Here is a 128,231-nt window from a genome sequence, read left to right on the forward strand (position 1 = left end):
ACCCCACACATTCTAATTTACTCTAACAGGGAGGTGTGTTAACTAGCTGAGGAGACAGAAGATAATGTGTTTTCTACATATTGCCAGTTAGCTTGGTTACTTAGAGCAGGATGCTGGTGATACCAAAGTCTGTGACTCCATCACTAATATGGTTTTTGAGCTGATGGAGAGATTATAAAGCAGTAAATATGCCTAAAGGATTTAACTTCAGGGCTCCAGTTATCTGTCATTGGTGACTTTGGAGGTGGTATTTGACCTCTTAGGATCTCATTCAAGAAGTGTAAATACTTGGAATTGTTCATATAGTTTAAGGATAAAGTGAGATAATGCCCAGAAAGTGCTGAGATTACTCAGCCTAGCACAGTCAAGAACTGGTTCAGTTCAGTAGCTCAGTCGTGTCTAACTCTTTGCGACCCCATGAATCGCAGCACGCCAGGCCTCCCTGTCCATCACCAACTCCTGGAGTTCACGCAAACTCATGTCCATCGAGTCGGTGATGCCATCCAGCCATCTCATCCTCTGTCGTCCCCTTCTCCTCCTGCCCCCAATCCCTCCCAGCAACAGGGTCTTTTCCAATGAGTCAACTCTTCTCATGAGGTGGCCAAAGTATTGGAGTTTCAGCTTCAGCATCAGTCCTTCTAATGAACACCCAGGACTGATCTCCTTCAGAATGGACTGCTTGGACCTCCTTGCAGTCCATGGGACTCTCAAGAGTCTTCTCCAACACCGCAATTCAAAAGCATCAATTCTTTGGCGCTCAGCTTTCTTCACAGTCCAGCTCTCACATCCATACATGACCACTGGAAAAACCATAGCCTTGACTAGACGGACATTTGTTGGCAAAGTGCTGTCTCTGCTTTTTAATATGCTATCTAGGTTGGTCACAACTTTCCTTCCAAGGAGTAAGTGTCTTTTAATTTCATGGCTGCAATCACCATCTGCAGTGATTTTGGAGCCCCCCAAAATAAAGTCTGACACTGTTTCCACTGTTTCCCCATCTATTTCCCATGAAGTGATACTTTCCGTAGCGTGCTTTAAGGAAACAACAGTTTTGTTTATTTGTTCTGCCTTTCAAGTACTAGATCAGACCGCAAATCCGCACACTTCCATACCCGTAAAACGTCCCGCATTCCCCGGTGCCACAAAGCACTACGCTCTTCACGACAGTGTACGACTCCGGTGACAGGCGCGCATCGCGCGGGCCAATCGTGCGGCGTCCGACCGATGACGTAGGCCGCCCTCGTGCATGCGCAGGGCGGGGAGACCTTGGGGAGGCGGCGGAGACGCTTAGCGGAGGTGAAAGCCTTGGCAGAAAGGAAAGTGTAGCGGCAAGATGCAGAGCTGGAGTCGTGTGTACTGTTCCTTGGTCAAGGTGAGAGCCCACTGGGTGGGATCGTGCTGAATCAGGCCCAGAGAGGCCCACTGACGGGATCTGGGACGTGGCCTAAGTGTGGGTATGGGAGAGACCGGCGGCCAGGCCGGGACCACCTGCGACTCCACCCCTGAACCCGCTCAGCAGGGGCGGCGGCTTGGAGGCAGAAGCCTGGGCCGTGGAGAGCTCTGCCGGTTGTGTGACGGCCAACAATCACACACAGTCCCCTCCCAAGACTGGGCCTGGAGCCTGGGGGTCCCGCATGGGCCCTTCCACCCTGGCGGAGAAAGCAGGAGTCACCCTTGCCCGTTATGGTTGACTTTTTCGTAATTCTAATTCCGGCCCTAGTGGCCTTTTGCAGTAGACAGGCTTGGGCCACCGCTTGAACGACTCAGACTGAGCCCTAACTCTTGGCCCCAGGAATTCCTCAAAGGTCCCTTTAGTGTTTGCAGCTTTAAGCGAGCGTGCATTGACCTCTCTCTTAGAGCTTGTAGTTTTAATTGTAGCAGGTTATCAAGGTAGCCTTCCCTTCTCATCAATGTACCGAATACAGCCAAATTGTATATATTTGGGTTTGTGACTGAATACAGTATTGAACAAGACCTTAAAAATAATACAGAAGTTAGACCCCTTTGTTTCAAGATGAGTAGCCTATGTTTCGCGAAGTTAATGTAACAAGCTAGAAGTACGTTTAGTGAGAGAGCTGGGACTAAAACTCAGCTCTGATCTCTGCTGTTCTTTGGTCCGCTGTCCTCACCTCAGGTGCAAGCCTTGCCTGGAAGTAACAGCGTTCCTAGATCAATGTGTAGGATTTTTCACTGCCTACTTTGATAGGAGCTATTTGCAGTTGTTCCTTTGTGCCTCACTGTCCTTAGGAAAATAGTAGCCATCCATGTTTAGAGATTGTTGTGGAGATTATGCTGCAGTTTGTAACACTAGTAGTTCTTGGATCTGAGTACATTACTTGGTGCATTTTCCTAAGGTATCTTGTCTAATTTTCTGTTCCTTTTGTATGGTTCAGGTACATCTCCATAGATTGTACATGGTAGTTTTGATTTTAGGAAACAATAATTACATGTAAAAGGATTGTCATAATATAGATTATTCAAGTACTTAAGCTGGAACTTTAAACGCTGTAGTTAATGCCATTAAAATGATCTCTGGTGCCAAAAGTTAGCCATGCCTTCTGAAAATATAATAAAACGTTAAGTACCATTTAATAACGTGTTTTAGTTAGGTAAAAAAATGAAATGATATGTTGAACATTTATAATAAAAAGTGTGGCAAGCTGATTGTTTTTACCAAAGAGCAGAAATTATTGTGTAACCTCCCTGTCAGTGGAAGATACATTAGCAACCATTGCCCGATACATTTGCCTCATCATTGACTTCATGCGTCTTTAGTAGTTCTATGTTTTGAATTCATATTTTACATAATAAGATCATTTTCTTTCTTCTTTTCAGAGAGGCCATTTCAGTCGAATATCTCATGGTCTCCAAGGAGTTTCTGTAGTGCCGCTAAGAACTTACGCAGATCAACCAAGTAAGTGCTTAGTAAAACAGGTTTTGCTCATATTTCCTTTATATTTAAATGTAAAAGCAAGTGAATGTTAAGAGTAACTAATATAAAGTAATTAGCTATAGAATTCCTTTGTTCAAATGTTTGTTCACTTAAATGCTCTGTTGAACACCTGGTGTGTTCCAGGTGGTAAACAGGAAGAAGCCTTGCTCTGACAGAACTTGTAGTCTGATGGTAAAATACAAACAGTATACAAGAAACAGGGAAATAATTTGGGAAGTGATTGAGAATAAAGTCTGATAATTGGGGGTAAGGAGACTATTTTAGATAGTGTATCAGGCCTTTTCTGTGCAAGGGCCTGAGTGAAGTGAGGGTGTGAGAAGGTTATTTCAGGCAGAGGGAACCAGCAATGAGAAGGGTCTGAGGTCGGAATTCAGTTGTGTGGTTTAGGGAATTGGAAGAAGTTTAGTGTGGCGAGGGGGTTTCCATTGTAAAGTTATGTACTACTCCTGCAGGGTGCATGGGTTCAGCCTCTGGGCTAGGAGCTAAGAGCCCACATATTGCGCCAAAACAATAAAAAGTTAATTCTGTCCTCTGGTAAGACTGAGTGTGTTAGTTGCTTAACACTGTTTAGAATGATGAGACATCTCTTTCTGTGCTGAATGGAAATCTTAATGGGCTTATCAAAAGCACATTTTAAAGATTAGAAAAATGTACCCTGAAAGGAAGCTGTGGATTATGAATACTTTCTTCTTTTATACTTTTCTGTATTTTTGAAGTTTCTATAAAGGATATGTGCTTTTTTTAAAAAAAAGTATTTAAAACAGGAAGTTCTTGGATTTATAATAAGATACTTTGGCTTCCCAGTACCAAGACTATTGATTATTTGAAATCATGTTTTGACATTTTTTTGAAATTTCTTATATAATCATAAGTAAAGTTGCATGTTGACATCTTAAAGCTTCATTATAGAAGCCATTACCTGGGGGGGACTGTGACCATTGGTCTTCCTGCATTCTGTGAAATAATTTTTTCCTGTATCAAACTGTTGTCAGACTACTGTCATTTTGTATGTTTTATTCTTAGGAGAGAGGGTAGGAGGAGGATTCTGGTCAGTAATGACCAACAGTGGGTAATTTACCCTTGCTTTGAACAGGTCAAAAAAAATCCGTTAAAAAAAAACAGATTTGGTGGAGGAGAAAGTTCACCTCTTTATATCCCCTTTCCCTTTCAGTTTCACTGAGATATAGTTTGTATACACTCTTTGTTTCTTTTGTTAAATGGAAATTCTTAATTCAGCAGATTTTCGTTTCCAAAACATGCAAGTAAAGACTTTTTACAGCTCACTCTGCACCTTTGGTGTTACATATTCAACAAAGATTCATTTGTCTTCTATCTGCTAGGCAGTCCCTGAGCAGGAACTTAGATTGTAATGTTACAGGCATAACTGAGCATTCATGTTGAGTAGATTATAAATCCTTTAGTACTCATGTAGATACTGTGTATAAAGTCTTTGGTTGAATGCAGTAACAAGCATTTTATATATGTATTTATATTTGTCTGAGTTATTTATTTAATGGCTGACCTTTCTTCAAGAGTGTACACTTTAGGGCAAGGACTGAATGTGTCTGCTTATCACTGAAAATAGACCAGTTGGTACTCAGTTCTTATTTACTGAATAAACCCTGGGATCATGTCTGTTTTAGTTATGCTCCATCACAAGCATCCAATATGGTGCCTGGTACACAGTAAGTGTCCAGAAACAACACTGATATTAACTGATGCAACAACAGTGATATTAGCTGATGCATTGAGTCCTTACTCTGACTCAAGCATAGTCTTTAATCCTTGTGTCTGTCCCACCAGTTATGTACTGCTGATGCCTCCATTTCCTCCATGAAATTGAGGAGCTGAGTTTAGAGAGCTGAGCTAGGAAATCTGTCATTTCCCAGCTGTGTAGCTGGGAAAATTCTGACTCTAGAACTTACACACTCTTAATCACTGATCTGTTTGACCTGTCTCCTTAGATGAGTATTGGTTGACCAGCTTGAGAAGTTTGAGCTTATTATGATACAGTCCCCATTACAGCATCTGGGTGATTTCTGAATATGAGCCAAGTTCATCAGGTTGTGTTATTATTGATATGACCCATTTCATGACAGATACTTATAGCACTTAGTCACATTTGTTACATTCATCTGTTCATTTACTCATTATTTCAACAGATATGAAGTCTCTACTATGTCCTGGTTATTGTACTAGTTGCTGGGATACGCTAGTGGATAAGACAGACAAGATGCAGCTTTAGAGTTTGCAGGGGGAAGATAAACATTCAACAAATTATTATAGTTGTGATGAAGACTCCATTGATGGAGCATATATCTATATATGATAGCTATATATGGATTGAAACTGGTCACAGTTATTTTCCTAAGGAAATTAATGTTGATATCTGAAAAGCATTGTGGGAGCATGTGTGGAAGGAGGTATTCCAGGTAGAAGAAATGGCATGTGGGGATATTTTGATGTGAGAAGGAGTATAGTGCATTTGAGGAGATTGAAAGGGCCAATGTGGCTGAATATGTTGATAGTTGAGAGTAGATGTTTCCAGGTTGCAAAAGACACTGTTTTAAGGGCAGTTGGGAGGTCACTGAAGTGTTTTAAGCAGGGGCATGGTATAATCAGATTTGTTTTTAAAGCTCATTCTGGTTGCACATTCGGAGTTTTTATACTTTTTCTTTCTCTCTCATTAGACTGTAAGAACCAAGGCTCTGTCATTTATTGGTAGCCAATAGCTTAGAATAGTGTCTGTAATGTGAAAGGTATGCTCTCAGCATTTATCTTCTAGGTAGGTGGAGCAGAATGTATGTGGGTAGACCAGCACAAGTCTGGGTGCAAGCTACCAGTAATTCATTATTGCTGAAGCTTAAACCACATGATACTGGTGGATGAGCAGAATGTGATGGGAGATGAGGCTGGAGAAAGTTATTGAAGATATTTGGATGTGTACTTAGGAACTTGAACTTTATCTAGCAAGAAATAGGGAAACCAATGAGAAGCAAAAGAGTAAGGTCTGAGTTGGGTTTTGTCAGGATGTAATACCGAGGTAGTTGTGTAGGGTATTGTGGAGGGTGGGGATGTGACTGGAGGCTGCAAGACCAAAGATGGGAGATGGATCTAAGAAGAGAAGAAACATTTGTTGAGTGCCCAGTGGTACCTGGCATCCTCCCAGGGTCTTGACATGTCTTACCTCTGGCCTTTCAACCCTGGGATGTAGGCATTACTGTCACTGTTATGCCTATATTGCATCAAAGCCCAGGGAGATTAAATAATTTGCCCAAGAATTTAAGAGATGGTGGAGCTTATATTTGAACTCACATTTGTTTTACTTCACCATTCTTTCTTCTTTTACTGTTTCTCTTTCCTCATGAACTAGGAGGTTGTAGGGTTATGATCAAAAAATAAAGTATTAAAATTCAAGAGTTTCTTCGAATCTGAGCAGTTTTGGGTGATGAAGGTATAGAATGTGACTATGGAAATGGGCTGAAGATTAAGGCTATTGATAATTTTAGAACATGGGACTTCCCCAGAGGTCCAGGGGGTAAGACTCCATTGTCCAACACAGGTGACATGGGTTCAGTCCCTGGTCCAGGAGGTGAGGCCCCACATGCTGTGGGGTGTGGCCAAAAGTTAAATACATTTAAAAAAGTCTCTCCCCCCCTAATACACACCAAAACATGATAAACCTTATCATGTAGCTCTTATATTCATTCAGTGAATCTGGCAATTAATGATTACTGCCTTATAATATTTGTTCTTGTTCCTTAAAAAACAATTATTGTTTTCTACAATTGATATCTCTATGTTTTGATACGTACCTGTTTTCCCTAACTATATTGTGAGATTTCTGAAGATAGTGATGATTTCCTCATAGGGTAGGCATTCATGAAATTTTATTTCATTCTGATAATGAAGAATTTTTTGTCATTTTGGTCGGAATTCCTGATTGCCTTGGAGATGATGGGACCACCTGAGTGGTTTGGAAGGCATAATGGTACAGGAGCATAGTCTTCAGAATCTAAACAAACCTGGCGTAAATGCTGGCTGGATCACTTACTAGTTGTGTAACCTTATGCAGGTTATTTATTCCCCTCAGCCTTATTTTCTCCCTGTTAAATGGCAGTGATAGTTATGTAACAGATGTCCTTAGTTTTAAATAAGACAACCAGAAGCATTTAGCTCACTGCCTGACATGTAGTAAATTATCCAAGTGGTAAATAATATTGCAGACTGACTTTTTAATACACATGTTGTATCAGTTATTTGTTGATGATTGTAATTGGTTTGTAGCCCGACACCTTTATTTTAGTGGTAGCCTTGATTACATGGTATCCTTAGTTTCTTCTAATGGTGTAATAAGCAATATTTTGTAACTTTTAAAGCACTTTTCCCTGATTTTTCTTTCCATTCATTTCATGTATTGACTAAGTTGGTCACCTCTTATTGTACCCAGTATTTTTTTTTTAGGTATCAGCCTGATAGCTTCCTCTTGGTGTTTCACTGCCACCTGAATGCAGGTTACTGTCCAGCGGCCTTTTGCTGTTTTGGCTTAGTCATCTTTCTCTTAGGCTGATTTCCATTTCCTTTTCTGTTTTTCTTTTTCACTTTTAAAGGCTGGTGCTAGTTTTAAAATTTTCTGTCAAATGCTCTCTAAATTAATGTATTTTGTTTAACTACTTTGCCATATCCTAATTTTTAAAACTATGTATAGGAACCAAATTGAGAAATACTTTTTGACAAGGAGATGGTGAGTCAGAATCATGTATTGTAACCCTTCACTTGCAAGCAGCCTTTGGTAAAAAAAAAAGGTGAATGCTAGCTGGCTTGTTTTTCCAGGGTTTTATTTTGAAAAATTGCAAATATTTAGAAGAGTTGGAAACACTTTACAGTAAATACTCATGGATTCTTCACATTTTTCTGTACTTACATTATCACATATCTGTTCATTCATATACATATCCAGTCATTCATCTTACTTCTCTGATGCATTTCAAAGTAAATTGCAGACACTGGTATACTTTCCCTAAATAATGGCTTATTTTTAAAACTTTGCCCTGAGTCATACCCATATGATGACGTGCTACAGTCCATGGGGTCACAAAGAGTGGGACACAAATGAGCGACTGAACTGAATGCCCTCCTATACTTCAGCTGACAGATCTTTAAATGAAGGCTTTTCTTCTTTCCCTTCATCTTTGTGCTTCCTAGCATGTTAGTAGGATTCTCATGGAATGGAACATCTAGTATCTTCAGTGCAAGCTGAACTGTTTCTTGGTATTTTCTGTAGCTTTGAAAAAGACCTAAGATCACATAGTAAATTGGGAAATAAAACACATGTTTTTGACTTTTTTTGTATTTAAGTTTATTCAATAAACCTGTATATTATAATTTAAAATATGTTAAAAATTTAGGCAAGAAATAAGTTTTTTAGCTTGTATTTAGATTACTGTGAAATTAAAAATTAGACCCAAACTAAGGGATGTTGGGTAGGTCCTCATTTGGTTCAAGATTTGAAAATAGAAATGTATTTTATAGAAATTTCTATTTGAAAATCAAAATATATTTTATTATATACTTAATTCTGAACATGAATGAGTGAACTAAGCAGTATGGCCAAAAAGCACAAATGGATCAGGAGAATTGATACAATACTTTTTATCGTGTGTTAGTCTAGGTATATTTTTTTCGTGTATGAGTAACCCAAATTATTACCAAGGATAATCAGTTCTTTAATTTATTCAGTAGGGTGATTCTTAGATTTTGTGGATAACTGGGTTGGATAACCTATTACTTGTCCTCCAACATAGCTTCTGTGATTCTGTTGAGGCCAGCAAGAGTCTTTTAAGGAATACTCAACTCCCATCCCCGAGGGGTATGTGTTTGTGGGGAAGGGGATGATAAGAAATTAAAATTGTTGTCTTTGTAGATCAGAATATAGCTATTATATAGCAAATACTGTATACATTTGGGTACTGTGCTAAGCTATTTGCATATGTTATTTGTTTTATATTACAGCCTTGTGAGGTAGATATTTTTTTGTGTACTCCTTATTTTGCAGATGAGAAAACTGAAGGTGAAGCAGATTAAATTACTCACCTAAGGTTAGATAGCTAGTAATTATACAGCTTGATTATTGCTCTTGGAGGTAGTTGAAATTAAGGAACGGAGTAATACTAAATAATAGACCGCTGGAAGGAGAGACAAGAAGCCTAATTTTGTCTCTGTCACATGGCTGTTGGATGACCTTGGGCAAGTTTAATTGACCTGTCTGAAACTAGTGGGTTTTTTCTTTTTTAACCTAGTGTTTCTTTCCTGTGAGATATATATCTCATATGTATATATATTGCATCCTTACCTTTCTCCTAGGAAGTTCTGAGAAAAACATATGTGAAAGTGTGTTAAAACTACTAGGTTTTAGAGTCACTGAGATTGTAAGGACAGTGGATGGGGGAGAAGGGAGACTGTGTCTAACTCTTAATGGTTATTGTTGCTTGATTTGATGTTGTTTTGAGAAGACTGGGAATAATTGCAACTTACTTTTACATTTGTTTTGTAATTATTATACTCCTAAGACTACTGATGAAAGTTAATTTTCAGTTTCTTATCTTTATATGATAAATGTCCAGAATAGTTCATTGAGTGTTCTGTTTAGCCTATTAAACTATACAAAATTTATCATTATTCAAATAGTTCAGAATGTATTTGCCAAGTATTATAGGGAAGCAGAATTTTCCCCCTGTTACTTTAGAAGTTAAGTACCTGAAAAGGATATAATCGGTTTTGAGTTTATTGAAAGAACTAAGGTATTATACGAAATTATTTTATTTAATCCAAACATCAGTCATTCATGGTAGTGTTATTGTTCCTATATGACAGAAAAATGAAGTCTCTTAGTCACACAGCTAATAAATGATAAGAGTTGAGATTTCAAGCCAGGTATGACAGATTGCACAGCTCAGGCTCTTGCCTTCATACAGCTATGTCACTAAATATCTGTCCATTATCATTCAATAAAACTATGGAATTTAGCAAAGTCAGTTGATACAGTGGGTACAGAACTCAGTTATATTTTGATATGCCATAATGAATAAATAGAAAACAAAATTTAAAACTCAGTGTCATTTTCAGTTATGGTCAGAGAATGTCGGGTACCTCGGAATGAATAGTACTATGTAGAAAATGCTGGTTATTTGCACTTTTTTGGAGTATAAAATGTAAGATTTTTTTTTTTAACTGTAGTGCTTTTGATCAGTAATAAGCAATTTATTGTTTTGTATCAACTTGCTTTGATTGTAGTTGATGCTGATGTGACAGTAATTGGCTCTGGTCCTGGAGGATATGTTGCTGCTATTAAAGCTGCCCAGTTAGGCTTCAAGGTAAGGTTTAAGCTCAGATTAGGCATTGATTTCCTTTTCATTTGGGAAGGATTGAGCACATTCACAAAATACTTTGCAGGTAATTAGTAATGATAAATAATTTCCTAATTCTATAAATTATATTTAGGTCTGAGACTAATGAAGAGAGAGGATTCATTCAGTTGTAGTATTTTCGTGAAATGGAAAGTGAAGTCACTATCCCCTCCCTGCCGCACACCACTCCCCACCCCATATTTTTTGTTTCATTTTGGCTTCTAGTCACACTTTGGGAATCCCAAGTGGCGCTAGTGGTAAAGAACCTGTGTGCCAATGCAGAAGACTTAAGAGATGCAGGTTTGATCCCTGGGTTGGGAGGATCCCCTGGAGGAAGGCATGGTAACCGCTCAAGTATTCTTGCCTGGAGAATCCCAGGGACAGAGGAACCTGACAGGCTACAGTCTGTAGGGTCCCACAGAGGTGGATATTACCAAAGTGACTTAGCGTGCACATGTACACACTTTGGAAGATAGAGTAATAGAGCTAAATAAAAACATGATCTGGTTTTTAAACAAATATCTTTCAGAATGATTCACTTTGGGGTTAGTATTATGTAGATAATAAATTTTAAAAGAGTCTATATATTTCATTCTCACAAACACTTTCAGTAGCATGTTTTGTAGAAGAATTAAGACACACATTTGGAATTGTGGTGAACTGAAACACTGCAGGTTATGTGCAGTAAATAATATTTTCTTTGCTTATAGACAGTCTGTGTTGAGAAAAATGAAACACTCGGTGGGACATGCTTGAATGTTGGTTGTATTCCTTCTAAGGTGAGCATGTGTTTTGTACAGTGCAGACATTTTTTTCATTAGCCACCAACTGGAAGGATATATTGAAATTAGAAGGTTAAACTAATACAGTTATTAAAAAAACACATTTTTTCCTTTGTTAAAATTTAGGTTACTGCTGTCAGTCTGCCATACATTCCTGAAATAACTTCCTTGTCTCAGAATGCCTAGCCTTTGAGCTAGGCTCTGATGACAGAATCTGATTCCATTTTTTTGGCTTTCCTCTACAGTGAAACAATTAATAGGCAGTAAATTCTTCTTTTAAGCCCTTTATGTATGAAAAATGCCCTCTTTTTTAACCTGCCATTCTGAAGTTGTATACTTAATCGTTTGCTTTTAAAGAAAGTAAAGTAGTTTTTTCATTCTTGTTTGTTGAACATTTTGTTACTATTTTTCTTACCTTAAATATGTAAGAACAAAAACTGAATTGGTGTAGTCCTATATGCTATTTCATATAAAGAGTGTCAATTTGTAAGTGGTTTTTGCATGTATATGGTTTGTGAAATATGATAATTTAGTCTCCTTTTTTTCTTTAGGCTTTATTGAATAACTCTCACTTTTACCATTTGGCCCATGGAAAGGATTTTGCATCTAGGGGAATTGAAAGTATGTATACCTTTCATATTGAGCAATATCACCACTTGGCTCTTCTGGCTAAGGACTTGTGTCTAATGACAGTGTAATATATGGTTAGTGAGGGAAGAGTAAGACAGATCTTAACAATGTGAGATTTATGTAAGAAAGAAGGCTTAAATCCATATTTCTACTATGACATCTTCTGTTCCTTTGCTAACGTGTGTGTGTGAGACAGAGTGTATGTGTGTATGAAGACTCAGTTTTTGTTTCATTAAAACTTGGAGGTCACTAAGAGATCACTAGGGGGGCGCTGGATTCCTTAGTGCAATGGGCAAATCGTGGTGAAGGAAGGAAGGTCTGCTTAAGTTGTTGGTAGTGAAAATAGATGCAAGGAGATGGGGAAGGATGTGGCATAGTGGAAACGGAGATTTCATAATGTTTTAGTTTGGTATGTCCTATCTCCTGCCATTCTTTTGGGACTGTTTTCATTTTGTCCTTTTTCTCCAATTGTTGTTGTTTACAGATACCTCCAGGAGCATAGTCCTAGGAAAGGTCAAAACACACCTTGTGCTGTGGGGGAGACGAATTTGATTTTTATTTCTTTGTAGTAGTAGGTTTCTGAAAGCTGGGGCTGTAGTGTAGGCAGACAGGTATAGGAGTGATGTACATTAAAGCAAATATTTTAAACCAGATGAATCAAAGTTTACTTTCTGTACCTACTAAGGAAAGAAGAGACGGGGTTAGAGGTGTGCATTGTAGGCAAAGCTTCATGTTCTAGCACTGTAACCTTAAGTAGATCACATTTCTTAGGGCCTTTGTTTCCTCATCTCTAATATATGTATTGGTTGCCTGAGCTGATTTCTGACATACTCTTCTTGCTTCTGAAGTTCTTTTGGAATTTGAGTTTCTTTCTTTTCTTATATTGTTGCTTCAGAGTTATCTTGTAAATTAAATGAGTGAGTAAAATCTAGTTGATTAAACTCTTTTATATTAAATTATATTTGAAGTTTTCAGATGTGATTTTTTAGTAGCTTTTGTTTCATGAAATTTAGCATTTTCTTTGGTTTAAAATTTCCAGTGATGTTTTACTTTGTCATTTTTACTTAAATCTCTTCCAGACTTATAATTGTCATAAGATGTTTAAAGAATGTATTGTCATAGTGGGGTGTAATGGTTTATTTTGGACTTATTTTTTCCTGAAGGTGGACTTTTTACATTGTGTGATGTGTTCTGTTATTGTGACGGGATGCTGTTGGCTTTTTGCCAGCTATGATTATTATATCAGTTATTAGATTAAAAAAATTTTAATACAGCCTTTTATACAGTTTTGTATGCATTAGGGTGCAATTTTTCAGACCTTGATTAGTGAAAAATATCACACATTGCTTTAGGAATATAGCTGTGGACTAAAGATTTATGTAACAAATTACAGTGTCCGAAGTTCGTTTGAATTTAGAGAAGATGATGGAACAGAAGAGTAATGCAGTAAAAGCTTTAACAGGTGGAATTGCCCACTTATTCAAACAGAATAAGGTTAGTACATTTTATGTTCAGATTTTTGCAATATTTTATATACATGATAAAAATTGCTTTATGCTGACAGTGATGCTGTTAGAAATTGGCTGCTGGAGGATATTTAATTTAAAACAATATGGTAGCCTAAAATAGATTTCCCTGATGCATGTAATATAATTTTTGCTGCATAAAATTTTGTACGTAGCGTTACCAAATGTAACCATATGTAGCGTTATGTACCGTGTGTACATATGTACCTCCCCCCAGCACAAGGTGTGTTTTGACCTTTCCTAGGACTGTGCTTCTGGAGGTATCTGTAAACAACAACAATTGGAGAAAAAGGACAAAATGAAAACAGTCCCAAAAGAATGACAGGAGATAGGACATACCAAACTAAAACATTATGAAATCTCCGTTTCCACTATGCCACATCCTTCCCCATCTCCTACATATGCACCATATGTAGCGTTACCAAGGAGGAAGTGTTTTGTATTGGATAAATTATTTAATAGTTTTTTCTTACAAATCATATTTGTTTACCCAAAAAATTATTTTTAAACTCTGTGAATTTTTAAACATTATTTTATAAAGGTTGTTCATGTAAATGGATATGGAAAGATAACTGGGAAAAATCAGGTCACCGCCACGAAAGCCGATGGCAGCACTCAAGTTATCGATACAAAGAATATTCTTATAGCCACAGGTTCAGAAGTCACTCCTTTTCCTGGAATTACGGTATTTACATGTTTTACAACTGCACGACCTTTCTGCTTAAATACATTTTATGTTCTATATGAACTTCGAATGAGAGATACCTGACTGAAGTACTGTATGTTGACAGTCATTCAGCTTTGGGGATTTGCCTGTCTTTATTCTGCAGTAATCTTGACCAGAAATGGAACATTTTATATTATGATATATTTGAATTCAATATGAGGTTAATACTGACCATTCTGAGATGCTACATGATAAACTTTTAAGTGAGCCATTTTTAATGGGCTTTGATAAAATTAAGTCTATGGATAAAAGTCATAAATAGCTCAAAGCAAATAATGACTTAGTATTTTTAGTGATTATACTGAGTAAGATCACAGTTTATAAATCAGTAGGTTTTTTCAAGTAATTTTGATTGTCTCTCTTTTTTAATTACAGATTGATGAAGATACAGTAGTGTCATCTACAGGTGCTTTGTCTTTAAAAAAAGTTCCAGAAAAATTGGTTGTCATTGGTGCAGGAGTAATAGGTGTAGAATTGGTGAGTGATGTTTTTTCTGTCCCTTATTACTTCCGTGGAGTTTGAAAGGACTTAGTGTTCCTCTGACTGTTTGTATAACATCACAGGCAGATTAGCGTTGAGTTTTGTTTAAATACTATCTAGTAATAGTTTTCAAGATAATCTGTTTAAGTAATCATTACTCATTAGAACATTCTGTTTTGTTTTGTTTTGAAATCTGCTTCCCTGTATCTTCCAGCTTTCCTAATTCCCTAGAATTGGACTGATTTTTAAAGATCTACTAGCCCTTCAGATATTTAAATCTTCCAGCCCTTCAGTAGACAGCTCTCATTCTGAGTGAAATGCGTTTCAAATAAAGACATGACTTACATGTGGTTCTTTCTTGCATCTCCATCCTCATTTTGATCCCTCTAACTCAAGTTTTAGAAATGGCAAATTACTTGACGTTCTCTGAATACTGTGCTGTCTCATACCTTTTGCTTATCTTGTTCTCCATTCTTGTCCATCTGGCAACTTTTAGTTTTGTCCAGTGACCTCTTCCTTCTGTTTTAGGAGTCTTTTCCCAGGGCCATTTTACCTCTCCTTCTAAAATCACAAATCCAGACATTTTATTCTCTGACCATAAACTCCTTTCCTCTTCCTCAGAGAGCCTATCTAGCTGAAGAATAGCTGAGTTTATCATGTTTTCTAGTCCCTAGGTTCCTCTGTGTTTTTGCTCTGTGCCCTTATCCCATCCTGACTGCTTTCCAAGCAGCTTAGATTCCATGGTGCGTCACTAACGACTTCCTTACAAGTGTTCTTGAGTCCCTTGCCTCGCTGTTCTGTCATATCTGCTTGGCAAAACTCCGGTCCTGGTTGAATTCAACTTCCTTTTTTTATGTTACGCCCAGGATATTGACTACACCAGGAGAAAGACATGCACCCTCAACCCAATGGCCTGGATTTGGGTATCTTTGCCCATTGCTACACTGTTCTCTTAGCCTGTTTGCTGTGTCTATGTGCCTGCTTTCTTCCCTGAGGCTCAGCCTTTCACCTGTGCTTGACAGTGCACTCTCTCCTGCTTTCTTGGTGACTTTGTTTTGTGATTTTTATTTTTGTATTTTTTTTAGCCTTTAGCCTCTCTCCTATTTTTGCTTCCTTCTCATTTACATTTAAACCTGCTTCTCTGAGGGCACCCATGTGCATTTACACATGCTAAGATGCCTTTGTACTTAAGTACACAGACTTAGTACACAAACATAAGCCTTTTCTTGATCCTGTGTCCTCCTTAAGTTCCTGATTTCCCTCTCACCTTCTCTCCACAGCCAGACTTCTTGGAAGAGATGCCCATGCTGTTTCATCAGCTCTCACTTACCTCTTCACCCATGGCTTCTTGTGCCATCAGAGTGCTCTTGATGGGGCATATATGGCTTTATTGCTCAATCCAGTAGACTGTTTTCTTCACTGCTTTTTTGGTAGCAAACAGCATTGTTGATTTTCTTGCCTTTGAAACTTTTCCCTTACCCTCTCTGCAAATAGCACTCTGGATTTTCCATCTACCCTTTGGGCTGACTTTTCTTTCTTCCTGTTCTGAGCCTTCACTTTAATTGTTGCTGTTACTCTAGATTCTGTCTCAAGGTTCTCTCCCAGATTCATTTTGTCTTTTCAGAGAATATTCTGTTCACTCTTAACCAGTTACCTGAAGACTGATAAATATGTGCAGTTAATCCTTTCTCCTTAGCTCTGAGCTTTTGTATGTGAATGCTTACAGTATCTTTATTTGTTGGTGTCACAGGCACTTGGTGAATGTGTGACTTAACCTGTCTTTCCCTCCTTCACTGACCAAAATACAAAACAAAACCTGTTTATTTTCTAACATTTCCCACCTCAGTGAGTGGTACTGCCTAAACAAGACGTTTGGGAACTGTAAGTGACCTCTCCGTGGGTTCTAATGTGATACTACCTGTTAGGTAACTCATGAATATATCCTCTGTTAGGGTAAGTACAAACTCTTAAATATTGTTTGGTGCTGGCTCAAGTCTCCAGCTTCATTTCTAAGCCCTCTCCCTCTCAAACCATGTTCAGGATTTATTGAAATAGCAGTTCCTGAACAAGCTGCATTTTGTATTTAAATGCAAATACAAATTGCATTTGCCCCGCCCTGCCCTATCTGTAGTCAGCCCTTCCACCTGTTTGGAACATTTCATCCCTCTGTGAGTTTCTCTGCTTTATGAGCCCTTCCCTGCCTACCGTGGATGTCCTTAGGTACTCCAGTATTCTTGCCTGGAAAAGGGGTCACAAAGAGTCAGACACGACTGAGCGACTTCACTTTCATTTTCTGTTTAAGAAAACTCTGGTCCTTCTTTGAGTCTAGTATAATGTCTCTACATGTTTTCATCATCTACTGATAATAGTATATATTGCATTTATTTGTTTATATCTTTCTTTTTTATAGGATCATAAGCTCCTGAAAGGCAGAGACTGAGTTTTAGTCATATTTAAATCTCATTGCTTTTCTTAATGACTCTTACTTAGGTTTTTTAGATAACAGATCCGTTATTTCATTGTCATCCTTTTGATCCAATCCAGTCTGTCATTTTAAAATAAAGTTCCAAACTAAGCAAAATAGTCTAGGTTTTGGAGAGAATGTCTTTTAGTCTTGTGATATGCATAATATTGGAGAAGGCAATGGCACCCCACTCCACCACTCTTGCCTGGAAAATCCCATGGATGGAGGAGCCTGGTAGGCTGCAATCCATGGGGTCGCTGAGGGTCGGACATGACTGAGCGACTTCACTTTCACTTTTCACTTTCATGCATTGGAGAAGGAAATGGCAACCCACTCCAGTGTTCTTTCCTGAAGAATCCCAGGGAAGAGGGAGCCTGATGGGCTGCCGTCTATGGGGTCGCACAGAGTCGGATACGACTGAAGTGACATAGCAGCATGCATATTTCTTTGTGTCTGTCATTTTAAAATGATGTTCTAAACTAAGCAAAATAGTCTGGGTTTTGGAGAGAATGTTTTTTAGTCTTCTGATATGCATAATATACTTCTTTGTGTAACCCTTGAAGATCAGTTTTTTTGTTATTTGTTCATTTGTTTTTAGCACATATTGAGCTTGAGGTCAGATGAAAACCTCACATCTTTTGCTTGAGCAATTCTGATTTTTAAAAAAAATCTAAATAAAGGACTTTGAACCTTATCCTTGCTTTGAATTTAATATTGTTCACTTGCACCCAGTATTTCCAGCCTAGTTCTTTGTCTTGATTCTGTCATTTTTACACTTAACTGCTATTTCTTGCTTTGTCTTATAAGTTGGGGAAGTATGTTAACTAAGGCATGTGGGCCATCATCTGATCTTATCTAAAATTGGTTAATCAAGCGTTCTCTAGTGTGTTTCAGGTTGTCAATGCAAAGTATTAAAAGCCATCTGATACTGCAGTCTTTTTTTTTAGTTTTAAAAAGCTTTTAAATTAAAAAAATTTTTTTTTGGCCACACCACACAGCATGTGGATCTTAAGATACCCCCCTTCTGTGGAAGAGCAAGAGTCTTGGACAGCTGCCAGGGAGGTCCCTGATAGTACAGTCTTTTACCAGCTATGAACATGACTGGTTACCTTTCCGATGCCAAAATGCACTGCACTAACCAGCCCAGAAGAACTTTCAGAAATACAGTTTGGGTAGCTTATATGACCTGTTTGAAACACTTATGGTAGTGTCTAATGGTTGTCAAACTGGCTATTTAAAAATCTCTACTTTCTAGTATTTAACAGGGATTGACCTCTGTTCCACATTTCAGAATCTATTCTTTTTCAGTTTTTGTTTTTTAAAAAAAATTTTTTATATTGGGGTATAGTTGATTAACTTCCCTGGTGGCTCATATGGTAAAGCGTCTGCCTGCAATGCTGGAGACCTGGGTTCGATTCCTGGGTCGGGAAGATCCCCTGGAGAAGGAAATGGCAATCCACTCCAGCACTCTTGCCTGGAAAATCCCATGGACGGAGGAGCCTGATAGGCTACAGTCCATGGGGTCGCAAAGAGTTGGACACGACTGAGCGACTTCACTTCACTTCACTTCATAGTTGATAACAGCGTTGTATTATTTTCAGGTGTATAACAAAGTGATTCAGTTATCGCATATACATGTATCTTTTCTTTTTCAAGTTCTTTTCCCATTTAGGTTGTTAACATAATATTGAGCAAGTTCCCTGTGCTATATAGACCATCCTTGTTGGCTATCTATTGTGTTTTCTTTAAAAACATTTTTTTAAATTAGTTATTTTCACTGGAGGATAATTACTTTACAACATTGTGATGGTTTTTGCCATACATCAACATGAATTGGCCACAGCTATGTATGTGTGTTGGTCCGGCACCCTGCTCCACCCCGCCCCACCGTGCCCTGTCCCTCTGGGTTGTCCCAGAGCACTGGCTGTTGGTGCCCTGCTTCATGCATCGGAGTTGCACTGGTCATCTATTTCACATATGGTAATGTACATATTTCAATATATTCTCTCAAATTATCCCACCCTCACCTGCCTCTTGAGAAACCTGTATGCAGGTCAGGAAGCAACAGTTAGAACTGGACATGGAACAACAGACTGCTTCCAAGTAGGAAAAGGAGTACGTCAAGGCTGTATATTGTCACCCTGCTTATTTAACTTAGATGCAGAGTACATCATGGGAAACGCTGGGCTGGAAGAAGCAGAAGCTGGAATCAAGATTGCCGGGAGAAATATCAATCACCTCAGATATGCAGATGACACCACCCTTATGGCAGAAAGTGAAGAGGAACTAAAAAGCCTCTTGATGAAAGTGAAAGAGGAGAGTGAAACAGTTGGCTTAAAGCTCAACATTCAGAAAACTAAGATCATGGCATCCGGTCCCATCACTTCATGGCAGATGGAAACAGTGACAACAGTTTCACTGTGGAAACAGTGGCAGATTTTATTTTGGGGGCTCCAAATGACTGCAGATGTTGACTGCAACCATGAAATGAAAAGACGCTTACTCCTTGGAAGGAAGGTTATGACCAACCTGGACAGCATGTTAAAAAGCAGAGACATTACTTTGCCAACAAAGGTCTGTCTAGTCAAGGCTGTCGTTTTTCCTGTGGTCATGTATGGATGTGAGAGTTGGACTATAAAGAAAGCTGAGTGCCGAAGAATTGATGCTTTTGAACTGTGGTGTTGGAGAAGACTCTTGAGAGTCCCTTGGACTGCAAGGAGATTCAATGAGTCCATCCTAAAGGACCTCAGCCTTGGGTGTTCATTGGAGGGACTGATGTTGAAGCTGAAACTCCAATACTTTGGCCACCTGATGCGAAGAGCTGACTCATTTGAAAACACCGTGATGCTGGGAAAGATTGAGGGCAGGAGGAGAAGGGGACGACAGAGGATGAGATGGTTGGATGGCGTCACTGACACAATGGACATGGGTTTGGGTGGACTCCAGGAGTTGGTGATGGACAGGGAGGCCTGGCGTACTGCGGTTCATGGGGTCGCAAACAGTCAGACACGACTGAGTGACTGAACTGACTGACACCTCTCAGTTCAAAAAGTCTGTTCTTTATATCTGTGTCTCCTATGCTGCCCTGCATGTAGGATCATCGATGCTGTCTTTCTAAATTCCATATGTATGCATTCATATACAGTATTTGTCTTTCTGACTTCTTCACTGGCTATCCATTATAAATACAGCAGTGTGTATATATCAGTCCCAAACTTCATAACTATCCCTCTTGCCCATCCTTCCACTCTGGTTACGTAATCAAACCCCACTGGCCTTCAAAGCCAGAATCTCTGGGAACTCCTCTCCATTCCCATCCCGCCTGCTGGAAGGCCTCCAGGGGCTCGGAACTTACTCCTGTGGCATAGCTTGCACGGTGTAATTGTTCTCAGGTTTGCGAGTTGCCCACCCAGCTGGTTTGTGGTTTGCTTTTGTCGCAGTCGTGCCTCTCCCGCTGTTCCTTGTGGCTTCTGCCTTTATCTTTGGACGTAGGGTATAATTTTGGAAGGCTCCAGAGGTTTTTTTTTTTTTTTTCTGTCAGTGGTGGTTCAGCAGTTAGATGTGTTTTTGTAAGGAGTGAACTCATATCCTACTTCACCATCTTGAGCTAATATCCAGGAATGTTCTTTCTTAGAATCTATTCTTTCCCACCTCTGACAGTGCTCTTAGGCTAATTAAGTTCCCAAAGTTCACTGTTACCAAACTCTGACCCAAACTCTGTGGTCTATTCAATTAGGGAATTAATTCATCCAAAACAATTAGTTCTTATTTGGGGCTTCACTTCTTTTTTAATGATATTTCTTCTCTTCATGCTGCATTGAAAATTGGCACTGATGGATAAAACAAACAAACATAAAGGAATCATATAGCTTTACTTCCTTTTAATCAGCATAATAGCCCAAGGCAATGATTCTGTTTCCTCCATCTCTGCACTTTTGCATTAGATTTTTTGCAAGCTTCAAGTCATTTAAACATCTTGACACAATGTTTTAGGTGTCTGTTACTGTATTAAAATAATTTTTACATGTCATTTTAAAAATTTAGGTTTATGGAGAGCTTAGTGTGTCGACGTACATATCTCTACTTTCTCGTAAAGATTATTCACATGACTTATTTTTTAGAGTTCATTTTCTTTCTTCCATTACAGTTTAATGTAGTGCTTTCGAATCAGATTTAAAATTGAATTTTAGCTTTGTCTCTTAATGACTTTATGTCTTTGTTAAATTCATTACCCTCTCTGAACTAATTGATCCATTGTAAAAAGGAGGATAAGAATAATTGCCTTATAAGATTTTGTTGAGGTTTAATACAGTTAATACATTTAAGGCACCATAGTGCCTTGCATTTAATAAGCTCTAAATAAATGGTAGATATTACTGGAGTTTTCCTATCTAAGGATTTTGAAATCAGCTTTCTTAAAGAATAGAGTACTTGTATAGTTATGCTTACTGTTCTCTCAAGATGGTGCTGCTGCTTATCATTTCTACTCTTAACTGTTTCTTACTATTCTGATTTAGATTCAGAGGAGTGATTCCTTTTTTTGTAGTGAGCTATAACTTATATATCATGTAATCATTGTAGTGTACAATTCAGTGATTTTTTTAGTGTATTTACAAAGCTATGCATCTGTTGTATCTCAATTCCAGAACATTTTCATCACCCCAAAAAGAAATGAAAGTTGCTTAGTTGTTTCCGACTTACCGTGATCCCATGGACTGTAGTCTGCGAGGCTTCTCTGTCCATGAAATTCTCCAGGCAAGAATACTGGAGGGGGTTGCCATTCCCTTCTCCATGGGATCTTCCCAACCCAGGGATTGAACCTGGGTCTCCCGCACTGCAGACAGATTCTTTACCATCTGAGCCTCCAGTCATTCTATATTTCTCTGTTTTCCCAGTCCTTGGAAAACACTAATCTGCTTCTTATGTCTATGGATTTGCTTATTCTGAACATTTCATATAAATGGAATTCATGCAATATGTGGCATTTTGTGTCTGGCTTATTTCAGTTAGCATAATGTTCTCAACATTCAGGTATACTTTATTTCACTTTATGGCCAAATAATTTTCCATTCAGTGAATTTTAAAAATGTGTTGTATCCGTTCTTTAGTTGATGAACAGTTGGGTAGTTTCCACTTCAGGACTAACATGAATAATGCTGCTGTGAACATTTTTGTACAAGTTTTTGTTTGGACATCTGTTTTCATTTCTCTTGAGTATATACCTAGGAGTAATTCTGTGTTTAACCTTTCAAGAACTCTGTTCTCCAAAAGGACTGCATCATTTTATAACTCCCTCCCCAAGCACTGTAAGTTTCAGTTGTTCCATTTGCTCACCAGTATTGTTGATTTTTTTGATTTGAGCTTTTCTGGTGGGTGTGCAGTAGTATCTCATTGTGGTTTTAATTTGCATTTCTCTAGTGTTGCAGTGTTGAGCATATTTTTATGTGCTTTTTTGCCATCTCTATGTCTCTATGTCCTTGAAGTGCCTGTTTAAATGTTTCGTATGTTTTTTCCTTGAGTCCGTTTGTTTTGTTACTGAGTTTTGAGAGTTCTGCATAGAATCTTTATCAAATAGTTTTTTTATAAACATTTCTTTATCAAATAGTTTTGCAAATATTTTTTATTTTTATCAAGTAGTTTTTTTGCAAACATTTATCAAATAGTTGTTTTGCAAACATTTCTTCCTAGCCTGTGGTTTCTCTTTTTTGTGTTCATAATACTGTCTTGTGAAGAGAAGGTTTTAATCTTGATGAAGTCTAATTCACTTTTTCTCTTTCATGGACTGTGCTTTGGTGTTATAGCTGAAGGTTTTAATCTTGATGAAGTCTAATTTACTTTTTCTTTTTCATGGACTGTGCTTTGGTGTTACAGCTGAGAAGTCTTTGCCTGCCTCAGTGTCACAGTGATTCTCTCCTGTTTTCTTCTACAAGTTTTACAGTCTTGGATTTTACATTTAGGTCCATAATTTCTAGTTATTTTTTGTGTATGTTTGTTATTGAATTTTTAGTGTCACTGTATTGCCTCTAGTTAACTCAGCTCTCACCCCCAAAATTCATGAAATATAAAAAATAAATACATGAACTTAATTTAGTTGCTAAAGTCTTACAATGGATTTTAAATTATTAGGTGATTTTAATGTAAGTTCTTGCAAAGGATATATTCATAGCTTTTCATAGTTTATTTAATGCTGTAAAATTATCTTCATATTGCCAATTTGAAGATTTCATTTCACATTTGACATACAAGTATTCACAAGTTATAATTGTTAAAATGTTGTTAAAATAAAATGCCAGCATTTAGTTTAAATTATAATTTGAATGAAAAAAGTAAATATTTATCTTGAGAAGATAAAATATGAAGCTAATGCTTTGTAAGCATCAGTAATTAGCAAAAAGAGGTTACTTCTTTCCCCTCAGCCTTCCTCTTCACAGTCTTTCCTGTTTCTGAAGCAGTTACCAGTATATTTCATTCCTTCTCCAAGTCTTTGTGCAATTGTCGCTCCCCGTGAGGGCTTCCCTTGACCACATTATTTAAAACTGCAGTCCTTCTCATTGCCGTAGTCCTGGTGCTACTTCAGCTTTGCTTTTCTCATTACACTTTACTGTCCTCTGCATAAACTCAACTTATTTGTCTTCTCTATCAGAATTTAAGGTCTCTGAAGGCAGGGTTTTGTTCACTGATGTATACCTACCATCTAAAACGGTGCCTAGCAGTTAGTAGGTGTTCAGTATGCTGAATGAATAAGTGTATGAAATTATACACGTTTGTCACAGTGTTAATTTTAAACCTCAGTGTTTCTAATAGGAACATAGTAACCTAGGAAAATACCGTACAATAAACTGTTTAAGATGATTTTTTAAACATTTGCTATCAGAGCCTTTATTTTCATGATTATTGTCTGCAGGGCTCGGTTTGGCAAAGGCTTGGTGCAGACGTGACAGCAGTTGAGTTTTTGGGTCATGTTGGTGGTGTTGGAATCGATATGGAAATATCTAAAAACTTTCAACGTATCCTTCAAAAACAAGGATTTAAATTTAAATTAAACACAAAAGTTACTGGTGCTACTAAGAAATCAGATGGAAAAATTGATGTTTCGTAAGTATGCCACGTTTGTTTTTGCTATGGTATCCTTCTGTGTGTTTCTTTAAGAAAAACATTTAGCTTTAAGAATCAGATTTTTTATAACTTAGTACCACTTTATTGTGTAGTGTAGCTCAGTATTGCTTATCCAGTCAGCCCTCTGAAATTCATGATTGCATTGATGAGAGAAAAATTAGCCCAGTGTTCTCATTTGTTACGTACTTTTTCATAGTATACATTCAGAACAATTTAAACTCTCAACATTCAATAAAATCATTATTTTTAGACAGATGCATGGGGAAATCAGTAAGATTATTGATTAGATTGCATACCATGTGCCTGGTATTCTACTTATTCAACACTGAAGTAACTTGCTTAATGTCTCGTAGCTGGTGGGGGCAGAAGCACTACTTGAGCTTGGATCTATGTTCTTAAACCATGTTAATACAGCCTTTCATTGTGAGGTTCAAATGATAGACCTTTAGAGGATATGTGCATTTTTCATTGCCTGACCCTGTTTATGTTTTATTTATGATTAAAATAGACTGTCAAAAGTGTCATTAATACTTGAGTAATGTCTGGTCTTAAGTTTCCAATATCTGTCAGCCATTCATGTAGATGTGTTTTACAATTATATGCTGCTTACTACCTAGTATTGAGGCTGCTTCTGGTGGTAAAGCTGAAGTCATCACTTGTGATGTACTGCTGGTTTGCATCGGCCGACGACCCTTTACTCAGAATTTGGGACTAGAAGAGCTTGGAATTGAGCTGGATCCTAGAGGTAGAATTCCAGTGAATACCAGATTCCAAACTAAAATTCCAAAGTAAGTTACATACCTACCTGCATTTTCAATAATTTTAAATAAACACTTGTCATGCTTTAAAAATGCATTGGCTTTGGGGAAGAATAGTAAAATTATAACCTGTAAAAGAAAAATAATTAATTGAATTTTTCATTACGCAAAGTGTAGAACTTGAACTTGGAAGAGCTGTATTTATTTTTCAGTGATTTACTAACTGGAAACTCATAGTTTTTGACTCTGGCATAACAGAAGATGAGTGTCTGTGATTTCAGAAGTTCACTGTTTCTTTTGATCTCTGTGGCAGTATCTATGCAATTGGTGATGTGGTTGCTGGCCCAATGCTGGCTCACAAAGCAGAGGATGAAGGCATTATCTGTGTTGAAGGGATGGCTGGTGGCGCTGTACACATTGACTACAACTGTGTACCATCGGTGATTTACACACACCCTGAAGTTGCTTGGGTTGGCAAATCAGAAGAGCAGTTGAAAGAAGAGGTAATTCTGAATGAGGGTGGTTTTATTCTTAACGTGTGATTTGGCTTAACGACAATGGTGGTTAAGAACCCTTTCATTATTGCATTAATGCATTTTAATAACTATGTAGAACATTATAGGTAAGTTTGAATTATTTTTTACTTTATTAGTATCATAAAGGAGAGAGTATTTGCTTGCCTGTATTTTTTTTTAATTTTATTTTTAATTCTAGAGGTCTTATACTTGACTTTGAAGTATATCCCGGTGGGCTGACACTTGAATTTACTTATGTTTGTTTCCAAAATATTTTTCTGTGATAAACCTTTTGGTCTTCTATATGCTTTGTGAAGAACTGCCTTCTTGGGATTTAGTTCTGATAGATGGTAGATGATTTCAGCAAATGGAAATGAATTTTTTGAGAATTTATGTAAGCTCTCAATTTCTGTCTCTCACAGGGTATTGAATACAAAGTTGGGAAATTTCCATTTGCTGCTAACAGCAGAGCTAAGACAAACGCTGACACAGATGGCATGGTGAAGATTCTCGGGCAGAAATCGACAGACAGAGTATTGGGAGCACATATTCTAGGACCCGTGAGTATTGTAAAGCCAGAAATCCCATTAGGATTTCTGGAAAGCATTGCTGTTTAGTACATTAATTTAAAACCACCTAGTGGTTATATTCTGAGGTTGTTATTTACTAGCAGAAGTTTGAACATAGCCTCTTTGTGCATTGTTTCTAGCACTGACAGTCTTGCCTATCATATCATGTGTATTCCATGCTGCAACTAAGACATCCCTTTAAAACACACACCAGGCCGTTTGCCTGCTTAAAACTCTCTGGTGGTCCTTTCCACTTCAGACTTACACCCAGGGCTCCACTGAATTTTGGTCTTGACTATCTTTCTGACATCATGTCTTTCCAATCATTCTCTTTGCTCATTAATTCCCTGTCTCATGGGCCTTCTCTCATTGCTCATTAATTCCCTGTCTCATGGGCCTTCTCTCAGTTTTTTTCTTTCTTTGTATTTTTTTTGATAGGTAAGAAGTTGGTTTATTTAGAGAGAAACATACTCCACAGAGTGTGGGCCATCTCAGAAAGTGAGAGCACCTTCTTACAATTTCTTAATAGGCAAAAACTTGTTCCTAAAGCCTTCGTGCTTATAGACCGTTTGTTTAGAATCCTGTGTCTCCAGATCTTTGTAAGACTGGCTTATTTAGCTTGGTTCAAATGTTACCTTCACTTTCACTTTTCACTCTGCTGCATTGGAGAAGGAAATGGCAACCCACTCCAGTGTTCTTGCCTGGAGAATCCCAGGGACAGAGGAGCCTGGTAGGCTGCCGTCGTCTCTGGGGTCTCACAGAGTCGGACACGACTGAAGTGACTTAGCAGCAGCAGCAAGAGAAGCCTTTCCTACCACTGAATTTGAAGTATGCCCTCCCCTAGGTATCTGATGTATCAGTGATGATAATAGAACATTTGAGTGCTTACTCTGTAACAGTTTTTCCTAAATACATGCATTAACTTGGGTTTTCAGGGCTCTGTGCAGTAGGTGGTGTTCATCCCATTTTTAAGGTGAGTAAATGGAATGAAGCACAGAGTCAGTGAGTAATTGAGGTAGTAAGTGGTAAGATTTGAATCCAGGCCATTTTTCTTCAGAGCCCAAGCTCTTCTGTGCTTCTTTTTTCTGTTAGGATTTTTCCAACTGGAGGCAGTTAACTATTTTAATCTGTCCTATTAGATGGTAGTTGTTTTGCCATAGAAACAGAATTACTTCTTGATTTCTTGTTTTAAAGGGCGCTGGTGAAATGGTCAATGAAGCTGCACTTGCACTGGAGTATGGAGCATCCTGTGAAGATATAGCTAGAGTCTGTCATGCACATCCGGTAACACACACACAACTAATGGCTACCTGAAGTTTCTTCTGACCCGCAAATACTTGGTTTTTAATTCTAAATTTCTTCCCTTTCAGACCTTATCAGAAGCTTTTAGAGAAGCAAACTTGGCTGCATCATTTGGCAAATCAATCAACTTTTAAAGTAGAAGATTGTATTTTTCTGAAATTTCCTGGGGACTTTTGTAGAGGTCACATTTCTGAACAGGAAATGCTCACAGCTGCAAAAATTTATAGGACTGAATTATGAAACTTTTGGAAGGTATTTAATAGGTTTGGACAGAATTGAATAATCTCTTATCTATATTTTAAATAAATTTAATATTGTTTCATTAATATCTGCACTAATATCTGCAAAAAAGAGCTACTTATAGTAGCTTCCTAGAAAATTTTCTTCAACCCATATTTTCATGCTGTTTATGAAGGGTTTAATGTCACTGAATTTATGTTAAGTAGCTTTTATTTCTGATATAGGATTTACTTACATGGATGCAGCTGGAGTATGGTATGTGAACAGCTCTGTTTGAACCAAGGTGATCAGGTTATTTGAAACTTGGTTTTCACATTGGGAACAGTCATTAGAAGAAGTTGGAAACATGTATAAACTGATGTAAATAAAAAATGATGATCTCAGTTATTTTAATCCCCAATGTCTTAGTGGTTAGAGGTAAAATTTTTGTTTAGATTTTTAAGGTTCTGTTGAGGTCTAAAGTATAGTTATACAGTTAACCAAAGTAAGGCAGTGTATATACAAAAATCAAGTATCAGATGGAGAAGCAATGTATTACAGTGGAAAATGAAGACACGGAAATAAATATGTCTTAAATATTCATTTACTGGTTATTCTGAGTGGATGTCAAGATGGTCCTAGGTTTTTTTGACTACCTCTAGTGTATATTTTTCTTTGTTACTCTTTATTATTGCTTTTATAGACCAGGATGTATCTTTTCTTTCCACATTGTAGGACAATACTAAGGTATTTAAAAGGTCATTATCCTTTCATCTGTTTTAGCAATACCTACTAAATGTTTAGCATTTATTTTTGGAGAAGCGACGTAAGGGAATCTTTAATTGTCTTTCTTTTCCTAAGTGGATTTCTGGTTTATCCTGGCTGGGTAAAATTGACTTTTTCTTTAAAGAGTAATATTTATTAAATATTTAAAATTACTGTTTCTTAAAACACTTAAATAAGTGTTAAATACTAAAGAGACTTCTGCATATTATGTCATTCACATTTATTCGTCAAATTGCAGTGCACCTGATGGCAATTTAAAGGATATACATATTAAGGAAAGTTTGGAGAATATAGTTTATAAGCAGAAGGCTATGCAGAATAAGATATCAGGTGATCGGAGATTAAAGGAAAATGTTTAGTAACCTTCAGGTTTTAGTTTATTTACATATAGGTCACATTTTCTTTTTTTTTTCACATGTCCAGTGGTCTTGAATTGTATTACGGACCTTATAAATCAGCACATTCTAAAGACTGGATTCTGTTACCTCTGGAAAATACTGAATTTTTTAGTGGGCAGTTAACTTGATTGAACGCCAAACTCTTGTCTTTATGTGTGTGGGATGGAGGGGAACGCAGCTGAAATCTCTACTCAGTTGTTTTAGCTTCACTTGGGCTGCCTGAAGTTTGTACCATGCACATGTAGTGCACAGGTGAGTCAGAGACTGGATAAGGAACGTGCAGAATTTATTAGACCTGTCTGTTCTGGGGTTCTTCCCCTCATTTCAATTGCTGTTGTTTTCCCCAAACTCTGTCCTGATTCCTTAACCAGTAAAACTTGGCTTCTGCTCAAGTTGCCACTTTCTGGGATTTGCCCTCAAGTGAAAAGCTTACCCACCCCACCCCCACCTACTTCTGATTGTTGTCCAATAACTTTACTTCTTTAAAATATATTTTATTCAGAGTTTTCAGTTAATCTATAGGAATGTTGGTCTGAATATGCTATTCCCCGTTATTGGTAATAAACTGAATCTTTTTAAAATCTGAAATCCCAATATCCTGTGAAGTGCTAATTTATTTAAACTTCAAATGTGTCCTCTACTCTAGGTAGAAAGATCTGATTAAGGAATAGTGAAATATAATTTAATATGGACTACTAGCAGTAGAGACACAAAATAATAAATGCAACTTTAAAGGTTCTCATTCAGTATGAGAGTGAAAATATATCTGGGAATGAAGTCCTATATAAAACAAATTTTAAGTGTTCATTTATTGTTATGTACTAAGTATTCTCTTGACTTGTGACGGATGGGGCTGTTAGTTGTCCAGTTCATTGAGCTGATTAAAATTAGTAATTTCAATGAAAAAGAGTAATTTCAAAGAGATTTTTTCGTTGTTTGGCTGAAAAAGAATGAGGAGTAGTGAAGGTTTCTACTTCTACTTAATCGTAAGTAAAATATGTATAATCAAGGGGGAAAAAGATTTAGATGCTCTGGTAGATGAGGAGGCACAACCACTTTGTTAGTTATTATGATTTCTACCTAAACAAGAGTGACAAATAAATGTCTGAACCAGAAAAAAGTTGCCTTATTGTTGAATTTACAGCTGTTTACGTAACCGTAACTTTGGTTTGGGCCCAGCTTCAAATGCAGCTGTGTTAGATGTGTGGGTGGTTGTTAAGTGGAAAACACAGAATAGCCTTGCTCTAAGGAGAAGGTGTGAAAAAGTCACTTAGGGCCTGGCCTAGTTTCCAGCTAACTCAGCTATGAGGTTGACAAAGGTTTGACAGTGTGGTCCATGTATCTTCTTTGTCCTGTGGAATAAGTGATTGTTACCGGATTGTGAAATTAAATAAAATACAATGTAAGATCTGAGAAAATGACAGCATCCTTCTGTACTTTTAAGTAGACCTGCCCGCTTAGCATAAGCAGTGCCCCTAAACGTTGGCTCAATTTAAACATTCCCTTTAGCAACCCTAGCCCTGTTATAGGTGACAGCCCTCTCGTTTTTAAAAATTTTATTGGAGTCTAGTTGATTTACAGTTTGCATTAATTTCTTCTGTACAGCAAAGTGACTCAGTTATACCTATATATATATTTTCCATTATGACTCGTCAGAGGATCGTGAGTATGGTTCCCTGTGCTGTACAGTCGGACCTTGTTTATCCATGCCATATATAATAGTTTGCCTTTGCTGACCTCAGATTCCCATTCCTTTCCTCCCTATGTCCCCACTGCTGTGGCAACCGTAAGTCTCTTCTTTATCTCCAAGTCTGTTTCATATATATGCTGATTTGTATCCTATTTTAGATTCCACATATAAGTGGTGGTGGTTGTTGAGCTGCTAAGACATGTCTGACTTTTTGCTATACCGTACATTGCGGCAGCTCAGGCTTCTCTGTCTTCGTGTCTTGGAGTTTGCTCAGATTCATGTCCAGTGGGTCCGTGATGCTATCTAACCATCTCATCCTATGTAAATGATAATCATATGGTATTTGTTTCTCTTTCTAACTTACTTCACTTAGTATGATAATCTCTAGATCCATCCGTATTACTGCAAATGGTATTATTTAATTTTAGCCATTTTATTTCTGTGTATGGTGTGAGGCTGTGTTCTAACTTCATTGATTTATATGTGGCTGTCCCAACACCACTTGCTGAAGAGACTGTCTTTTTCTCATTGTATATCCTCGCCTCCTTTGTCGAAAGTTGATGGTAGGTGTGTGGGTGAGTTCCTGGACTCTGTTCTGTTCCATTGACCCATGTCTTTTTGTACCAATGCTGTATCTTTTTGACTACGGTAGTAGTGTCTTTGTAGCGTTGTTTGAACTCTGGGAGCGTTATAGCTCCAGATTTTTTTTTCCCCTTCAGGATTGCTTTAGCAATTCTGGGTCTTTTATGGTTCCATACAAATTTTAGGGTTTGTTCTAGTTCTGTGAAAAATGTCATGGGTAACTTGATAGTTCAGTCGCTCAGTTGTGTCCAACTCTTTGTGACCCCACGGACTGCAGCACGCCACGCCTCCGTGTCCGTCACCAACTCCCAGATTTTACTCAAACTCATGTCCATTGAGTCGGTGATGCCATCTAGCCATCTCATCCTGTTGTCCCCTTCTCCTCCTGCCTTCGATCTTTCCCAGCATCAAGGTCTTTTCAAATAAGTCACTTCCTCGCATCAGGTGGCCAAAGTATTGGAGTTTCAGCATCAGTCCTTCCGATGAATATTCAGGACTGATCTCCTTTAGGATGGACTGGTTGGATCTCCTTGCAGTCCAAGGGACTCTCAAGAGTTTTCTCCAACACCACAGTTCAAAAGCATCAATTCTTTGGCTTATATATTCCAACTCTCACATCTGTTCATGACTACTGGGAAAACCATAGCTTTGACTTTGGCAAAGTAATGTCTGCTTTTTAATATGCTGTCTAGGTTGATCATAACTTTTCTTCCAAGAAGCAAGCATCTTTTAATTTCATGGTTGCAGTTCACCATCTGCAGTGATTTGGAGGCCCCCCCCCCCCCAAAATAAAGTCTGTCACTGTTTCCACTGTTTCCCCATCTATTTGCCATGTGATGGGACTGGCCAGATGCTATGATCTTAGTTTTCTGCATGTTGAGTTTTAACTAAGTCAACGTTTTCACTCTCCTTTCACTTTCATCAAGAGGCTTTTTAGTTCCTCTTCCCTTTCTGCCGTAAGGGTGGTGTCATCTGCATATCTGAGGTTATTGATATTTCTCTTGGCAACCTTGATTCTAGCTTGTGCTTCATCCATCCCAGCGTTTCTCATGCTGTACTCTGCATATAAGTTAAATAAGCACGGTGACAATATGCAGCCTTGATGTACTCTTTTCCCAATTTGGAACCAGTCCATAGTTCCATGTTCAGGTCTAACTGTTGCATCTTGACCTGCATACAGATTTCTCAAGAGACAGGTCAGGCGGTCTGGGATTGCCATCCCTTTCAGAATTTTCCACAGTTGGCATAGTCAATGAAGCAGATGTTTTTCTGGAACTCTCTTGATTTTTCTGTGATCCAGTGGATATTGGCAATTTGATCTCTGGTTCCTCTGCCTTTTCTAAATCAGCTTGAACATCTGGAAGTTCATGGTTCACGTACTCTTGAAGCCTGGCATGGAGAATTTTGAGCATTACTTTACTAGCGTGTGAGATGAGTGCAATTGTGCACTAGTTTGAGCATTCTTTGGCATTGCCTTTCTTTGGGATTGGAATGAAAACTGACCTTTTCCAATCTTGTGGCCACTGCTGAGTTTTCCAGATTTGCTGGCATATTGGGTGCAGCACTTTCACAGCATCATCTTCCAGGATTTGAAATAGCTCAACTGGAATTCCATCACCTCCACTAGCTTTGTTCGTAGTGATGCTTCCTAAGGCCTGCTTGACTTCGCATTCCAGGATGTCTAACTGTAGATGAGTGATCACACCATTGTGGTTATATGGATCATGAAGATTTTTTTTATAGTTCTTCTGTGCATTGTTGCCACCTCTTAATATCATCTGCTTCTGTTAGGTCCATACCATTTCTGTCCTTTATCGAGCCCATCTTTGCATGAAATGTTCCCTTGGTATCTCTAATTTTCTTGAAGAGATCTCTAGTCTTTCCCATTCTGTTGTTTTCCTCTATTTCTTTGCATTGATCACTGAGGAAGGCTTTCTTTATCTCTCCTTGCTATTCTTTGGGAATCTTGATAGAGATCACATTAAATCTGTAATTGCTTTGGATAGTATTGCCATTTTAACATTAATTCTCCCAATCTAAGAGCTTGGTATATTTTTCCATTTCTTTGAGTCATTAATTTCCTTTATTAATATGTCATAGTTCTCAGCATATAAATCTGTATTAGCTGTGATTTCTTTATATTATCTCCTTCCTTCTGTTGACTATGTTTTGTTTGTTCTTTTTCTAATTCTTCTAGGTTGTGGGTTAAGGTTTTTGAGATTTTCTTGTTTCTTAAAGAAGGCCTGCATCACTCAGAACTGCTGTCACTGCTTTATTGCATCCCATAGACTTGTATGTTTGTTTTTTTAATTGTCATTTGTCTCAGGATATTTTAAAATTTCCTTTTGGATTTCCTCTTTGACCTATTTGTTTTTTATTGGGATCTTGTTTAGTCTGCATGCAGTTGTTTTTTTCTTGATGCTTTTTCTGTGCTTGATTTCTGTTTTCATGCCTTTCTAGTTTCAACACATCCCTAAAAGTTGCTGCTTTTTTGTTCTCTTTTCTAGAGTAAGGAATACTTACACTAGATTTGGATCAACTGAGCAGCCACTGAAATGGTGAGGGTAGCTTAGGGTACTTCCTTCCTTTCTAATTTCTATCTGGGAATCCAACTGGGAGGTGATTTTGGGGGTGGATTTGTGGAGGATATCGACCCGAACAGATGAGTGATACTGGCCTATAGACATAAGAGAAATTAGCATCTCCATGGAGACAATCAGTGGGCTTATAAATGCATACTGCAAAAATAGCCTTCTTTGTTAAAGGAATTCATGAATGCTAAATCAGGAAAAATATACTCAATATATATTTATATAAAAGCTTTGTACTTTATTTAACTCCATACAAAATGTGGTGATTAAAAATATTAAATAGGTTGAGTTTTATTTTGAAGATCATTAAGTCAGTTTTTAAAAGGTAATGATTTTGCTTTGGTCACCTCAGCCATCTTTTACTTACAGCTCCCCCTCCTTTGTTACAAGCAGGTGCTATAAACAGCTACTTTCTGGCTTATATCCTTTAGGAGTGAACGAACTTCTCCTTCCAGTCTTACTAATTCTTGAGCTTTATCTTCTAAATACTTTTGATTGTCCTCATATTTTCTTTCTAAATCTGTGGGAGATAAAAATAAAAGGTCTGAGCAGTTATTATAAGGCTCTAAGTGCTTGAGACAGTGAATGGCACTTTACCTTTTAGATAAACTGTAAGAAAAAAACAAGTTAAAAAAAAAAAATCTACCTTTCAGGAGTTGCAGTTTGCTGTTCGCTTGAGCCAAAAGTGTTTTTGCTTCATTTTGTAGCATTTCTGCTTTCCTTCTGGCATCTGCTGACTCTTCGGTTTTCTTGGCAATTAAATTTTCTACTTTCTTGTACTTTTCATCAAGTTCATTGTCCAGAGTCTGCAGTTCCACATTTTGGTGGAAAAAGGTAATAATGTTAGTGTCAGGAATGTAATCGTGGCAGCGTTAGATCACGTAGATGCTAACTTGACAGCTAGCATTCTGAATTAAAGGCCATCACCACAGGCACTCAGGCTTCAAGCTACACCAGAGTAAGTAACTGAAAACATTAACTTGAAATGGTATAATTAGAGCATTGACATAATTGTCTACTTTTATTTTCTATATTCTTCAGTTATTACCAGAGTGTAGCTGCTTTCCAGTGTTGTGTTAGTTTCTACAACAACAAAGTACATCACCTGTATGTGTGTGTGTGTCCCCTGCTTTTTGGATTTCTTTTCCATTTAGGTCATCACAGAGCACTGAGTAGAGAGTTCCCTTTGCTATACAGCAGGTTCTCATTACTTACCTATTTTATAGACACTATCAATAGTATAGATGAGTCATGTCGATCCCAACCTCCCAATTCATCTCACCCCCCAACTCCCTATTCCCCTTTGGTATCCATAGGTTTGTTCTCTACATCTCTGTCTCTCTGCTTTGTAAATAAGATTGTCTATATCAATTTTTTCAGATTCCACATCTATGTGTTAACGTACAGCATTTTTTTTTCTGTTTCTGACTTACTTCACTCTGTATTAGTCTCTGGGTCCGTCCATGTCTCCACAAATGACTGAGTTTTGTTCCTGACATGATTTTTTTAAATGAAAAGGTGTCAGAGACAGGTGGAGTTGCTGTAGGTCCCTGGGGGACTGGCTTTTTCTTTGCAGGTGTTATAGGAAAATTCATGGAAGAAGAGTTAAGAGAAATAGATTTTCTCAAAGGTAGGTGTGCCGAGATCCAAATATTTAGACGTCAGAAAAAAGTGGGAGGACCGTTGACTAATATAGGGTTGACAGTGACTTGATACCAGTAAACCAGAGGCAAGATTTTAGTCATTCTTTTTAGGAACGCTCTTCAAACAATAGCTATTTATAGAAGAATTTCATTGTCAAGGTTTTACTGTTTATTTGTAATCAAGTTTAATATTTATGCAGATTGTCCTGTAAGATGACTACTTGGTTGATTTATGTTCTTAGACCTGCAGGAAACTAGCCCACAGTGAAAAAGATGGGGCAATGAACTTGTTGTTCTCTTTCCCAAACTCAAGTTATAGGGAAGTTACCTGTAATAATGCCTAAAAACTACAGTAGCTGCTAGGAAAAGTCTTGATTTCATTCAGTTTATAGCTTCCTACTATTCATTTAAGAGTTTCAACACTCCCCTGAAAAGTTTAAAAAGGTTTATTTAGTGATAAATATTTACTGACACAAAAATTAAATGTGTTTGAGTGATTACTTGGCTTCTAGTGAAAAATTGGGGCTTGAGACTTTTCTCAGCAAAAAAATATAGCACCTTCCAGTGAGAAGGAAGAGTCTGTTACGGATTCTTTAAGCATTTTCTACCCTGCTTTTAAAGATTTCTCAAATGGCCAGGTAATTTACTGTTTGTCATAAAGCTCTTCCTAATTGAAATACAAGTTCAATATGCTTGTTAAATTAATTTCATTTTTCTAAACCCTTAACCAAGTTTGGATTTGAGGGCCTACATCTCATGTATGGATATTTTCATATCTACTCCCACTCTTTTCCATCTTTGTCTCTAAAGACTGCTGTTTCAAAACAGGTCACCCAAGATGTTTCTGATGAATAACCGTGTTTTAAGTCCATCCCAAGGAAGGCCTGGAGAAGAGCAGTTGCTCCCTTGCCCACACAGCTGTGCAGTAACAAAGCTCTGCTTACCTTCTTAACATCTTCAGCACTTTGTTTCACAGTGTATACTACTTTTTCAATATATTCTGCCTCCCCAGAATTCTGGGCAGCTTTCCGCTTAAGTTCTTCCACATTCCTCTCTAGCTCGCTGATGCGCTGGGAAGCGTTGAACAAAGTTTCCTCAGAAGCTGCTGTTTCAGACTCTATCTGAAAGTATATAATGGATTATATTCAGCAAGCCATTAATTCAAGAAGTGGTAGCAAGTGCTATGAATTCAAGTGTAGAGGAAGATTTAAGATTTAAAAGGCTGCTGGGCCATTGCTCTAGAGCAACATAAGTAATTACTAAAAATTTCAAGAAAGCTGATATAAAGTGCCCAACTTCAAAATAGTCTCTGCTACATCTCATATATTTTATGCTTTCAGTACTTCTGACAGTCTAGGCTGAAATTTACGTAAATTTTTTCTTACTGAACCACCCCCAGGCAGTTTGATATGCCAAGGAAGCATTTTAAGGACACCTGCAAACTCTGGCTAAACAGTGTTCACAAGGAAGCTGATGTGAGCAAAGGGATATAGCCACATAACTTTCTAAATTAATGTGGGTGGGAAAACCATAACTTTCAGTCAATTTTAGTTTTTTTTCTGTCAGCTGTAAATGTTAAGCTCTAGTAGTGGAGATTAAAGCACTTTAGGAGCTACCTGCCAAGTTAACTTGAATGTTTTGAGCTAATTAATGAAAAACTGGAAACCAGGAATGCTAAAACTATGAAAAGTTACTGTAAGATTGTGATGTGGCATAGATCTGGGAAAGATACAACTGGAAGCTGTAAGTACTGAAGAATTGTTTAGGGAAAAAGTATCTGGGCAACTGGGGAGGGTCCATGTTTGATCTCTTTTCAAAGTATAATCAATCAATACTGATTTTTTGTTTTAAAGCTAGCCAAAGTAAGCCTGACCCATGACAGAAGAACCAGTTTCACTGAGTACCTAATTTTTTTTTTAAAATTATCTTCAAGGATGGTTCTCTTCTGTAGAATAACAGAATAATGTCATAACTAATGGATCAGTATACACATATGCTCAAAGTTGTAACTATTTCAAACCAAATGATTCTTGATCTGAGAGTTCACCCATTAGTTAGAAAACAATTCTTAGTGAGTAGTTATTCTTAGAAAACAACACTTAGAGTAAGTAAGTGAATAGTTTTGTGTCAAGCTTTCATTAGTATGGTTTAGAGCTTCTCTTTCTTAACTGCTTACATTTCCTACCCTCCAAGGTTTCATCTTTAAATAAATTGCATCATCAAGCCAAATATCTCATCTACAATTTGATTAATGGTTTCCATTTTGCGTTCCAAAATAGTCATTTTTTAAAAGTCACTTAAAGTTCATTTACATGTTAACAGCACACTGACAAGATTGAAAAACCTAGAGATAAAGCAAAGGGTTAGAACATAGACTGGTGGGAAAATAAAATTTTTCTTAACTTGATTAAGTAGCCCAAACAAAGGGCCATATATATATACTCAAAGTGGCTGAGGAACTGTCTGGCTTCACTTTACTGGGAGTAATGGAATAGAGGAAGATGGGCTTATATTAACTAATAGTAGGGAAAGCAGATTGAAAAACCATCTCCCAGGTTTTTAAATATGATGGGTTGTTGTCTTGAGAAGGGGGATTGGCAGCAAGTAAGAGAAGCATCCTATTTCACAGTTTTAAGTTTTTAGAATAGAGCACTAAATACCATGTGAATAATTCTTTTTTTAATGTATGTCTTTAATGTTTGGTAGGCTCTAAGGGTATTCTGTGTGTAAGTTTCCCATGCATTCTGCATAAAACAGATTGTCTAGCTGTAAGAGCTCTATTGTTGCTATTTAGTTGCTAAATCATGTCTGACTCATTTGCAACCCCATAGACTGTACCCTGCCAGGCTCTTCTGTCCATGGGATTTTCTAGTTAAGAATACTGGAGGGAGTTGCCATTTCATTCTCCAGAGGATATTCCTGACCCAGGAATTGAACCCATGTTTCCTGCATTGGTAAATGGATTCTTCACCACTGAGCCATCTGGGAAGTAAGAGCTCTATCAGGTTCATCTAAAATTAGGTGTTAGAAGCAGACAATTTAATTCATTGCTTTCCAGTGGTTTACAAAACTAGTAAAGTTTTTGTGAATGATCACCTCATAAATCTAGTCTTAAGTATGTAGTTGCTTTTGGGTTGTAAAAGCTTGCTCTGCCCATCCTGTCTCTCCATCTGGAGATGTTCTAAAACTGAATAGTATGTTTCATACTAAATAGAATCTTATTCCTTGAAGGAAATGGAAACTCTTATTATCTTTCATAAGGCTTTTTGTGGGGATGCAAATGAAAGGGGGTTTAATGTTTGTTTTCAGGCTCCTTTTTTCCCCTAGAAAACAAGACTTTTAGCATCTGTGCTAAGGGAGTAGTTCAGATTTATTAAAGGACTCCTTTGATGTTCAGCTGTAAGAATTTTTATAGGTAACTGTCAGATGTGCTGCTTTTCTGACAAATGTGTGTGTGAGTGTGTTTTCTCCCATACAGTCTCTTACCGAAGTGAGCAGGTTCTGGGTTCCCTGGATGTCTTCGTCTGCTTGTTTAATTGCCTTCTCTGCTGCAATCTGGGCCTTTTCTGCTTCTTCCAGAGCTTCCCTTACCATGTCTGCAGTAACTTTAACATCTGTTGCACTTTTGCTGAGTAAAAAGAACAGGGTGATAACATGTGAACAAGAAAAAAGTACTTGGTCTTCTTTTAAAGACCAGCTTTCCTGAAGTGATGCAGAGAGACTCCCACTGGTCACTCAGTGAGAAATTTCACTGATGAAAGAAAAGATGCTAGATACACCAAATGAGCTCCGCTAAATGGCATATAATACTGTGTTCAGATACCTGGCTTTTTTAGCTTCTTCTAACAACATCTCAGCTCTGGCAATGTCAGCCGCACTTTGCTGTAGAATAACCTCTACTTGAGAAAGGCTTTCAACTCGTTCACGAATATCTTCTGTCAAGTTCTGTAACTGCTGTGGAGTGCTAGGCATTTCCATTTTCAAGACTTCGTTAGCAACTGCTTCAATGCTGTCTAGATCAGCACTATCTTCTGTTAAAAGTAAAAAGCAAAGATGGTTCACTCTTTCAACCATATTGGTCATCTACTACTGTGTGTTCAGCCTTGGTGGGGTTATACCAAGAAAAGGTACTTCCTATTTAAGGGTTTTTAATTTGAGTTGGGGAGATGAGACCTACACACAGGAAAAGTAATGCAGACAGTGCGTACTGCTGGAGTTGGTGACAAGCTGGGGTTGTCAGGGAAGACTCTGGAGGGTGTTGAAGGATGAGAGGGTTTGAGAGAAGAAAGAACATCTCTGGATGGAGAGACAGGATGGGCAGAGCATGTTAAGTGGAAGTTGAGTGAAGTGAACGGTTCAGATTGTAGAAAACTCTACAGGCAAAGGTAAAAAGCTGGAACTTGATCCTAAAAGGCAATGAAAACTTTTTCAGTTGAAAGACTACTACTGCTGTAAATGCAGATGTAAGTGTTGAAATCCCTAATAAATTATCTGGATTCAGGAAATTAGAGAATCCAGTCAGAGAAGCAAGAGAGTCAATATAGTTGTCTTGAAGGAGTTTCAAATGTCAAGTGTGAAAAGACATGAAAAAATACCAGAGTTTAAATTCTAAGTACGTCATTGATTTTTAAGTTTTTTTTTTTTAACTGAAAGAATATTAAAATTATAAAGCCCAGGGAAATACACAATTGAATGATGACCATCACAGAATATTCCATAAGATAGTAAGTTAAGTTATTCTCCCTTTTTCATTACTAACAATACTGATTTTGTTCAGGTACCAACCTGTAAGTTAATGTAAGGTTATCAGCTCAGAGTTAAATACTGATTAGCCTGCCAATTACAGTAATCCCATTGCTGTATGGAATTACTGTATCAGTGACATCTATACGTGTGGTACTCATTTCTGGCCAGTAAGATTTATGGAAATGACTTTTCGAAGACTTCTGGGAAAGATTTCCTCTATTTAAAAACGATACAATAAAGTGGAGCTTTGGCAGCCACCTTGTAGTGAGGAGGAGCAAGCCTGAGAAGAGTTAATATTCTTAATTAAAATGACAGAGCAGAAAGATGAGAAATACATGGATTCCAAAATCATGGAGCTACTACTGAACTTATTATGTATTAGACATCTCTGTTTTGATTACATCCATTTCAGTTGAGAGTTTTAACTTGTGACCACAACCATCCTCACTGATGGAACTCAAACTGTGACCAGCAACATTTATGAGGGGACCACAAATCCTGGAGATTTTCTATTTCTGTACAGAATGCTTAAGGTATAGAGCTACCTAACCATAAATAAAATATCCTGAAAACAATAGGATTACAAAGCTTTGGGGACAATGCCAAAAAATATCCTTATAATTAAGGTTCTAATGATATTACATGTATTCTCTAACACAAGTTCCAAATTCAATTCTCATAGTACATATTTGACTTCTTGACTTACTATTTGGGTATCACATCAAGTATGTCTTATAGCTGCATAAATTAGAGATTATTTATATGCAGCTGAGAAATCTGTATGCAGGTCAGGAAGCAACAGTTAGAACTGGACATGGAAAAACAGACTGGTTGCAAATAGGAAAAGGAGTCCATCAAGGCTGTATATTGTCACCCTGCTTATTTAACTTAGATGCAGAGTACATCATGAGAAATACTGGGCTGGAACAAGCACAAGCTGGAATCAAGATTGCCAGGAGAAATATCAATCACCTCAGATATGCAGATGACACCACCCTTATGGCAGAAAGTGAAGAGGAACTAAAAAGCCTCTTGATTAAAGTGAAAGAGGAGAGTGAAAAAGTTGGCTTAAGCTCAACATTCAGAAAACTAAGATCATGGCATCTGGTCCCATCACTTCGTGGGAAATAGATGGGGAAACAGTGGAAACAGTGTCAGACTTTATTTTTGGGGGGCTCCAAAATCACTGCAGATGGTGACTACAGCCATGAAATTAAAAGACGCTTACTCCTTGGAAGGAAAGTTATGACCAACCTAGATAGCATATTGAAAAGCAGACATTACTTTGCCAATGAAGGTCCGTCTAGTCAAGGCTATGGTTTTTCTAGTGGTCATGTATGGATGTGAGAGTTGGACTGTGAAGAAGGCTGAGCGCCGGAGAATTGATGCTTTTGAACTGTGGTGTTGGAGAAGACTCTTGGGAGTCCCTTGGACTGCAAGGAGGTCCAACCAGTCCATCCTAAAGGAGATCAGTCCTGCGTGTTCATTGGAAGGACTGATGCTAAAGCTGAAACTCCAATACCTTGGCCACCTCATGTGAAGAATTGACTCATTGGAAAAGACTCTGATGCTGGGAGGGGTTGGGGGCAGGGGGAGAAGGAGACGACAAGAGGATGAGATGCTGGATGGCATCACCGACTCAATGGACATGAGTTTGAGTAAACTCTGGGAGTTGGTGATGGACAGGGAGGCCTGGCGTGCTGCAATTCATGGGGTTCCAAAGAGACAGACACAACTGAGCGACTGAACTGAACATAAACATTAAGAAATGAAAATATTTCTTAAAATGGAAATACTTTAACATTTACAAGTATTTTATCCCCTGCAAGAAGTTAATTTTATCAAAACTGCAGATTTGAATTATGGCCTCTCCAACACTCTTAAAAATTTGTTTTATATTCCAAGATAGGAAGAAACATCTAAAAGTAAAATGAAAGAATTCCTTACGGGTCAGAAAGTTCCTGATTTGCTTGATCAGATTTCTCAGGTCTTCGTTGCTCCTGTCCACTTGTTCTTTGGTAGCATTGGTTTTCAACAGAACATCTTGAGCATTCTGTTTTGCCTCATCAGCCCTCAGTTTTGCTTCAGAGACCTATATATGGGGAATAAAATACCCATGGAACAATGTCTCACCGACGAGAATACTATAAATGGTCCAGAAAATGATGAAAAACAAGTATTTGGAATCATGGGTTTTAGAAATGTCTTGCATTCAACCATACAGTAGACAAAGTAATCAGTATATCAGTTCCTATACAGTGGTCTTACACAGCTAGGGCTAGCATATACAATTTTTTCCCCCAGTTTTTTGACCTGTAAGATGTTCTTTAGTCTTTTTCTCAGGTTCCAACATAGATACTTCAGTTAACATGGTGTTAATACTTAATGTCACTTCAGAAGAATGAAAGCTTAATTGAAATAAAAGCTGGATGTATTCATAACCCTGGACCCATGGCTATTAACATGGATATTTCAAATTATCATAATGAGAAATAAGCAAATTCTTAGCCCACCTATGAATAAAACCTCATCTCCCTGATTTCACAAAAACTTTTGCCTTTTCTTAGCATTGGAGATAGATTTCTCCCTTTTAGGTCCTCCATAACTGAAAGCCAACAAAAATAGACCATCCTCTGAATTACCATCTTGGAGAGCTGTTCCACCTCAGCCAGGGCACTCAGGACATCTCGGTCAAAGTCCATGGCTTTCTGCCAGGCGCTGTGTGCAACAGTGACCAGCCCACCACAGCCAGGCCCGCCACACTTCTTTTCCCCTTCGTCAGTTCTGCAGTTTGGGCCGCCACATTCAGTCTCGGAACAGGAGGCCCCTGGAGGCGTTCCACACGTCTGCAACAAAGCCAACCAACAAGCACGGGGTGCAGAGTGAGTCCAAGGTAGCCAACAGCTGTGCAGGGCCTGGGTGGCCCAAGAGAGTGTGTAGGTGGTCCTCGGCAAGGGTGATTGGAAAAGTGTTTAGGATAGAGAGGAGCAAAGAGCTTAGGGATAAGCCAGCTTGCCTCCTTCCAAGGAAATAGTGATTTAACCCTGCATCAGTGCTTTCAGTACCTTCTGCCCTAATACCATACATAGGGGCTCTGCTCCATCCAGTTGAAGTCTGCTGATAAGAAAGCCAAAGAATGCATCCCCTTTCTTCTATCTGGTTGAATTTACTGAAAGAAAAAATGGTATTGAGAACCTTCTTTAGACCTAGTAGCCTGTTAACTGTTCTGGTAAAAAGGGTGATATAAAAGACCCATAATTGGGCCTTTTAGTAACTTTTATGTCTAGTTAGGAAGACAAAATAACTCTAGGGAACCAAAACTAGGTCAGATCAGGTAAGAAGGAAAGCAGATAGAGATTACTGAGTATTGTAGCTGGGGAAGGAGAGTAGGTTGGTTGGACTTTTAGCAGAAGTGGGGAACATTCCATATTAGAGAGGAAGAGAGAAAATAAAGGGTATAACTTTTCCAAATAACCCCCAAAGCCCCTGCCAGACTCCTTTCTCACCTGCCAGAAACTTCCAAAGGCTTGGTTGTAGAATATGTTGGCAAATTGATAAATTACAGGTTTGCTATATGACAGAAAAGGCTGAGCAGGAAGACTCTGTTTAAAGCTATTTTGTGGAAAAATGCTCATGTTGAAAAGAGCGAAAAACTATACTATAGTGAAAAAGTTAACAATATTCCCAAACAAAGCATGCTAGTACTTCTTTTAAGAGGAGTAGTTTTTTCAAAATACAGTCTACTCCATAACTTAATAGTTCTGTGATAATTATCCTATTATCTCAATACTCTTTCATGCATCTGGTTTATAGCACATAAAAATCTTCAGAAAATAAAGTGTATTCTGCATGCTGTACAAGAACACAAGCCTTAATCAAGAAGGCTTAAGACCTCAGGGATACTTTCTAAAACCATTCTAACACCCTAGAAGATCTGTTTTATTTCATCAGCCTGGCAGGCCTGGAAGAAAACATCATCAGTCTAACTAAATACACACAAAGACAGAACCAAAGGTCCTGGAAAAATAAAGGAGCAAAAATCTTTCTACACAAAAAGTGGTGGTGTGCAGCCTAAAAAGGGAGTTCTCACAAGATTATTAACAATGAGAGATGGGAAGAAGGTGGCAAGTTTCTGGGCCACTCACCTGATGGAAAGCAGGCACAGGCAGGGCTCCCGTTCTTAACAGCCCGAGGAACCTGCCCACAGGCCACCTAGTCCCAAGGTGCCCCTGCTGCAAAGCAGACATACTCTAGCATACTTAGCTGCTTTTCATTTTAGTTTGGAGAAACTTGTGATGACTAGTTTTAATTAGAATTTATAAGGAAGGAGTCAATATTGAAGACAGACTGAGAGAACTGGCGTTTCATGCCTGCGTATGGCAGCTTTGTCTCATGTTAGGTGCAAGTACATATTGCTCTAGGCCTCTGTTTCTGTATTAAACAAATGATAAGAGGTCTCCTAACTTTCCATTAGATGCTATCAAGTTTCCTAAGGTAATGAAAACAGTCTTGTAGGCATCAGTTAACTTTGTCATAATACAGCAGTGTTGTCTGTTTCAGGAAGGGAGGACTGTCACAAGACAAAATTGTAATGAAGTCTGAACTCCCAGCCTCCCATGAATTCACTTTACCCCTTATTGTACTGATCCTCTATTTCTAAAGCCAAGAGAGCAGAAGCCTTATAAAGGTATATAAACAACACCCTGCAGCTTCTCTCAGATAAAGTATTCTGTGAAAAATAGTAAGGGAGCAAGGGGAAGAAAAACTTAGTTTGGATTTTTTTTTTTTTTTGGCTTTCTGCCTGATTTCCATTAAACTCACCACTCAATTTCATTTCACTCCAGAGTTATTTTTTAAAAAGCTTCTGGGAAATAAATTTACTTTCTAGGCTGGTCTCAGGTTAATCTTAACAAGGTAAAGTTATTAGGACAAAGGAACATTTTAACTAATAACCTATCCATTAAAAAAAATTCTTTAGCTTCCTTTATTTTTTTTTTAGCAAGTCTCTCCGAGAATGATTCTGAATTGCTTCACTGGGATGCAATTTGCACTTCAAGTCAAAACAAAGTTTAAAAAAAAAATGTCCACAGTATAAAAAGAATCCCATTTAGATAAGAAGTGAGTCAATTCAGCAGCATGGGAGAGTAGTCCTGATTCTTTGGTTGTACCACAGAGAAATTGCTGCGAGAGAGGAAGGTGGAAACTCACATACTGCTCTTTTTAATCTGGCTTGGTCACAGATACCCCAGACGGCCAGAGACCGGTTTCCCTCCTGCTGACTCATCTGCAAAGTGGACAGTGTTAAAGACAAAGCAGGGTATTTTTTCTCTTGTAACATGGCAGCCTGGGGGCCAAACTCAAACCATACCATTTCGGCAGCAGCTGAAAGGTCAAGACTTTGTAGTTTGCCTGCCAGTTCATCCAGAAGGCGGGCCTGCTCCTCTTGTTTCTCTCTGAACTGCGACTCTTGCTCCAACATCAAATCTTCCACCCTGTCTCTAATGAGGGCAGACTGCTCCACCGTGCTGTTGGAATTTGTGGTGGAGGCATTCACACGCTCCTCGGCCTCTAGAGACATCTGGAAATACTTGGTAATGCTGTCCAAGGCTCCTAGAGCATGAGATGAAATTGCCCACAGTTAATCCCCTTGTACCCAGTCTCCCTAAATTGACCATATGGTTTTGTTTTAAATTCAAAGAATAAAAACCTTAAAGGAATACAACTTTCTTCTCATGATCAATGAATATACTTTGTTCCATTGGCACCTAACTGTGGCTCTGGAGGATGCCAAACATCTGGATTAAAAAATTAAGTCAGTCATGAAGATTTTGTTCCTACACAGGCAAGCATCCAGTTCTTTCTAAATAGCTGGTGTGAGACAATTTGTAGATTACATGTCCAGATGAGTTTTCCCTTTTCTCATTTAACTGTTTATATCCACTCCAATGGCTAATGTTATATACATAAAACAGCCTGACATGTTTTGGCGTTAAAGGAACTAGCTAAAAAAAAGCAATCATGCATAAAACAGGATGCATAGAGTGATCTGACATATTTTACTTTCTTTTGCTTTGGGGGGAGAGGGTCCTATATAATATGGCCTACAATATCAATAAATGATTTGCAAATATGATTTCCTGGTCAAGTAACATTCTTGAATATAAAATGATTTGCAGAAGTATCAACTTGATTTCTTAACTTTTTATAAGAGCCCCTTTTCAAGTCATATGAAGGAGGTAAACCACTAAATGGGATGCCATTCTAACACAAAGACCACTGCCCACTCCATGCAATCCCTTCTGTGCCCCACATTGATAAAATGAAGACTTTAATCCTCCTTTGTGCCAGAGACTCAATGAGGAAAAGCTTTAAAATTACAAAGCACTTGCTTTTCTTCTGAAAGTGCTCCATTAAGAGGTTACACAGAGTAAAATCCATTGTCCAGGATTAAGTATTTGCATTAAAAAAATTGCTCACCCCGAATATCTGAATTTTTGATAAATTCCAACTGTTCAGCAAGCTCTTTCACTGTGTTATCTAGACTTTCTGCTTCGGCCTGTAGAGTATCTAGTTGTCTGGCTGTGCTGTTATTTTGCATAGCTGTGTCAGACAAATCCACTTCTACTTGTGCCATCTTTTCTGTGACATCTTTAGTTAGTTTCCTGTAAAGAAAAGGGTAAATGAACTTAAGGGCAAGAAACTCAAGGGAAAATGTGAAGTCTCATATTTACATTTTCCACTAATACTGTATCCATTACTCTGTAATTTCAAACCAATTCAGTAGTTTGTAACAGTTCATCTTCAAGTACTGGTTTTAATCTTATTAAGAGATTACGTTAAATCGAATGATTTTTCTTTCTTCAAGGCTTTGAAGGAAAACACAGCAGTTCCACTCAGCTGTGTTGTGACAGATGGGCTCTTTGAGGGATTCTGAATATCTGATGTAACATGAGCACAGATCCAGAGCATGCGTCCTACTCTGTAACATAAGCAACTGCAAGCCCATACAATTCCACAAACTCGAAAGACATAAGTGACTCCCGTGTAGAATTATGACTCCCAGCCACCTGCCAAAAACAGTCCTATCTGAACCTCAGGGATCTCCTTCAAGATGAGACATGCAGAAAGAAAGCCCCATTGCCATCAGGAAGACAGTGGAAACAAGGCAAAGAAGCTTTTCATGCACACCCCCCTTCAGACAAAGTCCCATCAAAGGAGCCACCTTCTACCAACAAAGCAACCCTTTCATTCATCCTGAGAAAGCAAGCAGCATCACTGAGGATGGAATATGATAACCATTTAGTTTGCACAATATTTCATTTGGAATGCAAACCCAACTGCTTTGTTCTGTAATTCCTGTTTCCAAAGCTGTACTTTAGGCATCTATTTGTAAATTACTCGCATATACAGTGTGCATGTGTGTACGTATCATAAAGAAAGTACAAATCACGAAGACCTCAGCTCTGGGTATCACCTAATGGAGTCTAATTGTCTTCTCAGGAATATAATCATATAGAAAAACTGGGAAAATGTAGAGATGCTGAAAGGTTGGGGGCCGTCCGAAAAATGATATTTAAGGCTGAGATAATACCATGACCAGACTCAAAGGAAAAGTGCTTAAAAGGATTTGTGGGTTAAATTACATTTTGTAAACGTGATGGCTTTTTTTCCTGGCCTGAGGCTAGTTTCTGTTTTTCCAGTGCTTTGCTTTTATTAATCTGGTGATTCCCAGAAGACTTTCATTTCTCCTCAGGTCTCATACAATGTTATAATTAATTAAAAAAAAAAAAAAAAAAACACCTTACATTGTAGATTTTTAAGTAATGCCACTCGGGATCCTAAAACGTGCATCCTTGGATACTGTGTTGAATGAAATTAGTTTTCCTGAGATGATTACAATCTGTATGATTAGATGAAGAGTGAAGGTAGGACCAGAGCTGTTGGTGGAATGTAATTGCTCTTCTGGCAGGCTCCCAAAGGATATCCAGAGTTTTTTGTTCTCCCTTAAGGTGCATGACACCAAGGCCAAGAAATCATTTCTTAAGTGGGGTTGCATTCAGACTAGGGCCTTTTAAGGCTTGTTATCGCTACATGTAAGAAGGCTGAGCTGTACTGTGGTCTTTTTTTAATGAGGTAAAATTCCTCGTTAAATGCATTATCGCCTCACATCAGACATCTCCTAACACCCTGATCAACCACATGATCTTGGGCACAAGATCTGAGGCTTGAAGTCAAGGGACCAGTTACTTTAAATCTAGAAGTTGTAGGAAGGACCTCCTACAAGGTACTTGAGCTAATGTCAGCTGTTAGCTTCCTGCTTCTCATACACAGTGTGGAGATGAATGAAAAGTCCGTCTGACTTCTTAGAGATGCTGACTAAAGTCCCATCACACAAAACTGCTCCTGTAGTTCTGGCATGATGTACTACTGCCTGAATGTATAGGATTTAGCCATGAAACAACCCCCCTGCTCCTGGCAAATGGGGAGTCTATAATAAAAATAGCATTTGGAGAAGCACAATGCTCCATATCCTTTCCTGTTTTGTCCTTTAGCCTAGATCTTATTTTGCTGTTTTGGGGGTCCTTTCTGGCAAAGGGAGTTGGAATGTTTGAGAACAGGAAAGATAACTGGGAGAAATGAGAGAAAAATAATCTCATAAAAGTTCAGCATCACTCAGCTCAATTCTCTCTGCTTTCACTGGCAAAATACACACTCTCCAATCAGAGATATGATTACCCAGAGAAAGACTAAGAAGAGGAATTTGCATCATAGGGAATCTGTTAAAATTGGACGAATGAAGCGTGGCTCTAGTGGACCAATAGCTGAGCAGTAGAAATAACCTAGAAATAGGAGTCTTATTTGTGGTAATGGAATTTCCCTGGAAGTAGCAAAACATATGACAACAACTTATATTTATAATGTTTTCTGCAATTACATTACCATTTCATAGATCAATCCTTTTGTTACTCTGTAAGGGAGAAGTAAAAGAGTATCCTCCCCACCGCCGCAGGTGAGAAGGGAAGCTTGGAAGTGTGTGAGTCATTTTAGTTCACAAGCCTAGCAAGTAACCCAGTTGTGACTGTTACAGATCCTTTGTCTCTGGATCCAGACCTTCTAGTGCCCAAGAATTATTGTTTGCAGAGAAAAGTGCTGAATATAACGTGCACACATTCTGCACTGCAGTCCCCGCAACTCTGGGTCCACTCGCCCCCAAGCCCAGAGCAGTGACTGCCAGAAAATGAATGCCCACCATCTATTTTCCCTCACAGCACTGACCACCCCTCCTGATGGAAGCACTGCGCTGTTGATTCACCAAGTTGAAACAACACTGTGAGCTGTTACTCTGGCTTATGAACTACTTACTCTGCTTCCTCAAAGAGATTCCCGATGTTCTTCAGTGGCTCGGCAGCTGGGCTCTGGGCCAGGATGTCTCTGATCTCGTTGACTTTCTTCTCCACCGAGTCCACAGTCTCCCGGTAAGGCCCAATCACACCACTGATCTTCAAGGCCTTAGCTTTCTCCAGGAACTTCTGGGTCCTGTTGGTCAACTCAGCGATGATCACGTCCCAAAGAGCAAAGCACTGGTGGCAGGGTGTGCAGTCGGGGAAGACGCCCGAGTAGCCCCGGGTGCACTTGTCACAGCGTGGACCCTCCACACCCTCCACACACACACACTGGCCAGTGGACTGGTCACACTGCGGTGTCTCGATGCCCCTGGGGTCGCAGTCACAGGCTAGAAGGGAGACAGCAATGATGGCTGAGCCACTAGGCAGAACCTCAGCCACTGTTACGACAGGAAGGTCTGTAAATGGCCTACGACAGTTTACCGATGACCCTCACAGAGACTATAGCCGCTCCCCCCACAACATGTGGTACCTCAACCCTGGCTAACTACTGCTTAACAATTATGGTGATAATGAATGTTTCTTTAAGTGAACACCCTTGTGCATCACTGTACCTGCCGCTGTACAACTGGTTTACATGCACTGTCTCAATCCTCACAATAATCCTATGGGATGCAAGTATTACAATCAGCAGTTTTATAGATGTGAAAACTGAGGTCTAGAGAGAGTACGTGACTGCCAAGTCTTGCAGCAAGGAAGTGGCCGAGCCAGGAGTCTAACTCAGCACTTTGCAGCTCCAGGTCTGTGCCTTTAAGCTCTGTCTCGCCTCTGCTCCCCTTTGACCTGTCTGTAGATCCTGTCAGGACAGGACAGGGTCTGTCAGGTGACACCCTGCAGATGTGAGGCCTCCGGCCTAAGATAGAGCAGGGAGGAGCAAGCAACCATCCCTCTACCTGGTCACAGAACAGTGAATGGTTGATGAAATGCAATAAGGTTGATAAAGAGAAAACTAAACGAGAACGAAGTCTCGGGAATTCTGTCTGGTTAAAAGGCTTTCAATTAAGTATCATCTAACTTGTGGGTGCCTGCCTTTGTGATAACCACCCCCAGCACTAAGAGCACAGGCTCATAAAACATCTGAAGTGCAGAGGCCTTGGGAGCCATTCAGTCCCAACCTCTCACTGGCCCAGTAGGGTTGGCATCTGAGGCAGAACCAAATGGTGCAAGGGGAAATCTGTGTTCTTGGTCAGTGGACTGTGGCTGAGATTACTTACCACGATGCCTGTGCCACTGAACCCCAGCTCAGAGTCCCAAAGCTTGGTTGACTAACTCGGTTTTCTATCAACACTTGACATTTTTATTTGTTCAGTGCTTGAATAACAAAAGGCCTGCAGGTGGCACTAGGGGTAAAGAAACTGTCTGCTAATGCAGGAAACATAAGAGACTCGGGTTTGATCCATGGGTAGTGAAGATCCCCTGGAGAAGAAAATGGCAACCTGCTCCAGTATTCTTGCCTGGAAAATACCATGGACAGAGGAGCCTGGTGGACCTCAGTCGATGGATCGCAAACAGTTGGACACAACTGAGCATGCACACACACACCTCCCCCCTTATCCCTGGCCTTAAACCCCTTCTGGGAAAACGTGGGGATAAAAAGAAAAACAAAGATCCTATTTTCCTAAGTAGACTGTGGACTCCGAGGGCAGAGGTACACCTTTAACCATCTTCCCATTCTCAGCTCTGTGCACAGGGTTAACTCTCAACCTGGAGTTTTTGCCAAACGAGGCTCTACCCTCACTTTTGATACAGGCACACAAGAGACATCAACACACCCCCTACAAAAGAAAATAATCTTCCTAGGACTCAGTGTTAATTGTGGCAAAGCACAACGGTGTTCACTGCAGCACTACTATATATAAAATAGATAACCAACAAGGATCTACTATACAGCATGGGGAACTATACAATATTTTCTAATAATGCATAGTAGGAAATATACATATAACTGAAAATATACATGTAACTGAATCACTGTGCTGTACACCTGAAACCAATACAACATTGGAAAATCAACTATATTTCAATTAAAAACAAAAAAAATCCTTCCTGAGTCAATAGTATTGTCTCCACAAGACTTTCTAATGAAACATTTTCCAGAACCAGTTTCATGGATGGTCCTGGAAACAAAATACTCCACTTTCCAAAGCCAGAAAGATGTGTGTTTGTGGACTGGACCATTCACCTGACTCTCCTCACACCCTGCTTTGTATTGTTGCTTTAGCTTTCCTTGGCCTCTGTTTGCCAACTACAATCCACGATCTCAAGCACCAAGTTTGAGTAGAACAGTGTTGTAATAAAAACTCAGGCTGCCTGCTGGTGAATCCTGCCTTCGCCACACCCAGCTACTCGACCCTAGGTGGGACAAAAACTGAGTCAAGCTTTCCATGTCTATAAGGGATAATGCCCACTCTAGTACTCTTGCCTGGAAAATCCCATGGATGGAGGAGCCTGGTGGGCTGCAGTTCATGGGGTCACTAAGAGTAGGACACGACTGAGCAACTTTACTTCCACTTTTCACTTTCATGCATTGGAGAAGGAAATGGCAACCCACTCCAGTGTTCTTGCCTGGAGAATCCCAGAGTTGGGGGAGCCTGGTGCGCTGCCGTCTTTGGGGTCGCACAGAGTCGGACATGACTGAAGCGACTTAGCAGCAGGAGCAGCAGCAGCAAGGGATAATGATTATACCTAGCCACTCTTAGGATTACTTTCAGGAAGAAATGAGAGTTCTGTGATCAAGTAGTTTGGGAAATTCTACATTCTCCTTTTGAAAATTTAAAACAAATAGCATGTTAAAAACTCAGAAGAGTTCTGCATTAAAAACCTTATTCCACATTTTTTTTTTTAAACCCAGTCATATCCCAAACTCTTTATACTGTGGGATCTTTTTCTAGTGACAGCCTCCCCCACCCCCCCAAAAAAAAAGAAAGGGAAAGACTTGGGAAAACCACTGCCTCCATCAGTTTCTACAATCAAAGAGACTGGGAAGAACTCGGCTAATGCTTATATCTGAAGTTCTATGTTGTTTAGCCTTCAGGAACGGATTTTCATATCATCTCATAGAATTTAGTCATCTTCCAGAAAGCTGTAAGTTACCTAGATCATCTAAGTCCTAGCCTCTCAAACTCCAGCAGGCATCAGAATCATGTACAGGGCTCATTTAACACATTCCCCCTATTTCTCCCCACAGATCTGGAATCAGTGGGACTTGAGAATTTATATTTCTAGTAGTTGCCAGGAGATGCTGATATTGAGGGTCACTACACCCCATTTTGAGAAGTACTGCCCATGTTATCTTCCCAGCTGTTCACCTTCCTTTTGCATGTTACGTGTATGTGTGTGTGTCGTGGTGGGGGGAGTGGAGCAATCATGACCTTCAAGTTCACCAATGTAAGCTGATGAATGCACCTAAGGACTTGTGTAAGTAGAGGGCCTTTGTGATGCCATTTGAAATAAATGAGGCTGTCAGTTGCTACTGTCCTGCAGGCCCCAGTGGGGAGCCCTGTGTTGGGCCTCACATGGCCCAGCAGATTTGTCCTACTTTTTTTTTTTTTGGCCGCACTATTGGACGTAGGGTCTTAGTTCCCTGACCAGGGATTGAACCCATGCCCCCTGCATTGGAAGCAGAGAATCTTAACCACTGGACCACGAGGGAAGCCCCAGACCTGCCCTGCTTTACTGTTGTGCTTAGGCTGGGGAAAACAGAGCCAGATGGCACAAATGCTTTCAGTTTGCTTAGAAAATCTTTCTTTCCCGAAGATAATGCAAAGGTACAGTCTGAAAGAGGTTTTCACCAAATTCATGCTGGGGGCAAGGGATGTGTGCATATATTGAGCTTATTTTTCATTTCTCTAACAACTGTTCATTTATGTCATTGGAATAGGCATGTCTTGCTCTCATTCTGTCATGGCCTCTTTGAGGGGGAAAGTATTGGTCCCAAACCGTGGGATTTAAAGGCAAGTGGCCTCTCATTAAGACTTCCCTTGTCTTTCACACAGCTACTGTTTTCTCATAAGGAGAATACCTAGCTATGACTTAAGTCTTTCCAGAAGCATATTGCTAATGAGACAACAGCAGAAAGTCTAGAACTGTGCCCTCCAACAATTCACTTCAACAGAAAGGTTAGCAATGGAAGGCATATTTAGCAAATAATTACATAATGTGAAAAAAGCAGTCATGTTCTTTTCCCAAAATCTACCTAATTCTCATCCCAGCTGATCTCTGGACTCTGCCCCTCAAGACCAGTGTCCCAGAGGGTGGGCAGAGCTCTGGCACCTCCAGAGACCAGGACCCGTTTGCCAACCACATTCCTTTCCTCCATTTGAAAAGCAGAGTCAAATTTCATAGATGGCTGGATGGCAGTTTCATCACTGAAAAAGTCTGACTACCTAAAAACGCATCAGGTTTTCATTTCAAACTGAAGCTGGTAAACTGTTAAAGCGCCAGTGGACATGTGCTTCCTTCTTTTATTAAGCTTCCAGAACTGCTTCTCTGATGGGGTCACCTTGGAGGCAAGTACTAAAAGGCCCAAACTTATGACCTTGTAAAAAATACCCCCTAAGAGTATTTTCCTTTCTGCTGAAGCAGAAAGGTTGGTTCTCACCTGACAGTTTAAAACTTTACAGACAGTAAAGCTGTGAAGGAGACTCTCCAACCTCACATTCACTGGGACTGGGAAAATCTATCAAGTAATTGTACTGGTTGTCTCTGACAGGGCCAATGTGTTTTATCCTCTCTTTAGAGGAAGGGATAGGAGTCCAGGAGACCTGCAACTTAGTGTGGCTTTAAAGAATGGCATCATTAGGTAAAGGACCAAAAACTTTCTCTTGGAAAGGAATATATATAGTGAAAGCTGTTGCCTGATTTTTAAGATGAACAAATCATGAAGATGAAGAACAGCATTCTAAAAATGAGACTGGCATCATTTTAATGAGCCATGAGAATTCCACCTTCCCATATAAATATATTCTTGGTTATGTGGGCAGTGGGTCATCTCTATTTTTACCAAGTTTTCTCCTCATTTAAAACAAGAGGTACAAACTATTAAGTATAAAATAAGCTACAAGGAGGGATTCCCTGGTAGTCCAGTGGTTAAGAATCCACCTTGCAATGCAGGGGACATGGGTTCAATCCCTGGTTGGGGAACTAAGATTCCATACGCTGCAGGGCAACTGAGCCTGTGTGTTACACCTACTGAGCTGGAGCACTGAGCTGGAGCACTCTGGAACCCACACACCACAACTAGAGAGCCTGATCAACCAGAGGCCATGACACAGCTGGAGGGCCCACATGCCACAGTGACGAAGCCTGCCACCACTGAGACCCAACGCAGCCAAATAAATAAGTACATGAAATAAGCTACAAGGATATATTGTACAACAGAGGGAATATAGCCACTATTAAAAAAAAAAAGCTATAAATGGAGTATAACCTTTAAAAATTGTCAATCACTATACTGGACACCTGTAACTTATATACTATTGTACAGCAATGATACCTCCACTAAGAAATTAGTAAAAGATGATGTCTAAGAGGTAGGTAGATGAAAAATAGTGTAGCCATTTTACAGACTCCGAGATCTGGAGGAAAATGTCAGCAAGGAAACAGCAGAATGGGAAACAGCCTACGTGCCTCTCTCTTAGCAAGTGTCCCTTTCTGCTTTCTTCGTATCCTTTTTGTCTGCAGACTTCCTCTGCCCACTGAAGAAAGTCCATCCTCAAGGGCTTTCCGCTATCTGATGACACTCAATCTCCTCTGTCTCTCTATGAAGACAGTTCCTATGACACCTGCCGAGGGACACCAGTCTCTACCTGGCGTCCCCTCTTGACGCCTGCAGAGTTCAGCACCTCTCGTTTCCTGCCGTCCTGCTGCTTCACGTGCTGTTTCCCCCCAGAGCCTGCAAGGGGCCCTGATCAGGGAGCGGCTCTCCTCCAGTGTCCACTCCCCACTGGGCACTCACTCAGGCTTGTGTTGGTCCCCGCACCTTTCCTTTTGAAACTTGAAGCTGCCTGGGGACCAAGAGAGGGCTCTCCTCACATCAGGGGACAGGGTTTACTCATTTTTGTCATGAACCTGCCTCAATAGATCCCCAGGGATGTGCTCTCACGCCAAAGGTTAATTCTTACTTTGCTTCAGCATTTCTATTTTACTCTAAGGGAAATTTCAGGACTTTCTAATCTCTGAAATGTGATTTTCTTTTTCTGTAAATTCTCTAACCTCCTCCAGTCCCACTTTTTTTTTTTTTTGCCTCAGTAGTATGATTTTAAATGGAAGTTTCAAAAGTTTTGAAATGGAAGTTGGAGAATGAATAGGATTCACCTGCAGAAATGAGCTGGCTGTCTGGCCCAGGAGTTGGTAAACGTTTTCTATAAAAGGCTCCATCACAACTCCTCAGCACGGGCACTGCAGCAGAAAGGGAGCCCAAACAATATGGACACACCGGGGCATGATTGTGTTCCAGTCAAACTTTACTGAAGGGGGCTGTGAGCTGGAGCTGGTACATGGCTATGGACAAGCCTTCCCTCTACTAGCAAAAATACCTGCAATTCTCTAAAGAGTCAAATTAAATCTGACTTCCTGAGCCACCCTGGAAATAAAGCAAAAAGGTGGGTGATTATAAAGGAATTCCAGCCTGAGAAAAGATGACAAGCATTAAAAAAAAAAAAAAATTATGTCTGAGCAAAAATGAACTTGGATTTTCTACCAAAAACTACTGGAAATGAAAAACAAGCAGGATGAAAAAACAGCCAGAGCCTCTCACCTATGGCCCCTATTTCCAATCAGCCTGGCCTTTCCCAAGAGCCAGAGGCCTTGCCTCTGCAGTCTGCCAGTCAACAGAAGATTCCTCCTGTGACCCTTTGACTCCTCAGGGCATGGGGCAGAGCTCTGGGCAGAGGTTTTTCTCGGGCACTTTCAGGACTGGGTGGGCGAGCTCCTCTCCATCCAGCACAGTGATAGGCTTGTTCAGACTCAGCACTGTCGGCCAAGAGCCCCAACCCGCCTGGACAATGGGAACATTCAACAATTCATGAGCTGGAGGCTCAGCTCGTTTGTCTTTGACATAACTCCATTTTTTTCCATAAGGAGAATACTTAGCTATGACTTTAAGTCTTTCTATAAGCATATTGTTAGCGAGGTCGCTCCAGAAAGTCTGAACCTGTGCCTTGTTGAACCAAAAGATTTGAAATTCACTCCTGGGCAGTGAGTGACTTAATTTGAGAAGACTGTTCACATTTTCATTCCCCATAGTTCAATCTAATTTCAGATAACACCTACTTGTGTTCGCACTGGTTGCTGGACCCTGTCCCTTCAATCTCTTGCCCTCCCATTTCTACTGGTGACTGTGTTCCTGAACTCGATCTGCTCCTGCATTCTTGTCCCTGCCCTCATCAGATTATTCTGGTCTTGCTCCGATGGCTATCCTGTGTGCACAGGGCCTGTGGTTGGCCAGGACTCCTCCACTGCTGGCTGCAGTCAATTCTTGCCCTTTCTAGGTGCCTTGTCAGTTATGAACTTTCTTCATGGGGTGTCAAAAGCATTTGGGTCTCCACAGTTTCTTATGTAACAGGCTGACCTTTCCTCTGCGTAAAACAAACAAAAGAAGTTGGCGAACATCAATGCCATGGATTTCTCTCCTTGCAAAATTTCTAAAACATGATCTCACTTTTGACCTAAACAAGTTGATACTGTGCTTATAAGCCACAATTTCTCTGGCAGATTTAGAGGTGAAGGTTTAAAGATAAAAGGGTAAGGGGTAAAGTTCTGAGTGTTAAGTGAACAATTCTCTGATTGACTCTGACTCTGGGAAACAGGCTTTGCATGCTAACAAAGCTTAGATGGAGCAAAAGGTCAGAAAGCTTTGGCAGTCAAAGCTATTTTGCCAATGACACATGCTGACAGAATCAGGCTATAAGCATGATAGAACCATTATCTGGAGAAAATCAAGGCCCTGGGGCAGTATAAGATTGAGAAATTTAACAAAATAGTGGTGAGAGTCCTAAAGAAACCAGATTTTAAGCAGGATTTTACTTGCAAGGGACCTCCTAGGGCAAGTGGTCCACTGAACGCCATGGACCTTCTAAAGGAAGTGAGAAAATCAGGTTCCATTAAGAACCAACATCGGAGACTGAAGAATGATGTATACGAGTACATCTGTATATCTACATCAGTTCAGTTCAGTCGCTCAGTCGTGTCCGACTCTTTGCAACCCCATGAATCGCAGCACGCCAGGCCTCCTGTCCATCACCAACTCCCGGAGTTCACTCAGATTCATGTCCATCGAGTCAGTGATGCCATCCAGCCATCTCATCCTCTGTCGTCCCCTTCTCCTCCTGCCCTCAATCCCTCCCAGCATCCGAGTCTTTTCCAATGAGTCAACTCTTCCACATAGCCCTCGTCATCTCCTCTGTGGAGCAAACAGCCGTCTCATCTAAGATGCTGGTGCAGACCCTTCTGGTGCAGACACAGCGAATGAAAGAAACAAATCACAGGCCACTGGTTCCGGCCATGTCTACTGCTTGAGTCTTTGGACTGTTAAGGAACATATGAGCTGACTCTGAAACAACACGCAGTTTCTAGATTTGTGACTTTCAACAGAAGATTCTGAACGAACTGCTAACCTGACAATCTATATTACTTCTCACTACAGTTCAGTCTAAAAAAGAGATTTTTTAAAAAATGTAGTGTTCAACAGGGACCCAGAATTTCATACGTACAATGAAGAAAATATATCAAAGAGCAAATAAGAAAGTACAGAAGATATTTATCCATAGTTACAAACTTAAAACATAAGGAAGAAAACCCAAGTAGGAAAGTAAGACAAGGAAAACAGTATAGGAACAGTCTACTAAAATCTTCTCCAAGAATGCTTTTAGTTTAAGATCTGAAAAATAACCTGGCAGGTAAAATATTGCTACAGCATAAAAATTAAGCAATCCTTCTGATTCACATGACTGTAGCAATATCTTGTTCTTAAGAAAACATTAAGCTTTCCCTCAAAGTCCTAGTCACAAGCATAAGGGAGAATGTGGGTTTTCATCACATTTAACACGTGGTGGTCCTGTCACCTGCTCCTTTGTTGCACATGAGGGTTCTAGGACGTTGCCCTCCGAGTTCCCGCTGGTGGGGAGTGACAGTCGAGGACTTTAACTGTCAGCACCATCTGCTTGTTTCACTGGGGTCAGACCATCTTACCAGAACATTCAGCTCTGCTTGTGCCGACAAGCAAGGTTACCCCAAAATACTGTTCGGGGGGAATCAGTGTGCAGAACTGGATGCTGAATATGAGCTCATTTTGCTTAAAAGCATTTTAAAAAGCCATTGTGATTACTCAGTCATAAAACAGAATGAAATAATGCCATATGCAGCAACATGGACAGACCTAGAGATGATCATACCAAGTCAGAGAAAGGCAAAGACTCTATGAATCACTTACGTGTGGAATCTAAAAAACAGTACAAATGAACTTATTTACTGAACAGAAAAAGACCTACAGACACAGAAAATAAGCTTATGGTTATGAAAGGGAAAGGTGGTGGGGAAGGGATAAATTATGAGGTTGGGATTAACACATACACACCGTTATACGTGAAACAGAAAAACGACAAACACCTATGTACAGCACAGAACTATATTCAGTATCTTGTAATAACACTATGGGAAAAGAATCTGGGAAATACATATATATAACTGAATCACTATGATGTACATCTGAAATATTGTCAATCAACTATGTGTTCATGGCTCTGTGTCCGACTCTTTACAACCCCATGGTTGTGAAAGTCAGCTACATCAAACAACTACCAGGCTCCTCTATCCAAGGGATTCTCTAGGCAAGTATACTGGAGTAGGTTGCCATGCCCTGCTCCAGGGGATGCTCCCGACCCAGGGATAGAACCTGGGTCTCCTGCATTGCAGGCAGACGCTTTACCATCTGAGTCACCAAGGAAATCAACTACACTTCGATTTAAAAAATAGTAAAAACGAAAGCCATTCTGTGTGTCTGGGGTGTGTATGTATGCTTGTCTGTGCTGAGGCAGACAAACCTCCGCCCTGGGGAGCGAAGCCAGCCGTCAGCAGGTCCGCTTTCACCACCTCCATGTCTCCAGGGCTAGACAGGCTCCAGGTTTTGTGGTTGTCAGACAATGGGCAGGCACTTCTTTTGTAATCCAGCCTAGTTCTTATAGACAAGTTCATTTGTGCAGTACCGGACAGAAAGTTCCCACAGACCGCTGGCCCATCCGCGCGCGAGTCCGGCGCCCATGCTCACCTCGGCACTCCACGCTGGGGTCCCCCCAGAAGAGCTCCTGGCACTCGCTGCAGGTGCGGCCTCCGAAGCCAGGCATGCAATGGCACTGCCCTGTGAACTGAGGCCAAAGACAGACCCGTGTCAGATCAGCTGCAAGGCCGGGAGACCTAACGGCCTGCCCAAGAAGACCTCGGACCTGAGCTGACCAAGAACAGGGAACCTCACCCCGATCGCGGGTACTAAGGGCCCCAGGCTGGCATCTCCCAACCGCTCCTCTGCAAATGGGGCTGGGAAGGCCCAGAGCACGTTCCCTTTTGTGGACATGTTTCCTCACTCGTATCCTCATACGTCACTCACAAGCCTGGACCACTTGTGACTGTGTGTGACACACCGTTCTGTGTGTGTCAGGAATAGGAGAACTTTCTACAATGTTGGCTATTGTGATGTGGCCCATTTCAGGCTGTGTGGCTAAGAAAAAAAAGTCTGATTCAGCAGCCAGGTATTGGAAAAAATGCACCCCCCCACCCCGGTCCCTTTGAAAGCAAGCTGCCCACCCCCTGCTCCCGCTGCTGGGGTCCTAGGCTGCTGTGCCCCAGTGGTATCCAGTGGGGACTCTATGCACATTACTTTACATTGTCCCAGCCCACGGGGGCAAGTGAGGGCAGATATCCAGTCTGTGCTGTGTGGGCCAAGCTGTGTGTCCTGGTGCAAGGCTGTAACCACAAGGAGGGGTGCCTTTCTCTAACTGAGGCCCAGCCACCAAAGAGCGGTCATGTGGACCCAAAGTCCTCTTTCCTTATGCTATGATGGCTGCCCTGGGCGACAGTGCCTCACCTCATTACAGGACGGCCCGAAGGAATGAGCAGCATCGCAGCTGCAGGGGTCGCACCCCGTCCCACTGGCCAGTTGCCAGGTGTTGGGCGCACAGCGGTCACAGTTCTGGCCGATCACATTAGGGAGGCAGAGGCACTGCCCAGTGGTTTTGTCGCACTGGCAATCAGAGCCGTTACAGTGCTCTTGCACCGTGCCCAGGTAATTGCAGACACACTCTGAAAAAGAACAACCTGGTCAGATGCACTTACAGAGGCCCACTCAGAAAATACACAGACAGTGCGGAAATCAGCTACATCAAACAACGACCATTTCTCTCTATAGATTTCAACCTGGGAATGCAAACAAGAAGAGAAAGGAATGGAGGGGATTAAAAAAAAAATTCTAAAACTGTGGTTCTTCATCTTATGATGTTCCACACAGCTCTGACATTTCCCAGGCAGACGTGCAAAATGGCTGGCATGTATTTTCAAAAATACTTGATTTAATAAGTGGCTGGTGAATCATTGTAAGATTGAGGATTTAACTGGAAATAAAAACCAGGCTGTGGGAGCAGAGATACCTAATGATTTCAAACTCTTGGTAGGAAACAGCAGTCACGGCTGTGTGAGCCATGGCAGGTAGAGCCCTTTAAACTAGGCAGGCTTGAAGGAATCCAGTCCTGCTGCTCCTCAACATTCCGCACGTGTTTGTATCAACAAAGACGTGGCCTGGGGTCCGTGCAGCCACAGCAGGAAAAGCTGACTGATCTCGCGATAAGAGAGAAATAATGAGTTCTGAAAGAGATACTTCAGAGATGTTATTTCTTTCTTTTCCTTAAGCTGGAAGGCTCTATCCATCACTGACAAAAGGGTAGACCAAAGTGTGTATTTAGGATGCAGAAGTCTGAGCCCATCAACAAGTCCATGGGCAGAACATAAAATCAATCCACTCTAGCCTTATGGAGACAGTGTGTCTACGGCTTCCTCCCTCGGGCCTGGTGTGGAGGGCAGTGCAGGTCTGGGGCAGTGAGGAGCTCTGCGCCTGCTATGGAGCCAATCCAGAGGCTGCCCGGCCACCCTGGTCGGAGGCATGTGGCGCTGGCTGCTGGTGAGCACAAAGGCATATCCAGCCTCAGACAGCTGAGCTGCTTAGTTACCTAAGAAAATCGACCTGCATATGTCAGATGTTTATGCAATGCAAGGGTGCACTGTGCTTATTTTAACAAAACTTTTCAATTTTAAAAAAATCAATTCACTCTATCCATGGCATTTATCATGGGGACAGTGGCATAGCTTTTGGTTCCTTCTCAGGTGCTGAGCCACAGCTCAATCCTTCAGTGCCAGGAACGAGGCTGTTAAAAAAAAAAAAATCATCCTTAACTTTCTCTTGTGGCTAGTGAAATTTTCTCTTTCTGAAGAAGTGTTTTACCTGATGAGACAATGGGCTTCCCTGGTAGCTCAGTCAGTAAAGACTCTGCCTGCAATGCAGGAGACAATGGGTTCAATCCCTAGGTTGGGAAGATCCCCTGGAGAAGGGAATGGCAAACCCATTCCAGTATTCTTGCCTGGAGAATTCCATGGACAGAGGAGCCTGGTGGGCTACAGTCCAAGGGGTCACAAAGAGTCAGACATGAATTGAACAACTAACACAGATGAGATAAATCCCCTAAGAATAAAATCCCCCCAGAAGGAGGTAGGGGAGGAGGAACAGGAGAGTGGAAGCCATTCTAAGGACGGGGCAGAGGGAGCGTGCATCTTACTGCGACAGTCCTGGCGGAGCGCGTTGCCATAGTATCCAAAGCGGCAGAGCTGGCAGTGCTCCCCCTCCGTGTGGTACAGGCACTTGAGGCACCTCCCGGTCTCCTTGTCGCAGGCTTCCGGGTCCGCTGTGTCGATGTTGTGCTGACACTGGCAAGGCTGACATGTGCCCCCCACATCTGAGGGGTTGCCAAAGAAGCCTGAGGCACACTCGTCACATCTGGAGCCTGTGTCCAACAAAACCAGCATGGGGCCTTTGGCTTGCTGACTGCAAGATCTGGTCCCCCGACATTCCTGCCAACCAGAGAGCCCACCCAGGTGGTGCCTGGATCCCCACGGCGCTAGTTACTGGGCCAAGGCTGGCCACGCTTTCAGGGCACGGGCTGTCAGTCGTGAAAGGCAGTAGGCTCTTTGCAGTGATGGTGCTTCAGCCTTGGCTCTGCAGTCATGGTTGGGGAGGGACAGTTAGGAGAGTTCCAACCCATGGACTCAGCTCCTCATTACACAGGGATGGACAGATCAGGAGCGAAATAATGGTTTCACAGCAAAAAGCTTAGCTTGAAGTTAAATCTTAACCCAAGGATTATATTCATTGAAAACCTCTGGCTCCTCTCTGAGCAACCTGAAAGATGGGGTCCTTTGTGATGACCAATTTCCCTTCTTAAGAGATTTCGAAGAGTAAACAAGTTCCTACTGTATAGCGCAGGGAACTATATTCAATAGCCTGGGATAAACCATATGGAAAAGAACAAGAAAACGGATAAATATATGTATAACTGAGTCACTTTGTTGCAGCGCGGAAATGAACAACATTGTAGATCAACTATACTTCAGTAAATTTTAAAAAATTCTAAAAAGTGCAAATTGGCTGAGCTGTGTATAAGCATAAGGAGTATCTGAAACAGTGGCATCAAGGATGAAATAACGGGAGTCTGTATGTCCAACTTGCTACACTCCATGAATGCTGGCAGATAATGTGAGTACAGCAAATAAGAATACTTCTAGCTTTGATCGATTCTGTTGTCTGGGACTCGTAAATGGTATGCTTTTCTTCATTCTGCCCACTATTTGGCTACTTTACTTTTTGAGACTCTCCTATTAGGCGTTGGATAAGGGAAGGAAGAAGTGAAATATAAATTGATCTTTCTACTGGTTAGGAACAGAACTGGTTAAGAACATTAGACTTTACCGGGACTTTAAATGAACTTGTTATTGTGCTCTGTATTATAACATTTTTATCAGAGACATGAGAATCAAGACTCTCCCACATACCAAACAGGAAAAGAACATCTTTTATATTTCAGATTCCCTTCATTTTTAAATAAAGATTTTTTGTTTAAAAAGCAACTAAATTGGCTCACTCTTCAGCTTTCTTCTTTCTTAACCACTAACCTCATGAAGACACATCTTTTCCTCTGAGAGTCTGCACATCACTTACCAATGTATCCAGGATTACAGACACAGGCAAGCTGTAAAGAAACAGGGTCTTGATAGCAGCTACTGGCAAACTGGCGTCCGCTCTCAGGACCATCTGGGCAAGGACAAGGTCGGCAGTGGTCTCCTGACCCAATGATGGGGTCTCCGTAGTAACCAGCCAAGCACCTGTATCAGTTCCAGGAGAGAGAAGCTCATGAACTTCAGTGATAAGACATAGGTTACAAGAAAAAGTCTAAGAAACCATGTTCTCTGTTTAGGAACATCATTCCTGATTCTTCATGTTTCCACATGAAGGACTTTCCAGTAGAGCAGTGGCTTAAACACTACTTGCAATCAGAATTCCCTGGAGGGCTTTTAAACCCAGATTGCTGGGTTCCCTCTCCTGATTTAGGAGGTGACGCTGCTGCCACTGGTCTGGTGATCCCACAGCAGGACCACTGCATTAGAGTTACACCCCTGGCCTCACCTGGACTCTCATTCACTCCTCACTAAAGAGGTACCTCTCCCCAAGTGCATGCTATCATCCTAACAGCTGCCTGTCCTGGGCATTCTGGTCAGTTCCTTCTGTGCATTAAGGTGTTTGGGAGAAAGAGAGCTTGTGGTTGTTGGTCTCTGCCCATGCCTGGGCGGGGCGATGTGTCAGTAAGCCCATGGTGGCTTGTTCTACAATCCAGCCTTTACCAGTGAAAAGTAGAGAAAGATGCTCTCCAGATGCATGCCCCTTGTGTCTGTCTCTCAGGGATGAGAGATGGTATTTATCAGTTCCCAGATCCAACAGGTCCCACCTCCCTGCCTTACAGATAAGGCAGCCATGGAGCTGAAATGATTTGCAAAGCTCAACCAAATAGTTAGTAATAAGCCACAATTTGGATTCAGCCTCCCAACTTTCAGCAAGGAATTCTTTTAGTATGCCAAGGTGCTTTTCAACATGACTGATAATTAAGTTACGTTTTAAAATTCCTATAGCATAAGAGCTTGAAGGAAGTTTGGATATCAACTAATCCAACTTAGTTATCCTACTATCTTAAAGTTGGATACTCAGAGAGGTGAGCTAAATCACCCAAGATAGAGCAGGTCAGGAGCAGAATTGGGCCTGGAACTTCTAATTCAGTTTGTTTTTCTTTTTTCTCCTTTTGAGGCAGAGGATTATTTTAAATGGGAAGTGGGGAAGGATGAAGAAATAGAAGGGGAAAGTTGTTCAGAGGGCATTAACCTTCTATTTAATTAGACACAGACACAATACAAGAACATATGTCCCAATTACATGCTGGAAAATCAACAGGAATGAAGCAATTCTGTGCAACAGTTTGAGAAAATTTCCTGTAAGGCTTTTCTAGGTACAATACATCCAAACACATCATGATAGAAACTGAGTGTTCACTTCCTGCCTCCTCCTTTTCTAACCCCCTTGGCAGTAATCTGAGTCCAGAGCTTCTTAAAATCACAGGACTGGAGTTGATCATCTCGAGAAGAGGAAGAGAATGGGAAACCAGCTCAAACTAAATAGTGGCATCTGAAATACTTCAGTGAAATTCTGTCATCAAACTAGGGCTGAAAACCCTTCCTCCTCCTACATCCTTTTGAGTTCTCCTGCAAGCAATCAGAACGCTTTAGAAATATTTCACATCGGCCTTGTGGACAACCACCTCTGCTGACCAGTGTTCCCCACCTTCTTCACCCTTTTCATCTGATTTTCTCATCTGTCTGTCTGGAATTTATTCTCCATGTCCACTGAAACAATGGTAATGAAAAATCAAATGCAGAGAACAAAAAATGACACCAATACATTAACTTGTTCCTTTCAATCTTGTCTAACTGCCTCCTATCTTTCTACAGCACAATCCTGTGGTTGGAAACACTTAACTTTTACTCTAAGCAGTAGTCACTGAACTCTCCAAATTCTTGAATACCATCCAGCATACAACCAAGAGCCATGTATTTGCTGCCTTGCACATCCTCATGCTGTAATCACATATTCAATTTTCACTAAAAACTTCTTTCATCTGATGAGGAACTTTTGCACTAACTGAAGCATTTGCTGAATATTTTTTTAAGAACAAAAGTCCCATAGAGTGTGGATATCAGCAGAGGTTTATTGACTTGAAAGGTGGAGACTAGTATTCCCCAAACAGCAGATTCTAAGAGCATGTCTGCCTTTTTAAATTAGTAATGAATGATGTAAGTCAGGATGTAATTTTTTCATACAGACTGTTTCTTACCTACTGAGCTGGGTTGTAATGTGATTAGAGGCATATTCTATGTCCCATTCTTCCTGTCCCTGGTGCACTGCACTACATCCATAATAATTGTTCAATTAACATCTGCTCACTGGAGAACAGATCTACTTGTGCACATTTTACATGGGCTCCTGGAAACGCTAGCTGCATAAAACGTTGCGATCAACAAAGCCGTTAAAGTGGCTAATCCCCGTTTGGATTTGGTTTCTACTTTGACCCAAATTAGGAATTAACATTTCACAACTCTCACCCTAGGCCAGAATTGGCCGAGCCAGAGAGATGACTGCTGTACAGCCTAGAAGGACTCTTCAAGAGGGCAGATTCCTGCCAGTTTTGTTCTCTGTGGTATCTCCCCCTGCCCTCAAACAATGCCTGGCACACAGAAAGTGTAAACTAAATCTGTACTAGATAAATGAATGAGTTCCTAGAAAATACCAAGGGGATTAGAAATGAATGAGCAACCTGGAGCCTGGTAGAGATTCGTTCTGTGGTTTGTCTAAGATGCTGTTTGCCCAGTCAAAAACAACCTTGTTCTCTTTCCTTTCAAGAGGTGGCACATACCTCTCACAGTTATGCCCTGTGGTGTAGTCCTGGCAGCCCAAGCACTCTCCTGTCACTGAGTCGCAGTCATCGGCGTGGCCGTTGCACTGGCAGGGCTGGCAACTTGGAAAGCCCCAGAACCCAGGTAAGCACCGGTCACACTGCCTCGTGTACACCCCCTGGAAGCAGTGGCACTGGCCAGTGATGGGGTCGCAGAAAGCATTGACAGATCCTTGCAGATGGCACTCACAAGCTGAAGAAATAGGCAACCAAGGGACCACGTTGAGAAACTGGTTAAATGCAAATACATCTCTTATACAGGCTGGCCCCCTCCTTTCGGTGTAGAACGCTCATGGGCCTCTGTGATCAGTTTCCAGAGTGCAGCACGCCTTCTGAAGCTGCATGACTTATGATGTGAATGAGTATGTTACAGTTCTTCTGATCAACTTACGTTTGCATCCGCTGGGCCCAAAGCCAAAGGTGCCAGGAGCACATCTGTCACACCTTCTTCCCACCACGTTCGGCCGGCACTCACACTGGCCTCCGTTGGGGTCGCAGACGGAACTTAAGGAGCCCTGAGGGTCGCACTCACAAGCTGCAAAGACAGGCAAGAGCCCATGACCCAGGGCAGCCACGCCTGCCACGGCCACGGCGACAAGCCCAGCACATCCCGTCCAGTTCGGCACTGGCCCGTCCTTTTGCTCGGATTCTTCCCTGACCCCCTCCTGGGTATCTCGGCTCATTCAGAATTCCCATTTAAAGCATTTGTCTTCCCTCCGAGGGGTGTGAGGGAAGCAGCAGGAGCAAGTTGACAGATAAAAGAAGTTTTTCTAGGAAGGAGGTCACTAATGTTTTCTCTCTTTGCCTTCAAAGCTCAAATATCATAGGATCTTCAACAAAAGGCCAGTGACCTTTCAAAGAGCAAAAATCAATTTCAGTTATGGGATGCTCCTCTGATTTCATTCCAACTTCCTGCCCTGCATAGGGCAAGTCTCAGGGACATTCCCTCGTCTCCTATTCTTTGTGTATTTCTTGATGACTGAGTCCACTGTCCGAGGTGCTTTATCACTAACACACTCTTAAAAAAACCAACATAAACTGCAGCTGAGACACTATTTCCTTTGTGCTGTATGCCTAACACAGAACTATCGGACATGCCTGCCAATGTATCTCATGATGCCAAGTGTGCTTGGAACTTTTGAGAAAGAAGGGGCAGAAGCAGCAGCAGTGATACCTACCCAGGCCTGTCTGGTGCAACAGGGCAGAAATGCTAAAGATGATGTTTCTGCAAACATCAGTCATCGGCGTCTTTACAACGCTCCTGCTGTTCTCCAGACATCGGTATCTCTGAAAGGTTTCCCAGGCGCTGTTGGTGACCACCCCATCTCCTGAGCCTCCCACAGTGAAGATGTCCAGTGACTTACAGAATGGCATGAGAACAAGCTAGGAAGAGACCAGAACACACTGTTCTTAGGTGGCTGTCTGGGGTCACCAATTAACGCAAATCAACACATAAAAACCCCAAGTGCTTCTTTGACTCTTGAAAAGAAAAAGAAATAAAAAACCCAGACTCATGGCATCAAGTGGAAATCTTCTCATTCTTAAAACATTCTTGCCAGAAAAAGTATAGATACCCCTTACATAGTTTGATGGGTTTTGAAATGTCATTGTTCAGATACTTCCTATTTTCAGGAAGGATCAGCTTGAGTAGAGTCTTCCAGAGGGTGGAGTTACAAGCAAAGTAACCTTGGAGGCAGGAAAGACTCTGCCTCACCTCTCAGCAAGGTCCTCCACAGAGCCCTCTAGGGAAGCAGATGCACAGTGTCTGCCCAGCCCTCCCTGCTCGCATCGGAAATGACCTCCACTTACGGAATCAATCAGGGTGTAGGGACTGTCCACACCGCTGTCCGAGGAGGTGTACTGGGGCAGTTCTAACCGTACCGTGTAGTTCACACCCTTCTCGAAGCACACAGGGCGGGGGAGGACCACGTACCTGCCCCAAAACAGAAAAGAAAAATAACAACCAAAGGTCAACCTTTAAGCATCCAATCTATCAAAGCTCCCCGTAGACCCCAAAGGAAGGAACAGTCTGTGTCTGGTTTTGGCTCTGAAATGGTTACTGTACAACTCACAAGGTGAGACACCAGCAAAATAATTAATTTGCATGTTGGTTCTACTGAGCTGCAAACTGCTGCCACACTGACCTGGAGCCAGGTGACAGGGATACCACCTGGTTGTCATCATCGGGAACAGTGTTTCCACACCGGCTGCTGGCTGGAATCTTGCCGGGCCGCTGCACCATGATGACAGCTTTCTCCCAGTGGTCAGGGAGCTAGAGTAAGAAGCAGAGGATCAGAAGGACGATTCGCTGGCCTGCTGCTGCCTGTTTAAAAGTCTCCAGTCACCTATCTTTTGCCAAGTTTAAATGGGAAACACTTGCTTGCATTTCCCTTCCCTCTTACCATGCTCTTGGCTGTTTCCCCAGTTTCAGCCCCAATTCTCTTCTCACCTGGACACTGAAACAGCCTCCCACAGCTCTCCTTGCCTCTCCCAATAACGCTTTCTATCCACCTTAAAATACACCTTATTATTATTATCTTTTATTAAAGTACAGTTGATTCACAATGTTGTGTTAGTTTCAGGGATACAACAAAGAGATTCAGTTATACATGTACACATCTATTTTTTTCAGATTCTTTTCTGTTACAGGTTATTACAAGATATTGAATATAGTTCCCTATGCTATATGGTAGGTCCTTATTGTTTCAGTGTTCCATATATAGCAGTGTGCCTCTGTTAATCCAAAACTCCTAATTTATCCCTCCTCCCTTTCCCCTTTGGTAATCATAAATTTGTTTTCTCTGTGAGTCGATTTCTGTGGTGTAAATAAGTTCATTTGTGCCATATTTTAGACTCCACATATAAATGGTATCTGTCTTTCTCTGACTTAAAAGCAAAAATTAAGATTAAAAAAAAAACCCAAACCCATAGCTTAGATAATGACAATCCCCTGCCCAAAACCCTTCAAAATCTTCCTGTTAATACAGACTCCAGGTTCATTTACTGATCCCAGCATTTCTCCTAACAGCCTCTCCAACCGCCCTTACTATGTGGAAGGACACTCTAACCACCCTTCTGCTGCTCATGAGTCATCTGCTGCTCATCTGTCTCCATCTTAAGACCTACAACTGACTCTTTAGGAAACGTCCTGGCAGCCCCTGGGCAGTCTGGCTGGAATGAACCTTGCATCTTGCAGCACTGCTGGTCTCTCTGCTCTTACACTTTCCACCTTTGAGGCCAGTCAGGGACACGTGTCCATCCCCGGGCAGGGCAGGCCATGAGGGCAAGAAGAGGACCCAGCACGTTCTCATCACCACCTCCGTTCTCAGCAAGACTAAGTGCTTAACAGATCACTAAATGTCTGTGAAACTGAATTTAGGAAAAATGTATATTTTTACTTTTGAGGAAGATAGAAAGTCAGAGAGTTTCTTCTATTCCAAGGCAGCCTGCACATTTCACAAAGACACAGTGTCCCTTAGAAGAAAAACTTTTACCAGTATCCCCCAATCCCCATTAGTCCAATGAGGGGTTACCTGTGGCTCATAGCGAATTAGGATGTCATACTCCATAGAATATGGTATGTTGTCGATGAAGAACTCCAAGTAAGCCCCTTCAGGCACTCGGACGAAACCCGCTCCAGTCCAGGAAGGAATCCGGTCCTGGATATACTGCCGTTCCACTATGCTGACCCCCTAAGGACAAGGGGACAGGAGTGATGCTTTACTTGAAATGGAATTTGATGCTAACAGTCAAAGAAATCTGAAGGCACCCAAAGGTCCAAAACTGTAGATATGAAACCTATTTTTTTTTGCAGCCACATTTTCCCAGTAGATTCTATAATTTTTTGGAATATAAACAGGTAATTGGTTTCTTTTTAGTTTTTAGGTTGAGGTAGTCTTGAGACATTGGAGATGGGATTAAGGCTTAGGATATACCTTCTATGATACAACCAGGGGAATGAGCATGACGGAAGGAAAGAGAATATCCCAAATGCTGTTATGAGCAAGCCTAGGAGTGACCAGGTATGTTCTGTATTTCGACAAGGCTAGCCCAGTATCTATGGGTGTATTTCTGTCCTCCTCACTGGCATTTCTTTCAAGCTCCAGGTACAAATGACGAAATGTGGTACAGTCGTGATTGTTCACTACTGATGAGTGAATTCTGATGGTCAATGAGATTGAGAATGGATCAATGTGAGTTGCTTAACTCAAGAGTGACTTTAAGTGTGTTTACAGGATTACATATAATACCTGTGATTAGTCACCTCCAAAGATGAAGTCTGTCCTCGCCTATAATGAACGTGTGTGTGGCTTCACCATCTAGAGGTGAAAACCATGTTCCCCTGCCATCGAATCTGGTCTGGCCTTGTGACTTGTGACCAGCAAAATGTGAAAAAATGACCTTTTGGGCCTCCTTACCCCTGACCTTAAGAGACCTGGCAGTTTCTGTTTCCTCCTTCTTGGAAGCCAGATGCCAGGGAAGAAGTCTCACTACTCTTCATGCTGTGAAGAAGCTCAAGACAGCTGTTTGGAGAAGGGTGCTCAGCCAAGCTTCAGCTCTTTCTGCCACCCCAGCTGAAGTGCCAGACATGTATTTTAAGCCACTAACTTTTGGGATAGCTGCTATACAGCAATAGAAAACTGAAACTATATACTCTGAATCTTAACTATACTAGCTCAATAACTTTGGAGTGTCAGTAGAGAATAGAAAAAAAACAAACAAACCAAAAAACCAACTCCCTTAAAAATACCAATAGCCTTATTACTGCATGTTTCGAAGTCTTTCTGAGTGATGGATTTACCTAGCTTTAAATAGGACTATTCTCAAGAAGGCCTGGTCCTGATCCTTCCTTCATGCTCACTGATAAGATGCTCCTTACCTAATCTCTTTACAAAACGTGTATATCACATTACTGACCCCCACCTCCACTCTGCTTTATCCACCTGGCAAGCACACCCCTACTTACAGGCCCAAAGTTGGCTTCTTCTGCTTCATAGATGTAGTGATCCAAGGTGGTGAAGTAGTAGCCAGATTCCACTTCGCTGCACTGACGTCCGATCATGTGGGGTCGGCACAGGCACTGGCCTGACTCTGCAGAGCAACTGGCAAGGAAGCAGAGAGGGTCAGCAGTGCTCACCACATCTATCAGTGAATTCACTGGAAGCAGATCCATGTTTGCCATTAAACGGTAAATGGGGTGAAATACTCAGGAGGGTATTCTTATTCCATTCTGAAAGTAAGTACATGAAAAAAACATTGCCTACCAATTAATCCCAAATTCCTGAGCTTTCCTGGTGGCTCAGATGGTAAAGAATCTGCCTACAATGCGGGAGACCTGGGTTTGATCCCTGGGTTAGGAAGATCCCCTGGAGGAGGGCATGGCAACCCACTCCAGTATTCTTGCCTGGAGAATCCCCATGGACAGAGGTGCCTAGCAGGCTACAGTCCATAGGGGTCACAAAGAGTTGGACACAATGGAGTAACCAAGCACAGCACCTGAGGTTGAAAGGTCTCAGTAACCTGGCCTTTCAGTTTCTCTCCCGTGTTCTACCCTGCTCCATATGTGCCTTGGCGGTGTTTCTGTAGCTATCACATTTGTTCTTATATTGGCAAGAACATATGTCTTTGGCAAATACAACCCCTTTCCTGGGCCTGACATCTAAATACCCAATTTTCAGAAGGACAGCTCCAACTCAGTGGTCCCAGAGGCTAATCACGGGTCCAAGAGGGCAGCACCCAATCCCTGCCTTGGGAGAGGACACCACCCACCACTGTGTCAGGCATGTCAGAAATCAGAAGGTATCCTTTAGATTCCCTCTTTGTAGCCAATCAAGGGCCAAATTCTATGATAGCTCCTCCTAGCATCTTGGGTGTCTCTCCCCACTTCCCACTGACTAGGCTATGCCTTTCTTCCCTCTCTCATTCATGGTAAAAGCAGTTAAAGTCTTCTAACTAGTATCCTTATTGCCAGTCTTCCAAGTTTCAACCAGAACTTCCACCTTCCCCAGAGCTGCCCAAATGACCTTTCTGAGATGCATTAACCATAACACTGCCAGGCACGATGGCCTTGGGGCAGTGCGCCAGGCCCCGCTGTCCCCTGCCCTTCTCTCCCTTTCTGGCTTCTCCTCACCTCTCCCACCACACTGAGCGACTGAGTTTCTCCAGGGCGCTGGGGGATGCATGACCCTTTCCCTTTGTTTCTCCTGTTCCTGCAGCCTGGAGTGTCCTGCTCCCTCATTTACCCAGCAAAGACCCACCCATTCTTCTCTCAAGATTCAGCTCACGCATCATGTTTCCTGACTATCACTCCCCATCCCATAGAAGGAACCACCTTCTCCTTCACACCATCACCTCCTTGCAGGAGAAACCATATATTTGCCACTTCAACAACTAAGCTGGTTGTGAAGTAGGGCTCGTTACATTTGAGGCGCCGTGTCTTCAAATCCTCCTCATTTTTCAACCATCCTCCTTTCCTGAAGGCTTGTTTGGTTCCCTCCCTCTATTGTTCTCAAATGGTGCATTCTGAGGCCTCAATTGTTTGTGCTCTGTACTAAGACATTTATTTCTTTCTTGTTGTACAATTATTGATAGACCTACCTAACCCCTGAGTTGACAGGAAATTCCTTGAAGGCCTGGACTGTGCCTGACTCACCTCAGTTTCCCTGCCCGACCCCCCAGCTAGCCCAGTGCTCAGCACACAGACACCCCCAAACACTGGTTCAAGAAATAAATGCATGAAAGATAGGTATTCTGAATTTAAAAAAGAAAAATACTATTTAATGGAAACAGTGCTTTTGTGTTATTGGTCATTATTTAGGTAATAAAGGCCTCAAATGTAACATACTCATTTGGTCTTCAGCCTATGTTTGTCTGCCTTTTCCCTGGTAACAGGATTTTGTGTACAAGATAAAACTGAATTACACAGAAAGCAAACTTATGGTCACCAAAGGGGAAAGAGGAGGGGAAGGGATAAATTAGGAGTCTGGGATTGACAGATACACACTACTATATATAAAATAGGTAAACAACAAGAACCTATAACACAGGGAACTATATTCACTATCTTGTAATAACCTATAATGGAAAAGAATCTGAAACAGAATATATATATATATATATATATGGATCATTTTGCAGTACACCTAAAACACTGTAACTCAAATATACTTCAATTAAAAAAACAAAAGAAAAAAAAAAACCTGAATTACATGGCTCCATCTTTACTTCATTAAAATCAAGATGCGATTTGGAATTGTTACTTTAAATCTATTCCCAGAGAGGAAGAAAGCTTGCTCCAGTTAGGATCTAACCCTCTTTCAACATAATCCAACCAACAACACCCATTTTCCAAAATTCAGGCATCAGACATGACATCATTTGGACAAAAGAAAATCCCTTCCTTCCAGCAGATGTTTACTGAGAGAACAAATGTCACCAACATGAACCACCCAAGAAGAAAACACACAAATCCTTCCTATGCTATCCACCACTAGAGAACAAGCGAATGAAGGTAAGGAAAGAGAGGTGGGCACCCTCCTGAAGTACTTTTATCTGCAGCACAATTCTAAAGAAGAAGCAACTCATGAGAACCTGACCTTGTGAAGGGAATTGCCCTCATGCCAGCCCCGCAACCACACGCCCATGTCTGTACACTTGAACTCTTGCTGCCAGTAGGTGTGGCTCCCATTCAACACTTATTCCTTTGGGGAACTCCTTCACCACAGGCTTCACCTGCCCCCATGCAGGTGGCCCTCACCTCCTCAGAACTTCGCTCTGGTTGTACACCTTCAGTCATGCATGGGGCATTTCCATTTGTCCAGTTGTCACCTCTAATTCATACTGTCCCAAACTATTTGTCACCTCACACACTCATCCAGCTTCAGCTCTGCTATGTCTATCAGCAGATTTAAAATTCCTCTCTGTTGTTGAACAGACGTATGGTTACCAAGGGGAGGTTGGGTGGGGTGGGATGGATTGGGGATTTGCAGGTAGTCGATGCAAACTGTTACATGAATGGACTAACAACAAGGTCTTACTGTATAGAAAAGGGAACTAGATTCAATATCCCGTGATAAACCATAATGTAAAAGACTGTAGGTGTGTATAACAAATCACTTTGATTTACAGCACAAATTAACACAATACTGTAAATCAACTATATTTCAATTAAAAAAAAATTCTGATGTAGGTGAGACATAATCTTCCCTTTCCTTTATCCTTACTACAACACATGTTATTTCAAGATGGTTTTCGACTCAGCCATTTCCTCTTGTCACTGTGGCTACCCTAGTACCCTATGTCATCGTTCCACACCTGTCACTCTATTCACCTCCCAAGTTGACCTCTCCAGCTCCTCTCTCTCCCCTGCCCAGTCCATCATTTTACGCAGCCAAACCAGTCTTCCCAGAGCCCCACCTTCATCACTTCACAAAAGCCCACAACACAAAACGCTATCACTGTTTCTTCTTCTACCAAGTCATGGTGTCTCTACCTGGCTTCCAGCAGCCTCTATAACCTCTCCTCTGAAAACAACTGCTTTTCTTCCCGGTGCCCGTCCTTGGCTTTAGCCGAGTCACACTCCTCATACTCTTTAATAAATATTTACTGAGTAAATATTAGCCCTGGCAGCTGTGCTTCCTGGTGTTGATACTCTCCCCTTTCAGTTCACTGTCAGCTCTCTCTCTTTTTGTCTCACTGTTTAGCATGTGGGATTTAGTCCCCCGAACAGGTATCAAACTGGAGCTCCGTTCTATGGAAGCATGGAGTCTTAACCACTGGACCACCGGGAAAGCCTGTCAGTTCTCTTCTGAACCAATCCTTCCTTCCTTGTTAAGTCCATTATTTCCCTCAAAATGAAATGGAGAAAGAAAAAGGGGAGAAAAAAATTGTCCCTGTCCTAAAGAACTTCCAATCTAATTGGTGGTATAAACAAAAAAGAACAATTGACCAATATAGCAAAATAAAATGCAGGAAGTGCCCACCCAGAGCTAAGAGCAAAGACAATACTCATCTGAGTGAGGAGCTGAGGGGACACCAGGACAGAAGTGGCCCAGAGAAGACAGGAGGGGAGCCAAGAGGGGCAGTGGAGGAACGGGAGCAGACACGGTCAAGGGCAGACCAGGTCTTGACCACGCCACACTCATCTCATCTGTGGCTTCACTGGAAGCTCAAATATCACCTCCTCCAGAGTGGAGACAAAGATTTATTATGTGTCATTGTTCTTTCCTGTGTTCAAGCAAAAATCATTTCAGATAGAAATATACCCTTGATAATTATACAAGTTCCCTTCACCAATTTATCTGCAACTAGATACAGATGCAATTCATTGGGCCAGTTAGGTAGAATAATGACATAAAACAGAATGAATCAGGGCCTGTGGCAGGCAGAATCATGGCTCCCAAAGATGTCCATGTCCTCCATGTCCTCACCCCTGGATTCTATGGATATGTTACCTCATGTGGTGCAAAAGACTTTCCTGATGGGAACAAGCTTAAGGACCTTGAGATGGGAGATTACCCTAGGTTACCCAGGTGGGCCCAAACGAATCACATGAATCCTTAAAAGCAGAGAAGCAGGTCAGAGCTGTCCCACGAGGAGGATCTGACCCATCGTCACTGGTTGTGAAGGTGAAAGAAAGGGGTCACGAGTCAAGGAATGTGGGCAGCCTCAAGACGGTGGGAACGGCCCTCAGCTGACAGCCAGCAGGAGAAAGGGAACTGCATCCTGCAACCAAGAATTCTGCCAACAGGGCAAGTGAGCAGGAAAGAGCCTCCCCAGAGCCTTCAGGTGGAAACACAGACTGTAAGGGCATAAATGTATGTTGCTTTAGCCCACTAAGTGGTGGTGCTAATTTGCTATGGCACCAACAGAAACCTAATAAAGCCCTATTTTTCCTCAAAGCATAAAGGCCAAGATTATTTCTCAAAAGGCAACCCTCCTACACTGTTGGTAGGAATGGAAATTGGTGCAGCCAGTATGGACAACAGTGTGGAGATTCCTCAGCAAGTTATCAAAGAGCTGCCACACGATCCAGCAATTCTACTCCTAGCAATATACTTGGACAAACTGTAATTCAAAATGATATATGCACCTCTATGCTCAGAGCAGCACTGTTCATAATAGCCAAGACATGGAAATAACCTAAGTATCTCCTGACAGATGAACGAATAAAGAAGTGGTGTGTATACACACACACACAGATGCACACAATGGAACACTACTCAGCCATAAAAGGAATGAAATAACCCTGTTTGCAGCAACATGGGTGGACCCAGAGATTCCCATACTGAGTGAAGTAGGTCAGACAGAAAGACAAGTATCATATGATGTCACCCATGGAATCTAAAATATGACACAAATGAACGTATCTATGAAACAGAAACAGGTTCTCAGATATAGAGAGCAGATTTGTGGTTGTCAAGGGAGAGGTAGTAGGGGAGGGAGGCCTTGGGAGTTTGGGATTAGCAGATGCAAACTATTACATATAAAATGGATAAACAACAAGGTCGTACTGTATCCCAGGGAACTATATTCAGTATCCTGGGATACACCATAATATCCCATAAAAGAAAATATTGTACAGCAGAAATTAATGCAACATTGTAAATCAACTATACTTTAATAAAACAAAAATTTTTTAAAACATCATTTTTCAAAAACACAGATTTCTCATAAATGTAGAAATTAAGGACTAGTAGAAGAAAAACTCATTTAAACAGTGATGAGCAGGGAAAATACTGTGCAATCTCAACCTTACTACTAAGAAGTTAAGCAAAAGAAAAACATTAAAGGACAAAAACCACTCCTCTGTTCAACACTGAAATCTCCTCCGAAATTCGGATTACAAATAAGAATTGGTTTCACAGTGACGAGCAGTCAGCATCTACATTTTATCCAGAGTAGCTTTTCCATCCCCTCAACCAACCCCCACCCCCAATAGAATACTTTCTTAAAGAGTAGGAGCTGTGTTCTATAACCTCTCTATGACTGCCAGAGCAATTAACCAAGGGTTAATTAATACATCGGGATCATTCAATACACTGATGAAAATATCTACTGACTTATGCTCTGGTTTCAGAGTACAATAAATTCCAGTTCTTCATTTACTGAGCAAGTATCACTATGCTGGGGACAAAAGGAGATGCAAAAACAAGTAAGACACAATCCCTGTTCAAAGAGATCTTCTAAATACAAGCAACTATAACAAAGCAGAATCAGTGCTAATACAGATGCAGAAGTAACATGTTCTCACATCAGAGGAAGGCTGGGGGACTTAAGCCTAGGAAGGAGAGGTCTTCAAAAAAGTGGTGGGCTTCAAGCCAGATACCAAAGTCCTAAACTACACTGATGAAATAATTACAAAGGATGCTGCCAGGATATTTATATTTTTCAGTGTTTTTAAACATTTGCAAGTAGCATTTACTTAGCATGCACTCTTATTTATTCATTAAAGCGGCTTATCTACTAGGCAAAACGTCATTAACCTGGCTTGAGTCACATTGTTTAAACGAATCAGATCTTACTTTAAAATATTCAAAAGTTGAGACTAGCTGTCAACATAATAGACATGGATTACTACACTTTTATTGTTCTACCAAAAGTCATTCGGCTCATTAAACAAAAACATTAAAAAACATTTTTCCACTTCATGACTTTACACTTACTCTGGCCCTGGCCAAAGTAACTAAGGAATGCTTGGGATTGATTTAGAGACTGCCTCTCCCAGGAAGAGCACGTTTAATTTTTATAATCATAAAAATCTTTTGTTTCTCAAATTCTTTGACTCGATCAATGTTTATTCAACATGGGTCTGAGGCACAGCAAAGTAATACTGTCAGGTGGAAGATATTTGAGTGCTTGTAACAAAACAATTTAGAAAGTGCAACTCTGAGTATCCGCTATGCACTGAGTATTCTAGTAGAATAAGTGCTTTAGAAGGCAGGACCTCTATCACCCCTGTGCGATTCTTAAAGTCCTTGTGGGGAAAAACAGCCTTGAAAAGGATCACCAGGGACTTTCCTGGTGGTCCAGTGGCTAAAACTCCTCACCCCCAATGCAGGGGGCCTGGGTTCAATCCCTGAGTCAGGGAAGTAGATACCACATGCCACAGCTATGACCTGGCGCAGCCAAATAAATAAATTTTAAAAACGAACAGCAGCACTACAAAATACTGAAGAATCACAAGACTAGAGGCTTTCTTAAGGTTTCCTTTTTCCCCACCAATGATGCCAAAAGATAAGGCAGCTATCTCGTCCATCACCCTAGAAAGATCAAATTACCCGCTTTAAAAGCTTCACTAAAGGATATATGTATAACTGATTCACTTTACAGCAGACATCAACACGACACTGTGAATCAACTATACTCCAATAAGAAAGACAGAAACAAAACTTGACTGAAATGTGTTGCTTCACAGACTCTTGACTAGCACATTCTGGTTTTTATACAGTTTTGCAGGAGACTGGAAGGGTAGGCCAGGGGCTGTGTGTGGGTGGATTTAGAGACAGGAAGCATGGTGTGGAAGAGACAGAAAGGACATTAGGAAGAGGACATCAAGCAACACAGGACATTCCTGAGTTTAGGACATAATTTGGAGAAGTAAGTGTGCTGCTTTCCTCTAATTAAGAAGTATTTTCAAGAAAAAAAAAAGGATTTTCATAGTGATAACAGCTATGAATTGAGGAATTGGTTACTAAAGGAATGATTTATCAGCATGTGTTCTGGGAGTCACCAAGGAAAGTCAGAAGTGATTTCATTAACAGAAGGAGCAGTTGGTCTCTTTCTGCTTTTATGGAATTATCCTCACTTCCTCCCCTCTGGAGGTTTTCTAAGAACAGACATTCACCCTGAGTTCTGAGGGCTACGTGCAGTCCTGAGTTTACTACATGATCTGGAACACAACGGATCAACTACAGAGGCCAAACTGAACATGTTCTTGCTGCCTAAAGTCTCCTTCCTTCCCAAGTAGACTACTACAGTGTTGGGAAAACTTCTTGTTAGAGTCAATTTTTGAATCCATGAGGCTTACTCAATGAACTCAGCACATTCTCCCAGGCAAGATTCAAGGCCACGAGGAAACATCTGTCTATCCTCCCAACAGTCACTTACACTATTTTTACCAGATGTTCTGAATCTGATCCAGTAACACACAGAGACCAGAATTCTCTCTGACTCAAAGGTAATAAATCCAACTCCCACAAATTTAACATCTCGCCAAAATGTGTATTTCGATCATTTCAGGGAGAGTATCATGTCTCATTGATTCAAGTAATGCCAACATATTTAAGTCCCTAAAATTATTGTATATAATCTTCATTAATGTACTTGAAAGTTGTAAAAAAGAAAAGAAATAGTGAAGAAGAAAATAAAGAGTCCTTACACAAATCAAATGGGACTCCACTTTTTGTCTTTTAGATTGGTGAAAAATAAAAGATTCGATGATACCAGCTGCTGGTGGAGATGGGGGAAAACAGTACTTTGTAACCGGTTGAGAAGAAAACAGATTAGCACCATCTGTCTGGAGAACAACCTGACATCTCCAGTAAAATAGAAAATACACATGTACTTTGACTTAGCTGTTCCATCACTGGGAATCCAACCTATTGACCTGTCTACAAACATTCATCAAGATTACCCATAAGGATATTAATCGCAACATTTCTGTTTGGTATGCACCACGTGGCATGTGGGATCTTAGTTCCTGACCAGAGATCAAACCCACACACTCAGCCGTGGAAGCGCAGAGCCTTAATCACTGAACCACGAGGGAAGTCTCTACAACATTTAAAATAATAATAATAATAAAATCAATAAATCATAGCACTATCATATGACAGAATACAAAAAAAGGGAGATAAATTGATGCTGATATGAAAAACAGATCTCTAGATTAAAAAAGCAAGTTGCAGAGTAATGTACATACACATATTAATTTGATTTATAAAAAAAGTTTGTACAACTAAGTAGGAAATCCTGGACAATGTTTTTTCTTTGTACCGTCTATTTAAAAAATAACACCCAACATGTTATTTCAAAAGAAATGAGAGAAAAGAAATTGTCAGTTTTAAGAGGTATTCTGAGCATCATTTTTATTTTCTAGAGACACACAAGGAATTGCTAACAGTGGCACTTTAAGGCAACAGAACTCAGTGGGGAAAAAAGGCAGGATACCTGTATGAGCTGTCTGAATCTTTTTAAGCCATGGGCATGTACTGTGTTTATAATTTAAAAAATAATAAGGGAGTTCCCTGGCGGTCCAGTGGTTAGGACTCAGTATCTTCACTGCTATGGCCTGGGTTCAATCCCAGGTCAGGGAACTAAGATCCCATAAGCTGTGTGGCCAAACATAAAAATGAGAAAAAAAAAAAAGTAAAAAACAAAACAAGTAACACTATTAAAAACCAGAAAACATAAACAGACTAGAGAAGGCTTCAAAGCTAACTCTTGGAACGAATCTTGAGAACACAGGTAAGAGTGATTATCAGGCATTCCAAGCCAAGGTAAGCGCACTCTGGCTCTCAGGAAAACACTGAGCGTCCCCCGGTCCTGGAGGTCACGAGGGCCCTGGGGGTGACCGAGTGGGGGGTGGCCGAGCGCGGGAGCGCCCGAGCAGCTCCACTCACCTATTGTTTAGGGCTCCGCCAATGTCACAGTCACAAGGTCGACATCCATCCAAGTCGTTGCTCAAGCCCCAGTGCTCTGGCTGCAGAACAAAAGATTAAACGTCTAAAGAGGGGTTCCTGTAATTACACAACAGACCCAGTGAGAGACAAGTTATGGCGTGTTTGGGATGATGTTCCACCAAACGTTCATTTGCACTGTGAAAACAGAAAGCCTACACAAGGCATGAGTATTCTAGAATAAAGAACCGCAAGCTGCAGGTCACTGGGGTCAGAGAAGATTGCACATAGCCACATGGTAACCCCAGATCAGAGCAGTTTCTTTGCCCTGCAAATAACCTTCATCTAAAAATTAACAGGAGCTGGCAGCAAATATGCTGGTTTTTCTTTAGAATTACTCTGGCAGCAAGTCAATAATTATGAAAGCAATCACAAGAATGTTTTAAAAGACATAAAATAATTTTTAAAATTACCTTCATAAATATTCTCCAGATCACCATAGTGAACTTTTGGTCTACTTCCTTCCAGATTTTGTTTTCCTTGATGAACTTTTTCCCTACATAATCAAGATACTACTCACATCCTGTGGCTTTTTTTCACACCAGCCTAAGCATTTCCTCCTTGTGTTACTGTCATTTTCAATAGCAACAAAATATCATACTGTTTTGTTGTTGCTTAGTTGTTAAGTCCTGTCCAGCTCTTTGCTTCCCCATGGACTGTAGTCCACCAGGATTCTCTGTCCATGGGATTTCCCAGGCAAGAATACTGGAGTGGGTTGCCATTTCTTCCTCCAAGGGATCTTACCAACCCAGGGATCAAACTGGTGTCTCCTGCATTGGCAGATGGATTTTTTTTTTTTTTATTGCTGTGCCAGCAGGGAAACCATCACACTGTATAGAAACCCCCAAATTTATTTAAATATTTTCCCTACTGTTGCTTCCAAGTGTTTTTTGCTATTAATAAAAGATGCTATGAGTCTTCTAGTGAATTCATCTTTGACCAATTTTCTGATTATTTCAGGAGGATAGATTCCAGATGTGGAATTACTGGGTCAAAGGGTATGCACATTTCTACAGGCAATGGATACACATCTCCAAAATACTTTTTGCAAAGTATGAGCCAATCTGTATGTTCATCACCAGCACCCAAGTACCAGCCACTCATTATGACTTCACTTATTAGTTGGCATTACCATTAAAAAAAAACTTGTTAGTTTTGTCTGTAAAAACAGTACTTCACTCTGGTTTTATTTTACAGTTCTAGTAGTAATGGTGAATATCTTGACAAAATTATTCATTAGCAATTTCTCTTTTGTGAATTGTCTACTAGTAGCTTTTATGATTTACATAAAAGGGTGATGGCAGAACCTACAAAACCACTGTGAAAATCATTCTTTACTGGAACACTATATTCACAAACCACCCATCCCATGTAGTTAGGATTTACCTACCAGACACTGGTCACAATGCTGGCCCGTCACCAGACGCTTACAGTAGCAGTAACCACTCTCAGAATCACAAGGATTCCCGCCAGGAATCGTTCCCAGAGGATTGCAAGCACAAGCTTCATTAAAGATAAAATGAAGCAAAGAAACACAAGCCAAGTGAGTCTGTAGTCATCAACACGATAAAGAATTGCCAGGTAAAATGGGAATTATGTGCACATGAGAACTCCCAAACTTTTTAACACAAATGCTTACATTTACAACCAAATGGATCTTCAGCGCTTAAACCATAGAAGCCTTCTTTGCAGATGTCACAATGTTCTCCTTCCACGTATAATTTACACCGACACTGACCAGCAATGAGACCGACAGAAAAGTCCGTGTAGCTGTCACAGATTCCCCCATTCTGAGAACCAGCTGGGTCACATGTACATTCTAAGACGGATGAGAAGCACCAGGTAACACACTGTGTGTGTCTGCAGAAATACCTATGTTCCCTTCATCCCTCCAAATTTCACAAAAATAGACTAAAGGCTGGATTACCAACTAAGTTCCACTCCCAGCATCCTATATAGCGGCTAAAATAAGGCTAGGTCTGAGTCCTGAGAGGAGGATGGCTACTACTCGACTATTCAAGCTGAAAGGTGACCCAAACAGACCCCGCTCTCTGCCCGCCCCATCGTGACCTTCTCCCACGTACGTTCACAGAGACTAGGATCTCGGATGTCTCTCTCCGGGTGCTGGTAGTAAAACGGTTTGCACTGCTCACAATTGCGCCCCATTGTGTTGTGCTGACAGTCATCACACACCCCTCCGCTGACGTTGCCAGTGGCCAAGTAGACTGCCATGTCGAAGTGGCATGAGCTGGAGTGTTCGTTGCAGTTACACTCTGCAAAACAAGACCTACGTCAGGAAAAATCTTTTCAATCTACTTACCAGTGGAGGAGAAGGGGACGACAGAGGATGAGACGGTTGGATGGCATCACCGACTCGATGGATGTGAGTTTGAGCAAACTCCGGGAGACAGTGAAGGACAGGGAAGCCCCACATGCTGTAGTTCACAGGGTCGCCAACAGTCAGATACAACCAAGGGACTGAACAAGAAAAACCAGTGGAGGCTGGGACTGGTGGGAAGGAAGCTCATTTTGGAAACTGGGAATGAAGCTCAGGCAAAACAGCAACTAACAAGAAGGCACTGGCAGTGAAAAAAACACATCTGCTTATGACATCAGTTTAAATCCTAAATCATGCTGGAAACCTTCCAAGTGTGACCTTTATGAAATAACCTCATTTGCCCCCTTTGGAAGAGAATGGGCTATAAACAGTGTAAAAGCTCTGAGGGAAGTCCCCTTGCAGGCTCACCCACAGGAAGGCTGCACTGCACAGAGGACACGTTTGGGTCATGTGCAGAGTGGGACAGGAAGACATCACTCCAGAGGGCTTTCTAGGCGATATGCTCCTGGGGAAGCCTGTCTGGGCTCTTGGCTTTGAGGAACATGGTATGAAGGCTGGGTTCTCTTCTTCCCCATTCCTACCACCACCCTAGGCCAGGCTCTATGAATCAGACCCTTAACAGCCATCAAGCCAGTCTTCTTGGGTTAGTCTGTTTCTCTTCTAGCCTGCTTAGCAGAGTCCTCTTGATCCAACCCAGCTTTAACCATCTCCCTCTCATGCTCAACTATCCTCATCGACTCCTCTTGTCTTCTCACAAGGAAGCTTAACTCAATTGGATTCTCAAACGGCTCTACAACTGGTCTTATCCATCCTAAACGGAGGGACTGTGTCATCCTGCCTTGGATGCATTGGTTTAGTTAAACCCTGGAATCACAGAATCATGAATTAAACCACAATATCACGAGAATGTCCTTGGAGCCTTGTGTTTTGTATTCTCCTTATCTGAACTCCCTTCCACCTTCCCCCTGCTTTCCTCTCTTTCCTAAACAATCCTAACTACTTGCTAGGGCCCAGCTGATTGTCCTTACTAACAAAAACCTTGACCACTCCAGCCCTCACTGGTTTCTGAGCTCCTAGAACTGTCCTCAGTGGGGTTAGAGGCAGGCATGCTTGCAGGGATAATCATCTATCAGCATCACTGTGTGAAGTGGGGAGGGTGGTGGTTTTCAAACTTCCTCTCTGCCCAGAAAATAGCACCAGGAGGGATGGTAGATGGATGGATGGAAGGACGCCACAGGCTGCACCTGGGTTGGCATAGAACAAGGCTGACAAGTACTCCATCTCTCTTAGACCTTATGGATCCACCACACCATCATTTTCATTCATTTTTCTCTCAGTCATCTGGCCTTAAAAAAAGTGCCATGTTACAGGTGGCACACAACGTCTGCCAAACACATGGGTGCTGCTTAATAAATGCTCGTTGATTAATTTGAGTGGATAATGGCTTCCTAGGAGTATTAGGCGGAGAAGGCAATGGCATCCCACTCCAGTACTCTTGCCTGGAAAATCCCATGGGCAGAGGAGCCTGGTGGGCTGCAGTCCATGGGGTCTCTAAGAGTCAGACACGAATGAGCGACTTCACTTTCACTTTTCACTTTCATGCATTGGAGAAGGAAATGACAACCCACTCCAGTGTTCTTGCCTAGAGAATCCCAAGGACGGCGGAGCCTGGTGGGCTGCCGTCTATGGGGTCACACAGAGTCAGACACGACTGAAGCGACTTAGCAGCAGCAGCAGCAGGAGTATTAGGGTGAGGCTGGGAAAAGGGTAGTAACTTTTCTTCCTTTTGCAAAATAGTGTACTATTATAGCACGTCTACTCAGAAAATGGATCCTGGGGTCTGAATTGATTCAAAACAACCCTTTGCTTAAGACTTACTTCCTTTTTTCTTGTTGTTTTGGTACTGCTGCATATCTTACAGGACTTTAGTTTCCCAACCAGGGACTTTCACCACCCTTGGCAGTGAAAGCTTGGAGTTCTAACCACTGGACCACCAGGGAATTCCCCGCCTGAGACTTACTTTTACAGGCATTGCTGTTTCGACCTTCAGCAGGTCTCCAAGGTAAATCATGGTAGAAATCCATGCACTGTTCACAGTTTAAGCCCTTGGTGTTATGCCTGCACATGCAGTGTCCGTGAACCTTGAAAGTTACAAAAATAGGAAAGAGCCAAGTGAGAGATATACTAATGGTCAGACCTTCCCCACAAGCAGTAGAAAATATCATACGCATAAATATCATACCTTTTTCATACTCATCTCTACCTCATTACTATGAGGGTTTCTTTGTTTTTATTTTCTAATTTTCTGTTTCAGTTTTAATTTTTTTCCCCTTATTTTTTGGCTGCATGAGGCATGTGGAATCTTAGTTTCCAGACCAGGGACCAAACCCATGTCCCCTGCAGCAAAAGAATGGAGTCGTAACCACTGTACAATCAGGGAAAGTCCTGCTTTGTTTTTATTTTGTCCCTTCCCACTGTGAGACCTGTCTTGATGGCTTTAATTCCCATCTCTAGGAACAGTTTCTACTGTATAATAGGTACTCAATAAATATTTCTATTGAAGTATTGATCTAAAAAAACACAGAAGAGCAAAATTAGCCATTTAAGAATTTTTTAAGTTTAAAAAAAAATTAGTATAATAGAAATCAACAAAAGTTATAATGGAGAACTAAATGTGTATACATCACTGGGACCAATTCAATTTCCTGCAACTGTTACCCCACACCATACAAAAGACAGGTTTTCTCTCTGCTTGCTTTGCTTGGTTTTTGACTTCTGGCTCAGCACTTAAAAAACATTTTTTCAACCCAAAATGAGATTTTTAAGAATTAATCAGTTGCCATATTTACATTTTCAAGGAAAAAAATATAAAACATCAGAAAAAGAAGCAGATTATTTTGCTTGAGGAAGGGCCCACAATGTGTTCTTTTGCACACACCACCTGTCACACTTGAGCCCCTGGGGCACATCAATGATAAATCAACACTTCTCACCCAGCAAATATGCACGTACACCCATCCCTCACCTAACACTAGTTTTTACAGAAGGGAATTCAGAAACAAGACAGACAGGTCCACCCTGAACCCACCTTGACAGGAGTGCGATTAGAAGACTAAAATCCGCTAATTACAAGGTAGTTTCACACAGACTGAAAAACAGTCCCAAAGCCCACAGCACAGGACTCTACAGCATCTGAATCAAGAGGTACCATTAGATGCATGGTAGTGACAGGACAGGAGAAGGCGATGGCACCCCTCCAGGGCTCTTGCCTGGCAAATCCCATGGACAGAGGAGCCTGGTGGGCTGCAGTCCATGGGGTCGCTAGGAGTCAGACAGGACTGAGTGACTTCACTTTCACTTTTCACTTTCATGCATTGGAGAAGGAAATGGCAACCCACTCCAATGTTCTTGCCTGGAGAATCCCAGGGAAGGGGGAGCCTGGTGGGCTGCCATCTATGGGGTCGCACAGAGTCGGACACGACTGAAGCGACTTAGCAGCAGCAGTAACAGGACTACAAGAGGTTAGCTACACACAGGATTTGTTACACTGAGAAGTAATTATTATCTACCTGGCACTCTCTGTAAGATGGAACAATAAGATTAGAAGGACCTATTCTCCCTTTAGGCTCTGTTAAAAATTTAACTTTCTCTGTGCAATAAAGGTTCTAACTGAAGGAAAGGGAAGGCAGAAGTTTTAGACAATTGAACACTCATTCCTGCATCTTCACCTTCTTCGGTGAGGACTAACACTCTGAAAAGGTCAACAGCAACTAAGCAAGGCACACCTTTCATCCAGAAGTGAGGTCCATGGTCCAGTGGAGGCCCTGGTACACAGTCAGGAGAGTGAGATGTGAATTTCCATTTGCCATGTACTTACTCAAGGCCCTTTGGCAAAAGACTAAAACTCTGGTCTCTTCTAACAGGAATTATCAATTCATTTAGAAACTGGAAAAACACCCCAACTTTATCCATCTGGCAAGTATCCAAGTTCCCCCTTTTAAAATTACATAATTTGAAAACTCAGAGAAAAACAATTATCATATATTAATGCATATATGTGGAATCCAGAAAAACAGTATAGATAATCTTATTTGCAAAAAAGAAATAGAGACAGAGAACAAAGGTATAGAAACCAGGGAGCAGTGGTAGGATGAATTGGGAGGTTGGGATTGATACATATACACTGCTGATCCTATGTATAGAACAGATAACTAAGGAGAACCTACTGGATGGTACAGGGAACTCTACTCAGTGCTCTGTGGTGACCAAAATGGGAAGGAAATCCAGAAAAGAGGGGACATTTATATACACCCACACACATATGGAGGGCATACCAACCCACTCCAGTATTCTTGCCTAGAGAATTCCACAGACAGAGGATCACATGGGCTCACAAAGAATCTGACACAACGGAAACACCTTAGCACACACGCACGTGTGTGTGTGTGTGTATATATATATATGTCGTTGATGCACTTTGCTGCACAGTAGAACATTGAAAAGCAAGTAAACGCCAATTAGAACTAATTTTAAAAATTTGAAAACCCAACATAAAAGTGGGAAAAGAATGAAACTTGAAGATCAAGATACAAAGTCCACTGACTCCTAAATGGTATCCCGTGGTTCTAGGTTCAAATTTCCAGTTTCTCTGGGCTGGTGTCAATTTATGGTTTCTGGCATGAAGGCTGGAATGCTTGTGGTTTTTAATCTTCCCTCAAGATGGAACTGTCAGTTGAGAAAATTTTTAATCCTTGTGGTATAAAATGTCTACCATAGAGGCAGCCTGCAGCCACAATTTTCAAAAATTCATTCAGTGTTTGTGAAATGAGTAGTCCTCACATTCTTGCAGTCCAAGAAAATCAGCAAACAGAAAATGAAAAAAATCAACCACTGGAATGGTACAAAAGGCTATTAAATTTACAGAGAAGTTGAGACAACTTCAAAACTCAAAATATAAAGGCTTACGCTAAGACTAGCTTCAGTTTGCCTTTAAGAATCACCTGTACAAAGGAGAAGGCTGCCTGGTGCACGTACTTACCATTCCTTCTACTTCTTCATCTACTCCGTCCACCGGGGCACACTCACTGGCATGGCCGTAGCAGAAGCAGTTTCCTCGAACCACCATATCATAAACCGCGTAATAATACTTTTCTCTGATTTCCATTCTGGAATCCAAAAGGTTATCTCCCAAAGTATGTAGTTTCACAAACTTGATCCTCAAGTTGGTAATTTTTAAGAGATCTACGAAGGTCACCAAGAAGATGAAAAGTTTGATCAAAGAAACAAGACTTTGTTTGCAATTTCTTTATAGAAACACATGACAAATGAAAATAGCTTATGTAAAGTTTACCTCCCTTTCATGATCTAGATGCATGTAATAATAAAGTTTAGCCTAAAGTGACAGTCTCTGGAAGACAGGTTACTCCCTTCTCATCACCATTTAACAAGAACATCTATTCTGTGATGGATCTGTTGGCAGACTGATGTTGTAGAAAGAAGTGTGAAAGTAGAGAAATTTAAGAATGCAGCTGCATGCTTGCCAGAAGCCACTGGCACACAGTAATCTAAACTACTGCAATACCATCTGGTTCCCACAGCAATTAGTGTTAGTCTCAAAATCAGAAAATTCCAGGAAAGAATTTATCAAAGCACCCTAATTGTCATTATTATTGTAAGATAGTTAGAAAACATGTTTGTGTTTATTTCTGGAGCAAAAAATGCTACCTGAAATTTCCCACCAATCAGATGAAATACAAGTTACTAAAATCGATTTGACATGATAAGATAACCATAATCAAGGGACTGACTATCTCAAACAAGTTTTGAAGCACCATTACAATCTACAACTTTTTGGTCCTTGTTTTACAACACAATTTACCAATATAATTACCAATATAATACAGTAGCATGAAGATAAAGGAGTTCAGTATTGGGATGTTGGGGCAGATTGCTTTCCTAAATAGAGGTTCTTGTAGAGAAATGTCTCTTATTTGAACTTTCCTTCCTTTTCCTGGGTTTATAGACCAATGCTTATTACAGAAGCAGGGCCGTCAATTACATTCTCTAGTAACTTGATAAACCAACAGTCATGTAGCCTTCTCCATCAGTATTTTCATTAATCACTAAGTTGCTAAACATGAATTACTAAACAGTCTACCTGCCCTCCCCTTTTAGCTCCATAGCCTGAAACTGCTTCTAAGCTTTCCTTTCATTTGTGTCGATGGATTCTTGCAATTTACAACACAGAACAATGGGGCATTAGCCCAATACATCAGATACTTTCAAAGCCTAGATACAATTTTAAATACTTATAACGTATGCACAGCGTACAATGAAGACTATAGAAATAGCTGTGGGTTGAAAGAGAAAGTCTATGAGGCCATGCATTCAACTTAGGCTCTTTGTAAAAGCAAAAACTAAACAGAGAAATTGTGGTACTACTTCGCTGAATGGAATTTCTGAATGCCAGCATTTTCTCCTGCACAGAATGAGCACAAGTGCCTATTGACAAGAGGCCAAAAAACAAACTTGAAGAGCAGCTGGAGTATTTAGAAACCCTTGAGCTGATCTCTGTGGAAGTCCTCAGAAGAGCAACTGTGCTCCCTTCAAGCTCTCCTGCCATATTTAACGACATCTAAGCCTCAAATTGACTGCTGTTTTAAGAGGCACAATCACTTTTGAAGTGAGTCTCAGAGGACTCAAACAATAGGGACAGCTAAAGAGATATTGTTCCCTTGATCACAAAGTAAATCCAAAGCGTGATCTGTTACAATGGATGCTTGTTTAATATAGAAATAAGTTTTCTGATGCCATTGAACAGCCAAACACAATAGAATTCTAATGGCAGCACATTCCCCAAGTAAAACAAATACCATCCAAAAGGAACAAACTTAGAGTCCTTTGAGAGACCCAGGAGGTGTTGGTCAAGGAACTTCTGCAGACACTTCTCGCAACTGGATTTTGATAGCAGGGAGCACAGGTCTCCCAGAGCACACTTAGAAATGACACAAGGCTGAATGTGCCATGAAATATTTGATATTACACTAAGTGACAGGATATCGTTTATATGTGGAACCTAATTTTAAAAACTGATACAAATGAACTTATTTACAAAACAGAAAGATTTATAGATTTTGAAAACAAACTTACGGTTACCAAAGGGAAACATGGCGGGGCGGGGGTGGGGAGAAGGAGAGCTAAATCAGGAGCTTGGGATTAACATGCACACACTGCTGTATATAAGATAGATAACCAACAAGGACTTATTGTATATAGCAGAAGGAACTCTAATCAATATTCTGGGATAACCTATATGAGAAAACAATCTGGAAAATAATGAATATGTGTATAATTGAAACATTTTGCTGTACACCTGAAACTAATACAACATGGTAAACCAACTGTACTCCAATAAAAAAATTTTTTTAATAAAATTTAAAAATGGAAAAAATGTGTTTGACGATAGGAGGAATAAATTCTGGACCAGAGATGATCTGGGCCACTTGTAAAATTAATTTAAGTGGGGAAACAGTACTTTCTTGGCAATCTTCCCTGGAGTCCTTCAATTCTACTCTTTCATGCAGTGAGCTGGGGGGTAAGGGTGTGTGTGCGTGTCATGGGGCCTTGGTTCAAATTAGGGGAAGACCAGTAAGACCCTGCCCCATCTCTGCTCAACCGACTGCACTTGAGCAGCTGAAGAGAGGGAGCCTCCCCTTCGCTCCGCTCCAAGGTGTGGGACCCAGTCTAGAAAAGGTCTGAGTGACAGCTGAAGGCAGCAACAAGAGTGGCAACAGCTTCATGGATCCAGCACTTTCTATGTGTCATTTATATATATTAACTCATTTTCCTTCCACAACAACCATAAGGTCAATATCACTATCTCCATTTACAGATGAAAAAATAAAAACTAAGAAAAGTTTTAAATAAATTCCTTGCCTAAGATCACAGAATACACTGGAGCTAGAACTTAAACCCAGCTCTGTTGGACTCCAAAGCCCATTCTTTTAATTAGTGCACATTCTGCCTCCCAAGAAGATCAAAATGTATTTTTGTGAAGACATAAGCATCGTTACTGAACAATGGAAAGCCCTCTGAACTGAGAGTCATAACAAGAACGTTTAGGATCCGACATTAAATAGCCAAGTCACTTCATGCATGTTAGTCCAACCCTCTGAGCCTCAGTTGACTCATCTGGAAAATGAACTACAACCCTCATTGAGCATATTAAGCAAGGATGTGATTTATGATTTCCCCCAGGATTCTTTCTTTTCTTCTTCCTCTGACAATAAGAGCCCTGGCCAAGAGTTTGAGAAAGCCCACAGTCACCGGCTAGAGAGGTTTCCTAGCATCTCCTGCAGTGTAGCCAGGGGACTACTTTGGCCAATGGTGTGTGAATGGATGTGATGTATGGCTTCTAAGCCACTTGCTTTTTACTTGCCCCTCTTGCAGGTTGGTACATGGACAAGGTGGGGTTTATCCAGGTCTGACCATGTGGACACAGACTATAAGCCAGAGGGAACTTGGGAACCTGGGTGATCTAATGGCTAGAAGTGCCAGATTTAGCAATAAAAATACAAGGTGCTCAGTTACATTTGAATTTCAGATAAACAACTAATCATTTTGATACAAATATGTCCCAAATATCACATGAGACATGGTTTTCCTCACCCACAAATATTGCATGAAATATGCTCATACTAGTCACAAATATTACAGGGGATATAGTTATGCTAAAAAATAATTTATCATTTGTCTGAAAATTCATATTGAACAGGGTTTCAGCCTGTATTTTATCTGGTAAGACTGCTTGCTTGTGGCAGGTGAACAGTACTTTATCTGGAAATCCCTCTAGGTGATTCTATAAGAGAGAAATAAACTTTTTTGTTTGAGACACTGCATTTTGGGGACACTCTGTTAGCAACATCCTAAAAGTGAAAGTGAAAATCACTCAGTCATGTTTGACTCTTTGCAACCCTATGGACTATAGCCCACCAGGCTCCTCTGTCCATGGGATTCTCCAGGCAAGAATACTGGAGTGGGTTGCCATTCCCTTCTCCAGGGGATCTTCCCAACCCAGGGTTTGAACCCAGGTCTCCTGCATTAAAGGGAGACTCTTTACTGACTGAACTGCCAAGGAAGCTAACCTGTACCCTAATTATGCATGTGAGCTCAGTCATGTCTAACTCTTTGCAAACCCATGGGTTCCTCTATCTATGGAATTTTCTAGGTAAGAATACTGGAGCAGGTTGCCATTTCCTTCTCCAGGGTCTCTTTCCAACCCAGGGATTGAATTCACGTCTCTTGTCTCCCTGCATTAGTAGGCAGACGGTTTACCAGGTGAGTCACCAGGGAAGCCTTAATTATACATATACATAATTATATATGTATACACATAATATATAGGATATATATTAATGTATCACACACACACATATCATATATGACTTCCCAGTTGGTACTAGTGGTAAAGAGCCCGCCTGCCAATTCAGGAGAACTTAAGAGCTTTGGGTTTGATCCCTGAGTCAGGAAGGTTCCCTAGAAGAGGGCATGGCAATCCACTCCAGTATTCTTGTCTGGAGAATCCCATGGACAGAGGATTATAGTGGGTTATAGTCCACAGGGTCGCAAGGAGTCGGACATGACTGAAGAAACTTAGCACACATACATTATTTTTATATACATACATACATACATACATACATACATATATATATATATATAGAGAGAGAGAACAAAAAAGTAAATAACGTATTATATGACCAGCATAATGGTTTGAGGACTTATGATATCAACCTTTTACTCTTATCAAAATATGTTCCTGTCAGTGAGGACTTTGATTATTGCCAATTTCAAGAGCTTCTGGTAGAGCACTGCAGAGAAAGAAGGAAATGAAGAGGGTGGATTTAGCACTGAGTATTTAGATTCTGGGTAGCAGTGGTCTGGGTAAACTTTCTCCCATGATTACTATTTTCCATCCAAGCTTTTATTTGAAAACAGGCTTACTCTGTATCCTTGGACTGTAAGGATCTTCTATTCTGAAAGCAGGATCTAAAGCACGAAATATCACCTAAAAATAGACATAAGAGTAATTGATATTTTTGCTACAATCAAAAACTGGATTTGTAAACAGCATGGAAAATAAAAAGTATAAACAAACCTCTCCTTCCGTTGAGGGCTCAATGTCAGAATATCGGGAATCACAAATTATATCGTCAACTTTCTTCATGGGGCCGGTGGAAATGCCAGGAAATGAGCTCTCACAGTCATAGGCAAAGTATCTGTATACACCCCAGGTTTTTCCAAAGTCGGACGACCGTTCTATCAGCATAGCAGCTGGACGGAATGTCTAAAGGCAGGGTGGAAGAGACTCACTGCATGCTTTTATTGGTTATCTATATTTTTTTAAATCCCAGAGGAAAATATCACTCAACAGTGTGCCACAAACCCTGACTGCATGTGGCTGGTATTTCACTGTGGCTGGATTTCAAATACTTCAAGCTGTTCCACGGAGCCTCTTGCGGGAAAAGTGTCTCGCCTCTAAATACTGCACTTTCTCCCACCCTACTAGAGACTAGTAAGCTGTTTCTCTTTAGAAGCTGATTATAAACAGGCCCTAGTGCAATAAGTTTTGGCGCATTGAGGCACCATGCCCATGACGTGACAGCTGAGGTTGAGAGCTTGATCCTTTATGCCGTCATTTAATCATTCAGTAGATGTGTGATGATAGCTACTCAGCACCAGACAGTGGTCAGTGCTGTAACTGGTCCAATAAGGTCCAGGAATGGGTAGAAATCATTTGCAAAATATCCATCACACTCTATAGTAGAGTCACATGCAGTGTGCTTTGGAAAAACAAGGGGAAGGAATTACTAATGCAAGAAGCTGGAGAACCCCGAAATTCCAGCTACACACCCCAAAGTAACTGAAAGCAGGGACTCAGATGACTCTCATACATAAACATTCAGAGAAGCATTATTCATAATTACCAACAAGTAGAAATCACTCAAGTGTCCATCAATGGATAATGGATATACAAAAGCTGATACACATAAGCAGTGGACTATTATTATTCGGCAATAAACAGAATTGAAATTCAGATACTTCCTAAGACATGGATGAACTTCGGAAACATTACTAGGTGTGGTCACTCACCTAGAGCTAGACAGCCTGGACTGTGAAGTCATGTGGGTCTTAGGAAACATTACTCCGAACAAAGCTAGTGGAGGTGACGGAATCCCAGCTAAGCTATTTAAAATCTTAAAAGATGATGCCGTTAAAGTGCTGCATGCAATATGCCAGCAAATTTGGAAAACTCAGCAGTGGCCACAGGACTGGAAAAGGTCGGTTTTCATTCCAATCCCAAAGAAAGGCAATGCCAAAGAAAGTTCAGTTTACTGTACAACTGCATTCATTTCACGTTAGCAACATAATGCTCAAAATCCTTCAAGCTAGGCTTCAGCAGTATGTGAACAGAGAAATTCCAGATGTACAAGCTAGATTTAGAAAAGGTATAGGAACCAGAGATAAAACTGTCAATATCTTATCATAGAGAAAGCAAGGGAATTCCAGAAAAACATCTACTTCTGCTTCATTACGCTAAAGCCTTTGATTTTGTAGATTACAGCAAACTGTGGAAAATTCTTCAAAAGATGGGAATACCAGACTACCTTACCTGTCTCCTGAGAAATCTGTATGCAGATCAAGACAACAGTTAGAACTGGACATGGTAAAATGGACTGGTTCAAAATTAGAAAAGGAGTACATCAAGGCTGTATATTGTCACCCTGCTTATTTAACTTATATGCAGTTTGTGATGCTAAATGCCAGGGTGAATGACTCACAAGCTGGAAATAAAATTGCTGGGAGAAATACCAACAACGTTACATATGCAGATTGTTCCACTCTAGCGGCAGAAAGTGAAGAGGAACTAAAGAGCTTCCTGATGGGGATGAAAGAGGAGAGGAAAAAGCTGGCTTAGAACTCAACATTCAAAAAACAAAGATCATGGCATCTGGTCCCATCACTTCATGGCAAATAAATGTGGAAAAAGTGGAAACCGTGACTGATTTTATTTGCTTTGGCTCCAAAAATCAATGCAGATGGTATGTGCAGCCACAAAATTAAAAGATGTTTGCTCCTTGGAAGAAAAGCTATGATAAACCTAGACAGCATATTAAAAAGCAGAGACATCACTTTGCCAACAAAGGTCCATCTAGTCAAAGCTCTGGTTTTTCCAGTACTCATGTATGGATGTGAGAGTTGGACTGTAAAAAAGGCTAAGCGCCAAAGAATTGGTGCTTTCAAACTGTCGTACTGGAGAAGACTTGAGAGTCCCTTGGACAGCAAGAGATCAAACCAGTCAATCCTAAAGGAAATCAACCTTCCATATTCACTGGAAGCACTGATGCTGAAGCATGAGTACTTTGGCCACCTGATATGAACAGCCAACTCATTGGAAAAGACCCTAATGTTGGGAAAGATTGATGGCAAGAGGAGAAGGGGGCGACAGAGAATAGATGGTTGGATGGCATCACCAACTCAATGGACATGAGTTTGAGCAAACTCTGGGAAACTGTGGAAGACAGGGAACCTGGTGTGCTGCAGTCCACGGGGGCACAAAAAGTTAGATGTAGCTGCTGAACAATAACAAGGGTCTCTAAAAGGGTAATCATGGCAAACAGATGGGGAAATAGTGGAAACAGTGACAGACTTTATTTTCTTGGGCTCCAAAATCATTGCAGATGGTGACTGCAGCCATGAAATTAAAAGACACTTGCTTCTTGGAACAGAAGCTATGACCAAACTAGACAGCATATTAAAAAGCAGAGACATTACTTTGCCAACAAAGGTTCATCTAATCAAAGCTATGGTTTTTCCAGTTGTGAGAGTTGGACTATAAAGAAAGCTGAGTACCAAAGAATTGATGCTTTTGAACAGTGGTATTGGAGGAGACTCTTGAGAGTCCCTTGGACTGCAAAGATATCCAACCAGTCCATCCTAAAGGAAATCATTCCTGAATATTCATTGGAAGGACTGATGTTGAAGCTGAAACTTCAATACTTTGGCCACCTGATGTGAAGAACTGACTCATTTGAAAAGACCCTGATGCTGGGAAAGATTGAAGGCATGAGGAGAAGAGGAGGACAGAGGATGAGAGGGTTGGATGGCATCACCTACTCAATGGACATGAGTTTGAGTAAGCTCCGGGAGTTGGCAACGGACAGGGAGGCCTGGTGTACTGCAGTCCACGGGGTCACGAAGAGTCGGACATGACTGAGCGACTGAACTGAACTGAAAGTAAAATGAGGTCATTAGAGTGGGCCCTAATCCCATGTGACTGATGTCTTTAAAGAAGATATTAGGACATAGACAGGTACAGAGGTAAAGACACAGGGAGAAAACAGTCGTGTACAAAGCCAAGGAGAGAAAGAGGCCACAGAAGAAACCAACTCTACTGACACCTTCATCTCAGACTACATGCCTCCAGAACCCTGAGAAAATACATTTCTGTTGTCTAAGTCAGCCAGTCTGTGCAGTTCGCTATGGCAGTTCTAGCACACTAACACACCTTCCCAACACTTTTGTCTGACAGACGAGGAAATGAGGGCTCAGAGTGTTCACCTAACTCACCAGCTATTGGCAGAAAGACTTCAATTGAGGCTGAGTGAAGACCTATCAAATCCAGGCTGAATGAAGATCTTTTCTGCCTGTCTGGTTACTGGTGTAATAGCAGCCTGAAAAATGGATGTCAGAAGGAGGAAAAGGACAAGAATTCTGGAAACAAGCAGGACGGAGGTTTAGGAGGTTGTGGTAAACAGGGACAACTGGAACTATGAAATGAAACAAAATGAACACAAAAAATAAGCAAATGCGTCAACTGTGATGTATGAAAGGTAAGCTGACTCAGCAAACAGAATCTGAATTCGAACCAGTGCTTGACTCATAGAGAACAAACTAGTGGTTACCAGTGGGGAGCAGGGGAGGGGCAATGTAGAGGCTGGGGACTAGGAGGCACAAACTATTGGGTGTTAGATAGGTTTGAGGATGTATTGTACAACACAGGGAATATAGCCAATATTTTGTAATAACTGTTACTGGAGAGTGACCTTTAAAAATTATATAAAAATGAAAATTTTTTTCAGAGAGATCAAATGCTGCAGGCCAAGATGACCAAGAACTTGAACAGGATCATAAAAAAATAAATAAATAAAAATAAAATCTGGGTGACAACTAAAGTGAAAAGTAGTACATGCCAAGATCTCCTTGTACCTTCCTTAATAACCTTGACGGTCTTTCTCACTGATTAAAGGAGACAAGGATAAGGAAATGGAAAGTCATATTTTGATAGATTCTTTGACTTATGCATTTACTAGTTGTTCAGGCTTAATTTATTTTTTACCTATTCAGAAATATAAGGAAATAATACTTTATATTAAACCTGAGAGAGTATTAGGCTAAGAATTTTAAGATAAGGGGGAGAAAACCCCAATAACTAACTGAACCACAGCAAACTCTCCCACAGGACACATCTCCTGGGTGGTGACACCTGGAGACAGACTAGCCTGATGTTGCTATGTTGCAAGGGAGCCTTACAGCCATCCTGGCTGTGCTTATTCCTCCCTTCTGGAACCTTCCAAGTCCCAAAAGGCCAATTTCCTGTGAGGTTAGGAAGCTGCTGGAAACCAGGACAACGCATTTTACCTACAGAAGGGAAGCCTTTCCGTGCTGTTTGCTGAGTCACTGACCTTCTCAGGCCTCACATTGCTGCAGAGCTGTCTCTGAATTTATACTAAATAAAAAAGCTGTGAGCTTGGAAACGTCTGGCCATGTACAAAAACAGACTGTCAATATGCTAACTAGATTATGCAAGCCTAAGAAAATCCAATCCAGTTAGTAAGCATCTATCTCCCTGAAAACATTCTCATATAATCCAGCAGTCCCAAGCCTGGACCTGTATCCAGACTGTAATTTGAAAAGATGTTCACATCAGCACTATTTATAATAACCAAGACATGGAGACAACCTAAATGTCAGTCTACAGACGAATGGGTAAAGATGTGGTACATATACACAACGGAATGCCACTCAGCCATAAAGAGAAAGGAAGAATGCCATTTGTAGCAACACGGATGGACTAGAGGTTATCATACTAAGTGAAACAGAGAAAGACAAATACCGTATGATATCACCGACACAGTAAGTCCCCTACATGTGAACCTTCAAGTTCGGAATTTTCAAAGATGTGAACATGTTACTACCCAGACATCACTGGATCTTTTTTCTTCAAGAGAGTAGACAGAATAGGATCCAGCAAGGAGCCAGAACCTGTGCCATCAACATCAGGTATGGGTGAAATCCCAGCTTGCCCTCCATCTTCCTTGTTGATGACCCTTTAGCTTTACCATCTCCCACCTCCTTTCCCACCTCCAGTTGGTAACTCTTCTCTCTGTTCCCTTGATGCCAGCCCCTAGAGGTCAACTGTTGTACTGTACTACTGTACTTTCCAAAGTATTGTAAAATTAAAAATGTTTTCTTTATTTTTTGTGTTGGCTTGTTTTTTATGTATTATTTGTGTGAAAAGTATGATAAACCAATTACAGCACAGTATTACACAGCTGATTGTGTTAGTTAGGTACCTAGGCTAACTTTGTTGGTCTTACGAATAAACTGGACCTATGAACTCTCAAAACAGATCTTGTTGGTACATTTGTGACTTACTGTATGGAATTTAAAATATGACACAAATGAACATATCTATGAAACAGACTCACAGATACAGAGAACAGACTTTTGGATGCCAAGCGGGGAGGGATAAATTGGGAGTTTGGGATTAGCAGATGTAGCTATTATATGGGCTTCCCTGGTAGCTCAGACAGTAAAGAATCTGCCTGCAATGTAGGAGACTCAGGTTCGATCGCTGGGTTGGGAAGATCCCCTGGAGAAGGGAATGGTAACCCACTCCAGTATTCTTGCCCAGAGAATTCCATGGACAGTGAAGCCTGGCAGTCCATAGTCTATGAGGTCACAAAGAGTCAGACACAACTGAGTGACTAGCACTTTCATTGTCACACTTCCTGGTGGCTCAGAAGGTAAAGAATCTGCCTACAGTGCAGAAGACCCAGGTTCAATCCCTGGGTCAGGAAGGTGCCAGTGGAAAAGGGAAATGCTACCCTAATAAATAAGGTTCTACTATATAGCACTGGGAACTATATTCAATATTCTGCAATAAACCATAATGGAAAAGAATAGGAAAAAGAATGTGGATATATATACCTGAGTCATTTGTTGTATAGCACAACACTGTAAATCAACTATAGCTGAATAAAATAAATTTTAAAAAGGAATAAACACACTCTTCATCCTCATCCCCTTCCTGTCCTCACCACTCTTAATGGTATCAGCAGCCTCCAGGTTCCCCAGCTCGGACATCTCAGGAATCTTTGATTCATCCCTTTCCTAACCCTGCCTTCTGTTGTTCTGTTTCTAATCTTTCCCCAGTTCATATTTCAACCTTTGACTCCCTTAGCAAACAGAGGCTCCTCCTCTGGGTAATGACTCTCAAAGTTAGCAGTTGCAGAGGGTAGCAGAGTATGGCAACAAGGTGTGATGTATGATTAGAAAAAGCTCTCCACATCAGACTGCCAGGATGCCAGTTGCAGGAGGTGGCTCTCTCCTAGTTGAGAACCACAGCCCTGCCTAAGTCAGCTCCCCCTTACCGTGGACCTTGAGAGCCCCTGCCTCTATGCCTTCTCTTCTCCATGCCCCAGGCCCTCCTTTGCTTTTCTTCTTGGCTCCCTCATTTCCTGAAACACAGGTCTCATTTCCTGTCCATGGGTCCTCATCTCCACTAAAGTCCACACTCCTCAGGAAGGAAGCAAGGTCCTTCTGGCTATAGTCTTACTTCCTGTTGGTCCCCTCACTAGCCCAAGGGTAGACATTCAAGGCATGTCTACATAGTACGTGCTGAACAAACTGTCCAAACTGTCCCACTGAGACAGAGAGAGAAGGCCTTTTCCTCTGTCAAGAAGGCCTTTTCTTCTACCTCTTCCTCCTAAAATCCTGCTAACTCTTCCTGACCCAGGTCAAGAGCAATCACAGTCCTCTCCTTGTAAAGCTATCTCCTTTATTCCAGGCTAAAATGAATCTCCCCATCCTCGGTGCTGATGTACATTGTCTGAACTTCTGCCATAGCAGTGAGCACATCTTGCCTTGTATCAAGTTATTTTCAAGTACACCTTCTTCCCTTGGGCTTCCCAGGTGGCACTAGTGGTAAAGAATCCACCTGCCAATTCAGGAAAAACGGGTTCAATCCCTGGGTTGGGAAGATTCTCCTGAAGGAGGGCAGGGCAACCCACTCCAGTATTCTTGCCTGGAAAATTCCATGGACAGAGGGTTCAACCCTCAGCCTGGTGGGCTACAGTCCATGGGGATGCAAACAGTCGGACACAACTGAGCAACTGAACAACAACATGCAGACAACATCTGAGGCTGAGTCTTAATTCTAACTGCCACGTTGAGCTCATGGCCAATGAAGGAACAAAGTGGTTTAGGGGGAAGTCCTCCCGTACCTCATAGGAGCAGGTGTCACAGTGTAAACCTTCCCCCTACCCTTTCTCCAAGCTGCAAGAGTGGGTTCCTGGGGAGAAGCGAGGGGATGAACCCAGGCCTGGGGACAGGTAGCCCAGCATCTCTCCTAGACACATTTAACCTCAATGCCCACCCCTGACCCTAGGCCTCCCAGGCTCACGCAGAGGACACAAGCAAGACTTTAGTGGTTACCTGCCCCCATGATAAATCAAATCTACCGTGGGCACCTTTTCCAAAACCTGCAAGGGTAGAGATAAGGCCCCCATGCCCAACAGAAAATGATTCAAAAGTGATTTTAATCTGAGAAGCAATAAGTAAATTATGGGTTTTGTGTGCACCAACATGTACTTTAAGCCATATGAAGCCTGTCATTTCCAGGCAGCTGCTTAAGAAGAAACAAAGAGACTTTGTACTGAGCCATTCCTTAGTCCTGGAGTCATTTTACATCTCTCAAAGAAAAAGGATGGGAAAAACATCCACACTGAAGAAAGCAGGCACATTTCTTAAAGAACTGTAAAACCGTTCCCACAAATTTTGCAAAACCTTGAAAACTAAAGATAACACACTTCCTTTCCAGTTACCAAAGTCAGCATTAAAATATCAACCCAAGGGAGCAGGGATTTACTCTCCAGATGTTTTACTGTGGTTTGGGAGTGAGTCAAAGCTGTCTCTCTCCATGGGGAAATTAACAGATATCTAATTAAAAGTTTACAGTCGAATCATAGAACAGTGCCTCTCTCTACTTATTGCCACAAAGACAGAGTATCTGTTAAGTGTAGTTATCCATGCCCATGTTTAAAAGCTGCTCAATTATCCTAATTTATAGCAACAATAATGTTTAGGTTCCCACTTAGGCCAACTCACAACAGCCATCCATTCTGAAAGGCGGAATTACACAATGTTCTCATTTCTGAAAAAGAGAGGGATTCCTTACCTTGAAGGTCATGATGAGATGAGTGAAATGAAATTCTGCTTCCAAATCCAGTTGGATAGTGACATTCTCCACGCCTATAGGATATTTTTTAAAAAGACAAAAGGAAATAGCAAGGTAAACAAGAACATCTGTGAACAATTGAGTCTATTCTCTTCAACTATCTTTATGCTCCTCATAAAATTCTCTCTGCAGTCCACCTTAATCTGAAGGTAAGATAATAACAATAACCCCCTGGCTTGATTGAGGTGATAAAGCACATCTCAGAATGACCCTTCAGTTAGTCACAAATCATTCTGGAGTTCAACGTATTGAATGTGCTCCCTGGAACAAGACATCTGGCAGAATGCCTTTAGTTGCTGTCAAGAAAGACATCCTTTGCTTAGTAAAAACTGAAAAGTCTTTCCAACTCTCTAAGCCAAGGGACTCTCAAAGGGGAAATGAGAGGGGGCATTTCCTGTGCACAGTAGGGGTTCAGCTCTGCAGTCTAAAGCACAGGGACACAATCCAGTCTAAACACAAATATTCCTTTTTGTTTCTATGCAGCAGCAAAGAAAACAGGAGTCCACCATGAATGTGAGTTATGCTCCAATTTAGAAAAACTATCCCTGATGGAGAAGTCTTTGGGTGCATTGCCACAATGGAGAAATAATGCCAAAGAGACAAAGAATGGGTCAAATAAATAAACTGCCCCAGAACAAATACTAACATCTTCCCTTTCAGGGAAAAGCCTGAACAAACAAATGAGCCTTTGCACTATGCCCTGGGGGTCAAGTCATCCCATGTTAAAAGGCTAAAAAGGCCACTGGAATTCCAGGGATGGACAGCACCTCCTCCACAATCCCCTGGGCCCGAGGGCCTGCCTGTTTGGTGAAGGAGACCTTTCCACAGTTTCCTGTGCTCCAGAGAGCTTTTGGGGGTTCAGCTTCCGGAGCAAGAGAAGTCTTAAATGCAGAAAGACAGGAATGTGTCAGAATGAATCATGTCACAGGCTGGTGTATTTTCAGGAAATCAGTAAGACTTTTGAAATAAACTCTCCCACTGGAAAACAGCCAAATCAATTGGGGGTGGGGGTGGGGGAGGGAGGGAAAGTAGTCACTGGAACGGATATGAGTTAGTTGGAATGTTAAAGAAAAACAGTATCGTCATGCTAACTAACCTTATCTAACTTCTGAAAAAGAACCATATTGCAAACCTTATCTAACTTCTGAAAAAGAGCCATATTACAAACCGACTCTCGAGGTTTCTTTCTGAGCAACATGTTAGCTAAGCAACTGTCCATCTCTCCCTTCCCAGGCTTTTAAGTACCTGAACTATTTGTTTAAAATGAAGAGATAACGAAATAATGTAAAGTCAGAGCAAGACTAGGACCAGTTCTGTAACATAAGAATGTATCTGCCGATGTGGGCTTGAAAAGCACATTCCATTTTAGATTCCTAACCTGATAAAGTGCTACAGGTTTTTTTTTAAATATGGGAAGAAAAATCCATGGAGAAAAGAACCAAGATCATTCTTTTATGGTGTATGGTGTATGGTCAGACCTGGGAATAAAGCATGAAGGCTAAGTTAAAAGCAGCTGCACATTCCAAGCCCGTTTCTGGGCCTGAGCACTGGTAATTTAAGGCATCATGTAAAGCTCAACTTGGATAAAACACACAGAAAATAGATAAAAATCACATTCATCAAGAAACTCCTCAATTGTGAACTATCAGACAGCAGAGAGATGATAGGAGACAGTAACAATCTGTCTGACTTTCTAAAGAGGAGGTTCCATCCATCTAATCCTATCTAATCTCTTATAACAGTGATAGAGCTCTAAAGCCCCTTGGTTTGAAAATCCCTTCCTTCAGGACTTTGTCCTCTCTTGTCCCACAAACTCAGAGCTGTGGAAACTGATTAACACCTGATGTAACCAGAATTTGATGAACTATTTTACTGTCTATCAACTTGATACTGATGTTGAGGCACCCTTTTGTCTTTTTTTTGGCCGCACCACACTGCACCTAGTTAGCAGGGATGTTAGTTCCCTGACTAGGGACTGAACCCTGTGCCATCAGCAGTGAAACCATGGAGTCCTAACCACTGGACTGCCGGGGAATTCCCAAGGCATCCTCCTAATTGTCTTTCGGTCTCACTGGAAAAATGTGGACAGTGAGACAGGTCCCACATTTGTAATCAGATCTATGCTATTTCACAAGTCCTCTGTGACTCAAGTGCAGATTTACAGAAACTTCTCTTTTACCCTGAACTCTCAACTCAGATACCCTCCTATAAGAATTAACAAGGCTTAACTGATAAATTGCTTTCTGACATCTAGTTTATCTCAATCAAGCTGATAACCAATGGAGTCCCAAAGCTTACCAATGAATAATCAACCTTCCCTAGAAATCAATAGTAGAAAGCATGTATAATTTCATAATCAATTAGAAATAAGTCTATGAAGAGACTTCCTCCTGGGAATTCCCTGGCAGTCCAGTGGTTAGGACTCCATGCTTCTGCTGCAGGGGGGCCCAGGTTTGATCCCTGGTTGAGAACTAGGATCTTTCTTGAAAGCCTTGTGGTGCAAAAAAATGCTTCCTCTTTACAGACTGATAAATAACTGCAAAGCACCCCAAAGCTTCCTGGGCATAGAACACATAATAAAGGGATCTAGTAGTGCCCAGGCTTCCTCTGGCCAAGCTTAGATTCACTTCTTTGAGAGTCCTTTGTAATAAATGCTTTTTTAAAAAAGACATAAAGTTAACTCATTATTAACAACACATTAACTCTACTGTTAGTCCCCAAATTTCAGCATTTGACTTGGAAACAAATGCAAAACTAAGATGAGCTTAGTTGCATCACAATAGTAACATCATACTGGATGAATTTATTAAATCCCAACCCAAATGGCAAAGAAAGGAAAAACAGTTGGATTCACACACTCATTAGAAAAGTTGACTCAGGGTCGTGATCCATGTTGAGTGTCTGAGAAATTATGTCTAGTGTGTATTCATGGTACTATTACTAACTGTTCTCTAGATGGAAGGAAGGTGGTGGGCGCTGATTTTGCTCTTTCTTTTGGGATTGATCAAAATGAAAGACGGCTGTTTTGGGGAAGGATAAGGGCCTGAGTTGGGCAAGGTCTTCCCATGCCCTCCCCAGACTTCCCCAGCACATTGCCACACTCCCCAAGGGCCCCTCAGGATGAAGACTATGAAATCCTCCTTTGGTCTCGCATGAAAGACTTCTTTCTTACAGGAAGTGCATACTTCAAAAAGAAGGATCAGATTTTACCAAGAGAAGTCAGTGCTCTGGGCAGTAAATCTGTCGAAGGCCATAATTCCAGGATAGAGAAACCAATCGTAATTACAAACACCCAGGCTCCTGTAAACACTTTCCAGGTAACCAATCACACTCCATGGAAGTTATTCCCACACCACACATACCATTTTCGGATTGCCACCAGATCTTAAGGCGGTTTGGAGCAAAGGTCGTGACCACATTTTCAATGAGATGACTGTCAGGGTTGAGGGTTTCATGATAAGGATCTTGTGAATTGCATATGAAGCATTTTTTGTCCTCCTGAAAGCAAAGATAGTTTCACCAGTCTGGGAAGCAATCACACACTCACATGCACACCAAAAATCAAGCCCACAATACAAAAATCAAACCTACTTTCTCCAAGAAAAACGAATGTGCCAAAATTATTTAAGTGACCTAGCACATGTCTTTTACTTTTTAACTTAACGGAGTATGATATACTCCTGAAATTTTCCTCTTCTCTTGCAAATTCAAGGTCAAAAGTAAAAGAAACCATTGTTTCCACAAGCTATTAATTTAATCAAAATGAAATTTCTAGGCTTAAGCCTTAATCTCAATGAATAGCTGGAAAAGCTTACTCTTGAGGCAAAATACAGAGGAGGTTTTAGAAAATTTTTGCTGACATAAAGCAAACTGAAAATAAAAAGAGAACAATTCAACTGGCCTGATTTTCCAAAACCTATATAAGGCAGAAACCAAGTATTAGTCAGATATATTTAAGAAGCTTTAGGAACTACAGATCAAGACATCTTAGCTTCTCCCCTGCCCCGACAGTGAATTCATGGTAGCAGCATGCAGGCTAGCTCACAAAATGCTCAGAATATCCAGGAAGGGGACACCAGGCTGTCCTGTCAAGTTGGGAGCACTGAAAACTGGGACCAAGTCAAAGAATGCCAAGGACCTGAACTGAAAAATCTACCACTAGTTTCAGATTTAGAGCGGCTTTGAACTTTTGGCTTAACATTTTCCTTCTACCTAAAATGTGAGTCACGGCCAAAACAGCCTTCTTTGCACTCCATCATGGTGAATTGTAAACAGCAGCATCACTTAATTAATGGTTCCCTTTTCCACATGAGGCTGGGCTCTCTACCCCAGTTTTTCTGAAATTAATTAATTCTGAAAATGATGCCGAGGCAGAAATCTGTTGAGACCCCACACACATCTTACAAACAACATTAACACATTATCCACCTATGGATTTTTGCAGAAAGTAATGCCTGTGGTTGGCAATTTGTTAAGTAAGTGAATACTGAAACACTCCAGTCAATAATGTTTTCGTAATGAGGGATGGATTAATATGTCTCTGGTCCTCCAGTCAGCAAGTGGTTAAGCAAAAGTGATATCCTTGAAAGGAAAGTATCACCTGACAAGACGACATTTGTATGTATTTAGTTAGCCATTAGTTATCACCTTCCTCCCAAAGGGATTTTTAAGACTGGCAAGATATACTAACTAAAAAACAGAAACCAGAAGTCAGAAATGCAGGGGAACCCTGGACACAATACTTCTGATTCCTGCCTCAAGTTTTCCACCTGTTCAGTGTTTGGGAGAATTACACCCACAGTTCCTTTCTTTAGGCTCTGTATCTGAAGCATAGCATGCCTCCGTGTGTGCTCGGTCATGTCTGACTCTTTGCAACCCCATGGACTATATAGCCTGCCAGGTTTCTCTATCCATGGGATTTTCCAGGCAAGAATACTGGAGCGAGTTGCCATTTCCTCCTCCCGGGGATCTTCCCGACCCAGGGATCGAATCCGTGTCTCCTGCACTTAAGAAGGATTCTTTACCACTGAGCCACTGGGAAGCCCTGATATCTGAAAAGCGCCCCACAATTTCATGGCTAATCATATAAACTAGAGAGTCTGGCTCTACTTGCTTTTAGACAAACAGTCCAATTCTCATTCTGGTCAAAGCCATTTTCAGGATCTGGTGATTCATTTACAGGATGCCCTGGCCTTGGAGGTAAATGTTAGCATAATATTTTAGGTGAAATTTACATGCTAATGTTAAAAAAGGTAACATCAACCGCCTTTGGTGACTTGTAGTCAAGGAAATTAATACCAGAGAACAATTACCAGAACTTTAAAAAAGTGTAATTATAGCCTCCCTTCTAATCAGGAGGAAGCAGTCTAGACATCTCTGTATAAACCTGGAAGCAAATAAGTGGAATCCACTTTACCACATTCCTTCGGTTTAATTTATCAGGTTTTCAGAATGGGCTCTCTTTCTGTTTTTTAAAAGTGTCTCCATTTGAAGGCATCTGCATGCAAACCACACAATATCCTGTCCCACTCCTGAAGGGCAGATCTACATGTAGGGAGAGTGACCAAATTTAGAGCAATTGACTTGGAACTTGCCCTGTACAGGAGACTAAACTCGTATGCTTGCTTTAGAGGCCAGAGATATCAGTCTCTTAAAAAAATCAAGGAAATGGATTCTGATTCTGGGTAGTTTATGCTTTGTACCTTCTTTCAAAATTAGTCTTATTAAAAACGTGACCTTTGAAATCTACGATCTGGATCCACTTTTAGAAACAGAAAACACTCTGAAATTTCATTTTGGTCCTCCTCTATCAGGGTACCATGGCAACCAGGGCATTTTGAAAAAGCAAGCATCTGATCCTGATAGCTAATGGAGGTGGATGGGAGCAGCACCAAATGAGGAGAGAAAAACATTGGAGTGCTTTTCTCCATGATTGAAGTGACCTTGCAAGGTATTTGTTAGGGCTGGAATACCCTTTATCCAAGTGAAAAACTTGGGGAAAACCCAAGATCACCCCTCAGTATATAAAAAACGAAGAGGACAAACCACCTTTTACACACATTTTCCAAAGGGGAAAGATTGAAAAACAACATTAAAAAAAAAAGCAACACGGGCTTTTGGAAACCCTGGGTCAAGGCTTGCGCACGTGCCCCAAGATCTGTCTGCAGCTCTGCCTTTCTATACAGTGGTGGCAGGAAACGTTTGGCGGATGCAACTGTGCAAACTGAGATGAGGCAAAGGGGTGAGCTACCAGCCTTATCCCGGGACTCCCTGACTGCTAAGCTTCCTATCTGGATAGCTGGCAGGATACGGGGTCCCCCAGGCCTTCCCCTTCGGTGGGGACTGGAAGAGGTGTGAGGGGAGCCATCTCTCTGCCCTCACCTGGAGGTGGCTGACGATACAGTAAGGCTCGGGTTTGTGCAGCCCGCAGGTCGAGGTCACCGAGAGCTTCTGCGCTCGGCCGATGAGAAGGTCGCCTGTGGCCGGGTAACAGCTGCCCTCCGCGCAGCCGTAGCTGAAATCGGGTTCTTGAGCGCTCACTCCGACTCCGCACAGGGCTGTGGAAGGCGCCGGCGGACAGCGTAGGGCACAAGCAGGGAGCGGGCCCAGGCAAAGAGAATAAGCAGGGGGCGGAGACAGAGTAGATTGGGGGAAAAAAAGCAAGATACACAGGAAAGAGACACAATGGAGTGAGGCCGGGAAGGCAGAACGTGGAGAGGAGGATTCAGAAATAAACAGATACAGTAGGTTTGTCCAGTATCTGAGAGCATCACTCCTAGGAAGCCCACCTACCCTCGCGCCCACCCTGATCAGCCCTGGGAAGCAGCTCCTGTCACTTCGAGGTTCCTGGACCCGGGCGCAGGGAGGCAGGCGGCCAAACGCCGCACACCCACTTGTATGTGAACTCGCATGCACACGGTAGCCTGTGCATCCTTGGGTGACAGTGCAAGTGTGTGCGTGGAAATTTGTAAGCGTGGGACGCGTGAATGTGTGTGTCCACAGACTCGGAGGTCGCCTACGCTTCGCCGGGGACGGGGGATCATGCGGTTCGCGGGGAACACCAGTGTCCCGAACAAGGGGCAAGTGGTCAATCCCTGAGGCTTTGGACTGGCTTCAGCGATTCGTCATTCCAGGGAAGCTCCCGATCTAGCTGTTTCTGGCGCCATCCGGGGGCAAACAGCGATGGTTAATTAAAGCCACATGGCCCCAATTTGTTCCCAGGATGAAGCCTGCACTCAGCTCAGGCACTCTCCCGGATGGGCTTCTGAGGAGCCCTCGCAGCTAGCCCACTACCCCATGAAGCCTGACCCCAGAGATGGAGAGACCCTCAGAAAAAGGGCCGGAGATGCAAAGCCGGAGCTCTGGGCACAAACACCCCAGGATGCGGTCCCCGGCCACCGCTGAGGGCGCTGGCGATGAATCCCAACGCAGATTTCTATCAAGTCCCTCTCCCCACAGGCTTCCCCCAAAGCTGAATCGAACGGTTTGGTTTATTCTTCCTGCAAGTCCAAGCCCACCCCTTCACACACACACCCCGTGCCCCCTTTCCTCCGAATTACCTAAGAAACTGAACGCGAACACCTGGAGCCGCCCCATGTCCGTCCCTGCAGCCCAGGGGACACGGCCACCGAGCCGCCGGCTGTTTTTCCCAGTCTTCTTTTCTAGAGAGGTGGAGAGAAAAAAGGCAAATATTCAGAGAAGAGGGGGCCCTCGCATTTCCTGCCGCTCCCACGGAAGCGAAGGGTGGGAGGGAAACCTCGCGCCGGCACTGTGTCCTGCTCACCCGGCGGGACGAGCGCTCTCCCGGCGCCTGGCAGCCCCCGAAACCAAAGAAGGGAATTAGAAAGTTTCGCCCTGGGAGGAACCAAGGGAGGCGCCTCTGCTCATGCGCACACGGGGAGTCAGGGCGGAGGGGGCCGGGCGGCCCCTGCTCGGCGGGGAGGGGGTGAGGTTCAGGTCCCACCCTCCCCCCGCGCCTCCTTTGTTTTAAGGCTGCATCTGCGGATGCGATGGGGTAGTAGCTCTTCCAGTTCCGTGCGGGGCTGCTGGGAGACCGCCGGGTGCGCGTCCTGAGCTGTGCGCTGGGGTGCCCGAGGCGTTCGGGCGGGTCTGGGAGGTAGGTGTTCAGATCGCCTGGCGGGCGAGGGGGCTGGTCAGGACCTACCGCTCGCTTCTGCATTTACATTTATAAGGAGTGAGTCACGAAGAGGTGCCCAAGGCTGTAAACTCTAGCGCTAGGCGTGAGCTGGTTAACCCTTTAGAAAGAGGGTCTACCTGGCAGGTTGTTTCCGAGAAAGCGGGGAAGCCCCCTGTACTGCTGAACCCGGACTCGGCGCGACCTCGGATGTCTTCATTCCAAGGAAGCAAAGTGCTCTTCGCTCCGCTGCCTTTGCGCACCAGCTCAGGACCTGCCGGGGGGGGGGGCCTGCCACCCAGGTGGCCACAGCATTTAATTACCCATCTACTTTTTTTTAAATCGACTTTTAAATCCAAATCCAGACGTAAGGTGCGAATTCAGGTAACTTCTCGAACAGTATAGGTTAATTTATTCAACTTTTCTCCATCTCTCCGTGAAAGGAAGTCTCTCAAGAGACGCACTTAACAATCTCCACAAAAGCACAACTTCGCAGATTCTTGGGAGGAATAACGTGGCGTACAAATGGTGGGGTGGAAGAGAGGGCCTCTGATGTCGGGTCTCTAGCAGCCCTGAATGTGACCTGTCTGATTAAATAAGGCGTAAATACACGCTCACCCAGCTCCTGGGAGTTGGGGCAAGCGGGGGCGGGGGTGGGGGTGGGCAGAAGCCAGTGGTGTCATTTTGTACCCCCCTTTTCGGTAAACTAGCCCAGTTCTGCTGCCTTAGCAATGGCTGGAATCAAAGCTTGAGCCTTCTTTAGTCGTCTGGGCAAAAGTGCCTCCTGATATGAGGGGAGTACGTTAGTTGTTAGTCCAGTCAGGAGATTTTACTTTCTAATTAATCACCCTGGCAGAAGGGTTTAAGTGCCCGGTTGGTCAGCTTTTAACTTGGTTGAAATGAAATCGGGCCCCGGGAAGTTTAATCATTAGACCATAGAGTAAGTTGCTTTGTGAGTTTATCTACATCCTTTTCCACTGAGGGCCGGGGCGGGGGTGGGGGGAGCCTTAGGTTGTGGTGATACATTAATTATTCACCAAATCAGCACTTTGCCCTGCTTGTAGCCTCTGGAGATTTCTGCCTCTACCTGATGCTCAGGCTCCCTGGTGCTTTCTGGGCAGCCCTGAGCACCCAGAAAGCTAGTGTTCTTGTGAAGGCCTAATATTGTGATGGAGGGTCTTCAGAACTTAAAAAGATTTGCAGGTAAATGCCTTCTCCCTTTGTGGAACTTTGGATACCCTGGGCCAAAGTTGCTTATTAGCTTTTCATCCTTAGAAACTGCAGGCATCTCTGGTTCTGCCTCTTCTGGGAGCCCTCCTTGTTACTTGGTGGTTCTGTCTGTCGCTGGTCAGTGTCCTCTGCTAGAGGGCAGACACCTTCAACACTCCTCTAAAGCCCCCCGCCCCATGCTCCTTACTACTTCACTTTCAGTAGGAAACTTACCTTTACTCAAAAAAAAAAAAAAAAAAAAAAATAGATTTGTTGGGTTTTGTTTTTGCATGCATATATTCTGACCACTCGATCTATGAATGTGTCTGTCTTCATTCTCACCTTTATCTTTTGTGCTTCTGCCCTGGAAAGTGTATCCTGCTCTCACTTCCTGAGAGCAATGCTCTTTCACACACAAACCTGCTCAAGTCCCCCATTTTAAAGACAAACAAAACCAAAACCAAGAAGCTTTATTCTGCACACCCTCTATTCCATTCCTCCCTTTGACTTCATGTCCCACGTTCTTGAAAGGATAGTCTGAGCTCACTTTGTTTCCTCCTGGCTTCTCCTCTATCCCATTGGAAGGCAGCTCCCATCTCCACCGTCTAATTGCCAAATGCAATGGATGTTCTCGGTATTTGATTACTCTGTGGCATGTGATCCTCATGATTCCTCCCTTCTTGAGACCTTTCCTTGGCTTCCAGGACACCATTCTCTCTTTAAAAGTCCCACAGGACTTCAGTTCCCCACTCTTCCATTTCTCTCTGCCTTCTCTGATCCATTACGGATTAAGCTTCTTTTCTAGCTGATTTCCTCTCTACGCACTATAATCCACATCCCTTGGACTTGCTATTCCCCACATCGATAACTCTAACATATACCTTGCTTGGAATTTACAGCCAGTTTCTAACAGCTTATTGAATATCACTACTTTGATGACCATAGACACACGGGCTACAAAACTGAACTCATCGCTCCACCCATCTCTTCTGTTCCCAGATGCAGTTACTTGTACCTTGATCTCCCCCCTTAGCTCATACAGAGCTCATACAGAATCATACAGAAACTGTATGATTCACAGACCCAATGCAAAATGAAAATGAGCATGTTGGGCCCCTTGTTTACAAATTCAGTGATTTCATGACAATGCCAGTAATGCATTGAACCAATCATGGGATCTTTCTGAGGGGGAGGCCTTGTGAGGCTGCACCAATCGTAAATACCCTTGAAGCCAGCTCAGCTTGGGAATCACACTGCACATTTCCATCTTCATCTCTTACCATCACTTGGGCCATTATTTCTACTTACTAGCAACTAACCCTCATGGCCCCATGGCTCCAACCTCATCGTCCTGCCTTAGTCGTCTCTCTTCTAGTATGACCTGAAAACCCACTTGGCTGGTGTTCCAACTGCCAAACTGGACCCTACTCCAGTCTAACCCCCCATAACATGGCTGGAAGGATTTTCCAGAAGCATAGCTTAGATCACATCACTCCTTTGTTCAAAAGCTTTCGATGGTTTCCCTCTACCCATGTTAGCCTCCTGAGGTTCCCTAGATACGTTGTTGTTTAGTCACTAAGTCATGTCCAACTCTTTGTGACCCCATGGACTGTAAGCTGCTAGGCTCCTCAGTTCATGGGATTGCCCAGGCAAGAATATTGGAGCAGGTTGCCATTTCCTTCTCCAAGGGGACCTTCCTGATCCAGGGATCAAACCCACGTCTCTTGCATTGGCAGGTGGATTCTTTACAGCTGAGCTACAAGGGAAGCCCTAGACATGCCCTACTACTTATACCTTCATTTCTCTGCCCTCCTTGACCTCAACTTAGAGAGCTATCACACATCTTTGACACCTCTAGTTAAACATGACTTCCTCCCCTCCATCTTCTGCAAACCCGAGTCTGTCTACTGGCACCTTGTAAAAGCCTGTTACAGCATACGTGACATAATCCTGTGACTATTTGTTTACCCCCTTATCTCCCCCAATAGACATCGAGACAGAGACCAGTGTTATGTAACATTCCTATGTGCATAAACATTGTCTCATGTGACGTCTTTGGTGCTCAATAAATGTTTCTTGAATCAAAGTAAATCAAGACTTGTTTCCATGTTTTAAAAACCTTCTTAAATCTTAAATGTCTACTTTTGCCTAACAAATTTCCAGTCCAAGACAAAAAGAATAATCACGACCAGACTTGAATGCTTCCCAGTCTCACTCCTGAACAAAATTCTCCTGTTATATTTCAGACAACTTCCTCTGATTTCTGAAGATCTTATAAGTTTAGGGCAAATGAATCCCTTTTGCTAGTGAAGCCCGTCAATGCTTTACTCCTGCTGACAGAAGCCTCTTGTCCCGTAGCTGTACGTACCTGGCACTACCTGCTTCAGCCTAAGGCAGGCTTCTCTGGAGAGTTCTACAGCATTCTGAATGACAGATGGGACTGCCAGTTGTTGGCTGTTCCATCTCAAAAGAATGTGTGACAGTTGTCTCCCTGAGGCATTATTTTTGTTCAAAAAAATCCAAGACATGCTTTCAAGATCACCTTAATCATCTTAGAATGCCACCTATGTGTATCATTTTAAATCCTTGAGTTGACAGTGATATAACAAGGATGTCACATTCTAGACTTTCATCGTTAAGTCCTAAACCTATTTATTTAACACTTATTCTCATGAAAATTACTAGGTTTTTGCTGTATTGAAATGTAAGCTTCAGAATTCATCTAGAAAAGCAAGTTCAATGACCAGTAAACTTTAGGACAAAAGTCACAGTATTTTCTACATACTTTTATAATATACAGGATAGTAATTTGTATCAATAGTTTTAAGTGTACTCCATTCCCATCCCCCACCAGCTACTAGAGGGTAAAGACTGTATTTTAGTGGAATTTGGATAAGTAACTAAAATTGAATAACCATTAAGAGAGCACAAAGGAGTCATCACTGTCACCAGTACCGTAAAACGGAAAACAGCAGGGCCTGAGTCAGGTATTTTCAGTCTGGGACCCATACAATAGAAACTGTTGCTTAGGCTTACATTGACATCCCTTTATCAGAAAACAGCTCCTAGATCTGAGGTGGCTAGTCTGTCCATATTTTCAGCCCACATCACTGGATGGGGATCATCCCTGCATGGATTTCAGTAAGTTCCCATTTCCCTTTTCCCACTAATGGGTTTAGGGATGGGTATGGAACTTAAGTTTTCCAGTTAGGGTGACTTTGGGGATTTCTGTGGGAATTACTGGGATTTTCATGGAAGAGAAGAATACCTCTTCCGGACTTGAAGTTCTAGACATCTGCCCAGAACTAGTAGAGGCTGCCTGAAACTGGGGCCAACACAGAGGAAAGCAAAACTAAGGGAAGTTGTAGGGCAAATCCTTAAGGACTGCCTTAGAGGGACTGCCATGGTGGCCTAGTGGTTGAAAAGCTGCCTTCCGATGCAGGGGAACCCAGGTTCTATCCCTGGTCAGGGACCTAGGATCCCATAAACTGCGGGAGCAACTAAGCCCGCATGCTAAAAACTATAGAGCCCTGGAGCTCTGAAATCCATGTACCACAATAGAGAGCCCTTGCACTCCGGAGCCTGTGCACCAGAACTAGAGAGAAACCCACGCACCACAGCCAAAGATCCTGCATGCCGCAACAAAGATCTTGTGTACCGCAACTGACACCTGATGTGGTCGAAAATAAAAACAAACAAAAGAAAAAAGCCACCTTGGAGTTTCTTGATCCAGCTGTGCCTGAAGCCAGCAGATATTACCTTAGTCAGTAATTTTTTCTGGATCTGTAGTATAAGAGGAGGTATAAACCTTTGTTGCTTTTACCCTGAGACTTGGGAGGTCTTTGTCTTTTTGTTTTGACTGTAACATAGCCTAGTTTATCTGGACTGGTTCAGGCAGGTCTTTATCAATATGGTCTTAAAAATAGTCATCTATTCTCAAATATAGCAAAAGAAATGTCACAAGTGAGAGAGGACCCAAGTCAATATTTGAGTGTTTTAAGATAGTCACTAAAATAGGTGTAAGAAGGCCTCATCCATGCTCATCACAGATTTTCTGCAAGGCTGCACACATATTGCATTTTACCTCCTAATATGGAGCAAGATGATTCAGTTCACTGTTTGTTTTTTTGTTTGTAGATTTTGATGTTTGAATGCTAACCTCATGTCTGAGGGAAAGCTAAGAGCCTCAAGAAAGCTCTTAATTTTTTTTAAAATCAGATTTATAGCAGGATTAACTTCAGTGTAGTTCACCTTAAGACTTGAATACTAGTCACGAGTTCAAGTTTCATTTTTCTGGTATATCTTATCTTTGCCTTCATTCATGAGTGCCCTAGCTAAAGAAGAGCAGTAAAATATGTGGAATCTAGAAAAATTGGTATAGATGATTTTATTTGCAAATCAGAAAGAGAGGCACAGACATAGAGAACTAACATATGGATACCAAGGGGGAACAAGAGGGTGAACTGGGAGATTGAGATTGACATATATACACTATTGATACTATGTATAAAATGGATAACTAATGAGAAAACTACTCAGCAGAGCAAACTCAGTTCTCTGTGGTGGCCTAAATGGGAAGGAAGTCCCCCAAAGAGAGGATATATGTAAACATATAGCTGATTCAGTTTGCTGCACAGCAAAAACTAACACAACATAATGCAATTATACTCCAAAAAATTAATTAAAAAAAAGAAGGGTGGTAAGAATTTTTATAATGTAAATATTTGCCAATTCACAGATACGATTTAAGGCTATCAAAAGTAAAGGCTTTTGTTTCTTTGGTTAGCTTTTGTCACCTGTAATAGTTACATTCAAACATTTTTGTTTGTATAATTGGAAGTTTAAGAAATGACTACAACTTTGACTGTAGCCACGAAATTAAAAGACGCTTGCTTCTTCGAAGAATAGCTATGTCAAACCTAGACAGTGTTCTAAAAAGCAGACATCACTTTGCCAACAAAGGTCCATATAGTCAAAGCTATGGTTTTTCCAGTAGTTATGTATGGATGTAAGAGTTGGACCATAAAGAAGGTTGAACACAGAAGAACTGAGGCTTTTGAACTGTGATGCTGTAGAAAACTCTTGACAGTCCCTTGGACAGCAAGGAGATCAAAGCACTCAATCCTAAAGGAAATTAACCGTGACTATCCATTGGAAGGACTGATGCTGAAGCGCCAATACTTTGTCCACCTGACACAAAGAGCTGACTCATTGGAATAGATCCTAATGCTGGGGAAAACTGAGGGCAAGAGGAGAAGAGGGCGACAGAGGATGAGATGGTTAAATGGCATCACTGACTCAATGGACATGAGTTTGAGTGAACTCCGGGAGCTGGTGATGGACAGAGAAACCTGGTGTGTTGCAGTTCATGGGGTCACAAAGAGTCGGACACGACTTAGCAACTGAACAACAATAATTTACTATAGAAATACTTAAGATATCTTATATTAGATACTTAGACAAAAATACACTGCCATCTAAAATGTGCTTTTGGACTTCCCTGGTGGTATGCTGCTGCTGCTGCTGCTGCTAAGTCGCGTCAGTCGTGTCCGACTCTGTGCGACCCCATAGCCGGCAGCCCACCAGGCTCCCCCGTCCCTGGGCTTCTCCAGGCGAGAACACTGGAGTGGGTGGTACGGTGGACAGCAATCCAGCTGCCAGGCAGAAGACATGGGCCCGATCCTTCGTCTGGGAAGAGTCCACAGGCCTCAGAGCAGCTGAGCCTAGGCACCACAACTACTAAAGCCCTCGCACCCCAGAGCCTGCATATGACAACTGCAGGGCCTGTGTGCTGCAACCACGGAAGCCCAGAGCCCTAGAGCCTGTGCTCTGCGACAGGAGCTGCCACCACAGCGGGAAGTCCATGCGCCGCAAGGAAGAGTAGCCCCCTCTTGCCACAACTAGAGAAAGCCCATACACAGCAACAATGACCCAGCGCACCAATAAAAGTGTGCTTTAAAATAAATCTGCATTGAAAGTCATCCATGTCAAGTTAAGAAGGCGACTAACATAGTGGTTGATGGTTACTCAGTTTCAGAAAAACATTCCTTAAAGTTAAGTTATGACCAATCTAGACAGTATATTAAAAAGCAGAGACATTACTTTGCCAACAAAGGTGCATCTAGTCAAAGCTGTGGTTTTTCCAGTGGTCATGTATGGATGTGAGAGTTGGACTATAAAGAAAGCTGAGCGCTGAAGAATTGATGTTTTTGAACTGTGGTGTTGGAGAAGACTCTTGAGAGTCCCTTGGACTGCAAGGAGATCCAATCAGTCCATCCTAAAGGAAAGCAGTCCTGAATAGTCACTGGAAGGACTGATGCTGAAGCTGAAGCTCCAATACTTGGCCACCTGATGTGAAGGATGACTCATTTGAAAAGACCCTGATGCTGGGAAAGACTGAAGGTGGGAGGAGAAGGGGATGACAGAGTATGAAATGGTTGGATGGCATCACTGACTCAATGGACATGAGTTTGAGTAAACTCTGGCAGTTGGTGATGGACAAGGAGGCCTGGCTTGCTGCAGTCCATGGGGTCACAAAGAGTCGGACACAACTGAGCAACTGAACTGAACTGAAAGTTCATCTCTTCTAGCAATCCACCTAAAATCATATTTAAAGATTATTTTGAAACTTTTATTTCAGCTGGTGGTATTACTTCCTCAGCCTTTTAAAGATGCTGAAACTAGCCAGTAGCCAGAGGAGGAAAAAAGGACTTTCTGTATTACAATATTTTAATTTTTAAATTCTCCTTTACTCTTAAAAAAAAATTTAGGTTCTCCCTGGAGAAGGAAATGACAACCCACTCCAGTAGTCTTGCCTGGAGAATCCCAAGGACAGAGAAGCCTGACCAGCTACAGTCCATGGGATCGTAAAGAGTCAGACATGATTGAGCGACTAAGCATGCTCCAGTGCCATATCCTGAGACCAAATACAACCACGGCTTTGGGTTTCAAAGAGACAAAATCATATTAGCTTAAGAAAAGAACTTATCCCAGAGAAAGTACAGCATATCAGTTCATTAAGAAGGTAGAGGCTGCTAATCCTGATACCCTGAGAAGTATTTCAGACTTCATGGTTGGATCTTTGAGAGGCTGAATTGCTTCAATATTTCAATTGTATCTGATAATTCAGAAATCCAAAACCACATCCATTTTACATAAACATTAAATCAAGAGTAGCCAGAAAAAAAAAAAAATTCGGATTCTTTCTCCATTTGAAAGGTCGAGTTCAGGGACATCCCTGGTGGTCCAGTGGTTAAGAATCATCCTTGCTATGCAGGGGCCAGGAGTTCAATCCCTGGTCAGGGAACTAAGATCCCACACACTGCCGAGCAACTAAGCTGGAGCACCACAAATACTGTGCTTGCACAGAGCCTGTACTCCAGACCTGAAGAGTCTGTGTGCCGCAGTGAAAGATCCTGAATGCAGCCAAATAAATACATAATTTTTTTTTTAAAGAAAGAAAGATCAAGTTCAGTTGCTAGTGGGCCTAAGTCCTTGCTACGTCTCCCCCCCATGAGTTCCTATACTTGGCATTTTGTGGGTCCTTACGGAAATGTTTATGGAATGAAAATGTGCTTTAAAATTTTTTTTAATTATTTTTTAATTGAAGGATAATTGCCTTACAGAATTGTGTTGGTTTCTGCCAAACATCAATATGAGAAAAAGCACTTCTTATTTAACCTATATTTTGAACCTAGCAGGTTCAGGCAATATCTGTCCCAGAAGTTTGAACCAATAGCCTGATCTACTCCCTGGGTGCAAACCTATCTCATAGTTCTGGGTTGTTAATTATTACATAGGGTGATCTAAGAAACTAGATTTAATTAGCTAGTTAAATGTTCCACTAATATTCATGGCTTATACTAGGAACAGTTTTGAGTTCTCAATTCAGTATTTTCACCCTGGGAAAATGGGGTCTTTGCTCTGAGCACATTTCAGAAGTGATGGAAATGCTAGTAAAAGCCATCTCTACTTTCCAAGAGATGCAGTCTTGCCTCATCTCTCCAACCCCAGTGCCCTTGGCTTTCTAGAAGCATTAACACGACTATAGTTCCTCTAATGGAATAAGCCTGCTCTTCTGGAAAGCGAGCATTTATCTCATCATGGCTGTTGTGCTGTTGCCGTCAAAGCAGCTAGTCAGATTTATGAAGGCCAGCCCACCCAGAGCAGTGGCTGTGTTTTTATCACATCAGAGACAAGTTAGCACTAGGTTTCACTCTAGGATTAGGTGCTGTTTCAGAAATTGGGCTTTTTTGCCAGACAAAGAAGTTGCAGCATGCATTTGCCCTTTTCAAGATCTCTAATAAAATACTGCTATTAACCTCTAGGACTGCATGGATTTCTCAGTGATCCTATTTGGGAATTGTGGAATATGGAGCTGACAATGGAGTTACCAACTCACAGGACTTTTTAATCCAGGTGGTGATAATCCCCACTAATTGGCTGACCTCTGACTTTGGCAACTCCCCCGTCTGCCTAATTAGTACCTTAAGCCTTGGCAGCAACATATATCTCTTATTCTTTAAGATTTCTTGAGCATTTACTATGTGCCTAGCACTGCTATGCACTAATGGCACACATTCTACATTCTGAGGCCAGGGTTGTCTAAACTGTATACACTATTGGTAAAGATCAGCAAGGGATAAAGTCTAAGATGAAGGAAGAACATTATAGTTCTCTATTTCTATAAATAAATGCATATGAATAGACAATGATGAAGTTATAGATGGAGGCAGAGCAAACAGACAATAGTGAGTAATTTGATGGCAAGTACTTGGTTGGGGAGTTAAAAAGAATTTCTGCATTATCTGTAATATTTTAACTCTTTTTTAAAATAAGGAGACTATTTGTCTACAACTATTAATAGCATAATTAAAAAACAGACCTAACCAAAAGTCCTTTTTGACATACAAAGTGTTATTATTTTGAATAAATTATGCTATAAATTTTGAATAAGTCAGAGTTCTTATCAAAGACCTATAGAATTAAAATTGTTTCTCACAAATGGGTTTACCAAATGACATTACAAGGCTCTTAAATTGGGACCATATAAACCACATTTCTGTGTGCCTCAATTTCCTTATCTGTAAAAGGAGTACAAAGTTAAGGTACTTAACTGGGGGTTTGGGGTTAGCAGATGCAAACCAGTATATATAGAATAGGTAAATAACAAGGCCTGACTGCATAGCACAGGGAAAAAGAACTATATTCAATATCCTGTAGTAAGGCATAATGGAAAGAATATGAAGGAGAATCTATATATAATTGAATCACTTTGTTATATAGCAGAAATTAACACATTGTAAATCAAAAACACTTCAGTTTAAAAAGTTCTTTGAAACAGTCTGGGTGCCAGGACTTCCCTAGTGGTCCGGTGGCTAAGACTCCATGCTCCCAGTTCAGGGAGCCTGGGTTCAGTCTCTGGTCTGGGAAGTAGCACAAGTCACAGCTGAAAGATCTTGCGTGCTACAACGAAGCTCAAAGGTCCCCCATGCTGCAACTAGGACTTGGTGCAGCCAAACAAATAGACTGAAAAAAACAAAAAGTCCAGATGCCTTAGCACACTATTCAGGCTCTTTGTAATCTGGCTCCTATACAATCTCAATTCTGCATTCTCAGCATATCAGTCTCCCACCCCCACTAAGCCTCCATAGATACACCATTCCCCAAACCCAGACCCTAATTTATGACTCATCCCATTCCTTTTGCCTGGAATGCCTCTCCCTCCTCTCTGCCAAGCTGGCTTTTACTTATGCTCGAAGTTTACGTGATGATGGCTCACCTGTGGAAGTTTCTCAGTTCTATTCTCTAGGTATGATACTCAGACATATGCCAAGTGGATGGAGGAGGTCTTTCTAGATTTTTAGAATAGGTGTGCCACACCTGAGATCATGCAACCCTCTCTTCCACTCACTACTGTACCCCCAATACCAGCACCACACAGAACACGCAGTAGGTTCATAAAGAATATTAAGGAAGTAACTGGTTAGTGCATGAATAGTTTCTGTGTAGACTGAATTCCAAGTGCCCTCAGAGCATCTTAATTTTCCTAGCACTGAGCACAGACCCCATCAGGTGTTTGCTGCATGTATTTGTTCAGTAAATACCTGGCATTATGTCCATGGTGTTTTGGGAGAAGCGGGAACAAATCATTCACGGGTAGTTCTTTAGCAAAATGAATCATATCCAATACACATGTGTACTTAAAAGAGCATGTAGTGTGTTTCATTTCCATGGGAAATAGACAAAAATGAGTGGTTTGTGATCTAGATACATGAAGGATTAATCAATGCACAGTATTAACTCAATATTAACTTGCTCTGTACCATTATGTGGAGAGTGTAAACCTCCATAAGGTGACCAAGAAGTGACTGCACTTTCACAATCACGTAAGAAGCTGCATCGCGACTCAACTGGTAAAGAATCCACCTGCAATGTGGATAGACCTGGGTTCGATCCCTGGGTTTGGAAGATCCCCTGGAAAAGGGAAAGGCTACCCACTCCAGTATTCTGGCCTGGAGAATTCCATGGACTGTATGGTCCACGGGGTCGCAAACAGCTGGACACGACTGAGTGACTTTCATAAGAAGCTGCAAGGTGGTGATTATATACATGGTTGAGTTAATGTCCCCAAGTCTTATCTATCGTCAAGCTCATAAGGGCACTAGTATAAGTGATTATTGCAAAGGTAAAATGGTGCCTTTCTGGAGTGCTAGTATACATGTATTAGGGACTTCCCTGATACATACTAAGGGACTTCCCTTAGTCTAAGGGCTAAGACTCTGAACTTTCACTGCAAGGGGCCCTGGGTTTGATCCCTGGTCAGGGAAATAGCTCTTGCATGCTGCAGCTAAGATCCAGTGGGGCCAAAAAATAAATATTTGAAATGTGTATTAAAATTATATATATATTTCAAATTGACTCTGGAAAACTATTTCAAATTAAGCATATAAAGATGTTTACACCATTTGTAACAAAAGAAAAACTGGAAATAACTTTAATGGTCCTCACTAGGGGATTAGTTAAATAATCATGATAGACCCCTGTAATGGAATACTCCGTTGCCTAAAAAGTTGGGACCTATTTATATACCTGGAAAAACTAGGCTCCAATTATGAAAAAAGTATACATATGCTTTATTTCTTGAGATTAAGAAGAGCTATCATTCAGAAATTATCTGTGTAGACAGCCTCAAATATTAGATGATAGCTTCTTCTTTTTTCTCCATTATTAATATGCATAGTCTTTGTTCTAAAAATTCAGTTTTTAAAATAGTTTACAGTAGTCACATTCTTATGGTTGGAAGAAAGAGTGACTCTATGTTTAGACATAAGTTCTTGTTAAAAGACTTTCCAACCTAGATGGAGATACTGGACAAGGCTCACATCGAAGAAAACGGCCTGTCTTCTGACCAGCCTAGAAGAGGGAAAACAAATCAACCTTGTGGATATCCCTTAAAATATTCAGGTACTTGATAGAAACTTGAGTTTGAGTTCCGTAGGAAGTGTCATGGTCTGTCTGGGTTTGAATGCAATGACACAGCAGCCAGGATGACATTTTTAACCACTCCTTTGCTTCTACATTCTAATCAAAGTATGGTAAACTGTGTTCCCAGTTATAAGCTGATTTTTTCTTAGAGAAAAAATATTTGAAATGTGTATTAAAATTATAAACTTTGCTCACATCAAAGTTTAAATCTTTAAAATTGTCTGTATAGTAAATATGCCTCCCAAAGTAGGCTTAAAGAAAATGAGTATAAGGAGAAAAATTAGATACACATTTTTCTTTATCAGATTGAAGAACATGGCATATTTTTTAATTAATGTTTTTTGGCCACGCTGTATAGCATACAGGATCTTAATTTTCTCATCAGAGATGGAACCTGGTCCACTGCAGTGGAAGTGCAGAGTCTTAACCACTGGCACTGTCAGAGAAGTCCCCAAAACTGGGATTTTTAAAAAGAAAAACTTGTAACTTAACATATCAATCATATCAATATAGATTGGCTTTTTACATTTATTTATTCATATAAAATGTTATATGTCATCTTTTCAAATGAAAACAATTATTCCCTTAATCCTGAATATCTGCTTTTTCCCATTCATATTTTGCCTTCCCTAGATGAGTCATAATGCAGTAATGGCCAACACAAACCTAAACCTGAAGGTCATAAGATCCTAAGTGTTTATCTTTAGATATGCAATGTTTATACAGCTTCTCCAAGATCTGAGCTTCTTCCCATGGTACGAATCCCTGGAATTCTCAAACATGAGTTTCCTTGCTAGATTTTTCAGGCTCCATTTAACTTCCAATTCTACTCTTTTTAGAATTTTCACAGAATGGTGATAACTTTAACAGACTCAGTTAACTGAAGATCAAGAAAAAACATTGAACAGTAAACGGATGAATATGAAGATGTAAAAGAGGACATCAAAATCATAAAATGTGGGGGAACAGAGTAAGAAAATGCAGACTTTTTTCCCCCAGAATGTGAAAAATTATGAAACTACCAGTTGGAGCCTATAAAACTACCAGTTGAAGGCAATTAGAGATAGGAAGGGGTTAACATACTTGAAAGACAGGGTAACCACAAATCAGAAACATACAATAGAGTCACAAAAATAAAAAGGCAGAGGGAAAAAAAACCCGAAAGCAGAGAACATAAGTATAAAACAAAAGAAAATCATCAAACCACAGAAGGAAAAAGAAATGGACAAAGAAGAATATAAAATCAACAGGAAAATGAGGTTTAAATGGACAATAAATACCTATCTATCAGTAATTACCTTAAATGTCAGTGGACTAAATGCTCCCATCAAAAGACACAGAGTGGCAGATTGGATAGAAAAACAAGAGCCTGCAATATGCTGCCCACAAGAGATCCACTTTAGCACAAAGGACACACACAGATTGAAAATGAAAGGATGGAAAAAGATATTTCAACCAGAGAAAGCTGGCACACAGCAACGAAGGCCCAGTGCAAACAAAAATAAATACATATGTACCTGCATACATGAAAGCCATAGTTCAAAAAAAAAAAAACCAAATTAACAGTGGGTTCTTTGCAAGGGTAAACAAAATGGACAATCTCTGTCTAGGCTCACTGAGAAGAAAAGAGAGAGAACCCAAATAAATAAAATAAGAAATGACACAAAAAAAGATATAATTGATACCACAGAAATACAAAAAAATTGTAAGGGAATACTATGAACAATTAAATGTCAACAGATTTGACAATCTAGAAGAAATACAGAAGTTTCTAGAAACATATACCCACCAAAATTGAATCAAGAAGAAATGGATAATTTGAACAGACCAATCACTAAAAGCGAAATAGAATCTGTAATTTTAAAAAACTGCCTACGAACAAAAGTCCAGGAACAGATAGCTCCACAGGTGAATTCTACCAAACATACAAAGAACTTACATCAATTCTTTTCAAACTCTTCCAAAACCTGAAGAGGAAGAAGCACTCCCAAAGACTGATGAAGCCGCTATCATCCTGATATCAGAAGCAGACAAAGATACAAGTAAAAAGGAAAATCATAGGCCATTATCTTTGATGAAAATAGATGCATAAATTCTCAACAAAATATTAACAAACTGAATCCAACAATGCATAAAAAAGATTATACACAACAACAAAGTGAGATTCACCCCACATTCACAAGGATGGTTCAACATATGCCCAAATCAATGTATATACCACATCAACAAAAGAAAAGGCAAAACCTATATGATCATCAGCAGATGCAGGAAAAGCATTGGATAAAGTTCAACCTTCACTAATGATAAAAGCTCTTCTCAAAGTAGGTATAGAAGAGAACGTATCTCAAGATAATAAAAGCTATTTATGACAAGCTCACCGCCAATAAGACTTCCCTGGTGGCTCAGACGGTAAAGCGTCTGCCTACAATGTGGGAGACCTAGGTTCGATCCCTGGGTTGGGAAGATCCTCTGGAGCAGGAAATGGCAACCCATTCCAGTACTCTTGCCTGGAAAATTCCATGGACGGAGGAGCCTGGTAGGCTACAGTCCATGGTGTCTCAAAGGGTTGGACATGACTGAGCGACTAAACTTTCACTTTCTTTCACAGCCAACATAACACTCAGTGTTGAAAGCTGAAAATGGACTTCCCTGTTCGTTCAGCTGTTAAGAATCCACCTTGCAATGCAGGGGACACAGGTTTGATCCCTGGTTGGGGAACTAAGGTCCCATATGCCACGGAGCAACTAAGCCCACGCACCACCAACTACTGAGCCCACACATTCCAGAGACCGTGTGCCACAACTAGAGAGTCCATGGGCTCCCACAAGAGATCCTGCCTGGCTTCCCAGGTGGCATTAGTGGTAAAGGACCTTCCTGCCAATGCAAAGGACATAAGAGATGTGGGTTTGACCCCTGGGTCAGGAAGATCCCCTGGAGGCAAGCATGGAAACCCACTCTAGTATTCTTGCTGGAGAATCCCATGGACAGAGGAGCCTGATGAGATACAGTCCACAGGGTCACAAAGAATCAGGCACAGCTGAAGCAATTCAGCATGCATGTAATGCAATGAAGATCCTGCATGCCACAACTAAGACTCAACTCAGCCAGATAAATAAATATTAAAAAGAAGAAAAAGAAAAGCTGAAAACCCGCCTGCTAAAATCTGGAACAAGACCAGGAGGCCCACTCTCATCTCTTATATTCAACATAACATTGGAAGTCTTAGCCACAGCAATCAGAAGAAGTGAAGTGAAGTCGCTCAGTCATGTCCGACTCTTTGCGACCCCATGGACTGTAGCCTACCAGGCTCCATCCATGGGATTTTCCAGGCAAGAATACTGGAGTGGGTTGCCATTTCCTTCTCCAGGGGTCTTCCATAAAAGGTATCCAAATTGGAAGGAAAGAGGCAACATTGTCATTATGTGCAGATGACATATATTATATATAGAAAACCATAAAGACCACACTAAAGCTACTAAAACCGATAAATGCATTTAGTAAGGTAGTGGGATATAAGATTAACATATAGAAATCTGCTGCATCTTTAACACCAACAATAGAGTATCAGAAAGGGAATATAAAAAACAATCTGTTTTAAAAATGGCACCCTGCCCTCCCGGGACTTCCTTGATGGGCCAGTGGCTAAGAATCTGCCTTCCAACCCAAGGGCCTTGGGATTGCTCCCTGGTTGAGGAACTGGATCCTGCATGCCTCAGCGAAGATCTGTCATATCACAACTAAGACCTGGTGCAACCAAATAAATATTCTAAAATAATAAAAATTAAAAAAAATCACACCCCTCCCAATAAAATACTTAGGACTAAACTTGACCAAGGAGGTGAAAGAATTAAAGATGATTCAAAGAAATGGACCCTGGTGGTCCAGTGGTTAAGAATCTGCCTGCTAATGCAGGGGAAACAGGTTTGATCTCTGCTCTGGGAAGATTACACATGCCATGGGGCAACTAAGCTTGTGCCCCACAACTACTGAACCCACGTGCTGCGGCTTCTGAAGCCTGTGTGCCCAGAGCCCACGCTCTGCATCAAGAGAAGCCACTGCAATGAGAAACCCAAGCCACACGACAAAGAGGAGCCCTTACTCTCTGCAACAAGACGAAGCCCAGATGTAGCAACAAAAACCTAGTACAGCCAAAGATGAACAAATAAAAATCTAAAAAGAAATGGAAAGGTATCCCATGCTTTTGGATCCCAAAACCGGCAGACCGAAACAGATGTTTCTCTAAAGAAGACATACAGACAAGCAGTAAGCACGTGAAAAGTTGCTCAACATCTCTAATTGTTAGAGAAATACAAATCAAAGCTACAATGACGTACCATTTCACAGCAGTTCTAATAGCCATCATTAAGAAGTCTATAAGTAAATACTGACGATGCGGAGAAAAAGGTACCCTCCTACACTGTTGGTACAGCCACTATGGAAAATAGTATGAAAGTTCCTCAGAAAACTAAAAATAGAATTATCATATGATCCAGCAATCCCACTCCTGTGTATATATCCAGACAAAACTATAACTCAAAGATACATGCACCCCTATATTCACAGCAGCACTATTCATAATAGCCAAGACATGGGAACAACCTAAATGTTCATTGACAGATGAGTGGATAAAAATGTGGCGTATATATACAATGGAATACTGCTCAGTCATAAAAAGAATGAAATAATGCCATTTGCAGCAACATGGATACAACTAGAGATGATCATAGTAAGTGAAGTCAGAAAGAGAAAGACAAATACCACGACATCACTTATATGTGGAATCTAAACTATAACACAGATGAACCTATTTATGAAACAGAAACAGACTCACAGACACGGAGAATAGACTGGTGGTTGCAAGGGGCAGGGGTTTGCAGAGGGATGGAGAGGTTGGGGTTAGCAGAGGTAAGCTGTTATATATAGAATAGACAAAAACAAGGTCCTGCTGTTTAGCACAGAGAGCTATATCCAATATCCTATGACAGATCATAATGGATAATAATATAAAAAAGAAAAATGTACATATACATATAACAGAATCACTTTGCTGTATAGCAATAATTAACACGACATTATAAATGAGCTTCCCTGGTGGCTCAGATGGTAAAGCGTCTGCCTGCAATGCGGGAGACCTGGGTTCGATCCCTGGGTTAGGAAGATCTCCTGGAGAAGGAAATGGCAACCCACTCCAGTATTCTTGCCTGGAGAATCCCACGGACGGAGGAGCATGGTAGGCTACAGTCCATGGGGTCGCAAAGAGTCAGACACGACTGAGTGACTTCACTTATAAATCAATTTAAAAAAGAAGAAACATGGACTAATTTAGATAGCCACTTTGACAGAGGTAATAATCTGGATGGCTATATGGTTACTACACGATTCTAGAAAATTTTATATCACATAGAACTAGTGCTCCCAAACAAGTAATTCT

The 128,231-nt window shown here is 41.3% G+C and overlaps 2 protein-coding genes across 2 annotated transcripts; one reads left to right on the plus strand and one right to left on the minus strand.

The window, feature by feature from the left end:
• Positions 1-1,204: 1,204 nt before the first annotated feature.
• DLD (dihydrolipoamide dehydrogenase) lies at positions 1,205-28,050 on the plus strand. Its single transcript, XM_040260841.1, has 14 exons — positions 1,205-1,372; positions 2,836-2,914; positions 10,247-10,326; positions 11,070-11,138; positions 11,693-11,762; positions 13,165-13,265; positions 13,839-13,982; positions 14,400-14,501; positions 23,873-24,063; positions 24,702-24,872; positions 25,156-25,345; positions 25,780-25,917; positions 27,121-27,210; positions 27,297-28,050. Exons 1-14 carry the CDS (start codon positions 1,334-1,336, stop codon positions 27,360-27,362), a joined length of 1,530 nt encoding a protein of 509 aa, XP_040116775.1. The 5' UTR covers positions 1,205-1,333; the 3' UTR covers positions 27,363-28,050.
• A 5,659-nt stretch (positions 28,051-33,709) lies between these two features.
• Positions 33,710-110,166, minus strand: LAMB1 (laminin subunit beta 1). Its single transcript, XM_040260840.1, has 34 exons — positions 109,754-110,166; positions 109,530-109,631; positions 108,352-108,527; positions 105,333-105,468; positions 101,911-101,984; positions 93,547-93,735; positions 93,393-93,456; positions 88,429-88,631; positions 85,411-85,531; positions 83,137-83,325; positions 82,692-82,871; positions 82,443-82,555; positions 80,996-81,075; positions 71,341-71,476; positions 69,908-70,066; positions 68,519-68,646; positions 68,184-68,307; positions 67,553-67,757; positions 66,766-66,909; positions 66,336-66,567; positions 63,539-63,702; positions 62,103-62,327; positions 60,365-60,579; positions 59,552-59,648; positions 49,247-49,616; positions 46,361-46,545; positions 45,252-45,493; positions 42,526-42,729; positions 41,831-41,975; positions 38,961-39,168; positions 38,624-38,765; positions 36,082-36,258; positions 34,141-34,300; positions 33,710-34,014 (listed from the first exon to the last, which is right to left on the minus strand). Exons 2-34 carry the CDS (start codon positions 109,564-109,566, stop codon positions 33,878-33,880), a joined length of 5,361 nt encoding a protein of 1,786 aa, XP_040116774.1. The 5' UTR covers positions 109,567-109,631; positions 109,754-110,166; the 3' UTR covers positions 33,710-33,877.
• Between the last annotated feature and the right edge of the window lie 18,065 nt (positions 110,167-128,231).

Source organism: Oryx dammah, unplaced genomic scaffold (assembly GCF_014754425.2).
Source record: "Oryx dammah isolate SB20612 unplaced genomic scaffold, SCBI_Odam_1.1 HiC_scaffold_18, whole genome shotgun sequence".
NCBI classification, from domain to species: Eukaryota; Metazoa; Chordata; class Mammalia; order Artiodactyla; family Bovidae; genus Oryx; species Oryx dammah.

What these genes read in the sequence shown, in the direction of transcription:
- DLD (XM_040260841.1), top strand. Translation starts at nt 1,334, where the DNA reads ATGCAGAGCTGGAGTCGTGTGTACTGTTCCTTGGTCAAG. An exon ending in ACTTATTCAAACAGAATAAG is followed by an intron (nt 13,266 to 13,838) that starts GTTAGTACATTT and finishes TATTTTATAAAG; the next exon opens with GTTGTTCATGTAAATGGATA. An exon ending in TTCCAAACTAAAATTCCAAA is followed by an intron (nt 24,873 to 25,155) that starts GTAAGTTACATA and finishes TCTCTGTGGCAG; the next exon opens with TATCTATGCAATTGGTGATG.
- LAMB1 (XM_040260840.1), bottom strand. Translation starts at nt 109,566, where the DNA reads ATGGGGCGGCTCCAGGTGTTCGCGTTCAGTTTCTTAG. An exon ending in AGATCCATTTGGTTGTAAAT is followed by an intron (nt 82,556 to 82,691) that starts GTAAGCATTTGT and finishes TCTTTAATGAAG; the next exon opens with CTTGTGCTTGCAATCCTCTG. An exon ending in ACAGGGCATAACTGTGAGAG is followed by an intron (nt 63,703 to 66,335) that starts GTATGTGCCACC and finishes GAACTGATACAG; the next exon opens with GTGCTTGGCTGGTTACTACG.